General features: G+C 41.1%; 4 protein-coding genes across 9 annotated transcripts; 3 read left to right on the top strand and 1 right to left on the bottom strand.

Annotated features, from left to right (window-relative positions):
- The first annotated feature begins 35,300 nt into the window (after nucleotides 1-35,300).
- Nucleotides 35,301-60,341, top strand: CCDC80 (coiled-coil domain containing 80). Of its 2 annotated transcripts, none has more exons than XM_009939460.2 (8): nucleotides 35,301-35,956; nucleotides 36,328-38,222; nucleotides 41,996-42,152; nucleotides 47,061-47,197; nucleotides 47,822-47,970; nucleotides 51,207-51,310; nucleotides 52,924-53,004; nucleotides 55,752-60,341. In XM_009939460.2, exons 2-8 carry the CDS (start codon nucleotides 36,336-36,338, stop codon nucleotides 56,096-56,098), a joined length of 2,862 nt encoding a protein of 953 aa, XP_009937762.2. In that variant the 5' UTR covers nucleotides 35,301-35,956; nucleotides 36,328-36,335; the 3' UTR covers nucleotides 56,099-60,341. The 2 variants fall into 2 exon arrangements, with proteins under 2 accessions (XP_009937762.2, XP_075292705.1); XM_075436590.1 differs by having other exon boundaries at nucleotides 36,325-38,222.
- Nucleotides 60,342-61,797: 1,456 nt separating this feature from the next.
- SLC35A5 (solute carrier family 35 member A5) lies at nucleotides 61,798-73,098 on the bottom strand. 4 transcript variants are annotated; one of them, XM_075436611.1, is made up of 7 exons: nucleotides 73,013-73,098; nucleotides 71,484-71,636; nucleotides 70,573-70,671; nucleotides 68,956-69,089; nucleotides 65,726-65,793; nucleotides 63,596-64,391; nucleotides 61,798-62,410 (listed from the first exon to the last, which is right to left on the bottom strand). In XM_075436611.1, the coding sequence occupies exons 2-7, from the start codon at nucleotides 71,611-71,613 to the stop codon at nucleotides 62,342-62,344; spliced, it is 1,296 nt and encodes a 431-aa protein (XP_075292726.1). In that variant the 5' UTR covers nucleotides 71,614-71,636; nucleotides 73,013-73,098; the 3' UTR covers nucleotides 61,798-62,341. The 4 variants fall into 4 exon arrangements, with proteins under 4 accessions (XP_075292726.1, XP_075292736.1, XP_075292717.1 ...); XM_075436621.1 differs by having other exon boundaries at nucleotides 72,936-73,015; XM_075436602.1 differs by lacking the exon at nucleotides 73,013-73,098 and adding an exon at nucleotides 72,739-72,827.
- A 129-nt stretch (nucleotides 73,099-73,227) lies between these two features.
- On the top strand, nucleotides 73,228-97,859 carry ATG3 (autophagy related 3). 2 transcript variants are annotated; one of them, XM_075436569.1, is made up of 13 exons: nucleotides 73,384-73,410; nucleotides 76,364-76,405; nucleotides 77,093-77,205; nucleotides 79,678-79,727; nucleotides 80,916-80,986; nucleotides 82,755-82,862; nucleotides 84,893-84,942; nucleotides 86,922-87,003; nucleotides 87,523-87,557; nucleotides 88,312-88,467; nucleotides 89,135-89,262; nucleotides 95,893-95,961; nucleotides 97,633-97,859. In XM_075436569.1, exons 3-13 carry the CDS (start codon nucleotides 77,200-77,202, stop codon nucleotides 97,712-97,714), a joined length of 837 nt encoding a protein of 278 aa, XP_075292684.1. In that variant the 5' UTR covers nucleotides 73,384-73,410; nucleotides 76,364-76,405; nucleotides 77,093-77,199; the 3' UTR covers nucleotides 97,715-97,859. The 2 variants fall into 2 exon arrangements, with proteins under 2 accessions (XP_075292675.1, XP_075292684.1); XM_075436560.1 differs by lacking the exon at nucleotides 77,093-77,205 and having other exon boundaries at nucleotides 73,228-73,410.
- A 7,681-nt stretch (nucleotides 97,860-105,540) lies between these two features.
- Nucleotides 105,541-141,411, top strand: F5 (coagulation factor V). Its single transcript, XM_075436548.1, has 25 exons — nucleotides 105,541-105,784; nucleotides 108,818-108,909; nucleotides 110,254-110,376; nucleotides 111,630-111,842; nucleotides 114,712-114,855; nucleotides 115,762-115,983; nucleotides 116,710-116,875; nucleotides 118,630-118,807; nucleotides 119,872-119,974; nucleotides 120,372-120,583; nucleotides 121,372-121,522; nucleotides 121,936-122,148; nucleotides 123,951-125,883; nucleotides 127,781-127,946; nucleotides 129,419-129,655; nucleotides 130,116-130,326; nucleotides 131,328-131,507; nucleotides 133,151-133,267; nucleotides 133,719-133,790; nucleotides 134,881-134,975; nucleotides 136,179-136,334; nucleotides 137,175-137,319; nucleotides 137,477-137,625; nucleotides 138,398-138,580; nucleotides 139,370-141,411. Exons 1-25 carry the CDS (start codon nucleotides 105,624-105,626, stop codon nucleotides 139,556-139,558), a joined length of 5,811 nt encoding a protein of 1,936 aa, XP_075292663.1. The 5' UTR covers nucleotides 105,541-105,623; the 3' UTR covers nucleotides 139,559-141,411.
- Nucleotides 141,412-143,625: the final 2,214 nt, after the last annotated feature.

Raw genomic sequence — 143,625 nt, 5'->3', positions numbered from 1 at the left:
ACAGAGAAATGTGTATGCAAGAGATAGAAGGTGTACACCTTATTTGACACCTATCAGCATTAGTGTCATAACCGAAGCATCACCATAGCCCAGTGACTAGTCTGTTGAGTACTTATAGTGTGACCTTCATTTTTTCACTCTCAGATCTCAAAGGGACTTACAAAGAGAAGGGAAAGTCTTTTTAAGATATCAAGATATTTTACAGAAGAGGAAACTGATGCCTGCTGAGATAATGCAAAAAAGGTGAGCAATTTAGGCAGAAATATGATGGCATAGCTCTGAGCAGCTGGTGAATCTCTGGAAGAGCAGTATTGTGTTCTAACTGTTTTGAAACTAGAAGTAGGAAACAGAAGAAAGTTCCTTTTTTTTTTTTCCTCAGTAAACCCACCGTAGGTCAATCTGTGCTTTCAGTAACAAGGAAAAAAAAAGAGAAAGATCATCTGGTTCTTCATCAGCTGTGGAGTACATACTCTACCAGTTAACTGTCATTTCCTAACTCTTCAAAGGATTTAGTACTCTCTTATTCACCCCATCCAAAACAGAACAACGAGGCCTGTAGAGACCAGAATTATTCAACTACATAGTACAGTTTCCTCAATAAAAAACAGCTGGTACTGCACAAAACAACAGCAGCGCCATGGACTATGTGCAGTCCTGTGTTCTCAGTAGTAAGAACCACATTGCTTTAAGGAGAATGCAAATCAGCATGAGCCATGACACGAGAAAAATAGATAATTAAGACACAGCCCCCTGCAACCTTCTACATATCTTTTGCTGAGTTGTAATTCTAGTGTGAACAGTTGCACAGATTTAATTAGAAAATGACAGGGCATTACTGCTAGAGAGGCAGCTGGCATAAAGCATTTCAAGATGCCTTGGACAAAAGACAGTCAAAAACTCTCATTTGCAGAAACACTGTAAATGCAAGTTTCATCATTTTTACAGAGCCAGAATGAGTATTTTATTTAATTAAATCCTGTGATAGAGATACCACATTGTTTGTCCCAGCCTTAAAAATAAGCTACTAACAAGATCTGATCAGAGGCTCTCCTCTCTCACCATTTTTTCCTAAGAATATCTTGTGACAGTTTAATTTCTGCAAGAACACATGTGCTTTTAGTCATCTGTTTGCTCACATCCTCAAGTTTGGTAGATGGATCAGTTGGCTAGGAAACCCTAAACTAAATGACAGCTTGGGTTTTTCTTGTATATACCTTCTTCAGAGGCATTTTCACATTTCAGCTTTAAAACAACTGTATACTTACAGGGGGAAAGGGGGGGGGGGGGATGACAAGAATGTTCCAGGTAGCTGAAGCATTAGCAGAGACACATCTGAAGCGTGGTGGGCTAGGAAAGGTTATCTACACCCTAAAGAGAAACGTCATTTTTAATGTGAGATTAATGGAGGCCAAGCAAACTCATCTGGAGCATGGAGATGAAAAACATCGAACACCTTGAGTAAACAGTGATGTCATCAAGTGGCCAGATGAGATCTGCCAAGCGTCATTCTGAGGCCACTGGCGGTCATGAGATGACAAAAATCCAAACGAAACCTGAAGGTCACTTATCCTTGTCTCTGCAGCAAGAGAATTTATGCAAGGAGAGAATATTACAGGAGTATTTTGCATGTGTAGCTACTCGGACACTAATTATGGATAAGGCTATTGCTTCCAAAAACAGCTAGCTCCAGTGCCCTGCTGTGACTGGCAAAGGAGAGAGTTTGTTCTACAGATGTAATGGTTGCAGCTTGGTATCACAATGTCAACACTCAGGGTTTCTCTGAGCAGAAAGCCAGCCTTCTGATCACGTGAGATACCCCAGTTCTCTTTTTGGACTACAAGAAACCACCTCCACTGTTGAGACCAGACCCTGACCTGGACAGCTACATTCCACCTTCAGTGGGTAGCCTGGCCTCTGGTCCCTATTCATCCAAACCACCACAGTCTGGGACTCAGATAAAAGGTTTCCATTTATTCGTATCTCTGCTATGAGAGGTAGGTTTAGTTTGGTGTCACAAAACCTCACCAGTTTTCGTTTTGTTCCGGTAGTTCAGCCACAGAATGGCTCATGCCAGTGTGCCTTTATAAGTAAACCTGAGTGATTGCATGGGTAAGATGGTAAAACTCTAATTTTAGATAATTTCTGTTTATAAAACACATATGAAACTGGCAATGGCCTTTTACAGAAATGAGGCTAATTTTGGCTACTGAAGTGGTAGAGCTTGTCAAAAGGAGCTTGTCAAAAGGAGCTTGAGGATCTCACATTTCTGATGTTCTGAAATGGGACCTATAGTCTCTGCTTTTTACACTAACCTTAACAGGCTTTTCAAACTGCAGAGTATGTAACAATTGTTTTCTCTTCTTTACTTGTATCAAAAATAATTAATGATGTATTCTTTTCAATTGGCTGCCATGTAGACAACCCTATTGCAGTTTTATCTTTAAGTAAGATCGCTCAGAAGAAACTCATCAAGATTCAATTATCCATTAAAAAGCAGAAAATTTTATAAAAGCAAAATGAAGAGGCAAGGGTCAGAATCCTTCTGAGTAAGAAGTCCAGTGTAGTCAGCAGAATTATGCCACAAAACTGTCCCCTCTTTAGAAAAGTTGCTTTATTCTGTAAGATGCTTTCCAGCACATGTAGGAGAAAAGTTGCTTTTGGTGGTTTTTAACCAGTGTAGAGGTCATCTTTCTTGTGGCAGGCCCTCGGGACTCTGGTCAGCCACAGCTTTGCAACCAAAACTACCCTATGGTTAGATGACATAAATACCAAGCTTTATAAAAAGAAAAGCAGAAACAAGCTTTAGGAGCAGGGCTTAGCTTTTCTATAATTACTCACCTAAGTATGGTGCAGTTATTTCTAATACATAGAAGACAGACTTCAACAAATATATGTAGGAACTTGTAAATCATCAGACTAAACATTTTAAAAAATTATTCCCTGACAAAATTTTGGTTTTGTCATTCTCTCTGGCTATAAAAAAAAAATATCTCCTGCTTCTCGGAGATAGCTTCTCTACCTCCTGACGGGTTCTTTCACAACACTGTTGACTCAGTACCACAGAAATGCCTATAAATACTCAGATCTGTTTAGCATGCGTAGATGGGTTTTCATCTGTAGGGCTCAACATGCTCAGTAAAGGAAGGAAGGAACAGATTTTCGTCATCTAGATGGGGAAGATTCTTATCACACAAAAGATTTTTCTATCAATTCAACAGCTTTTACTGCAGCTAGCTCCTGCCTCCTCTGCTGAAGGGTACCGCTTATGATAGCAGCCTGTTTGTGTAGCAAGGCACTGTTTACCACAAGCGAGGGCACTGCTCTTCAGTCAAGTGTAACTTGTCTAAGCTGACACAAGCCTGCAGCAAAGCCAAGTAGATGGATTCTTGAGATCGGCAGCAAAAATGCCCAGAGTCTAAGAAAGATTTTAAAATGAGATTTTGGTGAATATTCAATTGGCTGTTGAACTAAGAGAGCAGTTAAATAAAAAGAACAGATTAGACTGTGATGTCCAGGGCGGGGAAATGAGATCTCCCTTTCCCACTGTAACAGAGAAATTGAGTAGATTACAGTACATATGAAAGGCAACAGCTTAAAAACTACTAAAAAGAAATTATTTCCTCACATCTTTACTGCTTCCGTGTCTCTGCAGAGCCAGGTTTGGTGAATCTTCGGACCTAGTTAGATTCCTGTTGAAGGAGTTAGGAACCGAGATAAAGGCATTTTCAGTACAACTTTTTTACTTACAGAGATCCTGCTTAACTGAGGAGAGGAACAGTGAGAACTACTAGTATGTTTCTTCCAATAGAAATAGCTTCATAATGCCTCACTTATTCACCACAAGCACACAGCCCTCTTTCGGCTTCCATCTCTGTTTAACGTATCTGTTTATTATACTGTTTCCTCAGCTGCATCAGCACCAGGTTTTTCCCAGCACTGGGAAACTGAAGAGAAATTCCTTAGCTTTAAGTCCACCTTCCTTCAGTGATTGACCTGGCTGAATTATAGCTAAGCTGGTACCAGACGAAGCCTTGGGTCATGACACAGACTTGTTCAGCTGGCATGCTTTGACAACCAGTGTGCAATTTCTATATATCCCATCGGTTCTAGTTCACAATCTTCTTCATTTACTTTCTCTCCTACCAGTGACAGCAAGAATTACCACTTTATCTTCCCAGACTTGATATTTTTACCCACCCTCCAGGAAGACACTGTCATCCAAAGCCATCCAAAGAGTAAAAAGAGAACTGCAAGAAGTATTTACCAACTTCTACAGAATGCAAAGCATTGAACTGCTTAACATTGCTTTAGCTCACCAATGTTATTTTATCACCAACCAGGGCCAATATCTGTCATGGAGTATTTGGAAAAGAGTTGTCATTCATAAGATTAGTCACCGTAAGCTACAGAGGGACTCTAGATGATAAGCTGTGGTGATGGAATGATACTGGTTTATCCTGTTTTATCCCAACAGGCTGATAAAACAAAGTTCATTGGATAGTCTAGCTCTCAGACAGCCTGGTGCTTGCTTCCCAGTCAGCAGTCTTCATTTCCAGGTTTTCACAAAAGGAGCCTTCTGCAGATGAAGTACAATGTCCCTAATGTTTGAGAGCCACTATGCCACGGCTAGAAGCTAGAGGAGAGGGTGACCACACAGTGAGCTACTGCATGAGCTGCACAGGGTACTGCTTTAGCAACACAGAGTGGAGTTCGATCACCTCAGGCTACAGAGCAGGCATGCGGCAGCTGAGCCTGTTAGAATTGAAATATGTCAGTCTACTATACAGACATGGGTAGGACTCCAGGCAGACCAAATTAACACTAAAGTGAAGGTGCCACACTAGCAATTACCCCTTTTCTTCATCTGTAAATTGTATAGGACTAACACATCAGTACTTTACAGTGGGGCTACCAGTATTAATGCATTAATGTTCATAAGTGCTCAGCCGCTGCAGAAATTATATCTTTTCTGTAGCTGAAAAATAGCACACAGTCAAGTGTCTTGTAGACTAACTAGCTAGCCAGTGCCAGATGCTGGAGGGGAAAAGAGATTGGTGCTAGACAAGGAGGGTTTATTTCTTGCATAGTAATTTCTTTAGATCAATCATTTCCTTAGTCATGTCAGGTGAATTTAGCCCAGTTATATATTTGGTGTTGAAAGGCTGTGGCTTTTGTCTCCATTGTCTCAGTTTTGGTACACAGGGATAATGAACTTCACTGACAGTACATGTATTCATTGACATTGTCTGCTGTTGGCCATGGGAGTCAACCCGATTTCTTTATCCTCCTTTTTTGGAAACTTTCAAACAGCAATGAGGAAAGGAAGCTGACGCTCAGTAAGCATTTTAAAAATCATTCCCTCCCCTCTCCCACCCCAAAGAAACAGCAGAAAAATTATACTTTGCCTAAGTCCTCAAATAGCTTTGATTTTGCTCAGATTTTATGAAGGAGCTTCATCACAACAGAAGTAGAACCAGTTTATATTCTTTCCTTTTTTCTAAGGCATTGAAAATACTAACACTGGCTCTGCCTGAGTAGCATTAAATGTCAGTATCTCATCATTTCAGCCAAGTGCAATGCTAACTTTAACAGCAGGCTACAGTTGCAAAAGTGACTCTGTGAAAGTGATATTGGGTTACTTTATGTTGACTCTTTGTTATTCCTCGCAGAAAAGATACGGGTAGAGGCAGTTTATTCTTATTTTTTTAGCTGCCAGTGTTCTGGTATTAAAAATATTGGAAATTCTACCAGAAAGTAACTAAGAGAGATCAGCTGACAACCTGATGAAGGCGGCAAACAAGTGCTAACTGATCTTCCTGTAGCAGGAGTGGCTGGTTGTCACCAAAAGAAGAAAAACTTCTCAGCAGCTCAGTTTTCTCCTCATCATACCAAAAACTGGCAACACACAAACCAAAACCTCAAATTCTGTCAATGCCACCCTCCCCAGTTAACTGATGTTTAGAAGGATACCTTTTAATCAGCTTTAGAAGCGCTGCCTTTCACTTTACTCATCATCCTTTTCGTTTTGACAGAGGAAGTCAGGACAAGCAGCCTTCACTCTGTGTGCTGTTTGTAAAGCACCTTCACACCCATGTTAGGGTTTCATTTCCCTGCAGTTTCCTGGAGAAAAAGAGAACACGCAAGGCTTCAGATTAAAGGATTACCCACTCACCACTACACAAACTAAGATGCAATAAAAAGATACGAGGCCGCCACCATCACATGCACCCCTCCCCAGCAGAAGGCACATCAGGCACAAACAGCCTTGGTGTAAGTGGGTTCAGGTGGAGGCTTTTATGTTGTTAGCTGTGAAGATGAGGGCTGCTCGCAAGTATTTGAAAGTGAGCCGATCACCCTCAAAGATCATGGCCATTGCTTTCTTCTGCTAAGTAAAACAGCAAAGAGAAAGGAAGTTAATCTGGAATGAAAATATTTGGTGGGGAAGCTTCCTTAAATAGCCTATTTACCCAAAAGGGCACTGTTAAATATTTTTAAGCTAGCACCAGGTAATTAAACAATTAAAGGTTGCAGAACTTGCCCTGAATATAGGGTCAGGTGCTGAAAGACTCTTTTGTAAATGAGGTAAACTGCTGTGGCTAGACAGAAAGCAAACTACATGCATGATCACAAGCCCTCAAAAACCAGTCCCACGTAAAAGACTTTTAGAAAAGCAGAAAAAAAACAGGGAGCCGTTCAGTTTTCAAATCAGTTGGGAATAAATTCTCTTGCTTTTGAACACTTTTTTTCCTGCCAATAGCAACAAGATGAAAACGAAAGGCCTCTTTAAAACAGTTATTTCAGATTTGCATAGCGCAGACCTACCATGCTAGGTGAGATCAAAAGCATTACTCCACATGATACTTACTCATCAAGGTGGCTGGAAAACAGAATGAGAAAACCCAAGACCAAGTTACACACCTTGAGAAAGACAATGACGATCTTTTAAAACCATGGTCAGAAACAGCCCATTTTGTCACTCAGTTTGGGTGCAAGAGCAAAGAGAAAAAGAAATCAACAACAACCTGAACTCCTAAATGAGCAAGTCCGATTATCCATGCCTTAGTGCTCTGCTTAACCTGAGGACCTTGGAGACAGGCAACAGGAAATATTCAACAAATACAAGTGCTGGGTTGGGATAACTGGCCACTCTGCTGGAAAGAACGGAAAAGCAAAACACAGCAGCTGTATTGAAAGAACTCACCTGTACACGCTGGCGACAACTACAGACGCCTTAGCACCCCATGGCAGCAGGAATTAAGACTGTATAGGAAGTGCTTCTTGTCTCATGAAGAAGTTCACAGTATTTCCAATCTGAATAAACTGTAATAGCACCAAACACTGTTCATGCACCATAATTATTATTAAAACATTTTCTATCTGAATCACCAAAACATTTCATTTTGATACCCTTTACATACTTCAATGAGATCTTGAGAGTGCAGTTTTTAAAAAACTGCATCTTGCTTACCTTTTAAAAAAACTAGTCATTTTGCATTTGAAAATCATATTTTTTTAGCTTTGAAAACTGCATTTTGACGCAATTCTTCCTGTAATGTGAGTCATGAACAGTTGAAAGTGACTCTTTCAAAGTTTTTACAAGAACTTAGGGGCTTTCCAGCAAACCAAAACATTTAAACCAGGCCCACTCTGGAGAGAAGGTGGTTGCCTGCCATCACTGTCATCCATATCGCCCCTTTTAACGAGACCATCCTCAGGGCAGAGGATATTCTCCTTTCTATTTATGCAAGATCCTGTCTAAATAAAGGCTTCTCGTACCAGCTGTTTCTAAAGCAGCACAGCCTTGCCTACCTCTGATTTCCTTATCTAAGCTAATGTCCTGTGCTTTCTAGGACTGCAACTAAGCCCCACAAGGGCAGGCAGAGGCCTTCCTTCTGTGCAGCTCACCGAACAGAGTTTGTTCTGCAGGGTCTTTTGTGCTGGACCTTGAAATCCTGTCCACTCTGCCCAAATGCTAATAATCCCATGGTGTTTTTCAGAGTTATCGGGGTTGTCCTTAAACAAAATCTCACTTCATTTTCCCTTTTTAGGCAGAAAGCCCAGAGTTAATTGGATGCATTCTCTCTCTTCTTCAGTGACTAAATGTAATGCTGATGTGTGCATATAATGTGGGAATCACGTTAATCATAGACACACAGATTTCAAAGCCAAGAGTGCTGGTTGTGATGACCTAGTCTGATCCGCAGTGTAACACCAGGCATAGAATTTCTGCCAGTGATTCCTGCCTCAAGCCCATGATTTTGCACCTCAGTTCCCATCTGTATAAACCGAGTTGCAGCTTCCAGACACAGGGTTTGTTATGCCTCTCTCTGCTGCATAAAAAGAGTTCTTTGTTCCCAGAAAACTTTTACCACACTAAAGTCTTGTGGGCTCTGACCAAGCCACCTCTTCACCTTCTCTTTGCTAAAATGAATAGATTAAGCCTTTTGTATCTCTACCCCTAAGGTAAGGTTTCCAGGCTTTGAATTGTTCTATAAAAAGACCACATAGGCCTGCGCTTTTGTTATCTCACAGAAATCTTGATGAGGCTCCTGCAGTACAGGCTCTTCAAAGGTCATGCAGTTAATCATTCAGAAGTTAGTCATTTCAGCCCTCCAGTTGGATCCACCACCTTTGCTTTGTCCCTGAGATTATGTGTTATGATTTTAGTTCCATCATCACCTGGTATTTCTTATTTTGTCCAACAGAATATCTCTGTGCACAAAGTAAGTTTTAAATGGGTCTTAGCTGCTGCCCATAAGCAGGCTTTTGGGCCCACATTCAGAGCAAGAGCTCAGAAACTTCATACACACTCATAAAAAACACAGGGCTTAAAAAAAAAGCGGTAATCAGTAAGAAAGATTTCAGCAATTAGGTGGGGTATGGCATGTAGTCTTGGCTGTTCTGTTTTAGACTTAGCCTTTTCATTTATCTGTTATTGCTGACTTGGTGCTTTAAAAAGCAAACTTGGCTGCGAGACCTGCTCCCAGTACTTCCCGTTACCCTACTTGACCTGCCATACTTGTATGCACATCAAATGCCAGCTCACCAAATGCGCTGTTCCTGTAATTACTAGCAAAAACGCATGTAATGCATGTCAAACTTGTCCCAATTTTCACAGCAAGTTTCCCAGGTTTTACAGCGATCTGATGTGACAGAGAGATCTCAAGTAGTTCACAAATATAAAAAAATACTAACATTCCCAATGGATTCATCAGGAAACTATTAAATAGTGCAGAATGCCCTTTGCTCTAGTATCTTAGTATCTATCTTGGATGGATATATACAGATATACACACACACAACTCCAGTTTTCAAAATTCTGGCACATAATTGCATTGTGAAAGTCACTAATTTTAAAAGAGCAAGTGAGATTTGGAGAGTTTAACAGAGATGCTTAAGTGCCATGTAAGTCCTTTAAGATGTCCAAGTTATAAAGCAATCCATAAGAGCTGCATGATATCACAGGGAAACCATCAACAAAACTGGTATATGAATTGCTCTAATCAAGCCAATGAGAATTGAAGGCTCACTTTAGAGAATAAATGTCAAGTGTTTGCTTTTCAATGTTTCTGCAGGTTTTTTCATTTGCCAATTTCAATCATGGTTTCCATCTTTTTCTTAATAAATCAAAAGGTTATTTGTCCAAAACCCCTTTGCAATATGCAGCTGCTTTTACGTGTTTATATTTACCATTTTTGTATTTTTAAAAACTGGGAGCAGGAGGAGAACAGAGGACCTTGGCAAACAGAGCAAGCAGAAGAGTATCAAAATTTTTCACTAAAATTTGTTTTTCGAAAATAACTTTTTCAACAAAATCTGTTTGTACGAAACACTGCTCTTTTTTTCATTTTACCATTGAAAAGCCATCAAGTATAAACACAGCAAGTCGTGCATTTTTAAACTGTTATTTTGGGCTATCTGCAGACTCCAAAAATATTTTAAGGTTATTTTCACAGACAGTAAGACTAGACACTTCTCTTTTTCTTTTCTATAAATGCTGAGAGTCTCGAGCCCCATTTAGTGGTAATAGATTGTCTAGATTTTTGACATACATTTGGCACTATTAATATTTACTCTAAGTATAACATTTTCATGCAAAGGTCTGAGACACACAATCCATTGCCCAACTCCATACTGAGTGTGAGGTAATGCCTCTATCCACTGGTCAGGAAGAAACCTAGGAACCAGAAAGCTGCTTTTTCAGCAGAGTTGAGTCGGTGTTTTCGTTTTCAACATGCTGTGCACTAAACATCACTAAAGCCTTTTCACTAATTCTGATCTTGTGATTTCTGCCATTGACAAGCAGAAGCAGAACCCAGCAGAACAAAGTGATGTAGCATTAGAGTATTGTTTCAAAAGCAACATCTAAACGGGACGGCTGCTCCATTGTCTGGCTCTTTAAACCCAGCCTAGGATTTTCCTTATGGGACAATGCTCCAGCAAAATAAATAAAACGGCTGTAGTCTGAACTCCAAAGCCCTCTATAAGATGTTATTGTGTTCCAGGTTCAGCAATAATAGGAGAGACATCACATTACAGCAGATGTACACTTCTGGTCTTTAGGAAAGATCAAAGCTTGCCTTGTCTGCAATAACTTGGGATAGATGCAAGATGGCTTGAGCCAGCATGGCCTAAAATACGGTAGGGGAAAATGTCCTCAACATTACATGAGCTAATTTATATCCCAATTTCTCCTTACTGCCTCACCGACTGAAAAGCCTGAAAAACCGCATACTTTCACGGCAGCTGGTAAGTACCTCGATGGTGGGGGGAAACTGCAAGTGGAGGAGGAAGCACCATAGCAGGGCTTATACCTCTAGGGGACTCTGGAAAACAGAGAGAGCAGAGAGGCCACACGTTCAGGCTGAAATGCTTTAAAAAGGGCTTAATTAGCAGAAGGCACGTTCTCTGCATTTTCTACACATCAGCCTCAAAACCAAACACTCCACTAAATCTTGACCATTGCTCTTACAAAATGGCACTACTCGGGCAGAGGCAGCCAAGCCAAGTGGAGCAGCCATCACCAGGTGCCAGATTCTCCCCCGTGGAAATCTTTGTGTAGGTCACTGGTCCTGGCTCTCCATTACCTCCAAACAACGCCTACGTACATTTGAGGTAGGGGGCCTGGTATTTCCCTCATCTTCTTTGCATCTTCTGCCACGAGCTCTGACAGAAGTTGAAGGAGATGAAGGCTCATACTAACTTTATCCTATCCTGAGGATGAAGTCCAGGTCATGCCTCGAGGTCCTTTCCCCCTGCCCTTACAGCAGGTAGGGCCGTGTGGTGGCCGGTGGAGCCGAGCTGCTGGGTTTGCCCACAGCCTCCCAGGGTTGGCACAACAAGGTTGTAACAGGCTGGACACCACCAGAGCATGTACTGTCTGAGAGTCTCAGTGCCCTTTAAAATGTCACAATACAGCCTTCGGAAACAACCCTTAACTTCTGAATTGCCTCAGCTTGAGGATATTGGCTTTTAGACATGGAGGTGTTCGCAGAGCTCAGCACACACACGGCCCCCAGCCAGATATCGCTCCCCTGAAGGGATGGTCCCAGTGCCTGCCGGGCTGCAGCACTCCCACAAAAGCTGCAACCCCAGGACAGTCAGTGCTCAGGACGCTGGGGGGAGTCATAGCCTGAGGCCAAGGAGTGGGGGGCTGCCAGGGAAGCTGTGGACTGGCTGCCTGGCTGCAGACAGGAAGCAAGGAGGTCCTGGAGGGGGTTCCTGAGGGCTGCCAACTTCCCTACAGGAAACCTTGGCTGCATTTTCTGCTGTGCTACATGATGTGTGGGCTGTAAATCCAGATGTTAACACAGGAGCAGTGTGTGCTCCTATAGAGACAGAGGAAGGACTCATCCTTTTCTTCCTCATTAGGGACAGTAATGCCCCTGGAAAGTCAAGCACAGGATGATTGTGGCCTGCTCAAAGACACTGAACTGTTAAGCAGACACATGATATAACCCTCACTTTTGCTCCTTTTGCCTCCAGTCTGTTCCAGTCACAGTCAGGGGCTGATCTCACACAGAGTGCTGGTCCTGCCTCACTGGGCAGATAACGTAGGTTAGCAGACACGTGAGGTCTGGTTGCCTCATATGTCTTCAGCTGATTCCTTTCAAAACAGACTAGTTACACTAGTGTAAAGACACAAAAAATAGTATGTAGTGCAGTGTATCCTTCCAAAGTATAAGAACCCCCTGCTGCCCTGCTGCTCTCTGGTGAATACTTATAAAACATCAAATGTGTTCCTCATGCAGTATTAGATAATCAGCCATGGCCCCTTCAACTGAAAAACACTGCATATTGCAGTCATCCTGCCATAGATTAGAGATGATATTTCATCCAGCTCAACACACCAAACATCCCAGTCTTGCTTTAATGCCTAACTGCAGCCACAGACAGAGCTATTTGCAGAAGAGTGAAAGTAACTATTATTATTATTATTGTAAATGCTATTTCTGCTGTAGTATCCTTTGGGGTTCCAGTGACAAAAAAACCTTTGCTGTGCTAGATGCCATACAAAACCAGAGCTAAATGCTGAGCTTTGCTCCTCTACAAAAAGCCATGTTCAAATTCTATGAAGTACAGTTAAACAAACAGGACCATTTGGGTCTACAAAGACCCAGTGTTTTGATCTGGCAACACGAAATGGTTCAAGAGGATGATACAGGAAAGCACCTAAATGCTGGAGGGGGGCAGGGAATGGGACAAGACAAAAAGAGAGCTGATGGCAAGCAGCTGAAGCTAGTCCACACTAAACACAGAATTTGTATTCGTGGCGATACACAAAAGTGACTGTGGAAATGCAGTGAAATTTTGGGATCACATTTCTCCGGTTTTCACCTATCCAGCCTTCTCATGAACCTCCTAAGAGCAATAATTCTACAAGTCCCTAGACAGTCATTTCTCAACCATCCTTACAGCTAGAAAGAGTTTTGGTGGTTTTTTTCTTCCTTTCTTAAAGATCTAACACATCTTCTTTGCTGAACTTAGGCCAATTTCTTCTTGCCTTACCCCATCTTGACCTGTAGAATTGACAATTGTCCCATCTGTAACACCCTTAGAAGTGTCTGAAGACTATCATATTTCCCACTTCTGTTCCTGCCATGTTCTCTTTCCTAGACTAAACAAAACTGATTCCCTCAGCCTTTACTCACAGTTTATGTTTTCTAAGCCTCGTGTCACTCTTGGTGCTCCAATAGTGACTGTTTCATGTCCATCTATATCTTACTGACAGTGTAGTACGTCCAATAGAGAGATCTGTTAGGGTGTGCAATACACTTACAAAGAAGGGAGAGCATTTGTATTGTACGAAATACAAAAAATTAAATATCAGTCGTGGAGTATAAGAGGGAGTTATTCCATTTGCCAGAGATTGATTAGGTGAGACCAAATATATTGTTTCTAGCTTTGATTTATGCTGGAGTGGAAGCAGATGAAAGAGGCTGCAGCATTGACTGTTTCATCAACTCATTATTTCACAAAGAAGTCATTAGCAAGACAGCTCTTTGCCTGTATCTGGAAAGCAGTCAGCACCGTATCAGTGGAAAAGCTGAAGTGAAGAAGCTTGTGGCTTACAAGCTTTAGCGGCACTAAACTGCTTTTGTCTAATGCTGATGGACAAGCAGCATGATGGTACCAGATCACCAGCACACACAGACCCCCCGTGAAGCAAGGGTACAGCAAAACAGCAGGTCCATCCTGTGCAAAGGAGCATGGTGGAAAAACCCTTCAAGGTGGTGCGTGCTGTGCTGTCTCTGGAACAGGAGACAGTACTGCTGTATCCCACAACTTTGTATCAAAATAAACAAACACAAACCCCTCCTCTGTCATGCTGTCTTTTAGGTCAACAGAGGACGCCCCTTGTGCAGCTTTTCAGCCTCATCTATCATTAACCCTGGTTTAGTTTATGTTTGGAGGGTAGGATGAATCAGAAAGGCTTCTTGCAGAATGGAGCCCTTGTGGCATATTTATCAGCCAGCCCAAAGCTCATCAAAATCACTTATTTTTGTCTGGGCTCTGAGCTGAGTTTTTTATTCGGCACTGTCTCACACAGTGGTGGACCCTAGCTGCAGAAGTAGCCTACTCTTCTCTCTTATTTTCCCTTTCCAGAAAAAACACAGGGATGCACCCAGCTCTGCGCCATTCTGCTGTAGAAGTTCACTGGGTCCCTTTGCTGAGGCCATCCATCAGCATCAGCTTTCGGGAGCAAAGCCTGAAAATCTTTCACAGAACAAGCTGTAAGAGTGTGAGAAATTGGGGAGGGGAGGAGAGGAGAGAGTGTTTTTCCTCTATGTCCTAAAGGAAAGTTCAAGCCCACAGTTTGTTTATCATTTGATTTTATTCAACCTTTACTATGGGAAATAAGGAAGGCGAAAGCCAGGATCGCCTGGAATGGGCTCAAGTCCAAACTATGCTGCTGAGAAAAGGAAGAATAGCCAGAATAGCCACATGTACAAACAACTAATTCCGCCAATTCTTTACTTGACCACACCACTCCCCACCCTGTACACCTCAATTACTGCCTCACCCACTTCAAACTAGGGATTATGCTGTGCTTCTCCAGTACTCCCATGGGCTCACAGGCTGATTCTCTGCTCCCCTGTTCCTTTAATCATTTACACCAATGCCAAGAGTGAGTAGAAAACTATCAGGTCAAGAGCCAGAGCTTCAGCTAACAGAAATCAGATAACCAGCATCTGTGTTAGCAAGGGGCTCTCCCCTATTGCGCACTACTTCATGGGATGAGATATAAGGAAGAGACCCCCATGATTCTTCTCTAAACCCACCTCGGTTGGTCTAGACCTGTACCAGCACTTTCCTGAATGTCCCTTCACCTTAACTCTCAACACCCTTTTTCTCACTGACTCCTCTCTGCAGCTGCTGCCATCTCCAGAAGCATTTGTAAGAGGCCTTCTGCCCCCTCAAATCTTCACCCCACAGAAGACTGCTTCCTAATGTTTCCTCTTTTGTGTGTGTGGCAGGGGGAGGAGGGCATTCTTCAGGTTCTCTTCCTGCTTTGATCTCATGCTATGGAAGAACGTCAGACGTATCATTTGCTGGGGGTGAGGGAAATCTGTGCAGGACAAGATTGCATGTTGAGCATCCTATTGTGGCCCAGCCACCTTTGCTAACCTAGATCCTAAGAGATTTTTTTTTTTTTAAAGCAAAAAAAAGGGGATGGGGACATTAATTAAAATCACAACTTAAGTAATAATACAATCACAAAATAGATATGTCTATTCTTCTGGAATCTTTGGTCTTAAGCATTTACAGATGGAAAATATGGACACCCTTCTGCATATTATTTTTCCCAGTGCATTTTACTTGGCAGCTCAAAACCTTATAGCAGGAAGATGGTTGTAGAATTTCAGGGATCAGTTCAAAGCCTTGTGCTGTGGCAGATCGTCTGGTGTTTGACCTACACACAAATTGAAAGCCTTGGGAAGAACACCACCCTGGGATTTAAGATCCTTTAAAATCAAGACCTGTGTGAGCACTGTGCACGTACACATTACACCTAAAACGCACACAGGAGCTCAGGTCCTAAGAGGAATTAGGACCCCAGCTGATACCATCCACACACAACAGGAGCAACAAGCTGAAGTTCCTATATGCACCCTGCTCACTGACCAAATGCAAGCCTAAGTTACAGCTCAGGTTAATGACTTGACATATATCAGGCCTTTCACTGAGGTTGGAGCAATTAATACAGCAATTAACATGTTAGGCAGTCTGAAGCATACATAGTTCTGGCAGCTCAGCAGGTCCAAGGTAACCAGGTAAACGATGATAACTTTACCAGCTGTCTGAGCCAGAAGGTGCCTCAGTCTCACTCCACAGGGATGGATTGGAAGACTATGAATTGAATTTGGTCTCTATTGGACTATTCCACCTATTGCTCGTGCTCCTTGCCTAGCCAGGGAACAAGTGTTTCTAAGGGCATTGTTTATAATGTGCACATCAAGAACATCTACATCTGCATTAGCAACCTCTGAGTCGGCTTCAGGCACACACAACCCATGCGCGCGCAGCCCACCCTGCTCTGCAGGGGCCTGGGATCACACAAGCAATTCAGTCAGCCAAAACACGTTGTGTTTATCTGCCTACAGGAGCCAGCGCTCCACTCCTGCCAACAGCCATTCTTGTTTATTCTATATCTGTCTCCCTTTCCTGGCACCCCGTGTTGTAGCGTCTAAGAGCCAGCAAGGCGCAAGCAGTTGGATGGATCAACTCATTTCATTCAGGTGCCCAAACAGCCAGTGGGTGGGTAATGGCTTTTGGTCAAAAGCCACGCTAAGACAGCATTGAAAAGGAAGGCTTGATGACAAACTACAGAACTTAAAGTGCCGAGTCTCAAATTAGGATGAATTAAAAAAAAAAAAAAAATTAAAAATCTTGAAAAGCAATTTCCTTGGGCACCGGAGAAGTTCAGATCATGCTGGGAGTTCAGGATTCATATGTGACTCATCCTAGGTGACATGCTATGCTTTTATTCACTTACTTTCCTCAGAAACAATCACTTGATGTTTTAGGATAAACATCTGTCAGGAAGCAGATCATATCCTACAGGAACAGGAGGAAACTAAGCTTTGTTCCTGAAATGCTAAGAATGTATTTTTAATGACAGAGGCCTGGGGCAGTTTCCCATAATTAGTTTACAGGAGTATGTCAGAAAGGCTCTGGCAGGCTGCACAGTACTCGTAAATCTGCATGATCGTAAAATGTTCCAGGGTCTCTTCAAAGGGACTAGACCAGAGGCAAAAATAGCAGGATGCCCTTCACGTGGTAATACCAGCCTCTGTGTACCAGCAGGTATCAGGAATCTTAATGAGCAATCCACTCTCTGGAGACATTTACCCCTAATATACTCCAAAGAGAAGAGATGGGAGAATAAATAGAAATACTCACATTCTTTGACGCATCCAAAATGGACTTCCAGAGTCTTTAATGTTCCCTCATTGCTGACCAGCCATGACCCTGTAGACAAAAGAAGGCAATATATTCTTCATTAGAAATAAGGCCAAGTTCCCAGGCAAATTTAAATACATCTCCACTCATGTCACCTGCACTTTCTCCAAGAGAATCCCTCCAGTGTTGTATCACATAACATGGAAGGCAAGATATATTCTCTGCAGGGCGTAGGAGAGAGTCAGAACTGGTATGTTCAAGATTTGGAAAAACAGACCTGCTGCAGTGAGGTAGAGTCACCCTCAATCAGGCTCACAGCACTGGGAAGCTGTTTGCATAGGAGAGAGAGCAGCAGCTGCCTGTATGCCCAGGAGGGAGAGGTGGGCTTCATCTCCAGTGAGGCACCTCTAGCAAAGACTGCAGTTGTCCAGTGGTTTTGATTTGTGGAAATGGTTTCTTCCCATGAAGACACAAACACCCATATAGCAAGTTTAAATGAACAGGTTCTTTTAAATTACTTTCTCTTAAATTTTTTTTTTCCTAACCCTGGAGATGTTGTACAGAGGCTCCAATGAACATCACAGCTCCACTGGTAGGTACCACAGCAATAATGGAGAAACTTCTTATTGTTTGGTGGGTTTTTTTTTTTTGCTCCAAGGGACTAATTCAGTGCCAGTGATTGTCATTGCTGATCATCCTTACAGATCCCCAACATGCCTCCTTTGCTTGCCTCCCACAAAGCCATGAAAACATTTCCTTATTCTCTGCTTGTGGTTTCCACAGACTGACGATAAAACCTGAGCAAATCAAGGATGAGGAAAGAATAAAATTGAAAAAATATTCAATTGAATATTGAAAATTGAAATATTCAATTGAAAACTGAAACTAGTAGAGATAGCAGTACTTACAACTTCCTCCAGTCCTTGTATCTAAGCATCTTAAGGCACTTCACACAGCCGTGATGCTCTGGTGTTGTGGCCCTTTTCCAAGCAAGGGCCAGTATGCCAGAAAGTGAAATGCAGTCTTCTGATACTCAGATCCATGTTTTAAACCAAAGTTTTGCCATACCCCAGTCTGCAGGTTAACACTGAGATAATTAAGTGTTCCAAAATAGGGACAGTTCTATGAGAAACAGGGCTCTGAGCAACCTGGTCTAGTGGAAGAAGTCCCTGCTCATGGCAGGGGGGTTGGAATCAGATGATCTTTAAGGTCCCTTCCAATCCTTACCATTTTATGAAATCTCATTTCCAAACTATTTAACAATTATTCTCCTTAAGTTAGCTCTCACATACTTCTTAGTATTAAAAGCATAAAATGTTTTTTTTAACTTCCAGGTAGGGTGATGTACTTTATTGTTAAATACGAGTTAAAACACATATTACCTTTGTCAGCCATTATCATCGATCCTTTTTTGATCATAAGATCAGATAGTTTTGCTTTCTGGTTCTTGTGAGCTAGCAAAGTCCCTGTGCCATTTGAGAATATGTTGTAACACATGGCAATAAAAGTAATTTAAACGTATTCAATGAAATTCAAGAATAAAAAAAAAAAAATCCATCTTCAAACCTTCTCTTGAAATAAACAGATCAAAGCTTGCCCTTCAGTAAGCCCTTATAGAACATATGACTTTGGCTCTATCCTGAAGTGTTTATTCAGAAATAATACAGTCTGAGCATCAGAGCACACTAAAGAGAGTCAAACCTCCTTTGTCTTTCATTCCTATGGAGGTTGTCATAGCTCCTTCAGTGAGGAACCTTGGGACCATCTCACTGATTCAGCAGACTAGAGCAGCTTAGCATGAGGATCTACACCAGGCTAGACAATATGATCTGCCTCTTTCTTCCTCCATAAGATGAAAATACTTCCATTTTATAAAGACCTTTGAAAGTTACAGAAGAAAAAACAGACCAAAATACAGTGAACTGTCATCCAGATCACTTACCAGTATATAGACTCAAGCATGCCAAGATCTGATGCCTAAGGCAGTGCCTGCTGAAGGCATTTATCTTTCAGTCTTAGCTGAAGAAATTAATTGTCCAACATTTTGCATTTATACCAGCTACAGACAAATAAAACCCACACTGGAACCTGAGCAGCCCCAGTGAATCAGTGGCTTTAATTCTCATTATATTCAGAACGGCAAGGCCCAGCTGGGAAAGGCAATCACCTAACTTCTTACCAGCTGGCAGCAATCAAGAGCTAAGTGCATGGAGTGAGTGAGTGCTTCAGTTCAGACACTTGAATGAAGTAATGTTTTACAGTGCTAATGTAAATACAGTTCAATGGAGAGGATGCTGGCAGGAAGCCACAGTAAGGACATAAATTCATGGTGCTGGAAGAGCAGCTTGGCTTGGTCTGCTGAAGTAGTTCACAAAGCAATCCAGCATCTCATATAAATAAACTTTTTACCCAGGTAGTAAACCAAGAGAAGGGCTGGATTTTCTATCAGATGTCATAATGTAACAGATGGTTCCATTTCCTCCACAACTCACCCTTGTCCTGAAAAAGAACAAGTAAAACGAAAGAGGTTCTCAAATATGTCTGTTATTTCAGCTATCCAGTTCAACTGAACAGTGCACAAAGCAAAAGAGAAGATACTCTCTTCTTGCTCATTCTCATTTGCACCACCATTGCAGATGTTAATTGATACTATCCCAAACTAGGAGTTTTGGGCTGTGAATATGTACCTTCAGTGGCTCCTCCAAAGAGGAGAAGCTCTCGAAATGTTCCTCCAAAGAGAAGCCACAGAATCTTCTTGGATTATTAGTTACTGGCATTCTGCAGCCTTCCCATCTGCCTCTTGCAACCTCTTTATAAACACTAAGTCTTATGAATGCTTGGGAATCCCTCTAGCACCTGGTTCGACTGACGCAGGAAGAGCGCTGGAGATGGATGATGTCTGGTAGGCATTTATTTACACTGGCATCCACAAATAGTCCGATGAAGGCAGTCTGAACCCAGTGAAAACACCACAGAGCGGTTTCACTTTTTTGTTCCTGGTAAGTAAAGCAGCTGTTCTCTTCCATCGTCAGTAGTGGATTATGCCACAGATTATGTGTTGCCTCACTGGAGGCCCTCAGTTCACCTCACTGCTTGCAGGCCGCTATTGAACTCTGCCGCTTTCAAGAGGTGTAGGTCTATCCCTTGCAGGCTTTGCATTTCCTTCTTCAGTACCCACTTCATTCAGCTTGAACCTGTGCAGTGGCTGATGACAAGTAGCTACTACATTTTTGCTGCCTCCCCTGAACAGTTCTGCTCATGCTTATGTTTTGGGGAACTTTTTTTTTAATGGTTAGCTTTGTTCTCTCACAGTCTTTCAAATAAACTGGAATCACATGTTCCTCAAACCACCCTGCCTTTAATTAAAGAATCACCATGTCTGAAAAGCTATCTGTGGCCAACAAGGCTGCATATTGTAATATAATGTACCTACAAATTCCTTCTTCTTGTTCTGGATTCGGGGACAAAACAAAATTCTCTCCCATCTGAAATCATCTGACATCACACAGCTCCATATACATTGACAACACCTACCAGTGTCTGACATATATCACAGCATTCCCTGGGGAAAGTGTTGCCTCACACAGCTGTCTGCGCGATGTTCAGAAACCAAGGAAAACATAACAAGCTGTTGCTGTACAGGGGATGCCAGCAATGCAGCATGCTATGCCTGCTCTGTAGGATGACACTTGGGATGTTTGAGCTCAAGAGAAAGGCTGTGGGCATAGGGTGTCCACTTACATCTAGAATTCATAGAGGTGCAGTACACAGTCCTTGTCCTCACCTCTGACTCTAATCCTTCTCTCGACCTATATAATCTCCATAAGCATCAATGCAGACTCCAAGGTGTGATTCAGTATGGGTGCTTCTACCTCTAATATGATCCTGTGTCCCCAGTAGGATTTTTGAGTCTGCATTTGACTGAAGAAACAGGACTGAGTTTTACATAAGGAAGAATACCATGAATTGCCAGCAACTTCGGATACCTGACTAGAGATGCTAACACAAGGGGCCTGGATTTCCAAAAAGTACTAGATTCCCAGTTTTACCAGTCAATCGTCTTTGATAACACCTTTCCTGCAGAGTAAATGAATGAGGCAAACCTACCCAAGGCATTTCTGCAGTTTGCAGACCGGGTCCAAACAAATGTGAGCTCTTTCTGAAGTCTGTTGCTTACGCCAGCTCTCCAACATGATCCTTTTCCTCTTCCTCATCAGAACTTCTAATTTGCTAACAGCTGGGACTCAAACTCTGGACGTGGAGGGTCAGGCTTCTCACATCTGGGACTGTTCTTGCCATCTCAGACATGTCATACTGACACTGGGTGCTGCAGGTGGCAACTTAAGATGCAGCCATTGCAGAAGTGGAACTGAAATGGGTAAGAAAAGTAATTTACTGACTGCTTATGTACAAACACACCCAAAGAAGGCTGTTTACATCCACAGCTTCTCAAATAAAGGAGCTGTTTCCTTTTCTGATTTAAAAGCAACCCAGCTGACATTTTATTTTTAAATATCACAAAAGTAGAAGCAGCAATGTAGTCTTTCATAAGCAAGTTTAAACTCCAATCTCCCAGCCAGGGGAGGAGGAGAGAGAGAGAGGGAGAAGGGGGTCATATGCCATGGAAGAAAGGGAGAGCTGCCAACACATTCAGAAACAGTGGCATGTGTGGAGAGTTACAACAGTAGTGCCTACAGAGCTACATTTAAAACCAGAGGAAGAGGAAAACCTTCCCAGACATGACCAAGATAGAAAGGAAGGTGCTGGGAAGGGAAGGGAAGGTTTAGTGGTGAGTTGCACTTTGTATCCTCCATCCTGCCATCCGCTGCCAGTCCATCAGCCCAGTGTCTTAATGGTGTGGCAGGCAAGGCCATGCACTCTCAGTCCACTTAGCCTGGGTGAGCCTAGAAGCTGCTGCCTAACTTTGAAGCCTGCCCTCTCCTATCCCCGCTGCTTTTCTAGTGTGATCTTGGATCTTCATTCTTTCTGGTTTTCCTTTTCTATGCACAGCTGCTTGCCAGGCTTTCTAAACTCTAAAAACCTTCCCTGACATCAAGGCAGCATAGTCATTACTATCCATGCAAAAGTAAATGGGAGCAGGACACTTTGGGGTTTCTCAACAGACAAACCCACAGCTAAAGCTGTAGCATTCTTTGGGATGGAGAAACTGCATGAATGGGAATCCTATCTTTTGTGGCTAAGAACAGGCATGGCAATAATACACAGATGAGGTTATGAGCGGCCCACTAGTAGCTGCAGCAGAAAGAACACATTTCAAAAAATGAATCATACATTCCAGGGTGCAAAATATGCAGTGTCCTAAGACTGGCTGCTTTTAACAAGACATTATGGGCATTTATAGGCCATGCATGTTAGAATTTAAATGGTAGAACTTGTGTTGTATCCTTAGGAAGCTTTTCAAAGTAATACACAAGAATGCAGGATCATCCAAATGTTTGTTCGTATACTTTTCCCCCCTTCTGCATAGTCCATTGTTTCATTGACTATAAGAGCTGATAAGAGAGAAACCTGCTTTCAATAACAGCAGGTCTGAGTCCATCTCCTGTGCAGACGAAAAGGGAAGGGGAGCTGACATTGTTCAAGTCTATTCCCAACAAAAGGAGTGACAGATCAAGCCACTGAAAATTCCTACACCTTTCGTTCCCTATTTGCAAACTGTGGCTAACATAAAGGCTGTCAGGAGGCATAAGCTGTGTTTCACAAGTGCCTTGCAGAGGCTTGCATATTGCTAAATGTCAGCCTTCAGTTCTAGGCTCTCAGATAGGAAATAATAGATACAGACAACATTATCCTCTAAGATAGGCCACAATGTGTGAAACAGGAAAAACCCCAGCATTGCCATAACAGCTCCTTTGTGAATGGCGCGCCAGGGACTGAGGCTTGTATTTGTATCCGTCTGTACAGATCCGCATATAAACACCGGCCTGAGATGGGTCAGTGCATGTACTAAATGAAGGCACCATGGCATTGTTCTGCATTGTCCCACTTGATTCTAATAAAAACACTTTGCAATGCCTAGCCACATGTATTTCTGACCTGCTCGATAGTGTGTTGCTACACTTGCTTCCTGCAATAACAGAAAGGTAGCTTGCCTTCTACAGAAATGGATCTGTGGTCAGAGATTTTATGACAAAAATAGGCTTATGGCACAAACAGGGCTTCTCGTTATCGCTGCATCGCACCCTCATAGCTTCTGTTCAAACCACAGGCTGCCTTCTAGAGGGCACCCAGTACTAGCACAGGTGATGGAGAATTCCCCTGGTCTGAATGTGCTTATTTTTTACCCATATACACATGGAGTGAAAAGTTTTTAAATACCATTTTTCCCCCAATGAGTGAGTTTGGCCTGCGCTGGGTGCTGTTGAGAGAAGAGTGTATCCCTTAATCACACAGCGGGAGGAGGGAGCAGACGTCTGTTTCACATTAAGGGATTGTTCCAAAACTTTCTGCTCAATGCAGAAAACACAACACAAAATGTTCACTCCATGAAATGGCCGGAACCCTTCAAAAGGGACAGGATGGGAAGAATACAGTAGATACAAAGTAACTTCTTGTTATAACCTGTCCAGGGGTGGCAAATGGAGAGCCAGAGTAAGAACAGTCATTAGCAACGCTGGGAATTAAATTACAATCTTCCCACAGGATAATAAGGGCTTCACCATTCCTCAGAATCATTACATTTTTCAAACATAAGGTATTCATTAATGTTTTTTTTTTAAGTAGAGGAAAAGTATCAGTTCCAAAGTAAAAAAAATCCAGCAATAATTCAACACTTTGCAAAATATTAAAGTTTGAAAAAGTATGAGGAAAAAATGATCTGTGGCTTTCTAGAGAGCTAAAGATTATAGAAGGAGGTTATTGGCTTTTCTGTGACTCTGTATCCCGCTTTTTCCCTCTCATTCCTCACAGATTCGTGGATCTTGGAAGCTTACTATATAGCAGGCTTATCAAACGGGGAACTCGTCAGTAACTTCTTAGCAAGCCTTTCATTTTAATAGGCCTCTAATTAAGGGAAGGATATTTTAATACACTCTAAAGAAGAGAACCAGTATAAGTTACATATTATGTTTATTTGGGGGTTATTTTTCCATGAAACATACATGGAAGTGTTTTTTTATCGGTATTAAGAGCAGCAGGAAATTTAAAAACCATGAGGCCTCCCACTGAGACCTGAAGCTGAGGTAGGAGTGTGAGTGACAGCCCAACTTCAATACTGCCTGGGAACAGGGTTCTTCTTCAGTGGGGAATTTTATTTTTCACTTAGAATAAACTAAGAGCTCAGATCCTATGGATCAAACCCTCCTCTCCTATCTGTCGGCCTGACTGCCACTGCTGCTGCATGTAAACATTTCTTTTCCTTGCAAAACCAGTGGCTGTTCAATTCAGTGCAACAAAATCAGACAGAAGCAAGTTCGCCCGGGTTTGAGGCAGCCGTATGTGGCACTAGATGGCGTTGCAAAACAGTAATGGTGCAGATTAGTGGCAAATCACAAGGTTGTGTAACAGGCTGCTGTGGTGTCGTGTAATGCCCGCAGAACCTGCTTATGTATACATGGTCACTGAAACAGGCTTGGGTACCAGTTCCATCTCTTTTAAGCTTGTTTAACTCACTTATGACCAGACTGAAAGAATCAACACATGGAAATCACGAGTTTTCTTCCTCTACTGCAGCCCCTACACGCTGCTCCTGCCAGTGTAGCAACACATGCATTCATACCAAGCTAATCCACTGAAACCAGGGACAGTGGCAAAGTCGGGGCTGTTTCCATACTGAATATGGCCCTGACTTGGAAAATCTGTCAAGCACTTTGCTAACGTCAAGAGGATGGCTCATTCACTGCCTTACCTTAAAGCCTGTGGTGTAGCTCATTTTCTAAAAATGATACAGGGAGGTGCTATGTCTATTATTATTCAAGATCAGTTCATTGAACCTTAACAGTTTAAAAAGTAAAAGCTAGAAGTTAGTTTGCCACACTGCTGGGAGCTCTGGGAATCAAGCTGCTATCCTGTCTCCCACTTTACCTGCACCAGGGTGGTCAGCCAAGTTTAGCTTCGAATTACAACTGTACTGCCACTTGCCTTCCAGGTCTGCCTTCAGTTATGGCTGCGTAGCTGCGCTGGTGGCATTAGAATTGGCAGATATGAGAGGGGAGGACAATTCAGCCACGCCTTTACAGTTTAGCTAACGAGTTTGCTGATGATGTATGAGCCTAGCAGAGGCCATCTCCCTTGCCGAGAGCTGCACCTGTTCTTCAGGGCCAGCAGGCTCATGTTTGTGCAGGGTCAAGTCACACCTGAAGCTCGGGTGGGCACCGCCTATTTTCCTTCTTTCTGCTTGGAACATGTGTGTATCCAATACTGCCCAGAACTGGAATGCCAGAATGAGATGAGGCAGATGCAAAAGGCCAATACAGTCATTTGGGACTTACTCCCCTGCCAACAAGATACCCTCTAGTGCTCTGCCCAGTCCAGATTTAAGTGACTCTTGCCATTTCCCTTGGAAAGTTACTTGCAAAGTTTTAATACATCTCCTTAGCCTCAAAAGCCTCACACTAGACTTGCCTTTGTCCACTGATCCCACTGCCCCAGCATTCCCGGTAAAAAATCTCCTGCTCTCTGATTCTTCATATAACAGCCTGGTGGCTTGTTGTTTGCCCAAGCTTAACTTATCTACTGCTTTCACTATCTCCTCATAAGTCAGTCTCTCAGTCTCTTAGTCACTTGTGTTGTTCTTATCAAAGTGAATTAAATCTCTCCCTCTATAAATAGCTCTGGTTGGTGTTCCAGTTTGTTGCTGATCTTTCCATTACCAAAATTTCTTGACATTCAATAGTCCACCATCTGCTGAGCATTATGGCATGCAGATGTTAGTTATACAGATGTCAGACATTTTTGGCTACCACTACAGCAATAAAAAAATATTTCTCTAACACAAAAACTTGAGAACTTTCCTTAAATGAACTAAGTAATGAAAGGTACTTCTGTACTGATTTCCCTTTGCTTGCTGTTGGTCAATAAAATCTCATTTTGCCACTCACATGTGGGAAAAAAATGCTCATTCTTTCTCTACATATTGCTCCTTAAAAATCCCTAAAACCTCCTCTTTGCTAAAGATGCCCCCACACCACTGCCAGTTAATTAATTGACATAAATTTGGCCACTAGTGGGCTACTGCTATGGCCTGGTACTCCTGCCTCCATTTTCTCACTGTCCCTTACGCTCTCATATCCATCTACCTATCTATTGTCTTCAACAGAAATTATCATCTTTCTGAAGAAAATATTTTCTTGATGTTCCAGACTTTTGGTTGCAGGTACAATAGCATCCTGGCCATAGTCAGGCTACTAATAGCCACCATGGATGAAATCATAAAAGAATTCATCATAATGAATTCTTAGCAGTTAACAAGAATAAGGTTATATCTGATGTAATAGTATATTTCCAAGGTTGAGAATAAGGGCAAATAGTCTTGGAGACCTGGTCACAGTTTTAGCATCCAACAACTATTAGCAGTAGATATTTGCAGACAGTTTTCAAAAGGAGGGGCATTAGTGGAGGAGTTAAACCAGTACAATTCAGTAGGTAGTTTTTGATAAATTGCAATGTTGTAAGTCCATAATAGGATTGGGTTGTTTTCACTGTTGTGTCTTCTTTTTTTCCTCTAGGAGGGGTAACAATTATAATACTAGTAACACAAATGAAAATCAGAGAATAGAGTGTGTGGAAAAGGAACAAAAAGAATTTGGTATCTGGTGATCTGCTTTGTAATCTGTAGAGATATGATAGATCCTATATGGTTTTGGAGAGCACAGATATGTGGCCTCATGCTTCTGGAGATTAGAAAATCTCCAGAATTTCACTGTGGGAGTTGAAGGGAGTTGGCTACTTTATAAGCATCTGCATCACGTGACCGTTTAATATTCACCACCTCTGTAGAAAGGACAATGAAGAGAACTGGAGGTCCAAATACAGTGGCATCTCCAGCAGCAGTAGGTGTGTAACAGTGTAAATAAGACTTCCTTACTCCAACAATGGGATTTTCTAAGATATCTGCAAGAAGTAAGACATCTAAATCATGGTTTACTCGTGCCTACATCACTGTATATTACTTCATACTTAGGACAATCTGTTCTTAGTAGATAGCAGTTTTCCATTCCTTGCTCTCCATTTTGACTGGATGGACATACATACACACTCACAAAATCTCGTATTTGACTAAACAATGTCTGCTGTATCTTGGTTCTCTCAGTGCTGACACACATGTCTAAAGTAGCTTTAACAGTTCTGGTCATTTGTGTGTTAAATTTCCACTGCTACTGGAAAGATCCCAGGTCACCTCCCCTCAGTGGAAGCAGGAGCTTGCTACAATTACGGAAAAAATTACAACATCCAGACATGAAAACTTGGACCAATTATTTCACCTGGGATCTCTTTCACAACACACTTGCTTTCTCGCTTCTTTCTCCCTACTCTTTAATTTTTGGAAGGCTGTGATCTCCCTTCAGTTTTCAGCTTAATTGTATCCTATAAATACAATCAAAATCCAGGAGTCTTCACTGAAGACAGGAACTTTGCCATTGATTTCAAGGCAGCTGCGTTCATATATCAAGAACACATGTGGGTTTACATACAAGGCTGCCTTTAACACGAAGATAAGAAAGCAAAACCAGCAATGGAAATACCAGTCCTTATTATGTATTTCTCCGGAGAAGTCTGTTACACAGATTTCCCTCACTTTTGTTTTGTTCTTTTTGGACATCATGAATTGCCAGGGAGATTTTATTATTAATACGACTCTCTAAGGTGAGGTGACAGGGAAACAAATGCATTTCTTTTGGTCTTCCAGCTCTGCTCAGCACAGGCCTTCTGCCACTGTTTCTACTGTGACTCTGACCATTCGTTGCAAAGAAATGTTGACAACGTTGGACTGCTTCATCCCATGTATGTAGACAGAAGCTGCCTGGACTAGGAAGTCATCCTCTAGTCATACAGTACGTACAGAGGTACCAAACTCAATGGTAAGAACTTACTGCACTATGGTAATACTAGTGCTTCTAATACACGGGCACTAACGTGCTCCATAAACAGACCACAGCAACCATCCACTGGAGAAGGGCAGTGACAGTTTGTCTCCGAATGCTTAAAAATAGGAATTTACATGGTCTCTGTACATTGTAAGGGAATCAGATCCGAAAAAAAGCCCTTGAAATGCTATCTAATGTATCGCCTATCAATGTGTCATTTCAGATGTGAGCCTCTAGAGGGGTATAATCCAAGAACAGCAGCAATATATTAATAAAACATGCTTTGACCACATTTTTTCTGGCAGATTGTACTTTTGCACTGTAGCCCAAAGTATATAATGAAATCCAGATCTCACTAGTCGCTGGAATGTCCTTTGTCAATAACTGTGAAAAATGTCTCTCACCCTGTAGTGCAAAATTCAGCTGTGGAATTTATGTGCGTAAGTTCTTCCACCCTTAAAAAGTATTTTTTTATCCTGAATGAAAATACTGACCTTGATTATGCATGGCAGAGAGCGCTTCCTACCTCTGCTGTATATCCTAATCCCTTCTGCACCAGTTTTGTTTGTGTGAATTTATTGCCTGTGAAGTAGACTACCTCAGCAACCCTCAGATTTGCTATTATTGTTTGACTAAAAATCAATACCAGTATTACCAAACAGGAAAGAGATGCATATGTATGTCTCCTCAATGTGAGACACTGTATCAGAGACCAGGATCCTTTTTCATTCTTCTTTTTCTGCTAGGGAAACTGTTAGGAGTCAACTGTGTTGCTAGTTTTTGGCCTCATGGAAACCTATCTACAAGGCACCAGTTTGGGTTTGGTCCCAACCTGAGCTGAGACTGGGTCACAGACCTTAAAAAAATAAACAACAAAACCCCTAGTTCCCAAACCCTGTAGACCCCTGTCATCGCTCAAGACTTCTCACATCATTTTGCACCCTCTTCATATGCTTTTAGCTGAAAGCACCAGAGTAGTCAGCATTTGTTCTATTGCAGCTGATGACCACTCAGCTCCTGAATTATGGCTTGAGAACTTGCTGCCTACACCATTCTGTGCCTATGTCTGCTTCCAGAAGCAGCACAGGAAGGTCCATGGATTCATGTCCCTGTAGCCTGGTGGAATGATGAGTGTAAGCAAATCAGCCATTCGCCCCCCCTCCCAGGTGAGTAGGTTCTGCCCTGCACAGCCACAGAAGGGAAACAAAATTCTGCAAGGAAACAGGATGAACTGTATTCGCCAGCCAAATGAGGCAAGGGCCTTCCCAAAGCAAATGGAACTCCTTACAGGAAGCTGTGGGATCTCCATCCCACTCTAAATGATTCCACAGCTTTTGACTCAATTTTCTAAATACTCGAGTTTAAGCAGATACTTGTCCATTTCTTCTCTGACTTCCAGTGTGCTTCTCCAAGGTTTGGGTAGTAGACATTGGTGCTGAAAACTAGTTCCAGGACAGAACTTCAGAGCCCTGGGCTTCCAGCTACTTGTATTCCCTTTCCCCATTTTTATGACCCCACCTACAGACCCCCGCCCCGTGGAGCACTTGACAGTCAGAGCCCCGCTGCAAAGGGTGCCCTCCTCCTCTGCCACCCACCGAGGAAAGATTCCAAAAGCGTCTGGCAGAGATCTAGTTCAGCCCAAAAGAGACAAGGGAGAGCCACAGGATGCCACTGAGTGAGACACAGAAGTGCCTATTCACATGAAGGAAAGAGAAAAGAGTGACTCAGATGAAGATTAAATACTGTAATGCGCCTGAGAACATATAAATAAAGGGCCATGAATGCCTGCAAGTGAGGATAAACAGCCTTAGAGAAGCATGGTACATTATCTGCACATGATAATATTTCCAGCTGTCATTTTCAGGCTTGAACTGTCTTCAGCCTGACCTGAAGCAAAGCGACATAAACATTCTTATTCTACTTCAGTCTTATGCCTTGCCTTGCCTTGCCTTACCTCCATAGACCCCTGCAAGCACCAAAGTGAGGTGAAACTTCAGTATATGCTTAAGTGCTTTTCTGCCTTAGAACCATCAGAGGATTTGAATCTTCTCTATTGACTAGTAATGAATGTTAGGACAAGAACACGTGCAGCAGTGTAACTAGTAATTTTTTATATTCATCCCCAAAGCATTCTGACACGTAATCACTGAGAGTAATCACTGAGCACAGCCCTGTTTTGGAAGGCTCTTTTATTGCTGAACCGTAGCACAGTCTGGTTTTTAAACATGATCCTCCTCCAGTCCTACCCCTTCAATTTTATAATCAAAACAAGTCTTTAAAAAAAAAACCAAAAAACCCCAATTTTTTTAATTTAAATTACAGGGTGCAAGAAAAATACTTGTAAACCAGAATATTTTAGGATAGATAATGAGACCCACAAATATGTAAGGGACAACCCCCTTAGAATCAGTGGGCTCTGTTTTCTGGCAGAATCTCATTGAAGTTCCTCTACCAGTGCAGAAGAGAGCTGAGTCTTCCCTGGTAAGTGAATGATTGATTGTATCGCAGGACAGTTTCTGCTTGATCTTCTTCCAAGTGCACAAAGCCATAAATGACTGCATTTGGACAAAACTGTTGCCAAAGAGATCAGACCTGGGAGCTCTGCTTTAAGAATCCAAGTCCTAGTATTCGCGCAAAGAGAGAAGTTGCATAACCACCAGCTTCCATCCTGCTTAAATCTGCTTTGTACCACAAAATGGGTCTGCGAGAGCCATGAGAGAATTTCCTCTCTGTTCTGAAGGGCTTGACATCGGCTGGCAGTTCCCCAGACAAAGGAAGGGAGAAGGCCAAAGAAAGCACGCCAGAGAAGGGAGGTAGCACGGACCTGTGTTCAGACCTATGCTAGCATAAAGCTCTCTTGTGAAGAGGTGCATAAGCGAGATGAGAATCCAGGCCCTGGTGAGTTCATTGCCGTGGCTGAATTCCTTTAGCTGTGCAGGCATGTGATTTGGGAGAGGTAACAATGGTGTGTCATGGGACAATCCTGAACCTCAGCATCATGAGATGCCAGTAGTACAGCTCCCCTCTGGGGTCATACTGCCGTAAGAGAGGGACACTGGCCCCACTCGATGAACGGAGCTGATGAATTCTCCTTTTCCTAATCATCCCAAGAACTATTTCTGTGACTGACTGTCTCTAAGTATCCCATGACTATTTCTGTTGTTTTCTGAATCCTACACCTCAGCAGCTGTATCATTGAGAAACCATTTGCAGTACACTGCAATTGCTTTTTCACCCCCACCAGCTTGTGACTAGGTAACACTGTTTGCAAGGCCAGCAGATGGCAATCTGTGTTCATTTGCTCTCATGTGTAACACTTTCATCTTAGTGTACATAACACCAGTTGCATCAGTCTGTTTGGGGTAGAATTTGTCTCAAGCCTGGCCAGAAGATGTTTTGTTTTCCCTGGCTGTTTCCATCCCAGATGTCAACCAGATGCAGAGCAAGAAACCGGTCTATGCGAGAGCCTTCCTCTCATCAGGAAGCTCTGTAAACCAGACAAGGAGAGGTGCTAAACTCAAGGTCAGCTTGAGCACAGGCCAATAGTAACACCCAGACATCAGAATTTCACTGCGTCTCAGAGTATGAACCTTTGGGGCTGCAACCCTGCCAGTACCTAGGAGGCTTAGCCTCAGTTCAAAACATTAAACATTTGTAGTATTTACTTTTAAAGCCTGAACTGTCACATTGCATCACCAGTTTCTAGGCAACAGTCCTGGAGACTCCACATAAAAATGTATATTTAAAAAGTGAAGACCCAAAGGAGGCTACCCTATTTATCAAACGCGCCTTTCTATTTTAGGAGCTTGATCTGACTAACCAGGCACTGCTCTCTTTATTATGGGTCACCGCTTTTGCAAGCCTCCCTGTACTGACTCCTTTTCCTGATTACATACAGGGGGCTGCAGCACAGTTCCCATGTTTACACTATTAGTTGTTATTTCCCCAGCTGCTGGCTGGGTTGTGACCCCAGCCAGATCACTAATAATAGCCTGCTCCTCTCTCAGGAAAGCGAGGAGCCAGCGGGATTCTAGAAACCTGTTCCTTCTTAGAGCATCGACAATGTCTGGCTTCACAGGATTCAAGCTCTGGTGCTCTCTCCTCTAATAACCCTCCACTGGTGTTGGCAGGGGAGCCTACACCTGCTCATCTGGTTCCCAGCTCCCCGGCACTGTACAAAGCGGCTGATGCCAGTTTTCCCAAGCCCCTTGTCTCCTTTCACCTTCCTGGCAAGCCATTTCTCCCACACCCTCTGGAGGATTGCCTGGACGTCTGCCGACAAAGAAAGCCCTTCCCACTCGCTCCTCGGGCTGTCTCCTTCTTGCTGCTACCTTATTTCCGCAGGTTTTGTAGGAATAAGAAGGAATCCTAGTTCAGGAGGTAGTTGACTTTCCCATTAATCCCTTAGCAGCTGAAATAGTGTAGTTGTGTGCACACCACTTGACACACTTGATATATGTATTTTTTTTAAGTCTAATACCTAAAGCAGAATATGGAAAGACTCACAGTACCGTCATCCTTAAACAGATATACATTTTTCCTTTGTGGACAGAGTATTAACTTCCAATTCTTTGTTAAAACCACTCTGAGGGCCACAGGGTTTGTACATTGCATTACACCTTTCTTGAATTGCTCATGTCAGTTCAGTGGTCTAAAGAATTAATTTCCATAAGCCTCCTGCACTATTCAGGGGTGGGTGCTATTTTGGTTTCAAATTTCCCATGTAGATGTGTCTGTAGGGATCTTATTCCATCCTTTTGCCATGACTTCCAGTCCAGCCCAGAAGGTCCCTGAGTGCCTCGATGTGAAGACTAAGCAGCAGATACCCACCACATTCTTGGGGAAATTATCCCAGGGGTTAACTGAGATCATTATTAAAAATTGCAAATAATTACAATTACTTCAAGTCTGTATTTGTCAAGATTTAATTCCTAATCGATGGTTATCCTTCTGCCTTCCTCTGCTGGATTAAAAAGCAATTTATTTTCAGAAGTCCCTTTCCTGTGTACGCACGAGAAGATCATGACCAAGGTGGGGCTGTGCCTTCCACATAGTTATCTCCCCACCTCCGTTGCAACAGGATCATATCCAGACATCAGGTCACTTTTTGAACCCTTGGCAATCCTTGTGGAAAACTGGATGCGCATGGCAGTAACCACCTTATTCATACTACGTATGACTTCCTAACTTTTCACTGGCATGCTGGCAGACTTTCTCCTTGCTGCAATATCATTCCAAAAGCTTATTTCCAGCGGCCTATATACTGTCACCACTAAGTCCATTACAGAATAGCTGCCTTCTAGGATATTGTTCTTTATCTTATGCATGTTTCATGCATTTTTTTGCTTCTTGCTCTATGACCTTGCATTGGCTTTCTAAAATATATGCTCAGTTTACCAGGAGTCCCATGTTGGCCTGTATAAATCATTTGATTTCTAAGAAACTCTGATACCAAATATCTCCAGCAGTCACTTCAAGTGTATTCCTCACCTCAGATAAAGATATCAACAAACACCAGCCTTGAGAACAATCCCTGTGGCTCCATGTCTTGTTGTGTGATAGTTCCTCTCTACAGTCGCATTAAAATCTACCATCTTCACTGATCTGCCTCCCTTTGTTAAATTTAAAACAGATCCTGTAGCACGTTACTTTTTAAATCAGGTTGGGAGAGCAAAGCAAAGTCCTCACAGAAATTCTTTAGCATATCTATAATTGGATAGGATAGAGAGCAGACCCAATACAGAAATTTGTTTCTTTCCTTTGCTGCCAGGTACTGTGTTTTCCTTGGCTTCACTAGATGTATGCAGTGATGATTTGCCTCTGTGTGGTTTCAAATTATTACCAAAACCAAGAAAATAGAGGTAATTTAGGGTTTGGTTTTTGGTTTTTTTTTAAATTAATTTACCACAAATTAAATACTTGGCTTCAGCTTTGTAGGGTCACTTCTTTTTTAAATTTTTGTAATAAAGATGGAGGAAACACTGAAATTAAAACTTCATTTTGAATTATAGTTTCTTTAAAATGTCACAACGAAACAGTGTCATTATTAAAGACAGTTTTTTCTTGGCACAATTAATACACCAGCAGACCTGCCACTAATTCAAGTGGAAAATGTTACCCACTCTTGTGCCACAGAACTCCAGTTTTGTGAATCTTGTGAGAGGTATAAACCTCCTACCTCCCAGCGCATGTAGGATATGATATTCCGGGAGAGGCTGAGCATTTTTGCCCTCATGTTAATGACAGCACAGGCATTCAGCATCCTCCTCTAACTCCAGGGCAAAACACTGGCCACAGAATACAAACTGGGGACACATATTAGCAAAACCACTACTAATGTTTATCAGTGCATTGGACAACTTAAAAGATAAATGAAGCAAATAAGGAAAGAGAGAAAGAAAAGAAAGTTTTTTATCCTTGAAACATTAATTTCAAGGGAAGTAGAAGGCACACCTTTCCCACCCCCCCAAGACAACTGAGGTCAAGTCCAATATGTTATCACAGAAATGTAACAGCATCTCTGTAAAAAAGTTAAATCTTGGAAAACAGTAAAAGTAGTATTAAGGTCTTAGATGTTTTTAGGTGTTATCCATCAACTACAGTTAAGTGGTGTTTTACACTGAAGGTGCACGACACTCTGAAGCCAGTGTGAATCGGTTAAAGACCAGGTGCTGGCAGCGTAGCTGTGCTAGTTTGCGTCAGCTCAATAGAATGGTGTCATTTACACCATGAAGGGAGAGCAAGGACGTGACCCTGTCTTTACCCATGTCTCTGTAAGTATTTTTGCACCTTTTCTTTTTTTTTTTCACTGCTAGTGCACATTCATGGGAAATACATACGACTGATTTTAGTACAATAATGAAGCAAAGATCCTAATCTCTTTAAAAAAATACAAATTAACAAACAGCCATGCCCCTATGATGCTTGCAGAAAAGACTATAATGCCATACATGAGGACCTGAAAGAGAAATTGGTTGGAAAGTAAAGAGAAATTGGATTTCACTGGAGAACTCCCAGAAAGCAAATAAACAAGGAAAAGGGGAACAGGAGGCAGTAATAATGGGGTTAAAAACCAACAACTCTCAAACACCAGAGCTGTTGTTGACACCGATGGGGAAACACACTTCTCATAGGACTAGTTTTTATCCAGACATTGTCCATTTAATGGGAGGAAAGAGAGAGCCAAGGTTGGAGAGCGCCAGGGAGCTGGGACGCGTGAAGGAAAGAGTTAAGGCTGGAGTCACCCTCTCTGAAGTGCTCTGTGATGCTGTGCAGTGTTTCAGCTCCCAGAGCCTTCCTCCTTCTCCTCCCTCCCTGTGTCGGAGTGGGGAGGAGGCGGGTTCTGCTGAGCTGTTAAATCCTGAGTGAAGTTTCCCCCATTTCCAGTGGCCACCGTTGTCTGAGACTGGTTTGGAGCAGGGCTGGGGTTACCCTGACATTTCTGGGACTGCGGCCAGCCAAGAAGGGAAAGAGAAGAAAAGACGAGTCCTTTACAATTTGCTTTTGCCGAAGTGTGGAGAAAGGGGAAAGGGAAGCGTCCTTTTTTTTTCAGCATCACATTCCTGTGTTTTTCTTCAGCCTGGAAAATATATTAATGCTGGTGCTTTCCTCTCTGGAAACAAAGGAGCTAAACGGGACTGAGAAAGCAAGAAGTGGGAAGGAGGCTTGGGAACTTTAAAAGAGAGAAACTCGGAGCAGCTGGGATTTCCCTTTTCTTAAATGAAATCCCTGCCTGTGCGGGTAACCGGTAGAGCCAAAAGCCAGACCTGCAGGTAAATGGAGAAGCAGAGATCCCAAAGGAAATTTCCGCTAACCTCATCCTGCTTGTCAAGAAGGTGAAGAAGAAAGAAAGTTAAAAGATACACGGGGAGACGGGCAGGCTCTGGGACCTGTTGGGCTGCGTAAAGATAAATCACTGGGCACCAGCAAAGCTGTATGGCATTGGTCTCCTTTTAAAGGAAAAAGACGTGAAACCTCGTCTCTGAAAGGGGAACTTCCCTGAGAGTGTAAGTCTCAAGTCAAACTCCTGTCTCTCTGCTCTACGTACTGGACCCTTTCTCTGTGCATGTTTGTGTGCGTGTATGTGAGAGCGTGAGAGAGAGAGAGAGAGAAGGATGCAGATCACAGTGTCCTTTTGCATAGACAGAGTCATGTTACAGACGGATGATCTCATTTGTGCATAAAATGATCCATTTTGTGCTTTTCCAAAAATAACTGTAAACTGTACGAAGCCAACAGGGCAGGACTGAGGTGTAATCAGCACTTCTAAATCACAAAAACTAGCCAGCCTGTGCTTTGCTTTTTTTATCACTTGTCCAAGATATCATCATACTGTTAACATCTAACTTTTTCTCTTTCTCCTCCTCCCCTGAAGCAGATTGCACAATGAACTGGAGGCCAGCTCTCAGCTTAGCCCTGCTGTGGGCAGCGTGGCTAGTGTGCGGCTCCGAGAAGACAGGGAGGCTAGCAGAGAGAGGGAGCCGTGGAGTTAGGAAAGTGTCCCTGGCTTACAGGGCTCCAAGCAGCCTCCTGAGAAAGTCTGGGGCATCCCTGAGGAATTCGAGCCCAAAGCCCCTACACCCCGTCACCAAGAGGGATTCTTTAGCACCTCCAAAGGCACCTGCCAATATTCTGCAAGGGGAAGTGCGTTCCCAGGCCAGGGGCATGGGGACCAGAACGAGACGTGTACAGAGACTCACAGCCTCAGCCAAATACTCCAAGTCAGAGATGATTAAGGACGAAGGGATATCCTCCGCCTCACAGTCACGAGTGGTACGTTTCCCTTCAGGGTCAAGTTCCCCCAATGTCCTGGCCAGCTTTGCTGGGAAAAATCGTGTGTGGGTCATTTCTGCCCCCCATGCCTCTGAGGGCTACTACCGGCTCATGATGAGCCTGCTGAAAAACGATGTTTACTGCGAACTGGCTGAGAGGCACATCCAGCAGATTGTGTTGTTCCATGAAGAAGGGGAAGAAGGGGGAAAAGTCAGAAGGATAACCAATGAAGGAAAAATCCTGGAACAGCCACTGGATCCTGCCCTCATCCCTAAGCTCATGAGCTTTCTGAAACTGGAGAAGGGAAAATTTGGCATGGTGCTGTTGAAGAAAACTCTGCAGGTGGAGGAAAGGTACCCTTATCCAGTCAGGCTAGAGGCCATGTATGAAGTCATTGATCAGAGCCCCATCAGAAAAATCGAGAAGATGAGGCAGAAGGGCTTCCTTCAGACTTGCAAAGCAGCTGGGGTGGAGGGACAAGTGGTTGAGGAAGGCAATAATGGGGGCAGCACCCAGCCTATGCCTGGTGGTGGACATGTTCACCTGTCAGCAAGGAAGGAGGAGCCAAGAAGGAGCAATAATCAGCCAGCAAGGACCAAAACAGTGAGGAAACCAATGACAACAACAGTGGCCACTTCTCTGCCTACAGTAAGGACCACTACCCTTCCTCCCACCACAACTACCCGTGCCACCACCCGTGCAGTGACAACAGCAAGCCGGTCTACGACAACAACTACACCTCTCCCCACCACGCAGAGGACCTGGACCACAAAGTCACATTCCACCACTGAGTACCACAGGCTGCCAGCAGCCCCTGATGCCACCACGGCACGAGTCACAGCCTCTGAGGATTTCTACTCTCCTGTGTGGAAGGCAAACCACAGGGACCGGCAGCGTGGCCACCCAGAGAAACACCCAGCAGCCACACGGAAACCAAGCAAGGCTGCCCGCTACGACAGTTTCACAGAAGTCCAAACAGCTCCCCCGGTGCACTATACGAAGGCAAATGTGGGTAGATTTAAAGATAACCGAACAGACAGAAAGGACTATAATCATAGGGACCTCACACCAGGGCAACACAAACCAGCTAAGACTAAACCACAAAAAAAGAAGGCCCAGGAAAAGATACTGAGCAATGAATATGAAGACAAATATGACCCTAGCAAGCCTGCTAGTTCACATTTAGAGGAAGAGTTTACAGCAGGAAATATTCCCCCAAAGAAAGGAAAAGAATCAAAGAAGCATGAGCGAATGGATAAACCTGAGAAGAAGAAGAAGAAGGACAGACCTGACAAGCTGCAGAAGAGTGAGAAGCAGTCCAAGAAGGACAAAGCCGAGAAAAAGAGCAAGCAGGACAAAGACCGTAGCAAGAAGAACAAGAAGGGGAGCAGGACCGAAAATGAGGATTTCCCCAAGACCAACAAGAAACCTTTCCTACAGCCTCCCAGGAAATCGGTGACTGACCTCCTGGAATATTTTGAAGGCAAAAGGCGCCTCATTGTAAGTAACTTGTTTGTTTGAATCTTACTGCCTAAACTAAGTCTTACCTCCCTCCTAGTAGGCATACGCAGAACAGAAAGTTTATGGTGGTTGTGTCTTATTTGTTTTGGTGCTTTTGTTTAAGAGGTAAAATATCTAGACCCAAACGATTATTTCCAACAGGGAAGGTTTCACAGCCTGATGTTGGCAATCTTACACGCTGTAAGAACATCAGTCAGAGAGGAATTAGGCTAAAACCTCTGCCCAGTTGCTTCCATGAGCCACCGTATAGCCATCAGATTATTTTGTTTCCAGTGGAGATGTAGGTGTCAAGATCTGCATACTTATGATCAATAAAATGAGTTTCCAGTGTGGATTACATCCATCCATTGCTTTGGGGTACTTGCCACTGTTACCACGTTTCGATGCTCAGCATGTCCTGCCAGCTGGCACACCTGGTTTCTATTGGTGCTGGTGTCCTAAAACTGGAAGCAAGCCCAGGTGGCTTGGCAGTAGCAGTGCACGTCTGACTGAGGATATGCACGAAGGCGTATGATCAGATGCCCTGAGGCAGGATTGTTACATTTGCTATTCTGATAGGAATTTGGCATTCAAATCTCCTAGACATCTTCAGAGATCCCGTGCAAACTCTATTTTGTTTTGGTTTTTTCTCCTGCTGTTTTTATTAAACTGTAACACTATGGTAAGTTTTCAAGCCTGAGAAACTCAGCATGGTCTGGAGTTACTTGTCCCAGGGTTTAATAGTGTTGTATGTTTTTCCAACTACTTATCTAAAAAAACACTTCACCTGGGACAGGAAACAGTTTTAACTGTAGTACAAATGTTTTTTCTGGCAGATAGCACATACCCTGAAAGGTACACTTTGAAAAACAGTTCTTTAAAAATATTATTGTGGGAGCTGGTTTCTTTCAATTATTCCACTGCAAGCTGGCCTGTTTCAGTTATTGTCCAACAGTCAGTGTCACAAACGTAGCTTTGACTTTCATGCCCCCTATTCCAATAAAAATAGCTAAGATGCCAAGCTAACATTTCAACCATTGAAATTTAATTAATCATTCTGCTGATGATTCACAGACCTGAGCAGAAGGCAAATTTCTTCTCCCCCTCCCCATTCTTCCAGCTGTAGGGGCTGTGCAGAGCTAGCAGACTTGCATTCCCCAACATGCTGGAAGTGGAGAAAAGCCATATATTTGAGAAATTTGAACATGACTGAATTTTGCACATAATGCCTATTAGTTACTTGTTAACTAATACTTAGCCAAATCAGAAGCTCAGAAAGAGAAACTGTACAGAAGTTTGGGATCTTTGAAATTTGGTCATGTATCTCAACATTGTGGCTTCCAAGATCAAGTGTAGCATTGGGACAAACAAAAAAAAAATTTGAAAAAAAGAGCCAAAAGCGGAGCTCACAGATGTCAAGCTGCTAATTCATCACACGAACACAGTCCTGGCAACTTAAGGCATGGTCTGAAATTTGGACTTTCTGATACTAGGCCACTTCTCAGCTGGATCTACAAGTAGAGTGGCACAAGCTCAGGCTGTCAGACCAAACTCTACTATCTCTCTGCCATGCATGTCATATATGGAAGACAAAGAACTTCTCAAGTTTTTTGAACCCACACACGTGCCTATTTGCATCCTTTCCTGTCAAACTGTTCAGTTCCCTTAGGGTCAGTCCTTTCAGCTCGATGAACTCTGTAATTCATGAGTCTTCAAACTTGCTCTCCAGAGAATCAGCCCACACCGCTGCAGAAGTGGCTCTGCCTGAGTTATTCCCCATTGCTTTGCTATGCTTCTGTCTTTCAGCCACTTTAACAGACTGGCTCCCAAGGGCATTGACTCAGTCCTCTCCCAAAAGTCTTTTGAGAGGGACATTAATTTTCAAGTCCTACACATCCCTAAGGATTTCAGATTGCAGATTTCAGTGTGAATTTCAAACACCCAGAATCTGAAGGCTATTCTGGGCTAAGTTCAATTGATGACAAATATAGGAACCAGCTGCAGAAACAGAAAAAAATATATGGGTTTTGGGTCCTGCAGCCCCACCTCTCTATAGTGGGGCTTTTATTGTAGTCTCAGTAATGTCGAGAAATCTTGGCTTAGAGAGTTTTGTTTTTTTATTTCTCTGTGGTGATGAAATGCGACTGACAGTTTATATATAACACTCCACTTATACCCAATGCACATATATGCACATGCACACACACGTGCACACAAATACAGATGGATACCGTGTATATACTGGCTGGGTTAAAACAGTCCTGGCACAAAGCTTTGGTATGAAGCTTGCTTTGCCTCTTAAATGTTCCCTGTGTTGTTCTACAATGTTTGATGAAGTAGATAAAATTCAGACTTGACTGTACTTTTCTGCTTACGGTCTCCCAAACTAGGAGGACAATACAAACCAATGGTCTTTTTCATGATCCTTTTTTAATCTGAAGAATTTCTACGCAATTTAAAAGCAACGTGTTATATGTTATGGCCCAGAAATCAAATCCTCTCTGTGTCTGACTCTCATGCACCTTCATGTCCCAGTGCTGTAGTCATGCCAGGGGGCCTTTGCATAAATGAGAGTCAGATCTTATAAGCCCAGAAATGCCTCTTACATTTCAGTACATTGATGAACTGGATTTACAAGAAGTATATAATAAAAATCAGCCTCCAGGCCCTACAAACTTCACAAGGCAGCCAGAAGATGATTGCACCTGTTACAGACTAAAGCATAAGTTTGCAACTGAAGAAATTTGGTGGTTATTTATGACCTTAAACCATAAATTTGGATCCAGATTCCAACTCCTTTTGTGCTGGGGGGCTCGGTGACAGGTGCTTGATTGCAGTTCACTGCTGACAGTTAGAATGATTACATCGCTTGGGCTCTGGCATTCCTCTCCACCTTCTGCTGGAAACTGCTGCACAGGACCACTGCGTGTTGCTACACACACACCTTCCCTGGAGTATTTGCATCTCAGTCACTGATGAAGGATCTAAGTTGTGTGCTTTAAACTTTTTAAAAGTTAAATCTTTGCAACTGTTGGACTTTGAAATAAGCACTACAAACTGTAGAGATGTTTATACTTTTGTTGTAATTGTTCCTCCTCCTGCTCTTCCCCATAGCCATGCCTTCTCAGCAAATACAAGTCCCGTAAGATATCAACGCGGCTTAGAACAAACAAAAGCCAAATCAGCAATTTTCAGATGAGGTCACAGCGGCCTTAGCAAGTCTTCAAGGTCTTCTTATACAGCCATCACTCACAGAAGTATTCATGTAGCTCTAGTTGTACTCACCCCCTGACAGTCAAGACAGCCACTGGGAGCCCTGCCTGGACCGTGGAAAGAGGCCAGAGCAGCTGCCACGTTCCCAGTGCTCCCACTGTCTGTGAGTAGGGGGAATCCTAGATTCATGGCAGCGTTGAAGGCTGTGAGAGAGACCCAGCAGGACTCGCAGGGCAAGGGATAACGGGAGAGTGCAAGGTTTTCTGTAAATCCAGTGCCATTTTTCAACCAGCACTGTGGAGAGGCAGCAGAGCAGCTGGTGCCACCAGCTGGCCGTGCTTCCTAAGGTTTTCCTGTGGCTAGTTGAACACCTTTGGGTGAGGCTTGGGCCTAAAGGTACGCTCCAAACACAAATTAATAAAATAAGGCTACAGAGCTGTCAACAGCTCTACGGAAAAGAATGCCCAGTTTGCAGACAGTGACTAGTTCTTCTTCAGTAAAATACTCATCTGCTTCATTCCTTATACTAAACAAGCTCTTTTGTCTCTGCCACCAAACAGCTTATCACGACCCCCAAGGCGGACAACACTATGTATGTACAGCAGCGAGACGAATATCTGGAGAGCTTCTGCAAGATGGCAACGAGGAAGATCTCAGTCATTACAATTTTTGGCACCATGAACAACAGCAGCATGAAAATTGACCACTTCCAGCTAGGTTCTTTTTTTTTAATAATTTCTTTCCATCTCTTGAGAACAATGCAGCTAGCAAAGGGAGAAATCTCCCCAGCTTGGGTCAAGATCTAAGCAAGATCATTTGTTGTGGTCCAATTGCACTTTGGAACCCATTCCTCCTCCTTTCATGCTGACTACCCCCCTTTTATATTTACATAAGTGTCTCTGGTATTTTCCATGTTTAGGCTTCCAGTGTTGTAACTTGAACATATTCAGCTTGCTTTGTGGGAATTCTTAAAGCCAGTAACACAGCGAAACAGTGAAAAGGCAGAAAAATGTGATGACGGCATGGGACAGAAAGAGGAAATTAGCTTCAGCTCTACCAACATCTTGAACATCAACCTCACGGTCTAACTGAACAGCTGCCCTAATACAGTGCACCCCCACCCTTGTTTTTGCAAGACATCAGCCATGGGTGGCTAGATACTGGCTAGCACAGTTTAAACATTGCTTAAGGAAACTGGCTGTTGTCATGAAAGAGAGGAGATTTGGGGCAGGAAATGCTGAAGGGAACTCTCTGAGATCATATTCAAAACTTGGCCCAAGTTAATCCTATTTTGAAGTCCAACATCATTATCTTCCCATTTCGCCCTGTAACATTTTCTCATGCCTTTGCACTCCTCACAAGGTCATGGAAAAAGCTTCAGTTTTCAGGGGCATGCACTGGTTAAACCCAGCATGGAGAGAAGTGTGCTAGTTAGACCCTTTGCTGCGAGTTCCTTTCCTTCAGGCTTAAGAGCTGATTTTGGTGTGTTCACAAAGTGATTATTCTCCTCCACAGTAAGGAGAGGTCCAGGCGCATTTTCTCCTCTGCACCCATAAACATATATTGATTAGAAGATTTCAACCATAGCCTCTAGGTATGGATAACCTTACAAATTCGCACCAGCACACCTGATATTAAAAGGTTTACCATTTAAAGTGCTGTTGCCTCTCTTTACCTGTAAAGCAAGATACTCATCACTGTGACTGCCTATTATTGGCTGTTGCAAAGAGGTTCGTCTCATTGAAGCCAGAGGTTTTAGAGGCACTATAAATCAGACTATGCAGGACTTGCAACGTAGCTCATTCAGCCATATTTAGTACCAGCTTCTTTATACAGAGATCCCATATAGATGGGTGACATTGGGCACCCATCTCTCTTCTAGGCAGCTTTGAAACAACTGGTGTCAATGTTCAGGTCCTGGGGAAGCACTCACCAAAGCCAGAGAGAACCTTTCCATTCATAATAGTAAGGTTTGGACAAAGACTTCAGGTCCCAGTCCAGCAAAGCACTTAAGCTTAGGTATCTCTTGAGTCACATAAACAATCTTATTGCTGTCTGTCTAAAGATTAACACTACTGTGAATACTTCACTGGACAAAGGCAAAGAAATAGTATAAAAGCTGCTAGTTTTGCTTATAAGTCCACCACATCTTCCCTCTGGAAGTCCATCCCGTTTTGTCAGACCTTGGGAAGAGATGTGTGATGGAACAGAAAGCTGAGGACCACAGAAGCTCCAGGGTATTTCAGGTCTGGCATAGAACAGGACAGAAGATCACAAATTTATGTCTGGCTTCCAGCCGTGCCTCTGCTACTCTCAGAGGGGAGAGGACCTAGCAGGGGACCAGAAGCCTTGCGTCCCTGAATGACAGTGAGTCACAAATCCTGCCAGACTGTCCATTCGTGCACCTCCTTCACAAATCTGGAGCAGTACGGGATTTTCCACATCAGGCCATGGTTACTCAAGGTCACTTTTGGTGTACCTAGACCCATCTGCCCATCAGTGGACTGTTTAGGATTATATTTAGCTCCAGTCTGGCTAATAAACAGACATTCACTCTGACATAGACCATACTCTTTCAGCCTATTCCAAACTTCATCTACACCTAAACTTTCCCCAAACCACACAAGTGTATGTAACAGCTAAATTCTCACAAGAGAAATTTACTCATTGAAGAAAAGCAGGAAACTTAGAAGGGTATAAGTTAAACCTTACATGAAGTTCATCTTATTTTTTTGCCCCAAATACCAAATACTGAACATTTTAAAAAGTTTAAATATTACAAACATCTTTCTATTCTACCTCCCCTTCTCCCCTACCTTTCCTGCTTGGATGGCCTCTTCATGGCTCACTCTCTGTCAGCACCAGGGGCAATAAAAGCTCCTAAGAAACATTTTATTTACAGCATTTATGCTATAGTGAGAAGCCTTAGCCCCCAGCGTGATGAGGTCTACTTGTAGTGCTGCACTTTGGGACTGAAATACAAATGACAAGAGAAAAGTCCACAGAAAAGACTTTTCTCTTGAAATTTCAAACACATTTAGAAGTAGTGAATGAAAGAGAGCTCATTAATCCTGGCCAAGATCAGCTCATACTGAAACAAAAGAGCATTTCCCTGTTTCCTACTGGAATGACACAAAGGCTGAGTGTCACTGCAGAGGTCTTCTCTTCACCTCAAGTTAGACACGTGGTCTCTTTGCCCCAACTCATGGGAACAGGGCTTTAGTCAACTAAACACCAGCCCCAGGCTACCTACCTTACAACCAAAGCCAATACCTAATCTACTAGGCCACTGTACTTCTAAAACAAACTGCTGAACTTCTTTGCAACCTTATTTGACTTGTTTCTTCCTAGCCTGTCTAGCTGCTAAAGATGTATGGAGAAAAGTTTCCACACTCTCTCAGTGACCTTTCTGAAAAAGAGCAAAGAGAGCAAAGACTTCGCAGGTAGCAGCAGTCTCAGCTCTTGCTGTTCTTCACACTGATCCTAGACTCCTTTTAGAGTGGAGGTCGAGGACAAGTACTGAACTGGAGAGAGGCAATTAGATTAACTTCTATATTTTCTCCCTAGAAATCACTTCCAAGTTTGAAAGGCAGGCTAGCCGTTGTGGCACAATTTATTTTCCCCCTTGAAACATTTTCCTGTCTCACTCATGTAATTTAATTTTCTTCTTTACATTGTTAAGTTTTGAAAGAAAATCTATTAACAATGAAACTCTAAAGAGCTATCTTCATGTTGCTATCTGGAGTCTTTAAAGCAGATGAGTGCCATGGATCTGCTGGTCTAAGGTACTCGACCATACAGCTGTTTTCCATCACATCCCACACTAACATCTTTTGCATTATCCTATCTCTATATAGGCCAATGAGATAGTCTCTGTTTTTGTAGGAAATTGTTTGCAGTCACAAGTATGAATTTTTAGTCTATGTTTTAACGGTCATGCTTGTCATTAGCAGCATGTAAATCTCACTTACGAAGCACTGATGCATGATTTACATGTTTTACAAAGTGAATAACCAATTAGCACATCCAGCAAACCATCCAATGGGGAATCTATAACATTGCCTATAATTCTTAACAAAACTTTCAACTGAGGTACAGATAATAATGTAAAACCACATAAACTACATCTATAGCTGGAATGTTTTTTTTTTTTCTGTAAGAAGCTGGTCCAAGGTGTGAAACCTAAAGGTCAGGTTCTGATTCAGAGACTTTCCCAAACTTTTAATTCAGAAGTTTCGTCCAGTCTATTAGACAGATTGGCCCTATTGCAAAATTTGAATCAGATCAGTATACTCCTTAAAGGCTATAGAAGTTTAGAAAATTATTTAAAATGCCTTATTGTATAATGAATCAAATCTTTTCTGTTGCTGTGTGCTCAACTCTGATCAATTCATCTCACCTCTATTTGCTGGTGAATAAGGTGGAGCAGGGGACTGGAAAATCGTACCACTGGATTCTAGCTCTTGACAGGCTGTTGCATCTCTGTTTGACTCCAGGCAGGTCACTTACGCTGTGACTGGGATTTCTAAGCAAGGATCTGAATATTTGTATTCACAGTGATGTCATAGGGCATAAGCAAGTAACTATTGCAGAGAGCTCTTTGGTGCCCAGGTGACATTTCACTTCATGTGTGATCTAGCCTGTCTTTAGCTTTCCAGGCCCACAGCTGCACATGGAGGGCTGTTCCAGCACTGCTGCGGTTGCACAGCACTGTGCTGGATGCTAGAGCTAAGGCTGAGCTGATGACATAGAGGCTTTCGGGACGTGGCCCTAATACTCCCTGGTTCCAGAGGAAGTCAGGAGCCTCAGTACCTCCACAGGCCTGTCTTGTACATGCTTCAAATCTCTGTCTTCAGAAGTCTTTTTCTCCTCAAGCGTTTCTGAATGTTTTCTTAGAGTAGAGCAGTGAGTAGGTACAAATCATTCTCAAAATTAAGTTTTTTCCTGTTAGGGTGCTAGAATGGGAAATGAACGTCAGCAAGCAGATGGAGGAGGAGTGCCACAACAAGGTACACAGAGAGAACTGAAGAGCTAGGACTGCAGTATTCAAGACACATTAAACAGTTTCTGGTTTCTTGTAGTCACTAAACCTCCCATGTAATTTTTTAAGACTGGCAAGGCTAATTCTAGTGTCCTGGCCAACCTCAAGCTGTTCTAGCTATATTTTACTGACCCAAATTCTCTATGCTGTTTCAATTGGGTACAGTATTTTCCAGCTCCCATCCCAAATTGTTGAACAGTTTCTATTTTCTATTTCAGAAGTGGCTGCATTTCAGGAGCTGGTAAAATGATTAGTATATGCGTATACATGTATAAGCATATTGAAAAAATCTAAAAGATCTTTCCAAGAAAGAGCAGGCAACCAAGATTTTTCAAAAGCAAGTAGAAATGTTGAATACTGAAGTGCATGCATCTTAGGATATATTGATTTTCAAAACATATATCGGGATTGAAAACTCGACAGTTAAAAGCCATAGTGCTATACTGATGTTTTTTAACCTTACCTATGCAGCAGGAAGAGGGCTTCTGGGAAATTAATTTCCCCCTTTCTTTCAAGGTGAAAGTAAAGGCAGAGTGCTGTGTGATTCCATGACTATTTTTATTTCTCCTTTGTCTCACATCAAGATAATGAAAAGCCCATGAAAGTCATAGAGGATGAAGATCTTGTGGACCAGCAGCTCATCAGTGAGTTGAGGAAAGAGTATGGGATGACCTACAATGACTTCTTCATGGTGCTGACAGACACGGACATGAAGGTCAAGGTGAGGGTTTCAACTCTTTCAAAGAAAAGGCACTGGAAAAACATGAAAAATAGGAAAATTTTAGGAAATTACACTATAAGCTTGCATGTGAGGCCCATAAGAGACTGATGCAGGACTTGGTCATTGCTGGACGACAAGAAAAAGGACAGTAAGAGAAATTTTCAGGAATTAGGTAGCTATCTTCATTTTCTGCAGTTAGGGAATTGTGGGTTTCTGCTTGAATGGTGAGCTGACACCGTAGGAACAGGACCTGCCACTGGCAGGGGTTTTAATGCAGTACCTGGCATTCTAAAATGCACAGTCTGGCCACTGAATGAGATGACAGTACATTGCATATGGACAATGCTTTGGTTGAATGGCCTTACAAAAGAATAGAATGACAATTTGTTGCCTGTAATGGTCTGGCTTTATCACATTGGGCAAATACTGAACATATGCTACTTCCAAAGAGCAGTCTGACTGCGAAACCAATATTTTACATGGTATGTAATCTGTTTTAGGCCTTGTTACCCATGTGTAAATAGGAATATTTGAATCTCTATGTATCCTACAGTTCTGTGATACATGCAAAAAAGACTGCTAATATGTGCATTCTTTTATCCATCTGTTCTTTTTTCTTAACAGCAATACTATGAAGTACCCATAGCAATGAAGTCCGTGTTTGATTTGATCGACACCTTCCAGTCACGAATTAAAGATATGGAAAGACAGAAAAAAGAGGGCATTGTCTGCAAAGAAGATAAGAAGCAATCCCTTGAGAGCTTCTTATCCAGGTATTACCTTCTGTTCTTATCTGCTGCTAGTTCTGATAATTATTGTCTTCTTGGAAAAATACCCATCCAACTATTTCAGTGATTTTTTAATATAGATTTCTCAGTATTTACAGCGTTAAGCAAATACAGAGATGCAGCCATAGTTGCATGTAGTCTTGTACAGAGCACTGGAAGTTGGGATGCGTGTTGTGTTTCCCGACAGACTGCACATTCTTTGGACACTTAACTTTCTGTACCTTCGTACTCCCATCACGACATGGAGATAGTAACACTGATTTGCATTAGAAGAGCAAATTAGGATTAATTCACAGATGTCAGCTCAGTGTTTTGAATGTTTGAAGCACAGTGTTTATGTGTTTCAATCATCATCACAATCTCATTAACCCCATTCTAGTCCCTTCCATATAGCTCAAATCAGTAATTAATTCTCTGTAACTTCCTTCTTATCCTGCTTGAGATAACAGCTGGTCTTTGCCAGTATTAGTCATATTACTAAAGGTCTTGCAGATGTCTGTTGCAAAATGTTTAAGAGGTCTTCTGCAGAAAGACAGGTTTTTTTGCGCAACTTCCATATTCTGTGTTACTGCTCTACCTGTGAGACCTAAATTCCAGGCAATAAACATGTCTGGACTGTGGGAATTCAGATCCACAGAAGAGCTGTGCAGCTATTGCCCAACCTGTTACAGGATAATTTACATTAAATTAGGGCTACCCCATCACTCTAGGCTTTACCTGTTACTACTGCATCCTCCTCACCTACTATCAGATTCCATGGGAATACACTGTTAATGCCAGATGGCTATAAATATAACTGAGGAGGCATGATGGAGTATGACTTGAGGGGGAAAGGAGCAACAGGTAAATGAGTAGGTTGTTGGTTCATAAACATTTTAAAATTCGATGGCCACTTCAACAGAAAGAGAACCTTTAACAAGATCCACCCCACCCACCTCACCACCTCCTGTTTAGGTCTCAGTGATTCATCCTCAAGACCACCAAGAAGAACCACAGTTTGGAAACAGCTGACCAACACAAGAAAGAGCTTGTATGCTGGAAAGTGACAGGCCCCAAATCCTTCTTTGCTTGCAAACAGCCCTAGTAATAAACATGTTAGAAAAACAGGCAGGAAATATGCAGAATGTTGCATCTGTAAACAGATCTGCTGCTGCACAGAATGCATTTGTTGTCTGTGAAACAAGCATCAGGCTTTAAATATTGGGTGGACTTCACCAGCCACGTTAACTGGTCAGATTCCCAGAAAAATTCATTCCAGCTTTGTCCAAGATCATCGTCCCAGCTGAACAGGAGTCTTGGCATCATCTCCCTGGTGTTGCTCATTGAGGAGGTCAGTTATAATAATGCAAATATTGTTCTTAACAAGCCTGGCTGGTGTGAAAGGAGACCATAAGAGCCAGAGCTGGCTTAAGTTATGCTTAAAAGCCACATGTATCAGAAGATCCCTGATTTGTGGACGGGAGTCCCCCCGTAACACCAAGACACTGGCTGTGCTGCTCTCTGGGCTCACAGGCAAGAATGAGATGCATAATAGGTAGAAGTGGAAGAAAGGATGCACACGGGGAAGGGTCTGGTGGATTTGTCAGGACAGGAGTATTGGCCTGTGGCTTCTGATGTCAGAAACAAGGTATAAATCTGTACATTAGTGGTGGTGAACTAACAGCTGTGAAGGACCAACTGAATTAATTTCTTGGTAAAACGTAGTCCCAGACAAGCACGCAAGGTATAGGGATTGCCTGGGGCAGGGGGATAAACAGCTTGAGTGGCTCTCAGCCCTTTTCATCTCTGTGCATCTCCAAAGGAGATACTCAAAAAACAGAAAGGAATTGGATTATTTTAAAGCACCTCACAGATAAGATTCCATCCTGATTTACGTCCTAGATAAAATGTGATCTAATGTTTGCATTCTCAGTCATTGTTTATAGGTAGCCAGGTGCTTTTGCATACAAAATACTACAAAGAGTATTTTTTCCCCGTTTTCAGAATAACAACATAAAATATCCCTCCCTTCCTTCACATCTCGTATGTGATTCTCATTCCTTTTCACATACCTATATAGACACACCCGTGTCTCTTTGCTGTTCCTCCTGGGGCAGATTAAAATTGGGCAGCTTTGCTTTTCAAGGATTTACTGTTTTAGTTCTAATAATACATGCAGTATCAGTCAGTCAACAAGACAAAAGCATCATCATCATCCCCTATTCTTTCAGCAACTTCTTCTGTGACTTTAAGCAAGTCCCACCATGTTTTCTGCTTCTCTCAAGTGTAACAGAATTGTCCCATTACATTAGCCTTCGTTCTGAGATCTTCACACGGTCCTGCAGGAAGGCAGACTATTATAAAAACGTAACACCTGTAGCCATTTAAAAGATCATTTCCTGCTATAAAAATATCCCTGCAGCTTTGCAAATTTGTTTAAATATGATTTATTTAGGTTTAATGGCAAAGTATCTTTATTCAAAAATGGGATTCTTTGGAGAGTGTTAAAAACTCCTATAGTTCGAATTTTTAAAGGTTTCAAGTGTCCTTATGGCACTGCCTTTCCTTGAGAGGACAACAGAAGGTGCTCCTTATGCAAAAGTTTGGTTAGATGGGGCACCCCATATTAAAGAAAAATCAAAGATTTGTCCTATTGCCCCCATGCACGCCTTATAGCCACAGGCTCACACAGCCACACACACACAAACAAGCTCAGCTTTAGAGCCATGTTAAAGGTATTTTGAGCAAGTGTGCTACAGAAGAAAAAGAGGTCAGTGAGTATTTACACAGAAGTATGAGTTATGTCTGAAGTGAAGATACACCCTAATTCTCAGACAGCCCTTGGACTGCAAAATAACTGTCCAATTCCAGCAGTGGTTAATGACGTAAAAGCTAAATGTCTAGTGAGGAATTCCACAGGAATCTTTCTTTCCCTTGAATATACACTTCTCAGCATTGTTGTAACTACTGAAGGGGGCTTTGAGCAAATATCATTAGCTTTGCCATGTTTGTTTGGTGAAGCAGCAAAACTGCAGATGTTTCTTTGAGAGTTTTGCAGTTGTAAAATTCAAAACAAGCTTTATCCTCTCCCAGCGACGGACAGAACTGGGAAGATCTCCCACCCAGCTGTTACTTAGAAGTTGTGAGAAGTATGACATATCTCAGCCCACAAAGAACAAAAATGCTGAGAGGACTCATCACGTGTCATGACCGTGCCCTGTCGCACTCTCTTCTCTCCCCAGATTCCGATGGAGAAGGCGGCTGGTGGTGATCTCTGCTCCCAGTGACGAGGACTGGGCTTATTCCCAGCAGCTTGCTGCTCTCAGTGGACAAGCCTGCAATTTTGGTGAGTCGAAAGAAATTATACTCTTGCTCCCCAAAACCACATCCTTCCTGATGATGTGATGAATTCCTGTGCTCAAGTTTGAACCTAGACAGTCTGAGGAGTCTGACAACTGAAAAGTTTCTGCAGCTACTCCAATTACAAATGGAAATTCTGTGCTAAGCAGGTATCACAGCACACCCTGACAGATAAGACAGCTAAACAGAGTGTTCCCTGGAATCATTTGCGTGAGGCAGAGAAGGTTAGCACTCCAAAGCTTCTCTTCAGGCTTGTACTTCAGGAGATCAATAGTATTTCTTTTTCTTACTGCACAAATTAGTAACATAAGTAGAATGTTTCGGGAAGGGCAGATCCTCTTATACCCAGCTCAGAACAGTGCCAGGTATCAGGGAGATGCATGGACATCAGGAGGGGTTTTTTTTCCTTCCTGCTTCATTGCAAAAACCTGTAAAAATATTAACTGAAGCCACTTAACTCAGTAAGAACCCTCCCAGCCCTCTAACTAGGTACCTAAGATCCAACTACACAGTCAGTGGAGAGACATGGGCTCCTCCAGGAGACAATTAAGAGCGAGACCCAGAAACACACTTCTGTCTTTCCATTATGAGGCCCCAAGACACTTACTCCTTAACCTCGGCTCCTAGCAATGCAAGTACCATACAGGGCCTAGGCTTGACTCCTACAACAGAATGAAACAGGTCCCATTCAAAAGTCACTACATTTCAGTTAGCCTGGAGATCTGCACAGTATCACTGCTACACTGTCTGTTTATTCATAGTCACCCGGCTTTCATACAGAGCTTCAGAATCATCTCATTTGGTAACTACCAAAGTAAACTATGACATGAACCACTGGAAAATGCTTTCTGAAAAATGGCATGTAACAAAAACAGTTAGTTCTCCCACCCTTTGTTAGGGACAGCTTGAAGGAGATCCAGGGAGTTCCTGAAGCATTTGTCCTCAATGGGTGTTTTAACTAAGTGTTATGTTTCCAGGGATCTTACCTGCAAGTGGTAAAAATTTACATCAAAGATTTTGTAGATCATACAGACTCATGTTACGCTAACAGCTTCTACAGCTCTGAAGGTCTTTCTTCAAAGCAGAGGCAACAGTCCAAACCTTTGCCCAGAATAAATAAAAGGAGCAAACGCCTTTCCTAAGCCACTCCCCACACTCATCTGGAGTTTAACTGAGAGGTTATATTGCCTCAGAATACTTGGTTGCTATGTGTATGACAAGTCACAGCTTCACTAGTGAATAAAACAGTGCAGAGACGTTCTGAATTTGGGGAATGGCCTCTGTAATATGTTGGTGCGTTTGATGCTTGCATCTCTATGCTACATAACCACACCAAATGCTATTGTCCTTGAGACACTAGCAACAGCTTTTATGCAACTGATACCACACTTACTCGACACCCTAGTTCCTCCCCATGTTTGGGACATGTGATGTGACTGGAAGAGACTTCAGAGAAACCAGTAACTCTTCTTCCTAGAAGGCTGCTGAGACTGGCCCCTAATTTAGCATGTGCAGACTTGGCTGATTAAACTGAAATCTGCCTGAGAACAAGCAGAAAGAACTGGCCTGACCCAAAAACCTGCTTCATTTCCTCCACAGGTCTGCGCCATATAACTATCCTCAAATTGCTAGGACTTGGAGAAGACGTTGGTGGTGTCCTAGAGTTGTATCCAATTAATGGTAAGTGACTGTTTCCAGTTTCTTCAGTACTACCCATGAAGAGCATTACATAGTGCTGAGTGTTTCCTTGCTGAATGTCTTTAGAGTGATGGATATGGCTGTGTTCTTCTGTTTTCTTTCTTTTAAGAAACAAGACTACACAAACCATAAGTTTTCTTGGTGTTCCTGTGCTAAATATTATATAGCTTCTTCAGGACAGAAAAGCCTACATATCACCTAGGAAGTCATCTCACACCTTTATCTCCCACCTAAACACACATTCCCAAGTACACTCCTCTGCCTGCCTTGCTGTCAAAGACAAAGGGATGATGTCTGTGCCTGTTACATGCTCATGAGTTTGCAGGGCTAACAGAACATAGACCCAGCAGCTTCTCTTCTATGGATCCCTCATTCATCTTCATACAATGGTTTGGGCTAGAAAGGACCTTGTGAAGACCACCTAGTCCAACCCCCCTGCCATGAGTGGGGACATCTTTCACTAGATCAGGCTGCTCAAAGCCCCATCCAACCTGACCTTGAACACTTCTAACGATAGGGTGTCCACAACTTCTCTGGGCTATCTGTTCCAGTGTCTTGCCACTCTCATCCTAAAAATACTCTTCCTTATATCCAATCTAAATCTACCCACTTCCAGTTTAAAACCATTACCCTTTGTTCTGTCTCTGTTGACCTTGGTGAAAAGTCTTCCTCCATCTTTCTCATAAGCCTCTTTTACATATTCCACTTGCATCCCAGAAGGCTACTTCAGGTATTCTTAAGGAGATCTCACTGTCAGGCTACATTTCAAATGCTACAGGTGTCTCTACTACCTAATCCAATGACTGCCTCCATCAGTAGAGGGACAAAGACAGGAAGGAACTTATTTATCCCACTGCTATTCCTACAGCTCTGTACATGAAAGCATCTTAGTCCTTCTACTGCACATAGACATTAAGCCCATGCCTAAGAAAGAATACGAACAGAGGAAGCAGATGTCATACTTCTTCCATCAACACTCTTGCAGCCTCCACTTACTTTTCACTGAAGGACTTCATGACCTTGGTTATAGTTCCTATTTGTTAAGATCAACACATCTCTTTTCAATTTACTTGTCTAATCTCCCTTTGAATTCATGGTAGCATGTGCCCTCCTGTGAGAACTTCTACAGATCTGCAAGGTACCTTTTATTTGACCTGAACATGGCCCCTATACCTTTGTTTGATATCCCTTATCTCATGTGTGGGGGAAAAAAAGGTAAACATTTAAACCCTATCCATGCCTGCAGCGACATTCACGTTCCTGTAGACCTCTCCTAATCCATTTATTCTACAGACTGCAGTCTTTACTTACTTGGTCATTTCTCATACAGAGTTTATTCCAAACCTTTGATCAACCTTGTTGCCTTTCTGACTTTTTTCCCCAGTTCTACCATAATTTTTTAAGGTGAGAGAACCAGAATTGCATGCAGTGTTCAAGATGCACACAAACAATAAGCTTCCACAGTAGCATAATACTACTCTGTTTTGATTTTTATTGTTTTCCTCATGGTTTACAACATCTGTTTTGGCTTTTGACCACTAGTGAGCACTGAACTAGCCTTTCACGAAACTCTCTTTCATAGTCCTAAGATCTCATTGCCAAGAAGTAATGGTCAGACTTCACCATTTCTTATGTGGAGTTAGTAAAATTTTCACCACGTGCATCATTTTACTTCAGTCTGAACAGAATTTCTTCCATCATTATCTTAACCAGTCACAAAGCCTTACAAGGGACTTCTACAATGCTTCGCAATCATTTCCTGCCCTCACTACTCTGAGTATCTCCACACCTTCAGTATACTTCCTCACCTCCATTCACATACCTTATGTGCACTATTTACAAATACATTCAACAGCAGGAGTCCCAGCACAAACAACTACTGAACTTCAGTGGTGACCTCCCTCCGCCCTAGGAACTGATCATTCACTCCCACCTTGTTTCTGTCTTTCAACGAAGCTACCAAAGTTTCTTTTGAAGCCTTCTGCAAATCCACATGGCCTGTATCAGCCAGACCGCCCTTAGCCACCTGCTTGCTGACCTCCTTCAGAGAGCCTCAACAAGTTTGTAAGGCAGGAGTCCTGTTGCCAAGCCAACTATGCATATGTGTGTGTGTGTATATATATAGGTGTCCACTGATCCTAGTTGTCTTATACTTTCTACTCATTTACTCAGCAGATTTCACTCTTACAAGCCTGAAGTTCACCAGACTTGTGCTAGAACATGTATTTTAAAGTGGACATGACATCTATCACATCCCATATCTCACATACCATGACAGTTCAAGACTGAGGCTCTACACTGCCATTCGTGACCCAGCAAATTCACCCTGCAATTCTTCACACTATCACATAATTCCAATGATTCCTTTCATTGTGACTGTTTTCACATCTGCCTTCAGCATTTTTTGAACCAGTGACCAAAGCTGCATAGAAGCCAAAGATGTGCATGTGTGTTGGGTAACAAGAAGGCGTGCCACACTCTAGTAACTTCAGCCTAGAGAATAAAGACAAGTTTACTAAACCTAACAGAACTGCTAAACATACATCTTCTGTTCACTGTGGGGTAGTGTCATTTTGGAACCAGGAAATCTTGAGCTTGTCAATGACAAGAATCTTACATTGCCAGCTGTTGGGCTGTATTCTATCTCCTGTTGCTAACTTGCTTAACTACAAACCATCATTGTCGCCTAACCAAAATATCAATGCTGTTTTTATGTGATCACTTTCTAGGAAGCTCTACTGTAGACCGAGAAGATATCCCAGCTAACTTGGTGAAAGACATTCGAAATTATTTCCAAATCAGCCCAGAATATTTCTCCATGCTTCTAGTTGGCAAAGATGGAAACGTCAAATCCTGGTATCCTTCTCCAATGTGGTCTATGGCGATTGTGTATGATCTGATTGATTCCATGCAGCTTCGGCGACAGGAAATGACAATTCAGCAATCGCTCGGCATGCAGTGCCCAGATGATGAGTATGGTGGGTATGGTTACCATAGCTATCACCAGGGATACCAAGAAGGTTACCAAGATGACTACCGTCACCACGGAAGTTACCACCATGGATATCCATACTGAAACCAGCAACTTAGCCTCCAAGTGCCCTGTGCCTGTCTTCTAATAGCTATCCAAGCAATAGGTGGCCAGTTACAGAAAGTCTTCCCAGGCCACCTAGATACCCATGCCTCCTTCTTCCACTGTTCATTCAAGGGACATTGGTCATTTGCCTTCTCAAAAGCGCAGAAGCCTTTACAGTGAAGCAATTCAAACCAGTAGTAATGAAGCTTTAAACAATAAAGACTCCTTTATATTTTTAAACCTTTATAAAAAAAGGGCATCAGCAGGTGCTGTTTATAGTAAAGCCAAACAAATAAATCTCACAGCCCCAGTTCATGGACACTACTGTAGGGCAGGACATGAACTGTCCAACAAATATTGCAATGTTCTTTTTAGTACTTTTTTCTAAAGAGAAAAAAATAAGTATATTTATTGGAAAGTGGGAATTTTGCATTGTGCTCGTGAAGACAAGCAAAGAATCACACTTCAGGACTTTCCCAGAAAAGGAAAATTTAAGAAAAAAGTATGGGGCAGGCTCTTTAATAATAACAGTAATAATAATAATAAAATCCTTTTGTAATACCTTGTCTAAAAAGACAGCATCCCTTCTATGGTGCATTAACATTGTAATTAGCTGACTTTATCAAAGAAATAAGAATTTCTGGCTATGGCAGGATTTGTTCCAATACAATACAATGTAAGGTTCTTTACTATAAAGCTTGCTGCATGGCTATTTATTCCTTTAATGGGGGTCCTTGTTCTCTTAGGTCCTGCCCACCTGACAGTTAAATCCAAGTTAATGAGAGCTACGTGGAAACACCAACCATAGTTAGCATCATCTGAAATACAGAAAACTGAAAAGCACTATTTTCATCAGAAAAAAACAGAAAAAATTCTCATTCACGTACATTTTAAATGCCTTATAACTAGCTCTCTATACTAATGTTTTTAATTAAACTGTTGCTCTAAATTTCAACTTTCCTTCTATCTCTTCTTCTCGTATTCTCTCCCATGGAAAAAAAAGATGTAGAGTAAATGTTTATAAAACTATTTGGGAATAATTTGATCTGCTACTAAACCAGCTCTATCTCTGGCACACTTTCTGAAATGGTTTTCTTCTCCCTTCTCATTGGTGTCTTTGGGCATTGGATGTTGCACCACTCTGCTCCTACTGAAATCAGTGGCAGGAATTGCATGCATAGCCATGCTTTCAACACCATTTGGGTTAGATTTCTAAACATTAAGGATCCAGCAGAAAGATTCAGGAATATCCTGAAGCGAAGGTATCATGCCAGCCTTTGTAGCAGCACAGTGGTCACTTCTAATGTTGAAGGCATGCCTGACCAGCCACATTTCTTTTTATAACGTATGACATGGGTGCACACGCCATGTATAGATACATGCAACAGGGCACTCTTACTAGGTTTTGCCATCACAGCAGTAGCACAGGAACAGGGAGAAGCTACAGCTCTGAACTGGCCAGAGCATGCCCCACAGCTTGAGTTCCCTGATCCTTTTTTTTTCGGCCTAAACAAAACCAGAACTGGGTAAAGCAACAAGTTCACCCCAAACCAGGTCTTTCCTTTTAGAAACTTAAGTCATAAAAGGTCAGACCTTGCTTGCCCTTCTGAATGTCAGAAGGGCAGACAGATGTGGAGAGGTCACAGGGCCTGGCCAGTTCTTCCTTAGCCTTACAAACCTGGTCACCCTGTGGGGCAGGCCACCCTCCATACCCGAAAGTCTAGTCAGCACAGGGTACAGCTCTCAACTAACCTCTCTCAGGTGACCGGAGCTAAGCAGGGAAAGGTAGGCATTTGACAGAACCATTTTGGGAGGACTGCTGCCTGCAGAGAGCTTCCAAGTGCTCCCTTATCTACAGCACTTCCACAGCGGAAAGCAGTGGACAAAGAAATTGGAAAAAACAAAGAGAAACAATAAAAAAAGAATCACAGAACTGAAAGGTTTCTCGAAGAAAATGGGAGGTCCCATAGCTCAGTTTTAGAAAACAAGTGCTTACTGTATTAAGGTCAGCTGCCTAACTTTCTTTGCCTGAAGTAAAAGCAGAGGAAGGTACACCAGAAGTCTAACAGCCACCTCCTGTAGACAAAAAGAGAAACATCTTCAGGATGTTTTCTTTCAGGTGTTGAACTTTTCTGTAATCTTGTTTTTCATCTGAAGTCTTCAAATGAAAGCCCTTTTAACTCATACTACAAATCATGGAAACTAAATGTCCCATCTGCTGAGCAGGAGGAGGAGGCAGTTAACTTACAACAGAGAGTGCAGCACCTGATCCAAATAGTTTTGTTTTTGTTTTTTTTTTTAACATCCTCCCCTCTTCCCCACCTGAATTAAAAGTTAAGTTGTGCAAGTACCAAACCCAGCTTAGGCATTCTGTGGGAGTTGCATTAAAAAGACAACTCCAAACAAGTTGTCCACTTATAAGGAAGGCCGGGATGGGTTCTTAACCAAAACTACACATTCAAGTATTTATAGAATTTGAGGAAGACTCAGTATTGTTCTACATTCTGGTGCCAGTTCCTGCTTTCATTACAAACTGGCTCAAAATTACCAGAAACTTATAGCAATGATTTAAAATATTGATTTTTGCAACCTACCTCCCCCTATGGATAACTAAAAGCAAAGCCTGAAGGAACACTAAGCCAAAAAATCCTTTTAGCAACAACATATAGTTATCTTCAAGACTATATGCATCCAGGAGCTACAATACTCCAAATTAAGATTTCATTTCACAAAACATAAACCAAGTCCAAAGCACTGGATCTGTCCCTGCAGCATCACTCTGAGGACAGACTTCTTAAGGTCCTATTTCTACAGCCCTTAGTGGGAAGATTCCATGATAAATAAAAAAATTTTTCTTATACATATTTATGGGATTTGATTCAGCTCCAAGGTGGCTGTTTTCATCCACAGGCTGTCTATCAAGCACCATAGCTCAGTTCCTACATTCACAAAGCAGTAAACTTACCAAAATAAATATTGCTTTAGTTGGCTTGTTACAAACAAGAGAAACATGAACACATCTGTCTTCCCCAGAGGTTTTGTGAACTATTTCCTCAAAACCTGGAGTGAGGAACATAACATCCTTCAGCAGCAATTAAGTTTAAACGTTTGTGAATCTGGGCTCTAAATCACAGCTTCGGAAGAGCTCTCTGCCCAATGTATTCATTAAAGACTATGTGCGAAACTAATGCTGCTCTCCAAAAGTCTCCTCATAAATTTCCCTATTGTCATTTGAGGAGACAAATAGTAAGCTTTCCAACATGGAGTAGGTCAACAACCATACAGTGGAAATACTTAACCAAGTGGGATTCACATGATCTATTTGAAACGTGTAACTCCATAGAATAGCTTCCCCTCATTAACCAGGACTGCTCTCCAACTGACAATCATTTATAGTCACTTCCTCTAAAAAAATCTCATGTACACACTAAATTTGACTATTGCCATGGATAGTACAGCTGCACAGAACTGCACGGTTATACTCGCGAGTTACTTTACACACTTTTTTTATTGCTAAGTTGATGCAAATCCTTACCCATTTTTAGACAGCTGTTAACATTCCTGTTGCTACATAGGGGATATACAGTTCTCCCCCATTATTAAAAAAAACCTGCCTGGCCAATCCAGCAGCATCTCTCTGAGACCTCCAACCTGAAGACAACAGAAAGATTTATACATGTTAGATGGGACCAACTCTACAGCACAAGTAAATGCTTGGATCTTTGTGCAGTCTGAGACTCTGGCAAATAAGTCAAGCATGATAGCATCAATGAAATTTATAAAGGGAAAAATCATTAAGCAGGACAAGAGTCAAAAGCAAGAACTGAGTGCACTACATAAAATCTGCAGACCAGTAATTTCCATATCTGATTTCTCTTAAGGCAGATATTTCAGGTAGGAAGGTCGAACACGGGTTTTAAGACATTCATCTTTGGTTTGATGCTCTGTCGTTGAAGGTGTGAGGCTGATTTCTATGTTCTGATTTAAGGCAAGGCAAAGCTCTCTGGAAAAGTTCATGTAAAAAGCTACTGCTCATGTAAATGCAAAGCAATCTAAAGCTAAAATTCTTTTTACTCTTCTTGGAAATACCTGCTAAACTTTGTAGCTATGATTAAAAAGACAATGAACTCTGGCAGGTATATACTGCAAAGCTGTATGTAATGTAAAAAAAATGAAAATGTCTTATCGCAACTAAGTCTTAAATAGTTTGAGCATTTTTTTTTTGTGTGTTGAAGTTTCATTTCCCAAAATAGGACACCATAAATCGATGAAAATCATGTTTCTGGAATTTACACTAAAATATGCTCTCTTATCCATTCTGTACAGATGCAAATAACTAGGATTCCTTTTGCTGAAATGGCCTACTACACAAGCACAATGAGATCTGCTGTAAAAAATTTTTCAACCACAAGAGTAATTTCACTTTGTACAGTCATTCTTAACATATGCTAGAAAAAGTCAATACTCCTGGAAGAAAAAGGAAGAAATGAGAATAATAATTTTAGATTCACACTTTATAACTTGACAGTCATTGGCCACATATGGAAACAGGCTGTCCCTCTTGATGGATCAATGACAGGAGGTTTGTTAATTAACGCAGCAATGAGCCGTCAATACAGTATGCATAAGTAAGCTGCCTGGAAAACAGGATGGCAGAGGGGAACAAAGGCAGGACTGTCTTCAGTCCACAGAGAAATGCATCACTAACTGATTACTATACACTGTGGTATGAGGCTTTGACACTGAACTCATTGCTTATCTTCTTAAAAATTCTTTTGACAGTATTTTTCAACTATGAGAGATGCATTTCTGAAGGGAGGAAATGATAACCAACATCTTTTCTACTCTTCTGAGACAAGAAGCTTTAGGAACATACCAAGAATCTCTTATCTGCATCCCTAATCCCTTCCCCCTTCTAAAATTCTCTGAATTATTTGGAACCTATTTTTCATCTCACTCAAAATACAATCCAGCAGCCAATAGTGATTCTGAGATCACTATGCCCAGCACTCTGCAGAATGATTTCTCTCTCTACAAAATGAATGCAAGACCTTATCAGTCTGACAAGGTGGAGCAACACCAAATGATATTACCACTTGCACTCTCTTGCTCCATGCTCCAGGTGTCAAAGGGCATCACTGTAGCTGCATAATATTTGTTTCCAGATAGTGGCTGACTGCAAACTAAGCCTCTACACATGGCCTGTCTAAATGCAAAAAAGACCCTATGATGCATTCACACTGTATAACACACTTTTGTTTTATTCAAGCTCTTTCAAAGTTAGGCCACGTAAGTTGCATGTAAAATTTACTATCTGCTACAAAGGCATTCCAGATTTCCACTTCTCCAGACACTGGAAGACAGGTACACAAGTCTCACACTGAAAACGTGAGGAGAACTAGTGGCTGAAGTCAATGAAATCTATTCAGCTCTCAGTCACATCAGAGAAAATCAGAAAGAACTCCACAGGAGTCAGTACAGAGTTACACTGATGTAAAAACAGGAATGAAGACAGAATTAGACCATTCAAACTCAAATCACACTCTAGAGATCTGCCTGGTTGAAGGATTAACATATCCTTAACCCAAATTATTTAATTTATTACACATTCTCAAGTGAAAGTTTGATGAGGTTGGTTCAGAGGGACTCTTACTTAGGTAGGCATATGTCAATCTGAATTGCCAAAATACAACAGAACAGTCAATCAGATCATTATTTATGAGGTTATTAGTAACATCGTAAGTCCCGAAAGGACAACTTACTGGAGCATTTGTACATTGGAAGATGCAACAAAAATATTAATCAACACTCATATCACTTCTGCAAGCTGGCAAACAGTTTTATCTCTGCTTTGCTAACGAAAGAACTCATATAGGAAGTGGCAGTGACTTAGGACAGTCAACCAAAGCGGAGACAGACTTCTGGTTAGAGTCCGGAACTGCCTTCCACAATGCAGCACGTCACCCAGACCACTGAGTCCAGGGTCCAAGCCTCTTCTTGTTGCATCAGTTAGAAATTTTGATTCTTTCAGCAGATTTTGAATTCCTGATTTACATGGATAGGAAGAAGGAATACAACTCTCCATATAGATGGCTTGAATGTTTTCCTTATCCGCCTCTGCAACTCAGGCCCAAAATAGTTTCAGTTGCTCTGCAAGTGGGGAAAAATGACCATTCTCTACGTCAATAAAACACTAACATTCTCTCATTATGAGTAATAGCACTCCTCTGAGCCAGCCTCATACTAGAGGGAATCTTCATCTGTATCGATGTCACTGCTTGGTTTGTTCAATCTCTCAAATTCTTCTCCATCCTACAGGAACCAGAAGCAGAAGAGAACAATGTGAGCAAAAGTTCTCTTGTTATTAATATGCTCCTCCCCCCCCAAAAAAAGAGAGAAGAGAATAGTAAAGTCTATTTTGAAGGCATCACTTCTACAAAATCAAGACTCTGTAATTGGAACACTCTTACCAGTGTGCTCTAACCTTGTTCTAAGATACACACTCTCATAAAAAACATCCTCTGTATCTTTAACACTTTTTAGTGACTCCCTAAAACAGCTTGTAGCCCATTCCTTCATCAGGCATCCTGCTCAAAAACAAATGGCACTATTTGTTTTTAGCACAGCTGCTCAATTCTAAGTGCTAAAATAGATAATGCCTGGCATACCAAAAAATATATGACTTTGTGTTATTTACTGCTTGTTAAACAAAAACCTAAAAAGGCACCATGTGGAATTTCTGGAAAACATCTCTTCTGAGTTTAATGTTTCTTAGCATTAAATGGAGACCGCACTCTCTGCTGGTTGCGACGTGTATTACAGAACACATCTGTACAGGCAGACTAAAAGTACACAGACAGTAACCCTTCCCCTTCAGACTGACTGCTCGGCTCAACTGAATGACATATCTAAGGGCAAGCCCTCCCTGTCATGTTCTAGTTAACCAGATTACTATTCAGATTAGGACAAAAAACACTAAAGGGCCTGGAGGGAATGTTTCATAACAAAAAGTGTTAAAACTCTGGATTCAAATATTACCTTTTTGTCTTCAGGTATTTTTGACTGTTACGGTAGAAAGAATCTTAACATGAAATATATTAACTTCATGATGAGGGCTCAGCTACGCAGATTTATCAGTTCTACTTAAGTACAATTATTTCCCAGGCATCAATTCCAATCTCTGGACTCCCAGGGCCAGTAAAATATTTTGGTTATAAGGGTTTCAAAAGAGGATTTGTAGGTATCTACAGTTGCTCCAGGACTGTCTATAGTCACAGCAGGTAAGCAATACTTACCTAGGCTTCAAGAATTGAGAAAGTGAAACAGGCAAAGAAACACCCAATCAATTTAAAAGATTTTAAGAAATACTGAAGAGTTTTGGTCTTTGAATTGAGTGACGAGTCCAGTCACATGTGAAATGTATCTTCTAAACATTCCATAGTACAAATGGAGGTGAAACAAGAGAAACCAAAGGAGACAAGTACTGAAAAGCCTTACCCCACTTGACCTCTCCCACGCATCTCCTTTGACAAGTTTGCCTCTTTCCCGCAGAGTGGCATATTCCAGGCCTCTTGGTTTACTGGCATTATAGATGAATATGGAGAGAAGCACTACAGGAGCTTCCAAAAAGAACTCTAGAGAAGGCCTGAAGTCAAAGATGACGAAAGACACGGCGGTGATGATGACAGTGGTGATCTGAGCAGTCATAACATGGAACATATTGTCTCGGAATTTCAAGATGAAGGCTACAGACAGCCCCAGGAAAGCTGTGACAAATATCAGGGCCACCGAGAAGCTGTTGTGCCCATAAAAGAAGCCACAATTTCTTATCTGCCTGCGGTCCTTAGCCTGCAGACCCAGCATAAGCCCATTGAACAGCACCCCAAAGGCATAGAGTTTGCTGTTCTGCATGAAGATGCTTTCAGCAAGCTGATCCCCATCTTTCAAGATCTTTTCATTGTAGATGTTAGCCAGGGCAGAAATGAAACACTGCACTAGAATAAGCAGATGGCCCAGGCTGAGGCGGAGAGGTTTCAGTGCTCCTGCCATGGTACTGGTGACATTCCACTGGAAGCTGGGAAGGAAACTTGGCGCTACGCAGTTGCCCTTTTCCAAGCATGCTTCCTCAGGTCCGGCATAGAGAAGGCAGTGGTTAGATGGACTAAAAAACATACTATGATGGAATCCATGTGCAGCCAAGCTTTGCTGATGGCCTCCAGTTCCTAAAGTCAGGGCAACGATGGACAGGAATAAAATCACCAGAGATGCCCATTGTACCCAAGAGAGTTTTCGCCTAGGAGCAGACAAAAAAACCCACCAACTTTAGAAACACAGTGGCACAAATTAAATGGCAGGAGAACATGCTCTATAAAACACATAAAAGACATCACTTAACAGATAAGGAGACAGAGACAGGCGCAAAGAAAAATCTTGGCTTTTCAGAATTGGCAGTAAAATGCTAAATCGCAGCATGCTTTTCTATGGCAAGGGGGACCCAGCTTGGCAATCACAGAAATACAAAATGGAGTATTCTGCAGAGATTATTTAAGGAAAGCCTTTCAAAATAATGTTAGTTCTAGATACTGACTGCCTGACAACTTAAAAACAACTGTTGTCTCCATGAGAACACAGGTCTGACGGGTAAAAAGAAATTACAGACATTCAAGTAATTCCCTTCTTTCTTTCATAAACTTTCACTACATTTCATTTTCCCCCATGATTTTGTGCCCTTTTCTAGCATTTTATGATGGTAAATCACACAAATCTATGAATGTAATCGATAAGACTGTTAGAACTATTTATACTATTTTTTCACTCAAGCAAAACCTGTTTATCTTGGGGAAAATCAGAAATTTTGAAGATTAAGTAAACTGTGACATCACAAGAGACATTGAACTAAACAACTGAGAAAAAGCATTTCAAGTCAGACTATCAGACGCTCTTTTGGTATATTAACACCTGTAGAAAAGGCATCTTTGCTCCATGTTCAACCCAAGTGACTTTTTGAGTAGAGTGTGATGTTAGTATCCATTTCCCTGTCAGTCTCTTCTGAATCTAAATCACACCATAAAAGGACAAATCAGGCAAAGTGGAACACATATGACAGAGAGTCTTGCTTTTGTCACGTGAATAATGAAGAAGAGACATGTAATTACTTTTTAACATACTATGCAGTTGACCAGAAACACATCAGGGCTGGCACAATATTACCAAAGATACCTCTATCTTTCACTCGTACATATGTCATCCCCTCTTGTCAGATCACATTTACATTCAATGAAGAGTCACAACAGACTGAAAAGAAGTACTGCTAATCATGAAATATGAGACTTAAGGTACAACTGAAAGTACCTAAACCTTAATTCTGACCATCCAAGAACTATATAATCATGATTTCAATTATTTTCTATTACAGTTGACCAAATGTGTAGAGATGAGTAAGGACTCCTAATAAGCTACTATTTCCTATACCTTCAGATGTAGAAAACAAAACCATCTCTCCAAGTTGGTACAGCGACAAGAAAACAGAATTACTGTTCCCATCAGACGAAGAGAAAGAATGTAGCTTAACCTCCTCATCAAAGCTAGGGAGATATAAATTTCATTTCTTTTGCAAATACTACTTACTTTAGCACTATCCTGAACAGAAGAGCTGTTGTTATAATGACAAAATTTGAGAATAGTACAGCCATTGCCTAGAAAGAGAAGAAGAACAAAGTTATACTCCAGACATAGTGTGGACATCTAAAGCCCACCAACTTCAAGTGTTCACCCCTCTGCAAGGCGCCAAGTGAAAAGCATCATCCTGGTACTGTACTGTCTTCCTTAACCAAGTGGTAGAATAACACATCCCTAAAATGACAATCCAGTCCCATTTCAAAATCTCAAGCAACGAACAGAGCCTAAGGTCCACCGTTGTGGAGAAAGCTGTACTGAAACAAAGATGTGAGGAAACCAATCCAGCAGAAAACTTACTTAACGAAAATGAAAACGGTTTTGTTTTCTGTCAGATCAGTTCCCAAGACAGGCTGACCAGTCAGCTGCAAAAACAGCTGTGTCAGCACAAAGAAGGAAGTTGCTCCGAAAAGAATAAGTGAAGGTGAGGCTGCTTCTGGCTGCAGTGCCAACTTACAGAGTTTCTGAAATCCCAGACTTGGACAAGGCACTTGCAGAAAATAAACTTCTTGCATGTCAAGTGCATTTGCTGTATCAATTATCAAAGGTAAGGAGGTGCTTGGCTTGAATTTTCAAGACTGCACATTCACCTATTTTAAAGTACAGCTGAAGACAACTCTAAAGCTCCTGTCTAATTTGAGAATAGCTATATAATAATGATGGTGCCCGAATCCATGCCCATAATCCCAAGCTGCAAACTCCTTGTGGCAAGGACTGTCTTTTTGACTGCTGTATTAGACACTCTATACTGGCACACTGGACTGAGAAGAGGCTCTTTTAGGCACAGCATTTACCACTAAAGATCAGAATTTACCAACGTCAGTGGGGAAAAAAGGCTCTTTTGGGGGGGTAAGGATGTTTCCCAAATTGTGTTTTACTCAGGACTGCCCTGTGTAGTCAGTACAAAAATCTAAGCATCTGAACTCTGTCCTCCCAATTCAGCCTTACGAGTGTGATCACTTTTTTAGACAAATTTACAGAAAAACATACATGGATTCAGAAGTGCAAAAGACAGACTTTATCTTGAACTTTCTCATCTCCATTTCCACATTCCCAATTCTGCAATAGCAGAGCCTTTGTCATTTACCACAGGAAAAGCACAGGTCCTTTTCCCATTACCTTAGTTCCACTCTATTCCAACATACTATCTGCTGAATAATACATCTAATGAAACAGCACAACACAGGGTCTCAAGTAAGCTGAAGACTGACACATGAGACATCTGCCTAAGAAACCACAACTTAGTTTTCCACTTTGCAAGATTACAACTCAACAAATATTTATGTTAGGTGAGCACTGTGGAAGGAGGAAAACACTAAATAAACAAGTGAATCTGGAACTACCAGAAACCACTCTGGAAAAAAAAGACACTAGATGCAAAATGTGGAAGTGTTCCACCTATACTTTGGTTTTGCTTCACATCCAACATCTCTGTTAACATAATATGACCAAACTCTATAGCAGGATAGTTACAAGGAATCATTTTTGAGTTGCTTTGTTCTCTGAGGACTCAAGGAACCTCTGTTCTAGATGAGAAAGAATACGAAAAAAGATTACCAAAGATTACCATGCCACTAACCTACATGTCAAAAACAGAGTTTCTAAAAAATAAGTCTTATCACTAGGAAATGTTAGCCACTAAAGAGTATCCACAGTTATAGATGAAGATTCAATCAAATAAATCTTACCAAAGCAACTCTGTACTTCAAGCAACTGCTCACCCAGCTACTACTTAGTCCCAAACCTACTCAGTTTTCAAAGTCACATGAAACTAAGTTCAGTCAGGTATGGCTGCCTTCTTTCAAGCATCTTGCCTCCACCTCTTCACTTTCACAGTCTTGTACACTGTCAAGGTAATCGACCTTACAGGTATTTAGTTGCCTCTTAATACTTGTTTACCATGATAATGTTACAGATTCAGCTAACCCTCATAAAATATATCCAGTTAAGAGGTATAAGACACTAACAGTTCTAAAAAAGAGGAATCTTACTGCATATGTCTGAGGGGAGAGAGACAAGGGGTGTGTGGAGGTGTGTGTAAAATATAAAAGCTGTGCATTTTACAAAAGATAACCTTAACTGAGCCAAATCAAATTGCTTGAAAAAGCAATAGTTTTCGCGTAATCTTCTAAACATCACACTTTGCTATTGAAAAATTATAGCTGAGTTTTGTTCATAAATTTAAAAAAAAAAGCACAGAACCAAAAAAAACCCCAACAAGCACCAAAAAAACGCCACACATCAAACCACAGAACCTAACACCTGTGCATGTCATTTTAAGACATCTGACTCTTGAATTTAATTAGATTTTTCCAGCCAGGTCCTATTCTAGATTCTGGTGTGTCCCTGGCAGAAATGTACACCTAGTGTACATTTTAAAGATAAATTTGGAAAAGAAGGAAATTAAAGATAAATTTGGGAAGAGAAGGAACAGTAATATTTATAATTATTTTTCATGTCAAGCAGGGGTAGCCACAGTATTTTATAGCAAGCATTAACCATCTGTTTCCATCTAACTTCAAACACAGATTCTGAACCAAAAAGTATCCTAGCATGAAAACAAAAGCAAGCACAAAACCTGTACTATTTCCTGAGCATATGTAGACTCATCCAAAGGGCTGGATGAAAGCTAGAAGAAAGTACCAATAAAATTTTGTGCTAAACATATGCAAAAACTAAAAGTCAAACAGTTTTCTTCCTCCCCTCCTCAGTTCCTATTACACTTACTTCCTTTGTGGGATTACGTTTACTCTCTTTTCTGTGGAGTCAGTGAGGAAAGAAAACAAGTCATCATGTGAAGTCACATTAATAAACTGGTAAAAGCCACACAGAAAACTGCGGCTCAAATACTAGCAAGATGAGAAAATGCATTGAAAGAGAAATACAGAGTTGAAGACACCAAAGGAGGGAAAGCATTGAAAACCTGCCTAGTACCTAAACAATTCAGCCTATTTCTACATCACTTTGCATGGAGAAAACACACAGAGACTCCCCTCTGCTGAGGGCTGTACAAACAGTGACCAGTGGGCAAGATAATGGGAAGATCTGGCTGGTCAGGTAACAGTCTATTCTTTTACCTGCAAATCTTGCCTTGCCAGTGTTACAACTGTAGATAGTCTAAGAGCAATGTTGTCTACCACTAAGACATTGGAGGATGCTTTATTCAGTGTATGTATACTTACTGGCTGGAGGTAGGACAGTACGTAGAAGACAATCAAGTTATCCAAAAAGTAAAGAAAGGCAGGAATTGACCATTTCATGGAACTACAAAAAATCTTCCAGGAAAAACATTCAAAGGGATGATCCAAACAACCCTCTGAAAGGAAAAGAAATCAGTAACAAAGATATCTTTCTTATTATCAAAAGCCCATTCCTTTATAACAGAATAGGTACCACTGTTCTGTTTTCAGAACACCATTGGACCCTCTGGCAATATAGAGGACAGATCCAGGGCAGAACACACAGCTAGAGCAGCAATCTTGTGCCGACAGGCATTCACCTCCTTGCTTCAGCAGAGGAAACATCAAGGAATCTGTTAGCCCTTCAGAGTATTTGTCCACTGGTAGCAAAATTTCAATCATCAACCGTTCTTTGAGGGACAAAAAGCATCCGAGACTCCCCACACAAAAGCAACATCATTACTGGGTATAATTTTTTGATGATTTTCAATCAAATCTAGAACTGAAGCAATGTCACAGACAGTGGATCTGTTCATATAGCACTCAAAGGGCAGTCAGTAATGTCAGAAATACAAAATAAAGCAGGACTCAGTATGTGTAGCACACGGCACACGATCTGAGTAAAAAGAGAACACAACAGAAGAAAGAAATGACAAGGCACAAAGAATGATATTTACGTAGGTATTCAGGACACACACTTTCGGAGGAAGACTGTGATAAACATTTGACTACTCTAGAGTTGGTGACAGAAGTACAGCAGACACTGACTGAATATATTTACTGTCTTTGGTATGGCTGTACTAAATGGTGGAGGTAAAAATTTCATCAGCTTGCCAGAGCCATGACTGTTACATGGAGAAGTGGACAAGTCCAGCAGTTCAATTTAACATGAGTCTCCAGTGCCTGACACCCGCTTCCAATTGAAACGTCTGTTCTCCACCATTTTTAAATGCTATGAAGTCAACCCCTCATCCTTTTTACACCAGGACAGAAAAGCTAAGAAAGAAAAAAAACAATAGCCTGCAATGAAAGAAAAGTAGCTAGTGATGCCTGACACTGCTTTTTCTGAACAGTGGTCCCAAGATTTGTCTTCACAACACAGCCACCTTGAATTATAACATTGATATGTTGCTTCTGACTCAAATGCCACTACACACACACAAAGCCTCTTCCGTGGAAGGTGGTGGTGCTTTTAAACAAAAGCAGTCAGCACAACAAAACATAAAGGCCAGTCCTTGAGTTAATGCAATTTATAAGCTTCTGTTCAGTCATGACTTCACAGTGAGGTGACTCCTAGCATGACATTGTGTTAAAATTCTGAAAATGTTAGATTCTGTCTTCACTGCACTTCCTAATTCAACTTACCTGTCCCCATTTCAGCCACCACATACACAACTCAAGAACATGCGGATTTACAGCATGAAGCAGAGCTATAAAAGTAAAGTTTAGTTACAATTCTGCATGGAAGAGACAATTCCAGTGAACTCGCAGGACCTACTTCTTACTACTACATGTGAATCTATCACTTAAAAAAAAAAAGGGAAACAAAAAAGGAAATTTGAAGTACAGCAAATCCTAGAATGTCAACACATTTTAGTTATTCGAAACAGAGGTACTTACCTTTTTTCTTAACCCATACTGCCAATACCAGACACAGGACCAGTTTTACTACTTCAGAACATATGTTTACTGTTGTAGGAAGGTAATCATATTTGTTATCTGTAGGATTCAGCAAATCATAGAGAGTATACAATCAGATTCTGTCTCCTGCATTCATGATTAGAGCAAGAAACTATTTTAACCCCTCCAGACAGAATTTTAGCCACTTTCCATAAATGCAAACGGCTATGTCAACACTTTAATTACAAATATTCCAATTTTTATGATCCACATCTTCCTGAACAGACTCCTTTCTGGGTTTAAATCTTTCCTCATTTGGTAACAGTTTAGAGCAGAACTTTTTGGAAGAACTCAAAATCACCACTGTTTTAGAAAAATTTTAAAAGGTGAATGTTTTCCCCAAACAGCAATATGTTATTTTTTTCCCCTCACAAAAAATGGCTTCCAGGATGAAAAAAACTTCTTCCAGAATTGTATGTTTATTTGCATATTTTGCTAATACTTGGCAAAATGAGAAGCAGTAATACTAGCCAATTATAGCACGCCCACCATGATACCACTTTTCTCTTTAGTCTGTTGCAAGACAAGTATTTCAGTCAAGACATGTACTATCAATAGCGCTTATGTAACAATTTAGTCTTTAAAAATCAGCTATAAAAATAATTCACTGCCTTATCTTTTCAGGGTGAATCTCCACATGGATCACGCACCTTGCAACCCAGGTTATCACTTTGTTAGACCAGTAACTATTGCGAGATTATCGAGTACAGAAATACATGTCACTATTTACATAATAGAATGCTTATGCTAACAACCCTGCAAGCGGAGAATTACGCTTTCAGGCATCCATTTTACCCCAAACATCAACTCTTTCTTATTTGAGGTACATTATGTTTATTGCCCGATAGCACCTTCATTGGCAGAATACTTCATCAGGAGGATTCGACTTGAGCCCAGTGCAATAAACACTCCTCCAAGCAGAAAGGTATAGATGGTTGTCTTGGAGCAAAACACAAATCGACTACAGCACTTGGTCTTCATTTTGCTGTCTTGGCGTCAATGCCCTTTGGATGACAAAATGAAAATACGCTATAAATGGGACTTCCAGAAACTGGTTAAACAAGCTGATATGTGTGTGTTTTACTGCTTTGTGTTATTTTAGACAAAAGCGCTTACATCACAAGCCATGAGCTCACTCTACAGTTATATTTTTTAATTGAAAAAAAAAAGAGAGAAGGGTACGCTATGAGGGCAAGCAAAGGGGGATAAACACTGCACACACAGTGACTCAGAAGGTGGCACAAAGAGGCCACTCTGTCAGAAGAGCACATCTATGGAATACTGATTAGCTAAAAGGATGAAATAAACCACATGCGTATTTTTCTTTAATATTTTTAAAAGCGTTCCTAATTCCAGCAAGGAAAAGTTTTACAGCTGCGGAGCAAGAGCAACATCGCAGAGACGACTTGGCGCACACCGAGCACCAGCTAGTGCCCCGGGGGAAGAACGCGGCGGCAGAGCCCGAGCCCTACCCGTGTGCTCCGCCTCCGCCGCTGCCATCATCTGGCCTGCCCGTTAACGGGCCCCCAGGTCTGACACACCGGCTAGCAGACGGCCAGCACCGGCCCCTGTGCCGGGGGAGAAGGCGGGGCCCCCGCGGGCCGGCTGCGGGCGGGATGCCCGTTACCGGCCGCGACAGCCGTCACCGGCCGCGGTGGCTCGCGCCGTTCCAACTCAGCGCGAGCGCCCCGAAGGAGCCCGGGGCGGCAGGGAGAGCGCCTCCAATCCAGGCCAGGCCCCGGGGAGACCCGTGGCGAACACCCACCTGGCGGCGGTGGCGAGAGCGCTCTCGCCCCCGGCCTCGCCGACCGCCGCCTGCCACGTCGCTGCCTCAGGTCGACGCGCGGCTACAGCTAGGAGCGGGGCGGCGGCGGCGCGGGGTCAGCCGGGCTCCGAGACGGCGGCAGCCGGCGCTCAGACGCCGTGGCCAAGCACACCGGGTAGACGGGCTCCCGGGAAGCCGCGACACCTCGGTCCCCCTCAGCCCCGCTGCACGCCCACAGGCTCCCCGGCCTCCCGCCGGGAGCGCAGCGCAGCGCGGCCCGGCCCGGCCCAGCCCAGCCCCTCCAGCGGCCCGCACGAAGCTTCCCGCCCCGCTGGCCTCACCTGGCGGGGCGGGGGCGCGCGCCCCCTAGCTGCCCTCCCCGCGCCACCGCCCTCCGCGGCCGCGCGCGCACCCTCATTCTGTTTGACAATCGGCCCCGCCCCTCCTGGTCGCCCCGGCCACGTGACCGCGGGGAACCGGCCTCCACCCCAGTTCTCGCCCGCCCTCGCCCCCTCATCCACGTGAGCCTCCCCCGCACCTTCCCACGGACGGCTGGGCGCGCATGCACGCGAAGAGTCATCGCCTTCCCACCCCGCCCCTCTCCTCCCTCCGCACCTCCCCGCCTTGGGCGCGCAGCGGCCGAGGGGCGGGGCAGCTGCGGTGCAGGCGGGCCGCTTGGCCGCCGCTGGCCCGGGCCCGCTCCCGCGCAAGCGCATTGCCACCGGGCTGGGCGCAACGCGGCGCGCCGGTGTGTCGTCACGTGTGTGCGACATGGGGCGGGCGGGGGCGGGAAGAGCCGAGAGAAGGGCGGGGACGGAGGCAGGGTCACGTGACCAGCAGCAGAGGGGGGTGGTGCTGCCGGGGCGGCCGCCGCCGGGGCGATTGTTGGCCGAGGGGCGGGGGAGGCGGCCGTCCTCGTCGCGGGGCCCGGCGGCGGCATTATGCAGAACGTCATCAACACGGTGAAGGGGAAGGCCCTGGAGGTGGCCGAGTACCTCACCCCCGTGCTCAAGGTGCCGGTCGGCGCGGGAGCCCGGTGGGGTGACGGGGGGGGAGGGGGGGGGGGGGCGCGCGCTCCCTGAGGCCCTGGAGCCGTTAAGGGCGGCAGGGGCGGCTGCGGAGCGCGGGGCATTCCCCCGCCGCCCCACCGGGGTGTGAGGGGGCGCCCGGCCGCGCCGGGGGTCGCTCCGTCTTCACGGGGGGGGGGGGCGGGCGGGCGCGCGCCCTGCGGCTTCGGCTTCGCCTGTCGTCCGGGCCCGAGGAGCTCCGTCGCAGGGGGCGGAGGGTCTCGGGGAGCGCGGCGCTCGCTCCCGCCCCCGGGGAGGTTGTGCTGGGGTAGCCTGGCGGTGGTAACGCCGCCGGTCCGCGTCCTGCTCCGCGCTGTGCGGGAAGGCCGGGCTGGAGCTCGCATCCCGGCGCGGGTGGGAGCGGTCACCTGGGAGGTGCGGGCCTTCCAGCACCGGGTGTTGCTGGTCCTGCCGCTCAGGGAATAACTTACTTGTTGCTGTTTTCTGTGAAAGTGGCTAAACTTTAACTGGCTGTGTGACAAGGAATGGGAACCCAAGGGTGCTACTTTACTGATAGGCTTAAGCCTAGTTTCAGGAATGCGTTGCAGTGGTTATTTGGGGTAAGAGTGCAGCTTCTTTGGCTGACATAAGAAAAAACTCATCCCATGTTCATTATGTGAGCAGGTATAAAGTTGTGTAGCATAGCTGATTTCTGTATTAGCATTACTATAATTAATACAAGCCTCTGCGCTAAAGTAACTGCAGATAGTACAGATGGACTGTTTGGTTCTTGGGAGTGAGTTGTAACAGTCTGCCTGTAAAGGTGGGCAGCATAGCTGTTATTCCTGTTACTGCTTGTTTAGGTAGAAACAAATTCTAAGTGTTCTTCTGTAGTTGTTAGACTGCATCCTGTCTTATTCCTCCCTTTTACAAATACTTTTTATATAAAACCCAACTTTGTGTGTGAATGCTTAACTTGTCAGCAGTTCTTTCACTACAGAATTTTCATGTTTTTCCATGCTTTAAAAAAAATACTTCTAATGTAATTGTTTATGACAGCAACCTCTCTGTGTTTTTATGGGGTGACCTTGTAAATGCCTTGTACTCTGCTGCTTAGAACTTTGGGCAGAGAACAGTGGTACTTGGTTATTAGTAGAACTTCCCCCTCTGTGGTACATAGTATGCTCTCGCCTGGATAGTGGACCTTTCTGGCGTTGCCCACCAGTGTGATGTATATGGGCTGCAGTGATGCAGCAGCGTACAGATATGAAGTGACTTGTTCACCATAGTACAGTTGCTGTGGCACAGCTGGTGTGATAGTGGAGGAGTTATTGTGCCCAGATGTACACTACTGGCAGGAGTAGAACCTCCTAGAAATATTATGTGTATATGTTCCCTTTACCAGAGATGGAAAGAAATACTCCAGCTTGATAACTTTAGAAAGAAGCTAGACCTGTGTCTCTAGCTTTCGTACCACGAAATGTACAGAAATGAAAAAGTGAACTATTTACCCTCAGGGAACAGAAGATGGCTATTTTACATATTTTTCTTCTGTAGTTCCAGAAACACAAGTTGGTTCATGTTGCCTGCTGCTTATAGTTCATTTTGAGGTTAAATAGTAAGTTATCTCCACCATGGTTTTGCATAATGTGTTGTCAACAATTCTCAGTTTTGCAGCAATCCAAATTTCTAAATTAAGGTTGTTTGCGTTTCTTTGATTTCTGTTAACTAGCATGTAGTGATGTTACGGTGTTTGTACAACTGCTGTTTTGCTAATTTTCATCTTGTTCTTAAATGCCACTTCTTTAGAAATGAGGGAGAAGGGAAGTAATCGGTATCGCATGAAGAAGGTGTGCTCATTTACTTTTACATAGCACAGATGATTGCCTGTATCAGGGTAAAGCATCAAGAATAACCAAGTTAAGCAGTGGCTGGTTTTCTTTAATGATTTCCTAATGACTGAATAAGGTGAAGTTGTAACCAAAAGCGAGGTTTTTCTCAGTTGCTGCTTTTAGTCTTGGTAGAAGAAAGTCATGAGTTCTTTAGGGCAAGAAGTTATTCAGTAATTGATAATGCAAAAAGTTGAAAAGTGAGCTATGCCATGGTTGAAATTGTATTCTTTTTCAGAAGACATTCTTAGATAGCTCTAGTGCTGGGGAACAGTAAGTTTCCTTGGTGCTTGAGACTTTTCTAAAGAAAAAAAACAAACAGAAGTCTGAAACAAAATACGCTTACTTTAGATTTGAATATGTTAAAAAATGTCATATCCTTAAACTTCATAAATGTCATCTTTAATTAAAAAGACTTCATTTCTTCATGCAGAACTAAATCATGTTGCCGCTTGCCATCTATTTTTTTTGTCCATAAAAAAACATGACAATATGAGAAGATCTAAACTGTTTCTGTGGGATGCATAATGAAGGCACAGGATTTAGTATAAAAAAGAAGCTAATAACTAGGTGTTTCTACATAACTGTTCCTACCACAAAGAAAAGTCACTTTGGTCGTTCATTTCATGACTTTTCTGAACTGCAAAGCCTGCTATTGATGCATTGCAGTGCTGTTCAGTGCTTGGAACAGTCCCAAAGGCCTGACTGTGAGAATCGCTGATCCTGGTGGCTGGTTTTCTCTCTCTTACTGGCAAATTTAATACTGAGTGCCAGGGATCTTTTCTTCATTATTGGTGTAATTGGCTGTAGCAAAATTATTACTTTGTATATGTGATCTTTTTTTCATAATACCCTATGTTCTACAACGAGTCATATTGCTGAGCCTCACATTGTAGGATATGGAAGTAAGCTGCCTATCAGCACTGGCAGAGGTTGCCTCCGAGCTGATTTGCAGATCTCTGTGGACAGAGCTAGTTTCAAGACAAAAACAGAGCAGATGTTTGTCTTACCAGTGAAGTGGGGCTCTTTGGCCAGCAGTTCTCAAAACTTCTAAACTTTCTTTATTGCAGGAGTCCAAGTTTAAAGAAACTGGAGTAATTACACCTGAAGAAGTAAGTATTTAGGAACTTTGAAATATATTTTGAAAGTAGTGATAAATTTTACTTAGAATGACCATGTTAATCTCAAGCAGTTCATATGTTTGTCAACTAATTATTGCTTCTTGAAACAATTTCCACAAAGTGGAAGTTCTAAATGGCGTTTTTACTCTACAGATGAAGTAGATCAACAGAATTCCTCTTGAGATGACACTTGACGTCTGAATGTGGGATGCTTTTTTCCTGTATTATACTGTGAAAAACTTGTAAGGAAGCTCGTGCTGGGTCAACAGCTCATTTTCTGTCGTGGGAGTTCAGGACTAAAACAGGAATATATTGGTTTCAGAGGTCTTTCCCATAAGCAGCTCAAAGGGGAACATGTATCTTGGGGACAGTCTTTGCTTGCCTTGCTTTTGGTTCCTTCCAAGGCTCTGGCTAAATCATTACATGTGCTTGTCCACACCGAGTATCCAGTGATGATTATTTTTCCCTTCCTCTTCTCTGTAGGCTGTTTCAGGCTGGTTGTATTTTGAATTGTTGCCAAGCAGTTGTAGTTTTTTAAGGAGTCTGCTGCTAAGAGAAACAAACAGGATTTTTTCTAGAATAGTAAAAACGCTGATTGTGCCATGCTATTTTGACTTCCCCATTCTGCTTTTTCTCATATTGAAGTGCTACTGTTCTGAAAATACGTTGTCTTTACAGAGATATAAGAAAACAATATTAAGGCTGTTAGGTAGAGTGAAAGAAAAATGAGACAGAATGCACAAATGGGAAGACGAGATGGAAAAAGATGGAGCAAATGGTGACTGATGCAGGTAGATAATGTGGACAGTTGTATTTTTCCTAACATTGGTACCTAACGTTTTTCTGCTGTGTTGCATGGCAAGCAAGCACTCGTGCTTTCTGTGATCCGGAAGAGTATCGCTCAAAAGAACAGGCTTAGCAACACGGTGTTCTGCTGTTCTGATAACCATACGTATGTGTGTGTATATAAATGTTTATGTATCATATAGTACATAGTAATATATTTGTAATCTATATTATATATAAAATAAATACAACAGAGGAAGTCTAGACATGTTCTGCTAATGCTTAATCCCTTCTTGATCTATGGGAGAAAACTTTGCAGTACTACTGAAAAAAAAGATACTTTCTGTAGAACATAGCAAGAACCACACTGTGTTACGTTAAACAATTTGCAGCGTTTAAACGCTGGTAAGAGAATGCAGATAGTGTGTATTCTCTATACAAAGTTAGATGCGTATAGGATGACTAAATTGGATCCCTCAAAGCTGTAGTCAAGGGAACGTCATACAGCAAGATTAATTTTTTTATGAGATTTAGATAGGACTGGAGCATGGATCTGCTGATTGTCCCTGTGACAGTCTTTCCTCTCCCCTGATGATTTTGGTCTTTGTATAGTAATGATTGCTAAAGAAGAACTGAAGTCATCTATAATGATGCTAGGATGTTATCTTTGAACGTGTTTGGATTTCTTGGGTAATGAATCTCAATTTAGCTGTATTTTAGTCTGAGACGCTGACTATTTTATAGACTTTGTGGGGTTCCTGTGGCTTGTCTCTGAAGATGAATCAATTATTGATAAGGCTAAAGATGACTCATTAATCAAACTCAATACCTACTCCCTCTTCAGGTATCTGTGAACTTGATTTGATTTCAACAAATTCTAGCCTGTCATGAGTTCTTAGTAGTTACTTACCTCAGAAAGATGACACCTGTTTTAATTTTACATGTAAGTACAGGCAAATATTAAAAATTAGCTTTCCAGGAGTAGAAATAAGATGTTGCCCTAAAATTGATCTCTTGCCACTTTTGCAATATTGATTCAGGTAGGAGATAGCATGTGTGCTTGAGAAATAGAAAGTGGAATCAGCTAGATTAATTATGCTGCCTAAGCTGAAGAAAATGCAAATGAAATTTTTGAAGTATTGTTTTGGGGTTTTGCCATCTTTGAGACCCACAAAGAACACTTTCAATTTCTTTGATAATATCTCTCAACACTGGTGCCACAAACAGTGTCCAGTTGCTTGAACAGAGAATTTTAAATAATGCAGGAGTTTCATGAGCTGTTATTATGTAAAGGCTAATGAGTTTTTAAATTTCCGTGTGTTGGGAGGGATTGCTGTTTTCTTTAAAGAGAAGATTTCACTTTTGCCAGAGATGTTTGTTGGAAAATGGGTGAAAGAAAGCACTTTTGCAGAGGTTAAATCTGTTAATCCATACGCAGTGCATGTTGTGTTTCCCACTGCGCTGATATGCCTCACTTTGGAGGACATGGTGAGAAAACGGCTGACCTGCTGCAAGCCTGTTGTGTCACACTACAACAGCTTCTGGTCCCCTAGGAAGTATGTTGTTATAAACTGGCCTTTTAGGACGAAAGGGAACTGTAGCAGTAGGTGTGCACCTCGTTTTTGAAAGTGACTGGGGCAAAGACCACACAAATCACTGTTCTTAGATGCTGGCTTGCCGTCCTCAATATATGTGTACAAAAAATAAGCCCAGTGGCTTAGACTTTGCTGGGTGAATTTGGAGTTTGTACACAAGTCTAGCATGAGTTTTTCAATATTACTTTGATGTAGTGATGTGATTTTATAAAAGCCTTTATCTCTGATACTAAGAAGAAGCAGAGTGAAGATTTTTTAAAGCCATTTCTTCAGAACAAAGTTGCACGTAAGTTTTTCAGTGTACTAAGTACTTGGTTATCCATATTTAGTTAACATCAGTGGTGAACTGTCACGGTGATGGTCATTACTTAAAATGTATGCTGTTTATTCCTCTGTTGCAGTTCTCTCACTGATTCACTGAACTGATGTCAGTCTCGCCTTTCTTCTTGCTGCAAAGTTGTTTTGAACACTGAAAGAGATTTAAATTTTTTTTTTTACATTAAAATGTTCATTGTCTTTGTAAAACTGAAGAATTGAAGAATGGCAAGTAAAAACAGTTTCCTCTTCCAAAAGTAAACAATGTTACTGAATCTAGAAACTTTTTTGCTTGTTACAAGGCTGATAGGTAGTACCACAGCTTTTTAAACTTTATCTGAATTTGCGATTGTGCTTAGTATGAGAAATTTTTTTAGTCTTCGAGTTTTCATGGTTAGCTGAGAAATTGAGTTAAAAGAAATCATCAAAATGGATATAAAGAGTTATTAGTTACATAGTTAATCTATCAAAGAAATGTGCAACTGAAATATTAATACTGAGAAAAATTGGAAATTGTTTCCTTGTGTTGTATTTAACAGTACTTTAATTTTTTTCCTGCTTAAACAGTTTGTTGCAGCTGGAGATCACTTAGTTCACCACTGTCCCACTTGGCAATGGTAAGTAAAATCAAAAGAATAATAGGAAGCTAGCATCCCTACCTATTCTTTTATGTGTTTTCATTGCATACAACTATACAGTTGTCTTATTTCAAAATACCACATGGACTCCTGCTGTAGAACTTCTGCTGTTTTTATGATGAAGCTGTCTGATTCAGACAGGATTTGTTTTTATTGTTCTGTGTAGCAGTAGTTGAGATGAGGATTTGTTTGGGGGTTTTTTGTATGTTTGTTTTCCTGAGGCTTTAAAGGAAAGAAGCTGGTGCATACTGTGAATGCTTTCAGTGTTTAGCTGCAGAAGCAGCATGTCTCCCTGAGCTTATCTTGGTGTTTGGTGACTGAAAAAGCAAAGGCCGTGTGGAACTGAAATTGCTAGGAAGTAGTTATAATTGGTATATTTTAGACAAGCATTTGTTAATTAAACATCAGACCACTTTGTGCAGTGCTTGCCCTTGGAAATCCCTTATGTTTCGTGTACAATAAGGGTGCATAATAAGGTGCTTCCTCATGTTTTACTGGAGTCTTGCATTATAAAACGAATCAGTGCCTAGAATAGGCATTGTCTGTGCAGTTGATGTCATCAAGGTTCTTGGCTCCATACTGGGCCATGAAGAGCTGCAGGAGGAATTATTATGCTTAAATCACTGTTTCATGCATTTTTACTGTCTGCTTCAGAGAAAACGTGATGTTGAGTCTGGTCTACGTGCTAGCAGTTTGGAACAGGCTATTTAAAAAACACTGAAGGTGAAAGCAAATGCTTGACTAATCTGAACTTGGCAAATATTGGTGAAAATGGGCAGGTTTTATATTTCTAGAGGTCTATTTCTTGCTTTTTCTGAAGTTGCTTTCTTCAGACATATGGGACTATGTTGTTGCTGATCCTAGAAAATTTCACATAGACTAGATTGTTCTGTCAACTTCTCTTTGCTTGGCCATCTCAAAGTGAAAGTAGATTTTGAAGCAGAAAATACTTTTGATCCAAGACTCCATAGTTTAGGCGTGGCCAACCTTTTTGACCCCATAGCTATATCAAGGTCTTTGTATAAGGATAAGGTCATAGCAAACAGGTTCTGAGAATAGGTCAAAATGAGTATATAGAAAGTTCCTGATATACATTGAAAATAGAAGGGTTGTTTTGTTTGAGGATCATCAAATTCTCAACCTCTTATGGTACACTTCATTTTACAGGGCTTCAGGAGAAGAGCTAAAAGTCAAGGCTTACCTGCCAACAGACAAACAGTTTTTGGTAACTAAAAATGGTAAGGCTGAAGTTTAAATGTAAGTGTTCTTAGGATTGATAGCATGGTTGACTGTGCTGTCAGCTCTACTGATTGTCTGTATTGATAGAGGAAGCAAATATCTTGCACTTTGGATGCTTTGGATTTGCAATATTAAAAGTTCCTGCACATCTGATATCTTTTCCTTAGATTGGTTGTTAGCAGGGCTTTATACTAGTAATACAGCTTGCCTTGATGAAGTAGAAACAAAGTTTAAACATTATAAACCTCCTTGTCTGTCTTTCCTTTCTGCTGTCCTTCAACTCATATTCAGTATCTAGAAGGAAAATATATTTATTTTCCTTTTTCTTTTGGAAAACTCAGGCTATTGAAGTGTTCCCAAAATGTCTTTCACAGTAACACTGATACTTCTCGTTCGGATATGTAATTAAGTTCATTATCCCTGTCAATAACAATAATATAAAATACATTTTAAAATAATATTTTGAATAGCTTCGTAGTTGTGTATATATAATACTTGTGACTACCTTTTTAACAGATAAGAAGGCTAACATCTTGGCACAACCATGGGAAGATCATTTTCTCGAAAGATCTTGTACTGAAATGTGTCAAAGATAATACCGTTAGATGAACCTTCAGTAGTAAGAACAGCCTGAGGAGATTTTTACCTGCAGTGGGTTGTATTTCATACTTGGATTTCACTTGCTGGCTTTTGGAGTCTTGCAGTGTGCTATCATGTGAAAATGCTTACAGTAGTGTTGGGTCGACTTTCCCGAGATGGCAGAGTGATTTACTTTGTTTCTCTTTTCCTCCCAATGGCAAGGTCCTGCATTACTCTGTTCCTTCTAGATCACATTTAAAAATAATGTGTTTTCTGCTGATGGTGACACATTGGCCTACCACCTGAGTAAAATCTGTGGGTTATGGGTGAGGCCAGGAGCCATCCTACAGACCTCATTTTGGAAGTGTTTGAAGGAATTCACTGTGACTTTCATGCCCGTCTTCTCCCTTTCTGAAAGGTCTAGGAGCAATTTAAAAATTCTGCACGTCAAGCAGCAGGTTTTTTTTTTTTCCTCCACATTAGTAGAAAAGGAGCATTTCTTACGTAGTCCTTGTTTATGGTGTTGGAAAATATCTGTTTTGCCTTAATCAGATCCATGTTCTTTCTTTGACTATTTTCTGAATACTCTGTATAAACCTGTACTTGAACAGCTCTAATGCCTATGACTGAAGTTATTCTAAGTAACACATTAATTCTGACCTCTTCTAAACCTCTAGTTATTATTTTATAATTAAACATACCTAATATATCGCATAAATAGCTGATGCAAACTTCTAGCAAAATTCTAAACACAAATCAGTTCGTTAAACTGATGCTAATCCAAGCAAAGTTGTACATAGACCAGAAGTTGTTTAGCAATGTGAAGAAAACCGATAGGTTGTCTCCAGCTGTTACCAGATGGATAGGCAGTCTAAGGAGACATGAGAAGTTAATTCTTTTCTAATCCATAAGAGTTTGGATGAAAGTGCTCTAATGGGTAACAGAAGAATGAGCTTTTAAGGCCACTGCAAGTGTTGTAATGTACATGAAATAATATATTGCTGTGCTGTGCCAGGTAATGTTTTTTGAAGTTCATGCTTTTGCATTTGAAATATAGCTTTAGGCTTCCTTAGATAAGGATGTATAAGAGACTACCACATTTCAGAAGGCTTTGTAGGATGATTTCTTGCTTCAATCTGATTTTGTATAGGAGTGGCTGCTTTCATTTTGTTTTGCAATTTTTTGCAGTGCCGTGCTACAAAAGGTGTAAGCAGATGGAGTACTCTGATGAACAAGAAGCAATTATAGAAGAAGATGATGGTGATGGGGGATGGGTAGACACTTTTCACAATGCAGGTATTCATAGTCTTGCTTCAGACTTCGCGTTTGGTAATCTGAAAGATACTCAGTTTCCACTCTTAGAAAGTAAAATCTTTCTCATATATAGATGGCTGTGTAGTATTATCTAATCTGGAAGAAAATAGTTACGTTTCCAGCTACCCACTTGATTGGGATATGGCTGCTCAGGTGTTTAACTGTATGCCTGTATATGCCTGAAACAGGCTATTTTTAGAGGTGTTGACAGTAAATTATTTCAGTATTCTCTTATTAATAAAAGTTCTAGGAAGTTATTTTAAAAAATGAGCTTTGTAGTGGCTTATTCCTTACCAAGGAGATCCTATGAAGAGTGCTGGTTTAAATTAATTGTTTGAAGAATATGCAGATTTCTCTTTTTGTTAAGATTTCGTGTGAAGCATGTTGAGATCTTTATCTTAATTATGACCTCAAATGATGTAATTATTTCAGTGTTTCCCATTCTGTTTAATTGTTGGATTGAGCCAAGAGGGGGAATCATTAGAAAATAGCTATTATCTTAGTGTCTGAGGTCACTGGGGGAAGGCGGGGGCACGAAAGAGAAAGAAAATATTGTTAAATATAGAGATGAGTGTGGGAGATGATCCTTTTTTACAATAAGTCATTAGATGAGCTTGTGTTTATAAAGAAGTCTAAAAATTACTGCTTACATGAATCTATCTCATTAGCTTTTCTAGCACAGTCTCTTAGAAATCCTTTTGGGTTTTTTTCTAAGAATTGTCAATTTTATTAGTTTTAGTCTGTTTCTTCATGTTCTATCATGAGTTAATAAAATTCTGTCTTTCAATGGTATTTTCTCCACCATTTCCAAACCTAGACAGTACTCCACTCAGTTTTTACTTTCTTTGGTGTAAATTTTTTGCTATAGTGTGGAAGAAGTTCTCTAAATAGTTCAGCCAGGCTGGGTAGAATAAGGGTGGGAGAAGATGCCTTTTGTATCTGTAGATGTACATTTTGCATGACTGGCAATTCTTAAATGTGTTGCGGTTCATAACTGAACACCCCACACCACAGAAATAATTTGACATAGCTTTGTCATATCCTTGAATTAAGGATGCATTCTCTGTCCCTGCTGTGGATAGACTCCTCTGCCAAGTTTTTCTTTTTAGGGTTGACTGGTTTAGGCACGATGCTGTGGTAGTACAACTGTAAGACTCTGACTAGACCTGGTCAGGTCTCCAAACACTGTCAAAGGAAATAAAAAAATCGGTTTCCACCCATGTGCATAAATGTTCTTTATAACACCACTTTTTCTGATAGGAAGAAACGTACATAAATGATGACACAGCCCCTAGAAATGCATTATTTCCAAGCAGCACTCAGCTGGCATTCCTTTTCTTTAAACAGTTATTTCTGATGAGCAGTTACTTGATTCCAGACTCATTCTCCATAATGATCTAACTTATTTTCAGCTGAAGAGTTGGTTAGGTAAATGTACTGTGTCAAAGCAGAATCTTGTCACGTATCCCAAAGAGTACTGAGTGAAAGCTGCAGTAAAACTAGGAAGCTAATGGGGAGGAACTCGAGTTCATACTACTGTGATTTGGGATGGCTTTTACCCCTACTTCTCTCAGCTAAAAGCATTGAGGCTTCTGCTACATTGTGCTTTGTCACGAACCCCTTGCTTTCAAGGTGCTCAGAAGTGTTCATAAATGCATGCCTTGCTCATGAAGTTGTGTTACATTACTGTGATGTGAATGCCTGTCCTGAACTCACAGTTATGCAAAAATTCCTTAAAATAAAAATCCAAATTACTTTTCAGGGTTCCACCAACAAAATTTGTATGACAAATTGTTGTTGTGCTCCATGTTACTGGTATGGTTTGTTTATGGATGCCCAGCACCAAGCGTGCTACCTGTTTGTAAATAAACAGCTCTTCAAATATCAAAATTGTTGTGAGATGTGACTTGGAAGAGTCATATGATGCTTTCTGAAATCTTTACAACCTCTTTCTATGCTATTCTGTAACAGAGACATCCTTTTTTAACACAAACTTCTCGTTCAATTAACAGGTATAGTGGGTGCGACAGAAGCAGTTAAGGAGATCACACTAGACAGTAAGGTACTTGTTTATAAATTTTCTTCTTGCTTTATTACAGGACCTAAAAGTAAGAGAAGTCTTACCTGCATCAATCTAGTACTGCCTGTGAAAGATTAAAATACACTTTGTCATTAGTTGTGTTGCAGATACACACTGACCTTCAGAGGCTGCAGTACTAGTCTAAGCATGTGAATCTCCTTATTACTGTGTGTTTACTGAGGCAGTGTTCTTTTTGGAATGTCTTTAGCCAGTGTGCTCTTGTGCCAGGCTTCTACAAACTGAAAACAAAATTCTGTTTACAGTGATACCGCACCTTTGTGTCTCAAGGAAATGACATTTGGAGATCCAGTGTAAAGATGTTCTTATATGTAAAAATAATGTAGGGATGTAAAGTATTTCTTCGTAGTTTTTAACTACTGCAAGGAGTTTTAACACATTTGGTCCTATTTGACAGGCTTGTGCCCTCGAGTTTAGAAGTACTAAAACTGTTTAGAAGTATACATCTTATGAAATCATCAGTTTCTGCACGTTACCAAAAAGTCATTGTACAGCAGGAGCCAAATCTGAAACTTACCTCCTCAGGAAACTGAGAATAGTTGGAAGTACTTGAAATGGAAATGTTTTAAGAAACGTGCAGCAAGTCATGGACACACAAAATGCTTTTAAAGATGAGTTGATTATTAAAGTGGAGTTCTGTCTGTGTGCTATGAGAGTTTGTTAAACCATCCAAGCACAAGGCTTTGGATTCTAAAAATTAGGAGGAAGGAGGGTGGACTGCCGCCTGCTACTGCACAATTGTAAACAGCTCAAAATGCTATTGATATGATGAACTGTGAAATACATGTATTTCAAGTGAGACTGTGCTGAATGTAGTAAAACTAGTGCTTTCTCACAAGTCAGTAACATGAGTGAAAGAAACTCTAATACGTGAAGGTGATCGCTATTTCTACAAAACACAATACTTGCAGAATGTTATTGTGATTCATAACAGCTGTTTTGCATTATGAATGGGATTTCACTTCTAATATATCGCAGGTAGAAAAACTTGCTTGTTGTACAGTACTTCATCTCTTGGACTACAGGTCTAATCCAGAAGGACAACTCTCTCTCTGCTAATATTCTGTTTGCCAGAGCACTTCACAACTTAGTCGCTTGCTGGTTTTGGTGTTTTGGTTTTTTTTTTAATGAGGAAACTAGCCACCTGATGCTTACAATTAGAGTAGCTTCTAACTGTAATCATTATTTGAAGTAGTGTCCTAAAGTCTTCATGAAACCTGTGTAAATCAAGACCTCCCCCTTCTGAATTTCACTGGGGTTGTCTGTTGGGTTCAAATGCTATGCATATGCCCTCAACGTCCAAAAGAAAAAGTTGGCTGTGGACTTGTGCAGTATTCATTTCTATTGGACTGTGTTTCCTCAGACAATATCAAAATGTAATACCTTTTGGGACTCTCTTGTGTCTGAAAAACAGCTATGGAACTGGATGACACTCTTAGTCATACAATTTAGTTTTATGTAGCCCTGCGTGGAGCAGGGAGTTGGACTTAATCATCATTATGGGTCCCTGCTAACTTGGGATATTATGATTCTATGGTAACTGCTGCACAGTTGGCTGTGGGTTAGAACATACAAATTCTTAACCTACATCTTTAGTCATAGCTGTTCAGTCTTTGCCTTTCGTTTGAGACGTGTGGGGTTTCTGAAAAGAAATTATGGGCTGTTTAAGACCGTGTTTATTCTCTGCTTAGGAATTAAATCATTCCAGATTACAAAGTCAAAGGAGAACTTCTTAGTGGATATTTAATGTCATACTAGGACTTTGAAACTAAGTGTGGTTAATAAGCAAATATTTGAGTTCAGTGTAGTCCTTCTTAATATTGCAGAAATTGTTCTGGTTTGATGTATGTATTGACTGGATTTATACCTTAAATTTGCTGGGGCTGATAGGCTGTGTAGATGCAGCAGTCTCTAAAGCAGTGTTTTCAATTTAACTTCTGAAGGATAATATAAAAATACCAGAACATTCAGCATCTTGTGAAGATGATGATGAGGAAGATGAAGGAGAAGCTGCAGACATGGAAGGTATTTCCTTAAATTGGGTGGGACGTGCTTTATTTCAGGCCTTTAACTAAAGCAATACACTCTAAGAAAAACACTACTCTTTCTTTTCATGGAATGCATGCTGAAAAATTGAGCAGGCATATGCTTTTTGTCATCTTTCGTGTGGTCTTATTGATGCATGCTTTAACTTGTGTGCTGAAACCTGCGTGAATGTTAGTGACTGGGAATTTAATTTAATAGAACAGATCCAAGCAAGTATAAATTGGAGATTTAGCACAGCTTCCTTCCTGCTTCATACCTGCACTTAAACTCAATCTGCCTACCTAAAATCATTTAAGGATTGCTCACCATATATTTAATGTATTCTTGGTCAAATTTGGTACTAAAAAACTTATAGTCTGGTTTGGGGATTGGGAAGTCTACCTGAATAAAACATCTTTAGATACATGTAGATTGTTTTAAAGGAGTTGTTTATGAATGAAAAATAAGATGGCTAGCTACATCTAGCTGAACACAGAATTTTATGGGTCTTCTTTTCAGAGTATGAAGAAAGTGGGCTATTGGAGACAGATGATGTGAGTGAACAGTTCTCTATCTTGTCTGTTACAATGCTTATCACCAATATGAGCACAAGCAAAGTAAAAATAATGATAACGAATGGCTGACATAACAAGCTTGTTATGAGCACTGGGATTACTGAGCTTGGTTTCCTATGGATTTGTCTCCTGCCAACCTACTGCAGTAATCTTACCTCTTAGGTCCTGAAAGATTTTGGTCACAATAATTTTGCTGTTTTTAATGATCCTTTTCGCTCTGCTTATGCACAATGCTGTATTCACAAAAGGTAAAAAAATGCAGTGGTTGTTCTTTAGGCTTACATGTGGAGGATGAGTGGCACATAGATTCAATAGATTACATTGGTGCACCAGACTGTCATGAGAGAAAAGAGAGGGCATCGTTATTTGTGGTACTATGATAAGGTCTTTGTGAACCTGCATAAACTGAGACCTCTGCCGCCTGAATTTCGTTGGAATTGTCTGTTGGGTTCAAAAGTTCTTGGTGAAAGAAGGGAGGGGATGTGACAACGTAGTTGCATGCTTCCTAGAGAAATTAGACCTTTTTTAAAAAATAAAACCAGAACCCACTTGATGGGAGAGAAACTGATACTCCAAATTTAAAGATAAAATCAAAACCCAAAAGCCTATGGTTTTTTAATGCTCACTTAGGAACATTAATTTCACTTTTACAGCTTTACTTAATTACTTAGAATGGGAAAGGAGGGAACCCAAACATGACTATACTAATGTTGTCATTTTTACCTTGAACTAGGCAACGCTTGACACAAGACAGATTGTAGAAGCTAACAAAGCTAAAGTTGATGTCGGAGGGGAAGATGCTATTCTACAGACTAGAACTTATGACCTCTACATCACATATGACAAATATTACCAAACTCCAAGGCTCTGGTTATTTGGATATGATGAGGTATAGCTATGTTGGGTTTTTTTCCTGCTTCTGTGAAATTAGACTCACAGTATCAAAGAGCAAGGCTGTTTTGTTGCTGATTCACAGTAGCAATTTAAAGGAAAAAATGGTGATAAAACCATTTCAGAGTCAGTGTTGCGTACAGGACTTACGGTACTTGCAGGAAGTAGGGACAGTTTCACTGAAAATTGTACTTGATAACTGAGCATGTTTGGAAGGAAGGAAACGATGCTCGGTCATTTGCGTTTCTATTAGCTCAGAGCTAGTAATAACCCCAGTAGACTTAGTCAAGTAAGCAGGTATGTGGTTTCACGATCTTTGGAGGGAGAGGATTAGATAAATCACTCTTCCCTTTAATAACTAATTTTCTCGAGTTAAAGTTGGTTGGGGCTTACAACTCAAATACCTAGGTAGGAACCTAGATGGTTCTCAAATATATTGACTTTACAATTCACCTGGTATATTAAAAAAAAATTGTGCAGTACTATTTCTACACTGTATGGTTTTTAACATACTCAGTTCTTTCAGTGTACTTTCAGAACTGTTGTGTTAGATGCTTATAATTTGTGGTGCTTCATCTGTAAATGACATTAGAATCTTTTGGTCCTTCTCAGCAATTCTTTGTCAGTAATGCTTTTGTTGTGGTCTTCCGTTTTTCCCCATATAGCAACGGCAGCCTTTAACAGTAGAGCATATGTATGAAGATATTAGTCAAGATCATGTCAAGAAAACAGTGACCATTGAAAACCATCCTCATCTTCCTCCACCTCCCATGTGCTCAGTTCATCCATGCAGGTAAGTCTTTGTTTCTGGTTTGATTCAGCATGCAGACACCAGGCACTTCACTGGTCTTGTTAAGGATTTGGTTCAGGTTTCTGGACATGTTTTCACAGTTGGCTGCCATGGTGGTCTGTTAGCTTCTGAGGGAGTATGAAAGGAAGGTATCAGCAATGCTCTGAAGTCATTCCAGTGCTCACTGCCACAAGAGCTGTCTTCACTCTGCCCAGCTTGCTTTTCCTCCACTTCACTACGGACTCCAGAAGATGGCAGACTACTAGAGGTCCATAAAAGAAAGTTCTCCTATACCTTCATTTGCTGCTTTTTTTGGGAGGGTAGAAGTATAATGTATACTCAGAGAGCAGAAAAAGCTATCTGAACATGAAATAATTCTTTCTTATTTTCTAATAATTACCTGCTCCTCCCCCAGAAGTCCTTGAAATTTTACACTGATAAGTAGTGGTCCTTTAATGGCCGCACTGAAGTATTTGTTGGAACACAAGTGCAAAGCACAGTTGTGTTTTTAGGGTCTTTTCTGTTGCATATTCCACATTTCTCACCCAAGACCTAGCGAGTCTGTTGTTTGATTAGCTGCACAGATATGTTTTCTAAGTCTTTGAAAGGTACCTTTTGTCTTAGATGTAGGCTGTAACATCCTTTTAGGTGTCTTAGTGTTACAGAGCCAATATCTTGAACAGTGTAACTCCTTAGCTTCTTGATAGTATGAAGTTCTTAGGGATATGAGTTTGGGATTTTCCTCTCATTTTTTAAAAGAGAGACACCCTTTGTAGTCTTGCATATGTTAAAAAAAAAAAAAAAAAAGTCCAGATTGCCCCTTTAAGTCTTGTATTTTCTTTTGACTTAAACACTTCTGGGATCCATGTGTCTAGCTGAGGTGTCAAATTATCAGCTTATTGTTGGCAAGCTTGTGGTAGTTTTTGCAGACTCAAAACAATCTTGTTTCTGGTGTAGGAATTATTTGATCATGAAATTAGTCCTGGAAAAGGTATACCATTCTTTAGAGAGAGAGCAAGGGAGCTTTGCATGAAGTAGTTTATGGCTACTTTTGATCACAAGTCTTACGAGCAGCGACTGAGGGAGCTGGGGCTGTTTAGTCTGGAGAAGAGGAGCCTGAGGGGGGACCTTATTGCTCTCTACAGCTACCTGAAAGGAGGTTGTAGTGAGGCAGATGTTGGTCTCTTCTCCCAGGTAACTAGTGATAGGATGAGAGGCAATGCCCTCATGTTGCATCGGGAGGGTTTAGATTGGATATTAGGAAAAATTTCTTTATTGAAAGAGTGGTCAGACATTGGAACAGGCTGCCTAGGGAGGTGGTTGAGTCCCCATCCCTGCAGGTGTTTAAAAAACGTGTAGATATGGCACTTCAGGATATGGTTTAGTAGGAATGGTAGTGTTGGGTGGATGGTTGGACTTGATGATCTTAGAGGTCTTTTCCAACCTATGATTCTGTTATTCTTTGATTATTATGAAGATGTGTATTCGTGGGCTTTGTAAATCTGTATTCGGTGTTTCTTCCAGTTCGTACTACTTTAACTACTGCTTTATGTCTGTCTTTGCTTTCACTAAGCAGTCAGGCTTATATCTGGACAACACCAAGCAGAGAAGCCATTGTACAACTGGGAAATAGCTTTTTCCCCACTTTAGCTGTCTTGTAGAAAATTTCAAAGTGGTAAAGCTTGTTGTTGATCTTTATGTTAGGAAAAGAATAAAGAATACAATAGAAAACAGCATAAGGCTTTTATTAATCTGTGGGACCACCCACATGTTGGATACTGCAGGACAGCTCTGGTCATCTGTTCTGCAGTCTGTGAGACGAAAGAAGGAAGACTAAAACTGAAAAAGATACAGAAGGGTTGTCCGGGATAACTGAGGTTATGAAGTTCATTCCCATAAGAAATGATTGAATAACCTGGGACCCTTCAGCTGTGGAAGAGGCAGCTGAGGAGGGAGTTACGGTTTTGTTGACCTTCATCATGAATGGCACAGAAGGTGAAGTAATAGGTGTTCAATTTTTTCTAATAGTAGAACTGACGGCATGTTTGAAGCCAGGAAAAGGATTAAACTCTGCACACAGCACCTAATTAAGATAAATATTTATTTAAGCAATATGATGTTAATGAAAGAAAAATTTGTCAAGAGTTGTTAAAGGTGAAGTTATCAGAATGCTTTGGAGTTAGAAAGTCCCTAGGTTGCATACTGCTGGAAACTAGTAGTACTTTTGGGGAAGCGTTACTAGGTGCTTGCTCTGGCCTCTTTCTTGAGCATGTACTGTAAGATAAAAAGCAGGACGAGGTGTGATCCAATAAAGTATTCTTCTACCATATATGAACATATCAGTCTTAGTATGTCAACCTGTTAGTGACTTTGACGGTCTTAGTGTTTGCTGTCTGCAGGGTTTTGGACAAAAAAAGGGATAGGGCTTTTTGTGCAACTAGTCTTTTTCAAGGAGTGTTGGGTGGGATGAATGCAGGAATGCTTAACATACTGACTAGAAAGATGATTAGTAAAAGAAAAGGAGGAAAAAAAGCCGGAAGCCAAGGCTTAATTTAGTGATTGGTGGAAGACCTGCTAATAAATGGGTTGGGATGAAGCTCCTGTTGATGGATGCAGGCTGTGAGGGCATTCTCAGAAGAAAGACAGACAACAAGATATTTGGGCATGACAGCCCTCACTGACTTGGTGGACCTGTGGGTTTTATACTGGGCTGTGGCTGCAACATAACATGCTTAATTTTGCAAATACTTTTGCAGAGTAAGAACCAACTAAATGCTAGTTTGTGAATTTGGACTGAGTCTTCATCAATGAGAACTCTGTGTGCATGTTTTCACTTCTTCCTCTGAAGCCACAGGGACGTGACAGTGTCTTTGTTATGTAATCCACATGGCACTCGAAGAAATGGTTTGCGTTGTGGCACTTGTTCCAATTGGTCTCTTAAGCATGAAAGAGATGATTGATATCACAGTGAGACAGATTTGTTGGTAGTCTTAAATGTGGAGGGGAGGAAACCGTCTAGTCCTTATCAAAAAGCAATCTAGTTGACCAGCAGCTGCTTAACATGGGAAAGGTTTAAAAACCTCATCTTGAGTCTGTGAAGAAACAAGCTAACAGTGTATCTAAAATGGAGGTTTTCAGTATGTTCTCTTACTCTCTGAGGTGAGCTATTCCGTTTTCTTAAATTGGTAAGGCTAGCAGCTAACAAGGTCTGGGCTTCTGAGATGAAAAATAATAGCTGAAAAAGTTGTTCTGTTCTTAATTTAGCTGGCAAGTACCAGTGTTTAGCTAGCTCTGCTGCTGTTGCTTCTCTGCACGTTACAAGAATTGTGCAATGTAGGGTATTTGCATGGTCCTAAACTTACTTGGCTGTTTCTTGTGACGTGTATATCCCTGTGTTATGCGTCAGAAAAAGGAAAGAAATTGTAGTCTGGTGCTGCTGTCAGCTGCTTGAAGTTGCTTCTATTTTCAGTAGTTAGTTGAAACTGTTCATCTTGCAGCTCTGCTCTAAGTTTTAGTTCTTGTCAGCATTTTTATGGTACTGGGAGGAACATAGTCAACTTCCTCATTAATTGCTGCAAACTGGTTTAATCACAATTCTCAGCTTCTCTATGTGAGTATTATGAAGGGGCTATCAAAATAATTAACTGCTAAACACACCTACAATTAGATCTGAATTCCTTGCACTAATTCCAGGGGCTTATTTTTGTCTATTTTGAAATAAATGGTGGTAGGCTTGTGAACTCCTTTTTTCTTCTTATATACTCTGTAAATATCTGCAGGGAAGTGACTAGAGGCAACTGCAAGGATCAGTGGATTGTAGATCTTAAGGTTAACTGATCATTGCAGGTTCTGAATGTTTCTCCTAATGATGACGTTTGTGGGTTTTTTCCACACCTGTCTCATTGTCTGTGGGCAGTCACAGACACTGAATCAAATTCATAGGTAATTTTTTTTTTTTAAAGTACACTGTCCTAAAAAGTCTTGCATTTTACATTCTTTTGTGGAAGCTTATAGTTGTTGTACAGTACACTGAAAGCCCTGTGGAAGGCCTCTTATCTCTGTGAACTGCAAGGTGTGGGGGGAATAAATAATTTCTGGTGTTGAGTTGTTTTATTTTGCCCCCTGTATATCAGGAAGGCTTTTATTTTTTACTTTTGTTTTCTGGTGGTCTGTATTTCCCTTCCAGCTGATACTCAGACAATGTCAGTATGTCAGCTGTGCCTAATGCCACTGTGAAGTTAATAACAAATATTTTGACTGAGAGCTTCTGTCAATTGCAAAGCAGGAGAGGGGTTCTTCAGCTGGAAAGCGAACATTCCTGATGACAGCATAAAGTGTCCTCTAATCAATTTAAGAAACCAGCTTCATTCAACTTATTTTTAACCCCTTAATATGTGGTCTTAGCTCTGTGTATCTCAATTTATTTTCAGTTGGAACAGCAGTATTTCTGACTTGGAATATGAATAGTAACTTATACTACTTGAACCTCCTGAAGAGTTGGTTGATATGCTGGAAAGTAAATTAGGTGATTTTTAGTGTATGTTTTAAAAAAGTCTGATCTGTTTGATAGCTCAGTTGATCTATAAACAGGTCCTGGAACAAGCACGGGTGAGCATGTAGTGTATTTAGTCATCCTGAGTTAAGAGTTGCTTCTGGAGGATTTCTATTCAGAAGTAAAAAAATTCAGATGTCTAGATAGCAGGACATTTTAGATGACATTTCTCCTGAAGTTTTATTATTACTTTCTATTGGAGGTTATACATACTTCATATTAATTCCTCAGCATTTTCTTATAGAAGGAAAATGAAAACAGGAAACAAATTTTTGAAAGTTTACAAAGCACCTGCAAAGCTTTTCATGAGTAACTGCATGACAATAAGAATGACGATTCTGTGGCCATTATGGAATTCCAGATATCTAGGTAGTAAAGACTTCTAGTAGTTGTAAGGTGACCTGTATTCTGTGCCAGTACAAAAAATAGTCCACTGTTATGGACAAGGTCAAAGCTTAAGTTTTGACAGTGGCCAGGTTCCTATATAGGAGCAACTGGCCTTGGCATCTGGTGCAGCATGTGTTCTGCAGGATCATCATGAAGATCCAGAGTTTGAATCAACTGTGGGGGTTAGCTAATTTGCAGACACCAACAACACAGTGAATGACAAATGCTGACCTTTAGTAATTTCCCCAGACTTGCATGTTCCTGTTTACAATGTGTCTTGGTAACTTTGCAACAGCTTCCTTCCTTGTGTTTGCAGTTGCTGGCAGCATGATTAACTTTGGAGATAACTACTAAATGCCAGTTACTGGTCAGCTATTTAGATTTGCATAATAGCATCAAAGCATGGTCAGAAAGTTATGCAAACTCTGCTTACCACTTTTCTTTGTTTTCAGTAGGCACATGGGTTGTTTCACGATAGATATTTTTAACTACTACTGTTAACTAGCCTGCAGCGTTGTGTAGGTGGATGTCCGTAGCCCTGTGTGACCTCACTGATGAAGGTTGCCTACAGAACATGTATTTAAAACAAAGTTGAAGTATAGGTAAAAGTAAGATGAGTTATACAGCCTGGGAGTTTGTGTTAAAAATAAATAAACAAAACCTCAATTAACAATACAGTAGTTCTCCACTCTGATTTCTCGTGTTCTTCATGCCCTGGTTCATGGGGTACAAGAACTATTCTGAACACGAGACCATTACTTCTGAACTGGAACTGGTCATGAAAAGACTTGAAGTCATTATCGTTGGACACAAGGTCCTGAGTTATCTGCTCTGGTTTATTGCTCATTGATCAAGGAGGGTTGGACTATATGGTGATTGGTCTCTTCCAACCTTAGCTATTCTGTGATTCTGTGTTATATTCCCAGGATCAGCTTCACACACAAATGTTTGTGTGATTCATAGTAAGTCTGGTATCTCATTGATGACTTAATGTCAAAACACAGTGACCTGAGGAAATGTTTGTTCCTCCCCTGTAGTGCTTTACAATAACAGTCATGAGAGAGAAGCAGTTAGCTTAGAAACTGTTGATCTGCCACAGACCCAAGTTACTGCTGTAGCCAGAGAAAGTTTCCATACCCTAAGTCGGGCTGAGAGCAACGGTTCTGAATTTCTGCAGGGTTGGTTTAGCCTGCCTTTCCAAGGAAACTAGTAATTGTAAAAGTGTTTGATACCTTGTAAGCTCTACAAATTTAAGAGCTAAAAAAGTTGCAGCAATTTCTAGGCTTTTTTTTCAGGGGTCATCTGGGAACTTCTGGCGGCTTGCTGCTGGTGAGGATTACCTTCTGGGCCCTTACCTGGTGGCTTCTGTTGCATTTAGCAATTAACAGTTACACTAGGGACGAGCAATATGTATTGACTATCATTATAGCACTCAGTCTACACTGTAGCACAGAACATCTTCCTCTTTCCTTGTGAACATAAGGAGCTGGCAAATAATGTTACATTCATCACTTATTATTAACTTTCTGTTATTGTTCAGATTTTTTTTCTTAGTAAACTGAAAGTTTTTTCTTTCTGCTTCTGAAACTAACAGTCCAAAACTATTTAATTTGCACAAAAACTAGTATTATTGAGATGAAGAGGGGGTTATTTTTTCCTTAAAATATTTTCACTGTTTCTGATCTGTTTTTCAGGCATGCAGAGGTGATGAAGAAAATAATTGAGACTGTTGCAGAAGGTGGAGGAGAGCTTGGAGTTCACATGTATCCTTTTTTGTTACTACATGATATTCTTAGAGATTTCTGGCAGTGTAAGGAGCTGTTACCTCCAAGTTCCTAAACTGGAATGCAATTGTGTGTGAAAGCAATAAACAACTGTTTGTGGTAGTGCTTACAAGAGTTACGGGATGAGTTCATTTGTGTAAACAAACTGTTAATCAGTTGTTGGGGTGGGCGGTGGCAGGAGCAACAGGGAAAGTAGGTAGGACTGAAGGGACAGGATTGAGCCCTTGTTTGGAGGGGTGCGAAGGGGGCAGCTGTGAGTGTGAAACAGAGATCCCAGTGTAGGAGGGTGAGGCTGAAGGTTCATAGACTCTGGCCAGACTGTAATCACGCCTCCTGGTAGAGCAGGTTCTGTATTAGATTAGAATCTGAGATTCATTTCTGAAAGGTGTAGAGGTCCCATTATTCTCTACTCTGCATGTGAGCAATATCTTGGTAAAACATTCAGCTGACAAAAAAGCAATGAAAATTACTGAAACAGTTCTGAACATCAGTAACAAAAGCCTCACAGTTAGAATTGTCTTTTAGTAAGGTGACTGATCTTAGTTATCCTTTGTAATAATTCATACTGTGCTTTCTGACTGAAGTAAACTCTGTTAGGAGCAAGTTTGTCCTTTCAAAATAGTGTTCTAACTGCTTTTGCTGCTATAAGGCCAGCAAAGGGGGGCTACTGAGCAGCTATAGGCCCTGAATCAGTAAAATTCTCATTCACTGTGGGAGTTGAGTTGCTCAATTTGTGCAGCAAGCAACTGAAACTGAACTGGAAAATGACTTTTCTGGCAAAGTAGTTCAAGTCTTCTACTCCTCAATAGTTAGAAATAGCTTATTTTCAAGATTTTGATTACTTTTTTCCTATTGTTAAATAAATTCAAGGGTTTTTAACAGGCAATTTGTTCCCTCATTATCATCTAGCTTGTATTTGTCAAGAAATGGTCCGTGAGACTGACATACCAAAACAGTAGGTTTTACTTCTAACCAGTACCAATGTAACTTAATTATCAGTTGAAAGTAGTGATTTATTTTAATTTTTCAGTTCCCTGTCTGCCTCATTCCCAGGTGGAAAGACACTTATCCAATATACTCCAAACTGCAGATTCAGGCCCAACGTGCATTTGAGGGTGATATACACAAGGAAGGTCTCCTCTACCAAGGCAGGCTTCTCAGCTTAGCAAAGCTAATCTCTCTACTTTTCCCTCATCAACAGGAAGGAGCTCTCTCAAAGGATAGTTCAGAACAGGAACCTGTTTCTGTTTCTGAGCCACTGAAACATGGAGGAGGAGCCTGCTTTCTCTGCAACTACAGGAGGTAGCTGGCAATTAGTCTTGCTAGTGTAATTCACCTTGGCATTTGTTAATAACAAATATTAAGTATGTAAATGGGATTGTAAACTTTTGTGTGGTGATTGTAAGATTTATTGAAAATAACTCCTGGTTCCCTGCTTTAACTTAAAGCAGGAAGCTTTGTATGTTTGGGCAAACATCAGATGTCGTTACCAGAGTTCTACTGTATTAATTCCCCAGTCTCCAGCTGTGCAATTGCTGGGTGTTATTTTCCCATTATCAAGAAATACTGTTGAGCAGACTATTGAATGTGACTTTGCTTTGTTTTACAGGATTTCTAGCTATTGCACATTTTCCTTAACAAGAAACTCAGGTACCTTCTTATTTTCTTGAAATTTGTACAGGCAGTCATTCCAACGATAGAATACGACTACACGAGGCACTTTACGATGTAACTAAAATAAGGGATGTCCTCCTCTAATTATCAAATCCTTTTTTAAAAATAACCCATCCATGTGACTTATACAACATTATACACGATTTCTGTAACTAACCTTTTAGCAAGTTCATGCATTGAAATAAAATGTTCCATTACCAGCCTTTTTAATAAAAATCTTTGTGTGTAATATAAATAAATCACTTTCATTCCAATACAGACACTGCACTAAGAGGTGGGACCTTTTTCTCTGTAGTTTCTTCAGTTTCCTTTCAACAGAAGACTGGTTTAGTCTATATTGGAAGCTGAAAGCTACTTCACTAGGAGAAGCCTAATGCTTTTGGCTTCATTGCTGATTCCTGAAAATGTGAATTTCTTTTTTTTCCTCCCATTTACATTCAGTTGAGAGTTATGTGGGTTTTTTCCTAGTTATGAATGGTTGTGTTTGCTTTAGCTGGAGGAGGATTTTGAAAGCTGAAAGAAAAAAAAGTGATCGTCTTGTTTGGAAAGTCTGACTACATCTGAAACTAAAATAGCTGTAACTAATCTTTGAAAGGTGATTTAGATTTACACTTGAGCAAGGCTTGCGTTTTGAGATGGAATTTTTGGGGACACAAAGAAGGAATATTAGTATGTAGTCTGTTCGTGTTGTAACAAAGGCAAGAACAGTCTTACTGACAAAATCACAGCTCGGGGGTGAAGGCAGAAGACCTATGGTAGGGCAAGGTTCAATCTTGGTTACTTGTCTGCCTCAACTACGGTTACTGGTAGTCTAGTAGCATGATTTCCTTTTTGGGGTAAATATACATGGAGTTGTTTATGAATTCAAAAATTACAGATGCACCCAGGCTTTAATAGCCACTTTCTGCCCTGTAAAATGTAAATTTTTCATTAATGAAAATGGGAGGAAAGGACCGTCATATATATATGTGTGTGTGTATATATATTTGTTAGGTTCACTTAAACTCTGTTTAGCTTTCAGGACAACATCTTTGTCTCCCAAACATCCAACTTGCATTCTGCAAGGTAATCTGAAGTTGGGTGTCTGAAACTGACTGGATTTACTGTTGGGTAGGAAGGTTGGTCCCTGTCCTGGCACAACTGGTCCCTGTCTTGGCTGTCCTCTATACCATGCTGTTACTTACGTGAGAGACTGCAATCGCGTTCTGTGTACTATGCTTAATTTGGCTGTCCTCTTCTGATATCTATCTTCATTTCCTCTTTTTTGGACAGTATCTTAAGCAATGTCTGTAAGTGAAGAATAATGCTAGCTGAAACCTGTTAACTTAATCACACCCACTGAGTCATGCTGTAGGATTTTCCCCGATCAGACTAATCGCAAAGATGTTTTGGGCTTTTTAGTAACAAAGGAAGTAGCTGTCCTCCACCCAACAGATACAGGGTTTTGGAAGGAAGCAAAGAGGAAATAGGACTTAAAATAACAAGGAGTGATTTTTTTTTTTCTTTTCTTTAATCCTTTTCTCTGTCAGAATCTTTTGAAACGTCCTTCTCCCTAAAAGGTGTCTGTTCTCCTCCATTAGGAAAGTGAATTAGCCTTTCACTGGACTCCAGTATGTTAACAAATACCACATTCTTCTTTGTCAGGGTGTTGACGGAAGTAAGTGGCATTTTTTTTTTTTTTTTTTTTTTAAGTATAAACTGATGGAGGCCTTTTCCTCTGACTCTAGCAGGAAAACAGAGGAGCAGCACAACTGAAGAGAATTTGCCTATGGCTTCCATCAGTATTTAATGTCTTATGGCATCTGTAGCACAGAAATATCTAGTATCGCAAAACCCAATGCTTGGTGACTAATATGTGGTGCTCTGCTTGGCTGGATATCAAAATGACTACCTGAGCAAGCAAATTTGTAGTTGTACTGTATGTTAATCCTTTTCTTCTGTTTGGGGCTATTGTTAAAAATCCCTGTTAGAAGCGAAGATTGCTGCTGTAGGAACTGCTATAAATGTATGCAAACACAGTAACCTCAGCTATAGCTTCTGGCAAATCCTACATGGTCATTAATTGTAGGGGCAAAATTCAGATATCAAAATAGCTCCTGAGAAGTTCTGCTCTGATGGATTCCCTTTCCTACTGCACATCTTACAGTTGTGGCTCTTTACTTGCCTTCTAGATCTCTATCTCTTGATCTTGGACTTTTGAGTACATTCTAGTTTACAGGTCCTGCATGCGGGTGAAATTTTGATTCCACTGAATCTGAACCGAAGTTATGCACAGGGAATAAGTTATGATGCAAAAGGAGTAACCTTACAGAGATTTAAAATAATGACCATTGAAAGCTCTACTGTCAAGATACCTAGTTCTCAATTTACATGACATACTTTTAAAACACAAAAAAGTCTTGCTTCTGATAAAAAATAAACATAGAAGAAAAAAATCAAAGCAATAACTTCCAAGCAGTACATTGGGAATGCGCTTCTGTATTTCGTCTTCTAAAAGTCTAATCAAAGTCTAAACTATAAATAATGAAAGGTGGAAATAGTGTTAAAGAATGAGGGCAATTTCAACTTTGTCCTTCTGTGGCTGCATTTTTAGGTGTGGGAAAGTAGAGGTTGTTTAACCAGCTTGCTGGCAAACAGCCTGATCCATTGCTAGAGAACTAGAATGCCTTGAATTTGTGTGGATGTTGTAAAGTCCATGGGGATGGATGTAATTTAGTGTCTTACCGTGCTAAAAGCTTACTGATTTCCTGTTTCTTCGTGAAACAAACCTATTTGCTTTCCTGTTGGAAAGTAACCTTCTCTGCTAGTAATTTGTAAGAATTGTTCTAAGTCTACTTCAAAAAAAAAAAAAAAAAAAAAAGGACAAAAAAACCCCACCCTGGATGTAGAAAAGGCAACCATATGAAAGAAGAAAAAGTTAATTCATCCAAAGTATCATACCTATTGTTGGAAGTAGGTATGTATGCAACTTGATAAGAGGTGCTCTTTTTTGATAATCCACTTCCGGTTCCAGCATGGATTTATAATAAAAAGGTGCAAATCTTCCTAGCTGCAAACTCTTGCAATCCTGTACCACCTGGTTAACATTGTGTTGTGGGCACTGACATTCTTACTACTTTTATTCTCTACAGAAAGAAAATGACGTTGAATATGCTGCTAGACTGACTTAGCATGAGGGCAGCTGGTCTGATTTAGTATATCAATTGTAAGCCTGGGCAAATAAAGAAATCTCTTAGTAAAGAAGACAAACCGGAACACGGAGAACACAAACATGGTTTAGAGTAGGAGCAAAATTCTTTGTGGAGCCAAACTGAAAATTTTCTGGCAAAAATAAACATGGGGGGGAAAAAAAGGCTTCTTTTGGATCGGTCCAAATTGATTTGAGTCAGACATTATTAATGTAGTTTTTGGACAGAGGAAGCTAGTGCGTTCTCACTTTTTCTTCCTTAAAATGATTTTTTTTCAGACCAAAAGCCAGTGGGTTTAGACAAATTTGTTAAAGCACTGAAATTAGGTTTTACAATATTTAGAAAATTCACATATATCTTTTTCTCTGAAACTGTTTACTGAATTCAGCTTTTCTATGCAGCTAGTTTTGGGTCCTGCTAAATAATAGGTTTTGGCAAACATACTGACTGGAGAAACACCCAATTCTAGTCAAGGACACTTGCTTTTCTCCTAAGGAAAAATACAGGTTTGAAACCTGTGACTGTATTTAGGTTTAAATCAACATGATTATGTATCTTCTGAAGCCTGTAGCACTAGAGCAGTTTGAAATGCTGTTCTACGTTCTTACTGCTTTGTAGTCTGTATGACCACCCAAATCACACGAGGTGCCTTCCTTTAACAGTTATGTGGAATGAGTTCTTAGGTGAGCTGCCATCAAATACAAAACCCATGAACATAATCCTCTTGAATAAGTTGTTGTCTGAATGAAAGCTGAAGTTTCTCTGCCATCTTTTGTTTTTGCCTGCTCATGTGGTTTTCAACATAGCACGTCTACTTCGAACTTCTAAAATTAGTCATTTCACAGATTAATTTTTCTTGGCTTTAGTGCCTTCTTCCAGAAGTGAAGATATTTATCTGACGGCTTCTGTTCCAAGTTGTGCCTGGCAGATTTGGTAAGTGCCCCCTCTGTTTTTTACCTACATTCGGCACCATGTGTTCACTGCTGGTCAATAATTAACTCCTTGTTTGCTCATGAAGGTCCGTTCACCCTGCACTAAACAAAGTAAGCTTGATGGACCATTGTGCATTGATCTGTGCATTTGAATGAGGGAGAGAGAGAGAGATCTGTGTTAGGACATTATTAGCAACCGGTTCAATAATTGTTTTACAACTTTTTATTCTCCATACTAGTTCCCTCTCAGTCACTATAATACAACTGCTAAAACTGATGGCAGCCATCAGGATATGGCTGCCTGGTAGCATTTAGGATAGTGCTTGTGATGAAGTAGAACTAAGTTTATGGTGGGTACTGATCTATAATTAGCAAAAAGTTGCAAATCACCACTTTACAGCTCTTTTAAAGAGAGTTACCTTTCTTGATTGCTTAGACTCAGGCTAGGCTATTCTGTGTGGAAAACCTGGCAATCCCAGTTAGTTTTAAAGGTCAGCTTTAGAGTAGTACTGTAAGTGTACTTTTAGTATGTTTTCACACATAGCATAACAAGAATCAGGACCACAATTGCTGGATGTCAGAACAGAGAGTAATCTTCCCTAGTTAGAAGATGCAGACCTACTTTTGGTGTTAGAGAAGCATAAGCACTACTTCTTATCTGTGTTTTTATTTGGCATTTCACTATCAGTATATCCCAAAGGTACTGCTTAGTTTTGGGAGTAATATTGTTGATTGTGTGGCAGAGGTTGTTTTGCCAGTATGGCCTAGACCTGTGCTCCTCCATGCATGGATTTTGCCCATGAGATCTTTTGATGTTGCTGGTGACCAAATGTAAATGACATTTTAACATGTGGGAAAGCAATGAGGATAAAATATGAAGTTTGCTGCATGTGCAGTGTTGTTAAGTAAAAGCTAAGATCATGGCTATATGTATGAATAGACAATAAATTTGCGTTGTCTTGGAAAACTTCAGCCTGAAGAATATGTTATGTAGTCACTTGTCATGTGACTGACAGTAATAGCTTGCAGGCAACCAATGCCAACTAAAAAAGTTACGTGTATGTGTTAGACTTTCACCATGTCAAACAGAGGATATAAGCGCAGGTATTAGAAGTTAATGGTCAGGTGAAAGGGAACAAGGTCTTCTGATTATTAATAATGATTTTCAGAACACTGTGAAACATCCCAAAGCCTAGAGGAAACAACGTGCTTTAAGAAAAGAAACAAGGAAAAATAAAAAGCCAGGCTGACCCAGAAAATTTCAGTCGGCTCAATCTTACATTGATCCTGAGAGGTGTGGGAAGAGGGCAAAATGAGGGAGTAGCCAATATTGGACTTTTTGTTCTTAAAGGATTAAAGAAGGATAATGCACGCTAATCAGTGTAGCTTAATGGAAAGTATATCTGGTCTAATTTCATACTCTTCTTTAAAACTGTCAGTATTATCAGCCACCCTTGTAAAAGTAATTTCACTGATGTAATGTGTTATTAATTCCTTTTACCATTTGACTGGTACTGCATGATTCATTGGCTAAGAAATTTGAAAAATACAACCCTCAATCAAAATGGACAAAAGAGAGGTAACTAACTGACGTCAGCTTTGGTGATTCGCAGCTCACAGTCACAAAGGAAAGGGTTTTAATCAGATGTTCTGGGTATTTTTTAGCCTGCAATATTTTAGCTTTTATTACAAGGAAGAATTAAATATTAGAAACCTATAATGGAAAATTCAAACAGTTCATAAAACAGAACTACAGGAAGACTTGTTTAAAATGTAGTTTAGTTTCATCTCCTCAGCCAGTCGCATAAGAATATAAGAAAGTCTTCAAATCCCTGTATGGGAAGGAGCTTTGGGAACAGTGCTGTAAAGTCCAGTGGGTGGAGACTGGACTCAAACATGAATCAATTTCTGTTCTGGTAAAGATGCATGAGATTTTCTGTGTGCTTCTGTATGAATGTTGGAAGACCTGGAGGTGAGACAAGCTAGCTTTAAAATGAAGATGGTTTAGGTTTAACAGAATGTGCCAGGCCCTTCACCTGCTCCTTCCCATCACTTCTGGGTTGAAGGAAGGAATTGTCCATCTGCCCAGAGATTTCTTTCATAAAATCTAAATTATAGGTATTTTCACACCGACTATTGAACTCTTAAGCACCAGCACTGAAATGGATCCTGAGCTGGAGGTAAGACTGGGACCAGAATAGAAATGAGACAAATATCAATAACTTTTAAGTAAAAAGTTGTGAAGTGGTTTATCAAGGATTATGGTGAGTTCTTAAAACAATAAGTAATTAGTAATGAAATACTATTGTTTTTAGTGTTTACATAAGATTTCAGTATCAGTGCATGCATTCTGGTCCAACGTAATTGTTGCTGGGTTCTGGGTTTTGAGTCTTTTTCATACATAATGTATGAGCCAAAGCAGATCATGGGAATAAGTTATTAACCCCATGCAGATGCAGTAGGAGGTAATTTAAGTTCAATTTGGCTGCCTTGAAACTGTTTCGTTGCGTCTGTAGTCTTAATACTGTCAAAGCGATAATGATTGTTTCCAGATTTAGGCACGAAACTATTCTGAAGTTTGGTAGGGAGCATTCAGCTATTGGTCTTCATCAGTGTGTTTTCCAGTCATCTTCCCAATCTCTATGAAGGCCTTGTGGTACCATATAGTTTGGACAGAATTAACCAAGCTTCCAGTTAGACCATTCTGCTGTTGAACAATATATCAAACCTAGAATTGATCAAGTTTTCTTTTGAAGTAGTCTGAGGAAATATTGTTCTTATTTTTGTCTAGATTTGGAGTGGTATTATTTTGATTTGGGGTTGTAGGTAATTTTTTCCTTAAAACATTAGCAAAATATTATTGAAAAAGTTGTTGTGATCTATCCATGAAAAAATAGGTAGGGATTTGTCTTTTGCCAGTAATCCCAGTGTATGGGAAACACACTCAACAGTTTTCTTGTTGTTTTGACAAACTTCTCAGCACTGGCAAAAGCAGGGAAACATTTTTGGTGATATAGTTGACATTGGTAATTAGGTTATCAAAACGTATGTTCCTCATCATTTCTCTTTAGATAAATGTCAGCAGATCCTAGTCCAGACTAGACTAGAAGGATTCTGACTGTGGGTGAGTCTTCAGGCTGACCTGTTAGCTGCCACTGAGAAGCCCGTTCGTTATTCATTACCTGAGATACTTGAGAGCGTAGTGGGAACCAAGCTGAAGCTGACAACATGTTTAGAAAGGTTACTGACTTACTAGTATGAGTATGCAGTATATGGTGATTGGAACTAGATTTAGCTCTGCCTGCATCCACATGTAGTCTCCACACCTAATCCCTCATCATTTTGCTTTCAAACTGGGAATGATTTTGTAGGAGATGTAGCATCTAACTGGGAAATTTCCATCAGTCCCAGCCGTGTGCTGGGTTTCTGTTTTCTGGGAAGATAGAAAATATGCCCCCCTTCTTCCTAACCATACAAGTCAAACATCCTGTAATTGTAAGTAACCGAAGTAATTGTTTTCTGCCTCTGCTATCCTGCTGCTTCAGTAGACAATGACCCAACCACAGTTTGTAATGGGGCTGAAGCTGTTTCTCCTTGGTGCTTGTCTCTCACTGAAGATGGTGTGGAGGAGGGGGAAGGAAAGTAGTTTAAACAGGTTTTTATCTCTATTGGATCCCTGTCAGTAAGGGGAGAGGAGGTGAAGAGCAATGACCTGACCGTAGCAAATGCTGTTACCCTCTTGCATCACAATTATTTCATTTCTGAGGGGAAGTCAGAAGCAGCAACAGCAATAAAAGCAGCAGTTTCTGCCTCCTCTTCCAGAGCAGTATCAGCAGGCATCCGTACCATGACACTCCACTGCATGCGTCTCTTTCTCTTGCTTCTGCTTGGTTCATGGTGGCCAGACTCGGAGAAGCGTGTGGTGGGAGCTGTGAGGGTCAGGGAGCACTATATAGCTGCTCAGATCACTAGCTGGACCTACAAACTGGAACCTGAGGAAAAGTCCAGGTAACAAAGTACAGTATAAGGATGAAACTAGTCCTGTCTTGCAACTGAAAGTGTTTTATGTCTCCCAACTCCTGTGGAATTTTAGAGCCCAGGAGGACTTTAGAGCCTGATCTGTTGACTTCAGAGGAACTTGTGTAACTTTAAACAGCATGATCTGAACTGGAGCAAGTGAAGTATTAAAAGCTCCTTTTTATTTACTTCATTAGTGGATAGAATTATTTTTATGTTTTCAGAGGACTTCTGTTAAATGTGTTCCAGGGCTTGCTTTTATCTTCTGTGTGGTTTGATTTTAGTTGTTTGTTTGTTTTAATGTAATTATTTTAGGTATATGGATTTTGAGCAATGTTAACTTGAGCCATAGCTTGGTAAGATTTCAAAAACTTCCAGACTTTAGACTTTGCTGAAGGAATAAATATGTTCCAATTTGGATACTATCACTTTCACTTAAATCAGTCTGATGAACTTTGGAACTAGCTATGCTATTTCTGAGTTGTTCAATAGTTTTTGTGAAATGTCCATCCTGAGTTCTGCCATGTAAATGTTGTAGGATCAAGCATTGCTATACTTTATTAAGTGAAAATACTAATTTCAGTTTTTTTCAGATAGCATTGCAGAATGGCCAGCCTACATGCATACACCAATCCAGCACAGAATGCCACTATTACCCTGAGGGTTGTAAACACTGCAAGCGCAATGCTACAGATGACAAAACTTGGATGTAATTTAGAATTCTTGTGCTGTGTTCACTGTAGTCACCATACACAGCTTTTATTTGCTAATGAAGCGGCACCAAATGGTACAAATTACTCCTACATTCAAGGGTATATTTGGATACTGTTGCATTTTATGTTGGTGGATTGTTGTTTTCTTTATTTTTGTTTAGCTGCTGATTATGTTTTTTAAAATGTGTGTTGCATTTCTGGATGTTATGGAAAGGACATTTCCAGTTCAGATTTAGATTTTCTAACTATTATTTTTTCCAAGACTAATTAAAACAAGGTTTCTGTGGTTTCTAAAACTCCCCTTGGAAGTTTAATGCAACTGGTATAAGCACAATGTCAAACTGGCAAGACAGAAGAGAACAGGATTTAAATGTAGGAACATGAAGCCAAATGCCATTTAAGTATTGACCCAGGCATGTGAATTCAGTAGTTAGAACGCCATTCTCATCTGCACTGGATGCATCAACTGCTGTTTTGTTAAATGTCACATTGTTGACAGTTTTCATGCAGTAGGGACCCACAGACAGCCTCAAATGTCAGTTGAAATACTCTGTGATTCACTAGGAGTTTTTCGTACGCAGTGCCTATTGAGATGTCTCACGTAAGTATTTAGAGCGAGTCACATCCCAAATGAGTCTGATGAACTTTGTAAAGCTTGTACAAGTTTAACTCAAAAAAAAAAAAAAAACCAACCAAAAACAAAACAAAAAAAAACCCAAAAAAGACCTCACAAAGATACTAAGGAAGAGATAATGGCTTGCATCACAAGGGCATTTGGGTATGTAACTTGCTCTGATTTCAGTAGAAGCTGAATGTCTAACTACAGTGTAAGAATCTGATACTTTGCTGCTTTTGGTTCTAAACAACGGAAGAGAGGCTGAAAAGAAAATTAGTTCTTCCTGAACTATTTCCTTGATTTTCCAGTCATACAGGCTAGAAAAGGACACTTAGCTTCTCTGAGTGTGTCATCTTATCTTCATAGAGATTTATTTGTTACTATGTACAAGTGATATTTATAAGATACTTCAGAGCACAGTGAAAACGTATTATCTGTGCGTGCAGTACTGCTGCTGCCATTCCTGACAGCTATGTAAGGAGACCTGCTTATGTAGCCTGTGTATTTTGTTCCTTCTAGCTGTGCGATTGACGCTGATGAATTTCCTCTTCCACTCCATAGTCTGATGCGCATATTCTGTTGAGCATTGCCACGTTAGGGCAGCACTTGACAATGAAGGTTGTGGATTGGATTCTTCTCCTTAAAGAGTGCCTTTAAAGCGAGGGGAATGAATTGAAACATGAACTGCTTCTGCCTGACTCTTCTCTTGCAAGAGTGTGTCGCAGAGGGATTTGCAGATCTCTGCACAAAGAGATCTCCCCCTCATGGACCCTGGACGTCACTGAAGCAAGCTCGCCGTTACCTCTGCCCAGCCTCTCTATGCCCGAGCAGCCCATCAGCTCCCCAGTATCAAATGTGCCTGAAAGGGCATTACAACAAGAAAGCAAGTGGAAGTACTGTTGGATCCGGTCACCAAACATACTACAAGCAGTCGACCAATAAATCTGAAACTAAATACAGGCTGTTGTCCCATCAGCCCTCTTCTCATCGTTATTTCCACCCCAGAAGTGGTGCGTGCAGGTTTCCTGCTGCTTTCGTAAATATTTTTGAAGAAAACATTGTGTGGTCCACTGCTGCCCGATTCATTTACATAACAAGACTAAGGACACTTGGAGTGTTTCTCAGAAAGCAATTTTCTGAATTGCTGTGAGATCCTTAGCTGTGGTCAGGGAACAGTTTTGTGCTTGCTTCCGATGTCATTGCTGCTACAGGAGCTTGCTGTTAATGCCGTTGTAGAATCCTTGTGGTGAGTCTTAAAGTTCAGGCATGGAGCTGAGTAAAGAGAAATTCAGGTTTCTTTCACTGTGTTTTGTCAGATGCTTTCTAGGTTAAGCATGGCCAAGACCTCTTCCCTGGTGTCTTAAATGGACAAAGCAAAGACTTCTTCATTACAGAATAAAAAGGACCTATAGAAATCACCAGCAAAATCAGGGGCAAACTGTGCTAGGTACTGTAATTGAATGTTTAATACGAAATGGCCTAGCTCAGGAATGTCATCGATTCAATAGAGTGAGAAGGAGAGGGGAAAACACTATGAAGAGTGGACTGTGTGCCTTGCCTTCAGCAAAATGTGCAAGTGACTCAATGTAATTCCAGGATTCATTTTCTGAGATATCCATTAAACAGCAATGGCATGTCTGAGAATCTTTGTCCTTTTAATTTGGTTTTTTTTTTTTGGTAACTCTTTTGTTTCAGATTGGAACATTCAGATCCTGTGTTTAAGAAAATTTCTTACAGAGAATATGAAGTGGATTTTAAAAAAGAAAAGCCAGCAAACATATTCACAGGTAAACAGGAAAGTATTTGAGTATTTTTGAGTATTTTTGTTTGTTGCTTGTTAAAAAGCCACTAACAAGATAAGCAAGCTTGTATTTTGCACATAAACCAAATAGGCACAGGGGATGAGGTCTCTACAGTGCACTAGGCTTTTCTTAGAGGCTGGGGCTCAGTGCTATCTGCAAATTAATTGCACAATACGAAGTTGTTCCCTTTGTTTTGAGTATCTAATGAGACTTCCCATACACAGTTAGACTTGTACGGCACAGTCACAGGGGTGACACTATAAGTTCAGATGAGAGAAGCCTAAGGCCTGGGTCTAAATGTGTTTCTGATAGATCAATGGAAAAGAAAAGAAAAACTGTGAGGTTGGATGTGAAGGATGTCCCCTTGCCTTTGCATCTGTTACTGCTTGAAGACCCTTTAAATGGATGGAGACAAGTTCTCATACTTACGCCATACATACGCATAGTACTTTGTGCTCTGATACGTATGCAGAGTACTTATATAGTCTGTCTGTGCTTCATAAGAATAGATAAAATAACTTCATATGTTAGATGTTCAGATTTAGATTTTAAAGTAAATATGTGTGAGGTTGATGATAGGAAATTGTTGTTGTCCTGAAAGTTCTAGTCTATGATCTGATTCCTTCCGGTTTTGTTTATTCTCCTCTGTTTTCTGAAACTGCTTTTCTTTTCAGAGAAAGGAATGTACAAAATAGTTCACAAAGAAAGAGACTAACAAGCCAGTGGTTGCCTTAGCAGATTTCTTTCATTGCTTAATTTTGCAACATGGGGAGTAGGGATACAAGCTCCTCTTGAAACCTTTTGCAGGCTATGCCTCAAGAAATTTGCAACATGGAACTGATTATTGCTTTAGATAACATTTTGGGATTGAAAGATCTTTTTGTTCTGTGACTTCTGAGATTGCGAGGGGAAAAGTGCTTGAATGCCTTTCTCTAAACTCTTAAAATATAGAATGTCTGCCTTCCTAAAACTATTTAATTAAATTGTATGTGAAGGATTCCTAGAAGTTCCCAATGAACCTCAGCATGAACCTTTTCATAAATTTTCTGTGTCTGGAAATAACCTTTTTTCCCCCAAATCTACCATTTTCCTATGCTTTTTAAGTGCTAGTTGCCAGATACACAGTTTATAACATTGGTGACGATGAGCTGCAGGTTTTAAATCCCCACGTGCCTTTTTATGGGTAAGTCTTCATTGCAGTGGTATTGCATTCTCTGCCTGTATTAATTTTGCAACTTGTACTCCTTAATGGGGTGAGAGAACTCTTCATTTCACTAAACATACTGTTTTGCTCACATTTTCTTCTCTCTTTATCTTGAATAACTACAGGACTTCTGGGACCAACTCTGCGTGCTGAAGTGGGAGATACTTTAGTAGTTCACCTTAAGAATATGGCTGACAAGCCAGTCAGTATTCATCCCCAAGGCATAGTTTACAACAAAAATGCAGAAGGTAAATACTATAAAAGCTCCATGTTTTGTTCGTTTTCTTGTAGACTACTGCATGAAATATTGAGAGGGGCCCAGACCAATGTTTGAGGATATGTGTACCACAAATATCTGCTGATCCTGGATTAAAACTTCACACCCATTGTTAGCTCCTTTCTTGTTCATCAGTGTAACACTAGGAACATGAGTGTCATCTGACATGCACAGTGTCCTGACCAGCTGCTTGTGTGCTAATACTGTTTCACAGCATCACAGAGTGGTTAAGGTTGGAAGGCGCCTCTGCAGCTCATCTGGTCCAATGTCCATGTAATTGCAAAATATTCTGTTTCAGGACATGTAAACTCTTAAATATAGGTCTTAAAAAGACTATTCCAAATCCTTTGCAATAGTGTACATCAAAGCATTATTGGCAAAGGCAGTTGACCGTGCTGATCATGTTGTTTTGATACTCAGCATTTCATGCTCAGCTTTGTGGTGTTTCACTACTGGAACCCTCGTGAGACTAGCAAAAAGAGATCATAAACTGTGACCAAATTGGCAGTTAAATGTCTGCACTAGCATAGAGTTGGATTGCCCACGCTTCTTGTATTGCCCTGCTCTGGGTGCTAAGCCAGAGCTCTGACCTGCAGTTTACAAATCTGTCTGAGGCTTTGTTTGTTGTGTTTGTACAAAAAGAGTTTTGCAACTCCATCTTACGGAGTTGAACAGAACATGTTATTGGAAGTGATAGGCAGTTCAGTTTTACTGTCTTACTAATGTGCCTTTTGCACCTAGGATTTTGATTCTCTGCCTCCCCTTTGTCATATTGCAGATTTGTTGAATGTGGTAGACATAGATATGAGCCATTACTGCCATCTGGATGTGCAGTGCACAAAAGGTCTGAGGCAGCAAGGCAATGCTAGCCTGCACAATGGCTTTATGAGTCAGTTAGAAAGTTGACAAAGTGGGTGGTATTCCTCCGCAGAATATCAGTGAGCAGAGGTTGAAGCTTTGTGCCATCCTAACCCCAGTCAGACTGATGAAGAGCCCCATCTTTTGGCAGTGATGGCTGTTCTAGGAAGGCTTTAATCTGTAAAGAACAGGATGGTGGAATAGCTACTCTCCACAGTGTGAGTGGAGTCATGAGTTATCTCTTTGAAGCTGAAGTATCATGTAGGCAAGAAACAAACCAAGCTTTTGGGATTGATTGTAGGAGGACATTCTAGATGCTTTAACTGCTCTTTGTCTTCACGCCACCCTACTGACTCTTCTTGGCAGGCTCCCTGTATGATGACAGAACACCACCTGCGGAAAAACAAGACGATGTTGTACTCCCAGGCCAGGTCTACACATATGTGTGGGATATAACAGAAGAAGTTGGTCCAAGAGAAGCTGACCTCCCTTGTCTTACTTATGCATATTATTCTCATGAGAACATGGCAATGGATTTTAACTCTGGTCTGATTGGAGCACTGCTTATCTGTAAGAAAGGTAACAAAACGCTTTAAGACTACTATAAGGTAATATAGTTTCATTTCTTAATAAAGTTAAGGTTGTATGATAATGAGTGAAGATATATTATTTTCCTTTTCACATCTTTACATGCAGGGTAAAGTAAATGGTTTTCAACATCCTTCTGTTAGATGTTAAGGTTTTTAAATGCCAGCTTTCATGCAGATCCATCCTATAATTAAAGCATGGACAGTGCACTATTAATAGATACATTTGCCTGTACTGGTTGCATTTTCAGTTGTTTAACTGATAAATATATGACCTTAAATTTTCTGTCTTAGAATAAATATTTTTTAATGCTTCATTTGAAATGGTTCAGCCACTCCAGAGAGGAAGGCAGGAAATAGTTGTTCTACCCATGCCTTTTAAAGGCTGTCTGATCACAAGGCTGTAGCACTCCCTCTTCTGTAACGAGGGTTTGAAATCACAGAGCAGTGTGTCTTGTGCTAGTCATTTGAAAATATGGCCAAATTTGAACAGATTGTAAGTCTTCGAAAATTGCTTTGCATGCGGTCAGGGACTTGAGATTTTAGCAGTTTGAGTCGTTGAAATCCATCTCCATTAATATGATCTGGTGTCTTGTAGGACTTTAAGTAACTTCTAAGTACACACCACTGATTTGAGGGAAGTTTGAAACAACGTGCCACTGTGTAAGCTACCTAAACTACTTGCTGGTACCTTAAATCCTAAATTTTTTCAAGTGATATATCCTTCTTTTAGTGAAAGCTCTGTGAGTTACTTAGCTTGATCCTCCTTCCCTGCTGTTTGAGTCAAACATTTTATATAGACTGCAGACTGCCTGGACTTGGACCATGAAGCTTTCTTGAAAGTAAATATAAAATTGGTTCTTTGTGTGTTGTACAAGGGCGCACTTCTCACTGATAGACACCCATTGAATTGCAGAACACACCTACTTATATCACCTCAAAGGAGTGGCATTAGTATTAATTATGTTCCTCCTGAAGTTTTTTGAGAATTAGTGCTTTTAGTATTATCTAGGATTTGTTATTTTCCTAATTTGCTTGGATTTTCTTTCTCTGTGTTCATGTGTATGTGTGCATTTCATGGCATTCTGGCGGTGTTAATCTGGACAAATGCTCTGAAATTTCTTGCTTTTCTTCCTTCTCAGGCTTCTCAAATTCATGCATATATTGTGGGCTTGAGTTAGTTATGAGATGGAGATGGATTGGTTTGACCACTACCGTCACGACAATCTGAGTATATGTTTCTAGCTAGAGCAAAACCAAATGGCTAACTACTTAACTTTTTAAGATTTCTGAACAGGGTTTCTTTGAGCACTGCGTGTGGCAGGTGTGCGACGTGCCTGTGTATTTGGTCTGGCTGGTATGGAATTAATTTCTTCACCGCAGCTCATACGGTGCTGTGTTTCGGATTCGTAGCTAAATAGTGTTGATAATACACCATGTTTTAGCTGTTGCTGAACAGTGCTTGCACAGTGTCAAGGCTTTCTCTTTTTCCTGCTCAGACCTCCCCAGCTCGTAGGCTGGGAGTGGGCAAGAGGTTGGGAAAGGACACAGCTGGACAGATGAACCAAACTGGCCAAAGGGATATTTCCTACCATGTAACATCATTCTCGGCAATAAAAACTAGAGGTAGAGGAAGAAAAAGCAGCGCAGGGGAAATGAGGGATGTTGACTTCCAAGATGGCTGCTCCTTAGAGACTGGCTGGGCATCAGTCTGTTTGTGGGAGATGATGAGTGATTTCATTCCTGTTGCTTGGGTTTTTTTCCCCCATTCCTTCACCTGTTGAACCACCTTTATCGACCCACAAGTTTTCTCACTTTTGTTCTTCCTGTTCTCTCCCCTGTCTTACTGGGGGTGGGAAGCATTGAAGTGGCTGTGTGGGTCCTTGACTGCTGGCTGGGGTCAACCCATCACAGTCCGACACATCAAGAGCAGCATAGGTGGTATAACCTGGGAAGGTTATAAAAAGTGGGCTTTTGAGTTAAAGCACTGACTGAATGTTATTTGCGTGACAAGCAGATAAATTCCTCTGATCTGAGACTTCTTTTGTGCAGGAAAACAGGACTTTGTAGCCTCTCATAAATAAAAAGGATTATATTAGAGAACTGCTTCCACTGCCAGTCTTGCTTCCTAAGTAGAACAATCAGCAAGCACCCAAATTTTTAGTTGCTGCAGTCCAGAGGGACATATATTTTAGTCCTGGATTATGTATTGAAAGTAGCAAATGGAGGCTTTTGATGCGATCAATCTACAGAAAGAATCAGTAATATCACACCAGTTCTGTGTGGCACGTCCAGAATGAATTCTGCTTGTTGATAGAAATCACACCTGTATCACAAACTCAGCTACATGGTTTCTTGTAACTGATCCAATCTAGCAGTATTTGTCAAAGTCTTTTGTAGGTGAAGATTGTTTGCTGAGTAGTTGGGCTTACGCTTTTTAAGGGAGCTGATGACCTCAGTGTAGTGCTTGAAAAGGCAGTGTTCGCACTGCAGGTGACTGCATCATGCTTCTCCTTCCCTCACAGTCTCGAAAGAGAAGCCAGTGTCTGACTGTGGACAGAAGGCTGTTTGGTGCTCCCGTTCGTGAAGGCGATCCAGAACTGTCCAAGACAATTCATTGCATGTTGTTCAAGCTCCCCTGGGATATTACAGACTTTTGATTTCGTGGTTACCCAACCAAAAAGTACTTTCAGAAATAAAATCACTTCATGAGCATTCTTAAGGTCTTATTTTGGTCAGACTCAGCCAGTGCGTGCTAACTAGTGAAGCAAGCTCATTAAATACACATTAATGCCACTACATTGATGTGAAAACTGCTTTACTTCTGCTTCAAATTAAGACCTGTTGTTTCTTCTGCTTAGGAAGCCTAAATGAGGATGGGTCACAGAAATTTTTCGACAAGGAGTATGTACTGATGTTTGGTGTGTTTGATGAAAACAAGAGTTGGCAAAGATCAGCATCACTCAAGTACACAATTAATGGCTATACTGATGGAGCATTACCAGGTACTGTTCAGGCTTATGTGAAATGAAATTAATGTTGATGAAGACTGAATATTACCTTTGTTTGTTTTTTATACAAGAGAACAGGAATGTGGAGGAATGGGATACAGCCTTTTTTAGAACATGTCTGTGAGTGTGTAAATTCTAGAAGAGAAACCGTGCTGCTGAAAGGAAGTCATGCCATATTGCTGATAAGAACAACAAGATTACTTCTTAGAAGAGTTCTGCTTGAATACAGAATTACCAACTTTAAAAAAAAAAGTAGAAATCCCTCATTTGTTTGTTCAGCTGATGGGGAGTGAGTGATGTGGTTAAGTGAACTGCTGGTTTTACAGCATGTAGAACATACTAGGTGAAGAATTTCCTGGAAGTGGAAAGTCAGTTACCATTAAATTAGACAATTAAGTGAGAAGACTAGGAAGGTGGTAATGGGGCTATTCTGTCGCTAGTGTTTTCCCCTTGTTCTCCTAAGGAACTATCATCTCTGTCCAGTCCATTGAGCAAATACAAAAGACTTAGGTGGGGTTTTTAAACAAATATTGGATAGGGTAGTCATTGTCACTAGATACAACCTCGTTCTTTAGATTGCCGTTTTCTCCATCCCCCCACCCCCAAGGACAGATCAGCTTTCCAGAAGAGGCTCCTGGTTTTCTTCCTTCTTCCTCAGCTCACTATGAATCAGATTGTCACTTGCATGCAAGATTTAAAGACGTATCTTCCTTTAACATAGAGGATTTTGGTATCCATTCCATTTACAAGCTTCTGAAACTTCATCTTGTTGCAAATACTCATCACAGGAGTCAGAGATGGTTTTTTAACGGTTTCAGCAGATTCACTTCAGATCTAGTGTGCACAGGGAACTCGCATGATTTGCCTGTGTTCTGAACCCTGTTCTCATTTCTCTTTCAGACTTAGAGGCTTGTGCCTATGACAACATTAGCTGGCATTTGATAGGAATGAGTTCCAAGCCAGAAATTTTCTCCGTTCATATCAATGGCCAGTCCATGGAGCAAAGACATCGCCGAGTTTCTACTGTTAACCTAGTGGGAGGAGCATCAACCACAGTAAACATGACAGTGAGTGAGGAAGGAAGGTGGCTGATATCTTCTCTTGTCCAAAAGCACCTGCAAGGCAAGGAAACACCTATTTATTAGGCAACTGTAGAGCTGTCCTTCTCTTCTTTATGCCCCGAATGGCTTCTGCTGTTTTGCATTGGTATAGTTACTGTGTTTCGGGTGGTTGTCATTTCACTAAGAAACCACTGGAGAGCAGGGCATTCTGTTGGAATGAGAAGTGCATGGTAAACTAAAAGGCGTTTTTATCTGCAGCTTTACTGTTATGTGCAGATCACACAGCAACAGTGAATCAGTACTCCAGCGTCTGTGAGCTGTTCAGATAAGCACCATTGTAAAATGAGTAAGGAACTGCCTGTTTCCTGAGAAACTGGGTACTTTCAGCTAACGGCCACTCAATCTGATGAAAATATTTGCTGTGCTCAGAATTCTGTTTTAAATAATGAGAGAAACATCTCTTGTAAGAGCTGGAAGACATTTTTGTGGGAAAAAAAAAACACAAACAAACAAAACAAGAAAAAATTAGCTTTCTGTCTGTTCAGCTGGTATTTTCAGAGGGCTAGCTGAGAGAGCTTCTGTATTCTATTTGATAAATATGGGCTCCTTGGAAGGCTCCCAGCCCATATGTAGTCTACATAGATGCATCTTTTTCAAGCCTGAAAAGATGGCAATCAGATGAACAAATGCTTGCTGGCAGCCTTAGCTAAAGAAATGAGAAGTGCAATTGAAGTGGTAAGAATTCATAAAATGGAAAATCACTAAGGTAGTGTTTCTTTTCAATTAGCTGGAATGCGCGGTTACCTCACTGTAAGAGACTGTGGGGACAAAGAGGTGAAGAAGAGTCGTCTCTCCTATAGAGAACGCCTTATGGTCAAAAGCTGGGAATATTTCATTGCTGCAGAAGAAGTTACTTGGGATTATGCCCCAAATATTCCAGACAGCCTTGATAGGTAAAGTAATACTTGGCAAACATAATATGGAATGTTAACATGAAATCACAGAATAATTCAGGTTGGAGATGACCTCTGGGGATCCAACAGCAAAGTTGGATCCAGTTGTATGGAGCCTTATCTAGTTGAGTTTTCATTGTCTCCAAGGGTGGGGTCTCCTCAACTTCTCTGTGCACCTTTGCAACCTCACGGTGAAAAAGTTTTTCCTTATATCTAATCAGACTTTCTCATGTTGCACCTTGTGGCCATTGTATCTTGTCTCTTCACTATGCATGTTCTGTTCTCTCTATAATCTGGTTCTCTTTTCTGCATAATCTCCCATTTGATAGTTGAAGATAAAAATAAGATGCTCCTTTAGCCATGTCTTTGCATGGCTGAATAAACCAAGAATTTGCTTACATGTCATGTGCTCTAGCTTCCTAATCACCGTGGTGGCCCTCCACTGGACTCTCACTAGTCTGTCAATGACTTTCTTTGCTGAGGAGCCCAAAAGCGGTCACCCTCTTTCTCTCTGAGGAGCCCAAAATATGAAGATGACTTAAGAAATACCCTAAGTAGCATACATTGCTTTTCAACATGTATTCTTTTGAAATAAACAATCCTTAAGAGGGAAGGAAAGGGAGAGAGGGAATATTTCTGGAGAAGAAAAGTTTTTAAAAGTTCAGTACAATAAAGTGTTTAGGGAATGGGAGAAAGAGGGGTCTCTCTATAAATGACCTTTGCTTGGCACCAATGTAGTTGTAGTAAAAGTCACAGTAAGTAAGCATGTTGAGCTATTTTGATCAACTTAAGGTAAATAGAAGGAATTCTGTAACACATATGAGGTCATAGTACACATTGCTGCCAATGGGCTGTAAGGTTAAACTTGCATTATGTCACTTCTCCACTGTTAGAGTACTGGTGACTTTACAAGCTGATGTTCTGAAGAACCTTTAAGGATTCAAGCAGAACAAGACAAATTCCTTATCCTGTATGGGGTTATAGTTTTATATACCTCCTTGTAATATATTGTTCACAGAACTCTTTCAGTATTCCTCCTCCTTTGGTGTGATTTGCTTCCCTTCTTATTTGCTCTTTGACTGCATGGAGCAAACTTCCATGTATTTCCCTGATAGTTACATGGCATTACTTAATGCTTCAGTGCTCTGATGTTTCCTCCTTTGCTCAAAATTACAGACTTTATCCCTGTTCAGTAACTTTTTGAAGCGCAAGTGACCAGGACAAACATGTTACTCTGTGCTGCTTCCCAGTATTTATCCTAGTTTTGCTCTCAGCATTGACAATTCTAATGTCTTTAAACCCGAGTGTAACACTACTTATTGTATGGTACTTGGCTGGGATTAAGATGATCTGTTCCTGTCTGTCCTTGAGTCTGTGCTACTGTAAGCAAATTGTTTATTTTTTCTATGCTCAACTATGCCTTTGTAAAAGGAGAACAGCGGTTTCTGCTATCTTAACTTAAAAATGTAGCTGCTGCTTCACTTTTTCTTGCATGTATATCCCACTAAATTAAATGTAAACTCTGATACTAATTGGTCAAATGTGATACTAAAACACAAGTAATGTTCCAAGGTTCTTACCTAATTTGCATTAGAATTTGGGGTGTAGAGCATTAGGTTAGTTTAGGGTTTGGATTTTTTTTTTCAAGCAGTGAGGTTTCTACCAGTTCCTTGAGTACTAATTCCGTATTCTAATAGATGTCAGATGTCACTATTAAAGTTTTGTTGATCGTTTCCTTTTCCTTTGTTTTTAAGACACTATAAAGCGCAGCACTTGGACAACTTCTCAAATCTCATAGGTAAAATGTATAAAAAGGCTGTTTTTAGGCAATATAGTGATGCCAGCTTCACTAAACGTCTAGAAAATCCTCGTCCCAAGGAAACTGGAATCTTGGGCCCTATTATCAGAGCTCAACTCAATGACAAAGTCAAAGTAAGTAACACAAATTCAGGGATTTTTTATACTATAGCATAATTTTCTGTTGGGCAGAGATACGAAAACTAGTTTGATTTGGGTTTTTTGTCAAAAAATACAATGTTATAAATATTGGCCCTGTTAAAAGGTGTGATCGCAAGTGACAGTGTTCAGCTTAAATTCTTCAGCATTCCCTCTATAGTTTCCATGATTGTGCTTTATTTTACAATGTAAACACATTTAGTTCACGCTCTTTGTAAAATATATTTCTATGTTAACACTGGTCCAAAATGGAAAAAAGCTAGACCCAGGTGGACATCTGGGGGTATTTGGATGTGAGGCCAAACTTCATGAGCCCCTCATTCCTTATGTTGTTATTTTTGTCTGGCTGTTTTAGACAATGGGATACAGTTTTCATCGTTAAATGTTCTTTCATGGAGTTATGAAATGAAACTACAAAGCATTTGCATTACAAGCTTATGCTGCTGTCACATCCAGTTGTCCTTCTGTTGTCACTTCATGATGCATCACAAAGTTTCATGACCTTTAATTGCCAACATGACTCTATGACTGAATTTGAGTTTAGCATGTTTCTTCTGGTGTTTTTTTTTTTTTTTTTTTTTTTTTTTTTCTGATTTTATCAAGAATAAGTGGGACGTTTTGCCTTTTCCTCCCATGCCCCATTTGGTCTTGGAATCTGGGACATGATTTGTTTTTAAATCTGTTTGTTTTCTCCCATATTGAAGGTTCTTAAGAACTTTAGTTAGTAACTTCATATTCCCTGAGGTAGTGTGTACCTAGCAGCTGGAAGAACAAGTGTTCTTTTTAGATTTTCCAGAGACCAGGTGTAAGAAGTTGAACTTCACTCAGTGGGCTCTACAAAGCCCAGCAGCAGGGTACCAGCAACATTTAGACTGTGGTTTATATTATCAGACAGTATTTAAGAAATCCCTTTGCCTTTCCACCACTTCTTGGGTTGAAACCAGGCAAATTCTACCATAGTTGAAACTTTGCTATGTGTTCGGATAAGGATTTGCTAAATACTAAATTGTTTTTGTTTGTTTGTTTGCCTATCAATATAGATTGTATTCAAAAATAAGGCCAGTCGACCCTACAGCATATACTTCCATGGAGTGACACTTTCAAAGAATGCAGAAGGAGCTGATTATCCTCTGGATCCCACAAGTAAGAAATGTGTGAATTGTATTTTGCATACCGCTAACTGTTGTGGAGGGCTTCCATTTCCTTGAAGGGCATGGTGTGGCTAGGAATGTGCATGACTTAGGACACCTCAATTCTATGCTCTGCCTCTGCTGACCTGTTGTGTTGCTTTATAGAGAAACCGAGGTATCATCTGCAAAGCACAGACAAATACCCTTTTTTTGCGTCTTAGTTTTCTGTTCTTTTTTGTGATTTTAGAGAGGGACAAAAGTTCATGGTGAACTTCGGTTATCGCAGCCGTAGCTTGAAATGGCATAACTGCACCAATTTCATTAAAAGGTGCAGCCTGATGTTGTATAAAGGTCTGGCTCTAAGTTTGTATCATTACTGTTCTCCTTTATTTATTTTTTTTTTTTTTTAGGCAATGACACCCAGAGTAGAGGAATTGAACCAGGGAAGACGTACACTTACGAATGGAAAATTGCTAAAACGGACCAACCCACCGCACAGGATGCACAATGTATTACAAGGCTGTATCACAGTGCTGTAGATAGTGAGAGAGATATAGCCTCTGGACTGATTGGCCCACTTCTGATATGTAAAAGTGAAGCACTGACGCAGAAGGGTGTGCAGGTAACATGTCTGGCAACCTTTTAGAGATAGATTTTGTTCAAATAATATTATTTGATCTACAGTGAATTTTGTTTTGCTCCCCTTGGAGAACTGTTGTGTAGAGAGCAATTAAACCAATAGGCTTCTGAAGAAATGACTTGATGAAACAGTCCTCTAACTGTCCACAGTGGCAGAGGAATTATATTCTGATTTTTTTAGCAAGAGCAGTATTTCAATAAAAAGTCAGCCTGTCTTGAAAGTCTATTTCTAGACTTGATGATAAACTTTCCTGCTGCTATTATACCTTCACACTGTAAAGACATTCAGATCTGAGCTGGTCCCTTTCTGTAACAGGTATAACTCAGGAACTGACAATCTTGGGCATCACTGAATCCAGAGCAACCCAAACAGCATGGGAGAGTTCTGGGAGAGTGGTTCTCTTTGCCATTCATTGAAATCTTGCTTGGCAAAGACTTGAGCATCACTTGGGGGGAAAAAATGTCCAAGGCTTGTGTTCAGGTCAAACCAGCAGGCTGGTCCTTTTGCAGAGAGCCCAGTCGTATACTATCTGTGTATCAGCAGTGCTAGTGGCTCGCTCAGTGCTCCACCACAGGTTGGTTGCAGTAGGGGGATTGTTGCCTTTGAAGTCTTGACCCCCTACTCCCTTTCGCTTAGCCCTTGGCTCACACTTACCACAACTCCAATGAAGCTTATATTGCTTACATAGTAAGTAAGAAAGACAGTAGGATTGAATCCTTAATACATGTCTCTGCTCATAAAATGTAACTGCTGTGTTGATTGTCTTTCAGAAAAAGGCAGATGGGGAGCAGCAGGCAGTGTTTGCTGTGTTCGATGAAAATAAGAGCTGGTACATAGAGGATAACATCAAGGACTACTGCAGCAACCCTGCCAGTGTTAAAAGGGATGATCCCAAGTTCTATAACTCAAACATAATGCACAGTGAGTGGGATATCAAGCTGAATATTATGAAAGTTCATGTGAAAGCTGAGCATTCAGTGATTGCTTGTTCTCAAGATGTAGTGCAATCAGTGAATTCTCGAGGCAGTCAGTGAACTTCTAACCATGCCACGTGGCACTGTACAGAAATATGGAATACTTTAGGGACCAGGCTGGCTCTGGACCCTGAAGAAGAGGCAAAGGTTATTTAACTTTGATGCAGCACCCTGCTGCCTTAGAGATACTGTTTCCAGAGCTGCAGACTCCATTGAGGCTATTGTGGTTTCAGCTCTGTGCCAGTCTCTTTCCAGGTGCAAACGTGAGTCCAGTTCAGTGGACTGACATTACAGAAAAAGAGGTTTTAAAAGTCTTACTCAGGAAATATTGAGACCACTTTTATTTTGCTTTCCTTTTAGCAATAAATGGCTATGTGTCTGACAGCAGTGAAATCCTTGGATTTTGCCAAGATAGCGTGGTTCAGTGGCACTTCTCCAGTGTTGGCACTCATGATGAGATTGTCTCTGTTCGCCTTTCTGGGCACTCTTTTCTGTATCAAGGGAAATACGAAGATGTGTTGAACCTTTTCCCAATGAGTGGAGAATCAGTCACAGTGGAAATGGACAATGTTGGTAAGTGGTAAAACTACATTGTTTGACAGCTCTTCTGAGACATTTTTTAATCTCCAGTCTATAAGGACTTACCTGAATAGGAAAGAAAGCTTTTCAGATAAAGACAGTGCTGGAAAATGTTGAATCATTCCACAGTGCAACTGATGCATATGGAGTTTTATTGGCTACACAGACATAGCACATAGCATAATTGCATGCTATACTGAGGCTCTTTTTGTTGTTTTGTGTTGGGTTTTTTTTCGCTTCACAATTAGTATTGGGGTTAGCAGTGATCATTTTAAGGCAATTATAAGACTGACCTTAGAAACAATCCAGTATCAACTCCACTATATGATTCCTATCTCTGCCACATACTTGTCCATCCCGAGTTAGCTGAAATCGGCCAAGACTGGCAAATTATGCTAGTCGTTATTGGACAAAGTGGCTACACCTCACCTCAGGCTTGTGGTCATTTAGCAGCAGTAAAGTCTGCCCGACTGAACTGGATCACTGGTCCATCGATATACATCTCAGTGTCTAACTAGGATTAATACCATATCTTGAAAAGGTGACGTCAGAACCCATATAGTCCACACTTACGGAACTGCCTGCAAAAGGACAGAGATTCTTGCTCATTGAAGGCTGTAACTGTTTAGTGATCATTCTAAAATCACACAAGGTTTAGGTATCCTTATCGTATTTAAAATACCAATTTTTTAAATCTTTTATCTGTTTAAATAATGAATTCTTTATGTCCTCAAAGCTCATCTTCAGTGATTGCACAGCATCAAGACCTTACAAGTTAAAAATGTATGTTAACTAGTTTTTACTGCTCAAGACTAGGGAATCATTAAAACTCCATTAGACTTTATGGAAACCTCCTCAGTAATGAAGTTGTACTTTTTCTTGATTTTGTTATGTGATCTGTTCCATGTAGGACATGTTTTCTGTTGTAAATTTGCTGCTGTTAGAAATAAGGAAAGCTACACAGGTCACTTCAAACTCTAATATATAAAGAAAAATTGTATGTGATCTTTTTAATAAAAAAGGCTAGTTTCCTCAAGATGTGTTAATTCTGTCACTATTCTGTCACTTCTGCTAGTTCCAAATGTAAGCTGTGACAAGCAAAGAACTTGATTTGATGCTGTTTAGGAAAACAGATTGTATTTTGTTCTCTGTGGATCCTAGTTTCAGATAGAGAACTTATCTTCTTGGAGAAATTATCAAAACCTTTAAGTTAATCTAAGATGCCTCAGATTGGCAGCTTAATGTTTTGTGTCCAGACTGGAAATTTGAATTAGTTTATTATTTTAAGGATCATCCTTTATGCATTTAAGAGCTTTTAAAATACTGTGTTTGTCAGTTGTGCACGTTGCCTCAGAACGTATCTGTTCTGTTCAGAATGCTCTAGCTGTGTGGCAATGCATACAACACGAAGGACAGGACAAAATTAAAACTTTGTCTCAAAAGATACCAATCTTAGATCCAGATCTAAACATAGGATCCTTTGTATTGTTTCTTTTTAATATCCATCTCTTTCATGGGTTGTGGTTGGACTCAGGTCTTAGGTACACCTTAATCTGTGGAGAAGAGCTCCAGCTCTTAGATGTATTTATTTGTATGTGCTATTATTTATTTACATTTATTAATTATTTTTGCAATAAGAGCATTGCAATGAGAGCTCATGGGAATCCCAGATGAAGATTAGCACTCTGCTATAGCAGGTGCTGTAGAAACAAACCCACTAACTTGCCCTAACCACTTACATGATATGCAATGTCTATCTACTGCATATTAGAAAAACTCTTTTATTTCAATTGCAGGCACTTGGCTTTTAGCATCCTGGGGGACACCAGAAATGAGTTATGGCATGAGGCTGAGATTCAGAGATGCCAGATGTGACTATGAGGAAGATTACACATTTGATGTTGTGGATTTCACGTACACCAAGACGGACAAAAAGGCTGTTGATGCTTCAGCTGAGGATGTGCAAGAAGAAGATAAGGAGGATTCGGATTATCAGGATTACCTGGCTTCCTTTTACTCCATCCGAAGCTCAAGGAAGGCAACAGGTGATGAAGACAAACAAAACCTTACGGCACTGGCCTGGGAACAGTATGACGACACTGATGCTGTGAGTTCTGAGGTAGCAGCTGCCTCAGGTCTGACAGCTATAAATAGTAGTGAATCCACAAACACCTATAAGTTCTTAGAAACTCGTATCACTCCTCTTCCCCCAGTCGACGCTGAAACATTCCAGTCAAATCATGCATCAGTCACAGCAGAAGAGGACTTAATTTTAGCTAGCACTAGTGAAGGGAAGGCTGGCTTGGTATTTGAGAATAGGAGCCAAAGCAGTTATGAAATAGATCATGGTAACATGTCTGTAGGTGAACACTTGCTGAGCAATGGGGAAGGCCAAATGAATGTTGCAGAAGAGCTTACAGCTGATGGAAAGGACAGTAAATTTTTTTCAGAAAAGCAGCAAGAAGAAAGCACAGGAAGAGGAAATTATAACATCAACAGTAAAAGGAAAAGGCGAAACTCACTGGCCATTAAGTTTTACTCTGTCCAAAAGATGAATGACCTTCTAAATCATGTACGAAATAAAAATGTCTCATTTTTGGACATGGCAAGTGCACCTCACTCTGTGCATCATGCAGAGAATACATCTGATATAGCCGTGGTGGGAACTGCTGAGCTTCCAAATGATTATGATGATGACCTGGAAGAGGAGAAAACCAAGATGGAAAATACCCTGCGTGCAATTAACTTGACGCTTGCTTTGGACCTCATTGTAGGAGATGGGTCTAATGCATCCAGCCTCTCTGAACCCAAGCTATCCAAAGGTGAACAGGCAGACACTTATTCTTTAGATCATACATTAAGCAATATAAGCCCTAATTCCAGCCCTGCACTTGTGAAGAACTTACGAGAAGCATCATTGCCCAGGGCTGAGAAATATTCATCTAAAATGACAGATGAGGAATGGAATTTGGTGTCTGCAAAGGGGAGTCTGGGATTAGAGGCAAATTTAGATAAATCTGTTGGTGGTAAATTAAATCGACGTGGCAGAAATGGTACAGCATTCATAAATAAGAATCATATGAAGAAGTATCAAGGGTTCTCACATCTAATGAGAGAAAAACGGAAAGGGAGACACATGCACCCAACTCCGACAGGAAAGAAGGGGAACAAGAATGATACTTTGAGTACATCTGGAACTGTCATCAAGATCCGAAGGAAGAAAAAGGAATATCCAAAAATGACCCACTTGCTGAGTCCAAGGAGTAAAAAGCCCCAAAATATCCCCAATTCTATGGCAGGGTTTGGCCGTGTGTTGTTTCTGGGTGAGACCAACCACACGACACCACCGTGTTGCACTAACACTACAGGGGCACCCAGAGAGGCCAACTATACAGCGAATCTGAGTAGATCCAGGCATGGAGAGTCGCTAAATTACACGATAACCCCACGGCACCTTAAGCCATCGATCACAATTGGACTTCCCCAAGAAAATGGAGACTATGAATACTTTATGGAAGGATCTTACAGCGAGGAAACATCAGGTGGCGAATACGAGTACCATTATGTGAGCTTTGATGACCCATACATGATGGACCCAAAAGTGAATATCAATGAACAGCGCAACCCAGAAAACATTGCTGAACATTACCTGCGTAGCAAAGGGAATGAGAGGAGATACTATATTGCAGCTGAAGAGGTCTGCTGGAACTATGCAGGATATAAAAAAAGGTTTGGCTAAATCATTTGCTTTCATTTTGCACACCATCCTGATATGTACTAGCAGCATATTGATTCACATGCTGATAAGAGTATCTGTAATGTGCAATGTGATTTCCAACATTTCGGTTGCAGAACCCTAAGAATTTTCCATGGGAGGCTGGGACCCCCCTAGAATATCATAGAGAGAAATTACTTTAATCAAGAGTGACACAACTAAGAACTCTTCTTCCCCCACCCTCCTTTTTTTCTTAACCACCTTTTGTAGACTCACTAGAAACACTCGTTAAAAGAGGAGTTGAAAAATCCACTGTGAGAGGTCAAGAGGGAAACTTCCAGTTGTTTTTGTTACACTTGAATGACCTGTTTTACTTCCTCCCTGAGTTCTTGGATTCTGTATTAGAGACAGGATAGAGACCTCCTTGTACAAAGTCTTTCCAGGAATTTAATGGACTAACTGATCTAATATAGACAGGATTTGCTTATAGGCAGGATGAAATCACAGTTTCTAGCTCTAGCAAGAAGTAGTTCTGGTGTCTCAGTTCTTTGATGTAAAATGGGATAGTAGCACTTTCCAACTTCACAAGGCTGCAGTACTGAAAAATACGTGAAAGAGGCAAAGTCGTTAACCACACTGGTGACTGCCTTCAAGTAAAAATAAAGCTGCATGAATCATTGCATTGCTGTTCCTACTGTTTAGAGAAATCAGAAGCTGACTGGATCACAAACCCTAATGTTGAGGGGTTTTCTTACATTTTGACAGGAAAGACTGGCCACTATGCCACAACAAAGAGTATATGTGACTGAGAGAAACTCTGTACTGAAAATTCATTTCTTAATTTGCACAAATTAGGATCAGTGCTCACCCTACATTGTGCAGAGTTCCTAGTCACTTTTCATCAAAAACCTGGACTTTGTGGCCCTTGAAATGAACAAGACCAGAACTGCCACAACTTCAGGCTTTTATCAAAAGCAGCAAGAACAAGAGCAAGAAAATTTTCATTATACAAAATTAAACTCCAAACATGTATTATTTCTCAAATTTAATTTCCACTTTACTTGATTGATATTTTTTTCCCTCACTTTCTCAGTATTCTCCAGGTTTACTCCTGCCTTATCTCAGTCCGTATAAATGGTGCTTGCAAAAATAGCAGAAACCACAGACAGTTTATTTGCACACTTGCAAAATAAAGAAATCCATATGCTCGGAGTCTGTATAGATCTCTGCTGTGAGGTTCATCCTCAGCTGGTGCAAGGTGCAGAGTTCCAGTGAAGTTAACAGAGCCCACGGCATATACCGTCTGTGTGAAGAGCTAGAAACTAGCCTTTCTTCCTCCTAGATGACTTTAGTTAAGTTTCTGGTTTTTGCGGAATTGATAATGAAGCAAGGTAATAGGGAATGATAATAAGTTTTGTCAGAGTAATAGCATTTCAGTGCTTCTATTTGAGATCTGAAGAATGGTTTGAATGCCTAAAAGCTTATTTTTTCTTACCAGCTCAGTGTTGCTAAATGCAGATATAATCAGATGTCAAATATGTTCCTGTACCTTTCCAGAGAAGGTACATCTGTGAGACAGTAGGGTATAGGTGGTGGGCTCACTACGCTCTGAGCTCTGATTCAGATTATTAAGACTAATGGTAAAAAAGGAAAATAGAGCTCAGGTGGGTTTCAGAGTCTAGCTGGAGTTTTTCAGTGATAGCTGACCAAATCTTTGAAGGATCTCATATACAGCTGTAGAACTAGAATTGCTTAAACATTGCAAGTCATGATTTTCAGAATCATCTGACATTTATTTGTGTGTTTTTTCTTTATATTCTAAAATGATCCTGCTATACGAGTTCTCAGATTTCATCAGAGCTATTATTTCTGATTCACTGTCTGGGTTTTTAATTGGGGATTTCCTTTCAGTGCAATGATGAATGACAAACCCTGTAAAGACGGCACCACGTATAAGGTGATTTTCCGAAGCTATACAGACAGTACCTTTACAACTCTTCAAGATGAAGACGAATATAAAGAACACCTTGGCATCCTGGGCCCAGTTATCCGGGCTGAAGTGGACGATGTTATCCTGGTAGGTCAATGTTTTGAATATGTGTGCAGGATAAGACTCATGTGGCAATCTTAGTGTGACATAGAATGGGTCTAAAAATACCACAGGTTTTTAACATGTGATGATGGGGAAACAGTTTTCAAAGCTAGGAACTGCAGTGTGGACATACAAGCACAGTGGTGTGTTTCTTTGAAACGCATCCTTCTTCTCTCCTATCTATGGTAAATTCACTTCTGTTTCTCTTATGTTTCCCAACATTAAATACTGGCTCATCAGTCTAATGTAAAATGAGATTTAGAATCATTAAGGTTGAAAAGACCTCTTAAGACCATCAAGTCCAACCGTCAACCAAACACCACTGTGCCTGCTAAACCATGTCCTGAAGTGCCACATCTACACGTTTTTTGAACATCTCCAGGGATGGTGACTCAACTATTCCAACGCCTGACCACTCTTTCAGTAAAAAAAATTTTTCCTAATATCCAATCTAAACCTCCCTGACGCAACTTGAGGCCATTTCCTCTCGTCCTGTCGAGTAAGTTAACATTTTTTAATGTTAAGTGTAACATTAAAAAAAAAAAAATTTTTTTTAAACGCAGATTGCACTGAAAATACTACTTGTTATATGTGAAGGGAGCTTCTTTTTTTGTTTTTTTTAATAAATTAGTAAATTTGTATTCAAGATTAAAATACATATTTGTCCAAAAGTGTATTTTCCTCTGAAAACTTTTGCTGTAAATGTGTTGGTTAGTTCTAATACAAATAACAAGGATGGAGAGGAACTGCATCCCTGGTGATACAGTGCTATATTTGCAGTAGGAAGCAAACTGCTGTGGAGTTTCCCTTCTCTCATCCTGCTTCATCCAGTCTCCCAACACACAGGGATGGGCTCAGATGGGGAGAGTAGATCTCACTGCTTTCTGCTTGTTTCAGTAGGAGTGGTGTGCAACAGGAACACGTTGAGCTGCATTTAAAAACAGAAGTATGAGAAGAGTCTATTTTAGCTAGGGAGCATCATTCTCCAAGGAGAGGTAGAAGCGTAATCTCCCTATCCTCATGCTTCTCTGGGACAAGCCAGAAGCGCTGATTTCAGTGAGTGATACATACAGAGGTCTAGCGTTACTGTTTTGTGCCCTTCTTTAGTGCGACTGTGCAGCAAAGCGTAACAGGTAGAACCTCCCCATCTTCCTGCTTGCTGTAACTAAGTGTGTCCAGGTGTGAAGGGCAGCAGTAAAAGTCCTAGGAACATAGACTCAGTGGGAGACAGGGAATAAGACTCATGCTTTCTACTTTTTAATTAACTACCTGCATCAAAGAGGCTGACTCTGCATGGAGATGTCAAAAGCTATCCCTGCCCATTTGCCATGCACAACGTAGACTGTAATCATTATACAAATCTTGACCCTGGTTTGAGGTCATGGGAATGCATTGTGTGAGGACTTTTGTTTAGGCCTGAATTTGCTGAACAGAATCTATTCTTTTTTTTTTTTTAGGTTCATTTTAAGAATCTGGCATCCAGACCATATTCTCTCCATGCTCATGGACTCCTGTATGAAAAATCCTCTGAGGGAAGCATTTATGATGATGAATCTACTCCTTGGTTTAAGGAAGATGACAAAATTCAGCCAAATAACAGTTACATATACGTATGGTCTGCAAACAGACGATCAGGACCTGTGCAGCCAGGAGCAGCTTGTCGGTCCTGGATCTACTACTCCGATATAAATCTGGTAAGGAAACCAAGATACAAATGGTACTGTTGCTGGGGTTGAGCACAGAATCACAGACACATTTATGTTGGAAGGGATTACTAGAGATCATCTAGTCCACCACCCCCAACTCTCGCAGGGTCAGATGGAGTAAGTTGTCCAGTACCGTGTCCAGCCAGGTTTTGAATATCTCCAAATGATGTTGTTATATGGCTGTAGAAATGCGAGCTGCAGAGCACAATTTGGATAGCTGTCCTTTCTTTTGGGCCTGATGTTCGCATCTGACATTTCATCTCTTACACTCAGTTAAAAGAAGATATAACCTGTTGAAGAATTCAAATTGGGGAACACTTTGGGATATTGAGCAGGGGAAAGTAAAGATACAAGGCAATGGCAATTCCAGCCTCTGTCTATAAATTTTTAGGGCTTGATGCATTTCTATACAATGCTGTGGTTTTTTGACATCTTTATTACCTTTTAGGAGAAAGACATTCACTCTGGTTTGATTGGGCCAATACTGATTTGTCAAAAAGGAACCTTCAGTACATTGGACAACAGCAAAAGATCGACCCGAGACTTTTTCTTGCTTTTTATGGTCTTTGATGAAGAGAAAAGCTGGTACTTTGACAAACGTTCTAGAAGGCCTTGTACTGAGAAAACCCAAGGAGTGCAGCAGTGCCACAAATTCTATGGTACTTAATTCATTTTGCGAAGTATTCAGTTTATCGGGGTAGAGAGAAAGGTGTTGGGGGAGGTATCTCAGCTCGCTGTGTCTTTGAACATGCATAAATCCTACACATTAATTATGTGAATGTGGTTTGGTTTTTCTCCATTGTAGCCGTAATAGTCATAGTTTTATAGGTAAAGATTAGCATTGACTGGAAATTTGTTATTAAAATGAAGAAAGGACATATTAAAGTGAAATTTTCAACAGAAAACTTCTCTCACTCACATCTACCCCCATATTTAAAAAAAACAAACAAACAAAAAAAAACCCCTCTTTTCAGTAAGAAGCTAATACCTTGAAAGCTTTAAAAAAATAAAAAAAAAAATTAAAAATACTATAAGACTCAACTAGCTCTACTGAGAAATTCAAAGCAGCTGCAGAACAGCACTTCACATACCTCTCTGGATACTGAGATTTTAGTCATGTAGAGTTAAGTAAGTGCCTGACTGTTCAAAGGTAATCCTTTTTTTCTCTCTGAAATAATGGTCAGTATTGAAACTCTGCGTCTGAAAATCTGATGCTTGTGTGCTGTCAGCGATCATGTTTGAAAAAGTCATGTTAAGAGGTGGAATCTGCCTTTTGAAAATGTGGTCTATAAAATTGGTTATTAATTGAAGATGTCAGTTGTGACTTTATGGCTGTGGAAATGTAAGCTGCAGAACATGTTTTGGATAGCTGTCCTTTCTTTTGGGAGACTGATGTTCCCATCTGACACTTCATCTCTCACACCTCTTTGTTCTCCCGGCTGCCGTGTGTTGCAAGCAAACTGTGCTTGAATCCTCTGGTGAGGTCCCTGGATTGATGTGCATAGACTATAAATGTGTAGCACTTTGAATTGGAAAAAATGGTGTTTTTCACAAATGCATTACTTCATTAAATACTTTACTCATTTTAATAACTACGTTCTAGCACTTTGAGACCTGTTTTGTGAGTGGTTTCCCTTACTAACAATTTTTTTTTCCCCAGCCATTAATGGGATTACCTACAATTTGCAAGGCTTGCGGATGTATGAAGGTGAACTGGTCCGATGGCACTTGCTGAATATGGGTGGGCCAAAAGACATTCACGTTGTTCATTTTCATGGACAGACCTTCATAGAACAAGGAGAGCCAAAGCATCAGCTTGGTACATACACACTGCTTCCAGGTAAGTATCAGAACAGAGTAAGTTCTACAGGGCAATCGTTGCAGTCTGTCATCATCATACCAATGTAAAGGTGAACAGGAGTTGGCTTTGGGCACAGTAAGAAAGAGTTTGAGAGCATTGACAGTTCATTTGCCTGTGATGGTCAGAAGGAAAAATCATTGCTCTACACATCACTTAACGCTGTGAGAGGCGGGAAATAAAGATAACATTGCTGTCCTTTAAAACTGGGAATGGGAGTAAAGTTACAGACAGAACTTCAGTGCTTGGACAAATGTCTTCCTCTCAGATGAGAAGGAATATATACGGAAACTGAACAGCAGTATGGTCTGCAGCACTGCCTTCTGTTCTGCACTTTCTTTGCCATTCACCAGATACATGAGTGGGTTTCTCTCCTTTATTGCCTCTCTCTTTTCCTATCTGCAAAGTAGCTCATAGCGCTGGGCTTGGCTTTGGAAGGTGCTCAGCAGTAAAGGTCAGTATTGGAAAAATGAAGTCAGTAGGATAGTGTCAGCCACCAATTCCTCATGAAATGACAAACGTACAGTAGTGCAGCCCTCCTGTTCGTGCGTCCCCAGGCTTCAATACCACTGAAATCTTGCTGATGTTTGCTGGGAAAGACTATTGGTATCTGGCTCAGTATTGTGAGGGTTTATTTTTGTATTGACAAGATGAGCGTGATACAGCAGAGAAAGAACAAACGCAAGCCCTAGGAGAATTCTTATGTCCAGGGAGAAAGCAAATAACCTAAAAGCATTCAAAGGCCTAAAGGCCACAGGATATACTTCTGTTCCCATCGCTGTCAGCAGTGTGAGTGTGCAATAACAGCACTTCTGAAGCCTGTATTGCCAGCTACAAGTGTTTAAAAAAAAAAAGGGGGGGGGGGAGATATCAAAGTAATGGGATTGGCTTGGAATAATAGGAGTTTATTTTAGTGAACATTAGATGGCTTAGTCACTATTTAAGCTTTTTAAGGTGATGTTTTTCACTGTGACATCTACATATGTTTTTGTTTAAATGGGTATGAGAATTATCATGCCTGTATTAACTAGGAATATAAGAAAAGCAATGAAGCATGTACTGTGCTTTCTAAAAAGTGCAGTAAACAGCCTAAACCATGTCTGCTTCCCCCTCAGTCCTTCATACTCCGGTGGCATGCAGTGAGGGGAGGGCCCATACATTTGATTCTTCCACATCTACTTTTGGCTTCTTTACATCCATCCCTTACATTAGTTGAACAACACACTGAGGCAGCAGGAGTAAGAACTATAACCAGCACCATAGAATTAACATCCCTATATTATGTAATAAAAGCATTCATTACATGGCTCAGCACTGTACTACTTCACACGCAGATATCTGTTGTTACATACAGGCATCCAAGATTTTGTGCTTTGCACCAGCAGCGAAGGTTAGGTTTTGATCTGGTCACTTACTTCCAATCTCAATCTCCAGCTGGAAATTGCTTGCTAAGAAAAAAATTATTGAGATGGTGGTAGTTATTGTGCTCTCTGAGATGTGTAGCAGGTTATTTAATTTTTCTGGATTAAGTCATAGGATGATCTTTGGTTTAACATTCAGCCTCGCTAATGCCAACCTTATGATGCTAACGTTTCTGAAATGTTTCTCTTCCGTTTTTTTTCAAGGCTCATTTAGAACAATTGAAATGAAACCACAGAGACCTGGCTGGTGGCTTTTAGACACTGAAGTGGGGGAATATCAGCAAGCAGGAATGCAGGCATCCTATTTGGTTATAGAAAAAGGTACTGAAATAAGGTGGTTTTTGGCTGAGCGAGTAAAGCTGTAAAGTCATCTCTACCCTTTCAGGATCACTAAAAATAAGTTTGGGAGATTGTTCTGCACAAACCCAAAGCAGATTCTCTGTGCTTTAAAGGAGAAGGTGGAGTGCTTACTGTAAATTTCTTCTAGAAGAAAAAATGTTTAGCCTTTAGCATACTAGCTTTGAATTATTTAGCATACTAGCTTTATTCCTTTAGCATACTAGCTCTGAATTTGAGGTTTCCTCACAGTGACCAGTGGATTAACCTGTGGAGAGAAATTGCAGAGATTAACTTGTCCTTCTCTGGGAAGAGAATGGTGATGTTACAGTATTACTAAGAATTGTTCTGAGTGATGTTGTCTTAGGAGGTTCCACCAGGAAATATATTGGAATATGCCTCCTTTTCTTTAACAAACTTACTGTGCTCTCTTTAGAGTGTAGGATTCCAATGGGTCTAGCAAGTGGAGTTATACTCGATTCACAAATCAACGCTTCACATCATGTAGGTGAGTTAATACTTGAAAAGGTCCAGGCATGCTCCTGAAAATCACTATCAAAGTATTGCAGTTCTGTATTCTTTTGGCATCTCATGCTATGTCATATAAGATCAATTCAGCAGTGAATCAACTGTCAGGTTAAAAAGCTCTCCGGTGCTACAAGCAGAGACTGTGAGCTGTACTAGATAGCCATAGTCACTGTATTTTGACAGCATCACAGGTCTACTGTCAGTATCACAAGCCTGAGAGTTTGGGAGTCCTCTGTCCATGGCCTGCTGGATGACCTGGAACAAATCTAGCTTTATCTTTTTGTCCTTTGGGTTCCCTGCTTGAAAATCAACAGCAAGTGTTCAAAAAGCTTTTGACTTGCACATGGTATGAGATGGGAAAGGATAAAGTGTATCTGTTATGAAAGATTTGGGAACCTGGCATCCAGAGCAATGGTAGAGTCTTTAATTTATCAAGTTTATTTCTGGTATAAAAATGGGATCATTTGATAGAGAAATTGATAGAATTTTATATGGACATTGGCAAATCAAGGTATACAGGTTACACACACATGCAGGAACGCACATCTTTTCCTTTGAAATAACAAATAAATTACTTATTTGGGAAACTGATTTTTATGTGGATTTAATTTTCTTTCTTCATTTCCCAGTGCAGTGTTATGAAGGCTTGAAAGCTGTGTTGTCATATATATTTCATATCGCTTGTTAACATGGAAACCCCCTTATGCAGAGGGAATCTCTCTGCCATGAACGTAGAGCACATTTTGTGTCTGATCCTGCTGGCGGCCAAACTTGTTTAGCAAACTCTAGACCCTGGTTCCAAATCGGTAGACAGTACATTACATAAAAGGTTGTTATTTTTAAAGCCATTCTGCCAACTATAAAACTTTGGAGGGTAACAGCTGGCTTCCAGTTGCTGACCATGTCCAAATTATCCTAGATTATGGTTTTAGAGTTTATTGGTCGGGGTTTTTTCCCAAGAGGGACTGGAAAAGAACTGAAGCGCTCAACATCAGTAGCTAGCTACAGCCTCCATGGTTTTTTTCAGCACCTCTCTTTAAATTCTTGCTCTATTCATGTTTTCTGTCTAGACTATTGGGAACCTAAGTTAGCCCGATTAAACTATTCTGGAACATACAATGCTTGGAGCACTACAATGGAAACAGAAGAACTCCCTTGGATCCAGGTATAGTTGGTACAAATTGTTTCTGACCATCACTGCGCCTGGGTATGGCCATACAACCCTGTGTTGTGATTTTCCTGCAACTTGTTTCAAAAGGTCAAGCTGCTCTTGTTCTTGCTGAGAAGGCTGCTGGGGAAAACTGAAAAGATGCAGCAGGCTTTGCTGGTCATACGATAAACTGTCCACCTCCCCTGGAGTAACCTCATCTCTACTGCTGTTGAGGGCCCCTTGACTGGACAGTTACCCTCACAATTTAGACTGTAACTGTTTTGTAGGCAAATGGAATATTTTTTCCATTACTTTTTTCTGTCTACCTAGCAGTACATATTTATATTTATGTATGTTTGTTGGGTGGTCGTTTGAAGTGTGATGCTCTCAAGCATTCCTTCAGATAGGCAGGGTTTTTTTTGTTTGTTGCTTGTTTGTTTGTCTGTGTCCAATTTGACATAGCACAGTGTGACTTCACAGGGAAATTAAGTTTATAATTATGGCTTCAAGCACTATATCATTCAGTCACCTCACTTCTTCCACCTTCTTCCATTGCAATCACTTTAGCACCAGATAGCCAACTGACACCTGAATTTAAGAAAGGTAGTAGATTTTTTACAATCTCACTAAGATTGGCAGTTGGAAGAAAAGGCAGACTCAAACTAGTGGCTGTTATGTCTGGCTTGCTAACATTTGACATGCTAGCAAGTTGGTGGAGGTGAATTAGGAGGAGAAGGTTGGGGGATCTGATGTGGAACTGAAAATAATAAGTTTTTGGATCTGATATCAGCAGGAATGGTGGCTTTTCAGCACTTCAGAATGTCATATCCCTTTTCTCAGCCTGGGTATCCAAAACTAGAGGCAGCTTATGAAAATGTGAGCTTTGAATTTCTCTATAGTCCTTTCACCTATCTGTAAAATGAGGATAGTGGAGTTCTGCCTAGCATGGAGACAAAGATATTTTTGAGGTGTCTTCGTGGTGCTGCGCTAAACACTGTAAAATGGTCTCTGAAATTAAATGCACACACAAATAAATATACAAATGAAATGAGAGAGGAAAAATTAATTTGGACTCTGGTGTCTGCTTGTATTCCTCCTGAGAGTGTTAGTGTTGTGGGTTTTAAAATGCACGTCTCAAAGCTATTGTGCAGATGCCATAGAACAAAATGGATTTCACTGTGCAATACTGGCTTTATAAACACTGTTTGCTGTTCCTAGGTGGACTTTCAAAGACAAGTTCTGATAACCGGGATACAGACACAGGGAGCCAAGCAGTTTTTAAAGTCCTTGTATGTCCAGAAGTTCTTTATTGTTTACAGCAAAGACAAACGGAAATGGAGCACCTTCAAGGGAGACAGCTCTCCAGCACAAAAGGTCTGTACATGCCATAGGGGTTGCAACAACCTAGGTAGCATCATTGGATGATGCAGTGAGGTGACAGTTCTATTTTATGTTAAGAGATAGTGGAAAAAATTATGGCCTTCAGAGACTTAATAATACAGCTTGAGGCCCCAAAGGGTGTTTACCAACCTAATAAAATTCAGACCAGAAGACAAATTGTAAATTGAGGAACCACCTAGACTGCAGTCTAGATTGGCCCTGTGACCTTGACTATATAGCGTGGCTTTCTCACTAGCATCTCTTCCTACTTTTATTTGCTAAGCCTATGTCAGCTTTTTTGAAGCAAGCAGGAAACCGAACTAAAAATCAGGCCCTCCCTCATTTGTGATTAGATCTCCTTCTTGTCCCTCCCTTCCTCCTGTCACAACAGCTGGATGTTACGCTGCCTGAACTGCCTGCAGAAGGCCTGTGTAATAAGCGTGGTTGTACCCCAGAAGAGGATCACTTTATGCCCAACCACTCCAGCCCTACGTATTACAGCTCCGTTCAGTTGCCCCTGCGGTTTCTATGGTGCAACTCCCAAACTGAAAACCTGTCGACTCCTACCTTTCCTTTTGCCTCTTTACTATAGACTTATACAGTGCATAGAAATGGGTTGCTTGTTTGGGCTGAGGCCTTCAGATGCTTCCAAATATGCTAAGATAGGGCCGTGAAATATTTCAAGTTGCCCTGCAGCATAGGGTGCTCCGTCACTGTGGACGGGACTAATGGCATAAAGAAGACTATTTTTCAAACAGAGCAGGGTTTCAGCATCCAAAATTGTGTTTGCATTAAATTAACTGTATGTGGAATTTTTTTCTTTTTTTTAAATAGATTTTTGAAGGTAATTCCGATGCATATGGGATAAAAGAGAACATCATTGATCCCCCTATTATTGCTAGGTTCATCAGAGTCTACCCAACCGAGGCCTACAACAGGCCTACCCTTCGCATGGAGCTTCTGGGCTGTGAAGTAGATGGTAAGAATGGGTTGTGTGCTGGTGCTTCCTTTCTGGCAAATGTTTTACCTAATACATGAAATGAAGCTGAAATTGTGGGTGTTCTCAATTCCAACATTGTTGCTTAGGGTATTGTTGCTTGGATGAACTGGAGATAACACGCTGCTTCTCTTAACAGGTTGCTCTTTGCCACTTGGAATGGAAAATGGAGAGATCAAGAATACCCAGATAAAAGCCTCATCTGTGAAGACATCCTGGTTTAACACGTGGGACGCTTCACTTGCTCGTATCAATCAGAAAGGAAAGATGAATGCCTGGCGGGCCAAGGTAACAAGTGAAAAATAGGGATGACAGCAAGGCAGCTACCATTAATAAATTTGTGCTGCCTGTGTGCTGATGCACTTCCTGCATGCTGTGTACAGTGCCAAGCATGATAGGGTTACTTCACAGCTCTTTAGCCATCCTTTGGGAAGAAGCCAGTTCAACTGTTCCAGTAGAAAATTTGTTGAACTGCTGGCAACATCAATGAAATCATATTTTGAGAGATGGATGGTGTCCCCTGGACCAGAGCCTGCAGCACTCCCTGCAGAAACAGTCCTTTTAATTTCAGGAGATGAATACCCATTGAATATTTTTCTCCAAGGGGTTGAAGAAACCCTTCCTGCGTGGGTTTATGGGCAGTGCAGCTTAATGGCTTCAGCAAGGCAGGTGAGCTTCTGTGTCTTCAAAATGGAGCTGCATTTCTTTACAGAGCACCTTGAGATTTGCTGCAAGCTACTGTTTTGTATCAGCATTCTGTATTAGTATCATGTATTGCATTTTAATACTGGAGATAAATCTGTGTTATTTTTCATTATGTACTGAAAATGAATGTGGAAATCTTAAAATGCCAAATACACCACCTGCAGTGAAGAAGTTAGTTGTATGGACCACCAAGAATGCTTGTGGCTTTTGCCTCAGCTTTACTCTTCTGCACTTCTTTGATACAGTTTTAGTGCATTTTAATGCAATTTTAACTAGCTTTAAACAGCATTTATCACTTAAGCAAATAAAGATATAGACATGTTTGCTAATAGACAACCCTTTTTATCAATTGTAGTTGAACAACAACCAACAGTGGCTGCAAATTGATCTCCTCACAATTAAGAAGATAACTGCTATTGCTACCCAGGGGGTCAAGTCCATATCTGCTGAAAACTTCGTGAAAACCTATGTTATCCTATACAGCGACCAAGGCTCAGAGTGGAAATCCTATACAGATGGTTCAAGTTCAGTGGCAAAGGTATCATCCTCAGCTCAGACAATTGTATCATCGCTTGGTTTTATATGCTGAGCACAGTCAAGGCCCAAAGGCTACCCAGCCAAAGAGATATTCTCACAGGATTTTAAAATGTTTAGGGAGCTGGGGTTACGACAGATAATGTCATAATATCCATCTCATTTTGATCGTAGTCATTAACAGCAACAAAAGGAAAGAACTCCAAATCTGTAGAGAATGCCGTCACCGCTGTGATAAAAGGAGCTAACACTATTTGTAGAGGAGGACATTTAATTTGAATGCATGAGGGCGTTTAATTTGAATGAACAAAATGGATTTCCCATGGCCTCTTTCCAGCTTTTTATTTCTACCTTGATTTTGTAGTGAAATTAATGTTAGTGAGCAGTTTTGCCATAACAGAGCTGGAGAGCTCCAGACACCCGTAGAGTGGAGACAGTATTTTGTGTTGTTGCCCATATCGCCGTACACCAACCTAACCTGCAAGGGCTATTAGCAGAGGTAAAGTAAGGGAAGTTTCTTTTTTCAGTCTGTCCAAATTAGAATGGGAAATTTCATGGTGTGAATGGAAACAGAGGCTGTTTAATTCGTTCAGACTCAGATATTTCTGGCCTGAACTAGCTTTGACCCAGCGTTTTAGGAAGAAACTGGCTGTGATCTGATGTAAAATCAGAAATAAACCAGTCCATCAACCCTGGATGGCTAATGCAACAGCTTGGAACCATTTTCAGAAGAAAAAGTGGGTTTTTTTGAAGGGCTGCCTTTTAACTAATTTTGTGTTTTGTGTATTTGCAGGTTTTCTTGGGGAATGAAAACAGCAACGGGCAGGTCAAGCATTTCTTTAATCCACCCATCCTGTCCAGGTTTATCCGCATTGTTCCGAGAACATGGTATCATGGTATTGCCCTTCGGGTAGAACTCTATGGCTGTGATTTTGGTGGGGCCCTGGCTGTGAAAAGGACTGACAGCTCTGGGAGCCCTTAACCTTTCGGCAGTTGTCATGCAGAACAACAATTTTTTTAAAAACCCTTAAAACAATCATACTTGGTAGTTCGGCTATATGCTTCCTCAAAGGACCTTAATGTTTTGCCAGCAAGAATTGAGATTTCTCTGGCAGATGCTTCATTCCTACAAATACACACTTCAGAAAACAGCTTCTTTTCTCTGGGAAGAAATAACAGTCCCTTCTGATTTGTATATCACTTCTTCATTCTAATCAGTACTCTGTCTTACTTTTCACTTAATTTTAAGTTTTAAATCCCTGGGGATGGAGACTCAGGCCTTAATCCTGAGCCCTGACTGCAGAAGCATTGCCATTTGGTAATGCTTCTGCAGCACAGAGGAGGAATAGAAAGCTACAGGTGGATGTTCTTAGTACATAGGGCTGAGAGGGAAAACCGATGCAGATACGGAGCTGTGGTGCTGCATTCCAGCAGTGCCTTGCTAAGAAATGATTGTAGGGGTGGCCTCACCGCCACATGTCTCTAATCTGCCCTGTGGCAAAGGTAGAATGCACCCCAGCATTGAGGCGTATGCAGCCCCTTCTCAGAGAATGTGGGTTCGTGTTACTGATTTGGTTCTTAGATATCCAGCACACCTGAAATGCTGTGGAATTCACATAACAATTCACCTTGAGTGCCCTGGCAAGGGGAGGGGTGGTCAGCAATACCTTTCCTTCCCAAAAAAGAGAAGGGAAGTGATTTAACCTGGATTATGGTAGATGATGGAACAGCAACAGTAGAACCCGAGTGAGAATTGGGAACTCCTGACATTCAGTCCCATATAAACTTTTAGACCATGGGAGGGGGAGCTCCCTTGAATAGGAAGGCATTGAGAACCGTAAGTGTTCGGTGAGAATACAACCGGGTGGTGGCAGAGGAGGGTTAGATGAAACTGGGTAACAGAAGCATCTGCATCTTCCTTACCATTTAGCCCTGACAGTGTTTTCATTAATGAAACTACTCTTGTGCACACAGCATACATGGATTTTTTTCCCAGGATGACTAGATCTAGTGAAAATACATACGCAGTTCATGAACTTGTTATTCCAGCAGACTTTTAGCTAAGCTTTCAGTAGCATTTTTGGCTTCTGTCCTGTAAATTGTTTAACTGCAGAACTTCCACTTATCACACTAGGTACCCTTCATCAGGGTGGACTTCAAAGTAGTTTGTCTTTGTGTGGTATTATCCAAGCTATTTCAGTAGTTTTTCAATCCTTGTGTCTTATGGACCATGCATTTCAAAATGAATGTATAGAACTGGAGTGGGAACAAAGTATAAAAACTTAAACAAATGTTTTCTTTTGGGTTTTTTTACTATGTCACAAACTGTTGTCTTTTTCCACTGGAAAATAAAGATAATATTGTAGCATAAAAACATTTTATTTTGTATATTTGCCTTGACAGTAGTACCTCTTTGGCAACAATTAGTGAAATTTTGCATCACGAAAGTAAAATCTTCAGCTTAATGGGGATTTTCAGTGCTAATTAGAATTAATTTCAAATGGTGAAACTGTATGAATAATTGCTTCATCTTAAAAGATCAGTTTCTTAATATTTTGTAATGGTGCTTAATTTATTTGTGTTTCATACAGCCATGAAATTGCAATACAAGCCCTGTTCACTGAAAAAAAAGAAAAAACTTAAACTTTGGAGTCAGATTTTACCCTAGAAAACAGATAATAAATACTTGCTAACTTCAGCAGAACCACTCTTTTGTGCGATAAGTGCTAAACAATTTATGTTTAAGGCAGCCATCATCTTACAGGTTCTACACATGTAATTACAAGGAACTGTATATATATAAAATAAACTCTAATTAGACAACTGCAAAATTGATTGCAGGCACATGACTCGGTACATCTGTATTAATTTTATGCGTTGGAGATTCTGCTTCTTCTTGCTGATGGATAGGACTTTGGTCAGCTGGGATCGGCTGTCCAGGTTGCGTCCCCTGCCCAACCTGTTGTCCACCCTCAGCCCGCTCAGGGGCAGGGCCGAGAGGGAAAAATAAAAGGCCTTGACGCTGTGCAAACACTGTTCAGTAGCAGCTAAAGCACCAGTGTATTGTCAATACCCTTTCAGTCACAAATCCAAAACACAACACTCTGCGGGCTGCTACGATGGAAATTAACTCCCTAACACTCGTGTTCCAGTATGTCCAGTACAGGAACAGCAGTGGTGCCTGGGCCCTGTGCCAGCCCAGGCACGTGGCCATTGCTCTTAACAAAATGTTCCCTGGCACCACAGAGTAAGATGGAAATTGCTACAATAAACAGCAAATGTCCAAAGCAGCCACTAACAAGCACCAGGCTCTAATACAGAGTAAGGCAAGCAAGCACAGGACCCTGCCAACTAACAGCTATGATGTTGTTATCTGTAAGTCCTATTGCCCCATGCTGGGTGCCAAAAAGGACTGTGGTGGCTTGACCCCAGCTGGCAGCTAAACTCCCAGTCAGTCACTTGCTCGCTTGCCCCTAGCAGGCTGGGGGAGAGAACTGGAAGGACAAAAGCAAGAAAAATTTGTGCTTTGATATAAAGGCAGTTTAATAAGTGACGCAAAGCTACATGTACAAGCAAAGTGAAACAAGGAATTCACTCCCCCCTTGCCATCAGCACGCAGGTGTTCAGCCACATCCTGGCAAGCAGGGCCTCGGCACACCTGACAGTTACTTGGGAAGACAAACACTGTAACTCTGGGCATCCCCCCTTCCTCCTTCTCCTTTCCCTGAGCTTTTCTCGCCGAGCACAATATCATATGGTCTGGGATAACCCTTGGGTCAGCTGTCCCGGCTGCGTCCTTTCCCAGACTTGTGCACCCCCAGCCTGCTCGCTGGTGGGGCAGAGTGGGGAAAAAAAAAAGGCCTTGAACACTGTGCAAACACTGTTCAGCAATGGCCAAAACATCAGCGCGTTATCAAGACTGGTTTAGTTACAAACCCAAAGCATGACACTATGCCAGCTGCTATGATGAAAATTAAGTCCATCCCAGCCAGACCAAGTACACAAAGTGTTTCCAAAAGCAAATGAGGGGTCAAATTCTTGGTCCACGTTTAGAGCAAAGAAGTGAAAGCATATCTGCACCGGATCTGCCAAGCGGAAGCTAAGCTGTGTTTAGTGAGCCTGCAGAACACTGGAAAACCAAGAACTTCTATCAATTTTGTGAAGCAACCAGCTTAGATTGAATCTGCCAATGCTTTCAGACATTTGTAGTTAAAAAGTCAGACATGCGCCACCTTTTACACACTACAGAATGAAATCCTGTGTATGCTGAAGTTATTTGCGAAGTACACAAGGGGAGCAAGAATTCCTGCAGCTCTCTCAGACTAAAGAATAGAGATGCGTATCACAGCGGGAAGGTTAGCAAACACAAGCTCTTTCGGACTGAGGGAGAAACGTGGTGCCAGAGTTCAGAGCATTCACATCTGGCCAATAATTTCTTCGCTCACAAACGTGGGTGGATGCCTTCACACCGGCCTTTTGATCCACAGGTCCAAAGTTAACTGCTTTTAGCCTCCAGCAGCGTTGCAATGGAGTCGCTGCCCTCTAACGCTCGTTCCAGCTTCCAGGAGGCCTCAGGGTGCCCAAAGCTGACCATCTGCAGGGGACGGCTGTGCACGAAGTCCCATGCTTTCCTCTCTAGGTGTCCCTGTGCTTTCCAGAGGCAGTGGCTGTACTCCTTCACGCAGAAGTTGTGAAACTGGCTGTGCCAGCGCTTGGATTGGAAGTGAGGTGGAAGTACGTGTACAGAGAGTTGAGCAGCTCCAAGGCAGCTACTGACAGCAGCACCGCAGTGGGTTCTTCAGACCCTGACGCGTTAGCCCACTATTCAGACAGGTTTGTACAGACCGCCCCGGAAAGTCTAAAGCTGATTCAGGCAGGCTTACAGGAATCAGTGAGCACACCTCCTGCTTGTAGAGTAGATGCAACCTCCGTTTTTGCCGTTGTTTCTGCTGGCAGTTCTGATCATAATGCCTGTGCTGCAGAAGTAGCTGGACTGAAGCTGAGCCAGCTCACCTTCACCAAGGTTTCCAGGAGTTTGCAAACTGGGTG

Source organism: Opisthocomus hoazin, chromosome 1 (genome assembly GCF_030867145.1).
Source record: "Opisthocomus hoazin isolate bOpiHoa1 chromosome 1, bOpiHoa1.hap1, whole genome shotgun sequence".
Taxonomy (NCBI): Eukaryota; Metazoa; Chordata; class Aves; order Opisthocomiformes; family Opisthocomidae; genus Opisthocomus; species Opisthocomus hoazin.
This window is presented reverse-complemented; position numbering and strand designations above follow the sequence as displayed.

What these genes read in the sequence shown, in the direction of transcription:
- F5 (XM_075436548.1), top strand. Translation starts at nt 105,624, where the DNA reads ATGACACTCCACTGCATGCGTCTCTTTCTCTTGCTTCTGCTTGGTTCA. An exon ending in TTACAACAAAAATGCAGAAG is followed by an intron (nt 110,377 to 111,629) that starts GTAAATACTATA and finishes TCTTCTTGGCAG; the next exon opens with GCTCCCTGTATGATGACAGA. An exon ending in TACTGATGGAGCATTACCAG is followed by an intron (nt 114,856 to 115,761) that starts GTACTGTTCAGG and finishes TTTCTCTTTCAG; the next exon opens with ACTTAGAGGCTTGTGCCTAT.
- SLC35A5 (XM_075436611.1), bottom strand. Translation starts at nt 71,613, where the DNA reads ATGAAGACCAAGTGCTGTAGTCGATTTGTGTTTTGCTCCAAGACAACC. An exon ending in AGTATGGGTTAAGAAAAAAG is followed by an intron (nt 69,090 to 70,572) that starts GTAAGTACCTCT and finishes TTTTCCTTTCAG; the next exon opens with AGGGTTGTTTGGATCATCCC. An exon ending in CGTGGGAGAGGTCAAGTGGG is followed by an intron (nt 62,411 to 63,595) that starts GTAAGGCTTTTC and finishes TGGTTCCTGTAG; the next exon opens with GATGGAGAAGAATTTGAGAG.
- CCDC80 (XM_009939460.2), top strand. Translation starts at nt 36,336, where the DNA reads ATGAACTGGAGGCCAGCTCTCAGCTTAGCCCTGCTGTGGGCAGCGTGG. An exon ending in ACACGGACATGAAGGTCAAG is followed by an intron (nt 47,198 to 47,821) that starts GTGAGGGTTTCA and finishes TTTTCTTAACAG; the next exon opens with CAATACTATGAAGTACCCAT. An exon ending in AGAGTTGTATCCAATTAATG is followed by an intron (nt 53,005 to 55,751) that starts GTAAGTGACTGT and finishes ATCACTTTCTAG; the next exon opens with GAAGCTCTACTGTAGACCGA.
- ATG3 (XM_075436560.1), top strand. Translation starts at nt 73,339, where the DNA reads ATGCAGAACGTCATCAACACGGTGAAGGGGAAGGCCCTGGAGGTGGCC. An exon ending in GAGTAATTACACCTGAAGAA is followed by an intron (nt 76,406 to 79,677) that starts GTAAGTATTTAG and finishes CTGCTTAAACAG; the next exon opens with TTTGTTGCAGCTGGAGATCA. An exon ending in GGTTATTTGGATATGATGAG is followed by an intron (nt 88,468 to 89,134) that starts GTATAGCTATGT and finishes TTCCCCATATAG; the next exon opens with CAACGGCAGCCTTTAACAGT.